This window comes from Polypterus senegalus, chromosome 7, assembly GCF_016835505.1.
Source record: "Polypterus senegalus isolate Bchr_013 chromosome 7, ASM1683550v1, whole genome shotgun sequence".
Taxonomy (NCBI): domain Eukaryota; kingdom Metazoa; phylum Chordata; class Cladistia; order Polypteriformes; family Polypteridae; genus Polypterus; species Polypterus senegalus.
Window position 1 is genome coordinate 62,701,342 of NC_053160.1, and position 144,179 is coordinate 62,845,520.

The 144,179-nt window shown below is 36.2% G+C and overlaps 1 protein-coding gene across 2 annotated transcripts; it reads right to left on the minus strand.

Moving 5' to 3' along the window:
• Nucleotides 1-952: 952 nt before the first annotated feature.
• rab3c (RAB3C, member RAS oncogene family) lies at nucleotides 953-95,974 on the minus strand. 2 transcript variants are annotated; one of them, XM_039758738.1, is made up of 5 exons: nucleotides 95,815-95,974; nucleotides 89,949-90,176; nucleotides 22,419-22,537; nucleotides 9,127-9,251; nucleotides 953-6,028 (listed from the first exon to the last, which is right to left on the minus strand). In XM_039758738.1, exons 1-5 carry the CDS (start codon nucleotides 95,830-95,832, stop codon nucleotides 5,838-5,840), a joined length of 681 nt encoding a protein of 226 aa, XP_039614672.1. In that variant the 5' UTR covers nucleotides 95,833-95,974; the 3' UTR covers nucleotides 953-5,837. The 2 variants fall into 2 exon arrangements, with proteins under 2 accessions (XP_039614672.1, XP_039614671.1); XM_039758737.1 differs by lacking the exon at nucleotides 95,815-95,974 and adding an exon at nucleotides 94,978-95,124.
• Nucleotides 95,975-144,179: the final 48,205 nt, after the last annotated feature.

Consider the following 144,179-nt stretch of genomic DNA (forward strand, 5'->3'; position numbering starts at 1 on the left):
CGTTAAATCTGATATATGCTCCAGTGTTGATAATTACTTTCATATTAATTGTATCTTCCATTGCCTCTGTCCTACAGTAAACCTTTACTCGGACAATATAATGTGCCACACATGTCCGCTCAGGGGGCAGCCAAAGTGTCCAAATGAGCGTGAAATAACCAGAGATGGGGGTTGGAACGGAGTACTACTCACCTGAGTCCCAGGCAACGGCACTTCCAGCTTCCCATGAAGACATCACTTCCAGCTCACAATGATGATGTCATTTCCGTCCCACAGTGATGATGTCACTTCCTTCAAAACCACTTCCATTTCTTCTCTGGTTCTAATTTCTTCTTGCCGTTTTTCCATAAAAATGTATTCTCTAATTGTCAAATGTATTTTTTCAATTTTGACCAAAGCAACAGTCTTTTCTTTTGAATTGGACCACCGACATTTTACAGGGAATTCCCCCAACTCTTCTTTTTGTGTTTATCTCTCCTTTGTTCTTCACAAATGCCATATTCAATATTTCTCAAAACTGAATCACGTGAGTACTCTGTTAATACAGCTTCATTTGACTGCCCAGATGCTGTTCTGCCATTGCCGTAAACGTAATCATACCCACTCTTTTATCTTCAGAGCAAGACATTACCAGAAAATAAAGAAACATGAATCCACAATACAATGCATATATTTATTGTCATCTGCAAAACACTCTAAGTGTACATAAATCACATACAAACAAAATATCCAGATTTTTAGTATTATTCATACAAGATAAATAGAATAAAACAGTGCACAACAAAATATCATAAATTTAGTTGCTGGGGCTATATGTGAAAGACATACATATATTTTTAATACAGCTGTTTGATATAAGTAAGTCACCATAATATCATTATTTGAAATACACCACCTCACTAATAACAGGCAGTCATTAACCAGTTTATTTTTATAGGATTAGTAAAAAAAATTACTTATCATTTCAAAATGGCAAGAGGAACAGTGCAGAATTAGACTAAGTATAAAGCTAGTTCCTAAAATTGGCAGCGGTTTAAATGTACGCTTCATATCCAGTACTTCTTATCTTAGACCAATAATATTAGCTACATTTTGCCATTGGCCGTTGGGTATATGATCCTTGAATTCATTACATTATGAAAGTCCTGCAGGTTACAAAAAAGCTACGAAAAATTTACTGTCACTTAATATAGTATGGGTGCTTTTGAGGAGAGAAGACAAACAGGATTGTGCTAGTTGGAAACCTTGAAAATGCTATGCGGCAAATGATTAACATACAACATATGCACAGACATTGCTTTTGGCCAAAGCACCAAATAATATTACTTAAAAATGTTGCAGATGTTATTGTATTATTAGAGGAAATTGGCACCAATACAAAACCTTAAAGAGTCTAACTGACCTTAAATCTAAATGTTTTCATGTTGACATAGAGAGAATTTAGATCTGGAAATCTCCAGAAATACCTGATAAATCAGAATGAAACATATTTGTAACTATGTTTAGTTTGGTATATAAAGCAATCATGATATTTAAGTGTGATTGGGGACTTCTTAACTCTTTATGTAAAACAACACAATATTATTAATAATTATGGTTATGCTGGAAATGATTTTTACTGCCTTGTTCACTGTTTTAGTTGCCTATGAAATGCAAACATATGTCAAAATAAATACCATACTACTATAGGTTTTACTAAATGTTACTATAAAATGGTACTTTAAGGTGCTACACTTTGGAAAATGTAAAAATATATACAGCCTAATTATTATTAGCAATTATTTTCCATTCAATCCTTATTTTCTAGCAATATCTATTACTATGTGTGGTGTAATTTTCATAAATGTTTATATTTGATCATTTAGGAACCCTTTAGAGAAACAAATAATCTTTTGTGGTTTGGGGAGTTGGTTCTGTCTATGTTTAGGCATCCTCAAAGAAATTAATATTTAGAAATCACCTGTCCGTGCTCTTTCAGACTCATTTGTCATGGTCCAGGGGAGATGGAGCTGGAGCTAAACTCCAAATCAGAAAGCCACATTGCACTTCTTCCTAGAATGCAAACAAACGCTGCCGAACACACACACACACACACACATTCACCCTGGGTGCAAGTCAGAGCTGCCAAATGACCTGCCAGCATATCCTGAACAAAGAGATGAAAGAAATGCAAACATATGGAGAACAAAGATAATCACACAGGCACGATTAGCCTTTAAAGGTGGATAATAATTTTCATTTTTAAGTATTTAATCACACTATTTTTCAACATTTCACAAAGAAACAAAATGACATAGAAAAAGGATATTATGAATAAATTATTACACCATTCATCTTAAATAAGCACTACTGTACATGTACTTTATTAGCAGCTGTACCCATAAGAGTATGGGCAGCAGTATGACGATTGCACTTCTTTGTTTTTGATTATCAGCAAACAGCAACTTAGCCTGAGTTTAAACACGCTTCATGTATTCTGCAACACGACGAAGACACAACAGTTTTTCATACTGTGTACAAAATATATGACAGTGTAGCAAGTTCAAGAAATAAGGCTATTGTCTATTGTTTACACTCTGAAAGGATAAAGGTAATTCTATACACTGTATACTTATTTAAAAGGATTATAACAGTCACATCTTCAATAATTTACTGGTAATTTTATAATAAATGTAAATACATATACAGCACCATTCACTTCTATAACAGTATTAAAGATACTGTGTAATACTGGAAACCAGCAGGTTATAGAAAGGCAAGTATTTATAAAACACAACAATTATTATTTTGAATTTACTCATGGAAACTGTCGGGGTACAAACTAATCTTGATAAATATAGTCTTGGTGCAGCCCACCACCAGTTGACTGGCTATTACATACACAATAGATAAGTGTTCATACATTACAAAGTTGCACCTAATGCTAAATGAGTTTTCTAGACAGACAGCCACTGCACACCTTTACATCTGATAACACATGAAAACACTTCATTATTTACAGGGAACAGCTCTTTAAATATTGCACTTCTTGGCCCATTTCACCTCAATTCTGAGGTTAATTTATAAAAGTATTTTACTATGGCATGCAACATTTAAGACACAAAGAAATACTACAAGGCATGAAACCAAACAATTCCAAATCACTTTCAGTCAGCTCCATTCATCTCATTTCATCTCACACACTAATGACTTTCATTCATAGTAAAGGTTTTTTGTTTTTTAAACTTACTACATTGTGAACTCTACAAAAAAAAAAACTGTCCTAACATTATAGACAGTCTTTTCCACATGCATATATTGTTATGGTTTGAAAAATGTACTACATACACTTTTATTACATATGAAACATGTGAAAAAGAAATGGTTTGGCATTTTTAGAGTGAGGGATTTTGTTTTTGAAATGCTGGACAATGACATTTAACAAGCTCAACAAAGAACAAACCTTGAATTTGCATTTCCCTCTTAAACAGTGTATCTGAAAACAGAAAGGTATTGTCCTTTAAATTATCTGTTTGCAGCTTGTGTGACTCCACAGACGTTTCTTCGATCTTGCTGCTTGTCAATCTGACCTGAAGTTTTCCCACTTAGACTGATATAAGGACTCTGACATCACTAGTTACATTGGCTATCTTTATGCTAATATTTCCTTTTAAAGTGAATATGCCCTGTACAGTATATTATTAGTGTAACAGGCATAAGGCAGCAGAGGGCAGACCTGGCACAAGACCATAACAGTTCTGAATCCTGTTGCGATGAGTGTTGGCTCTAAATTTCTGACAGGCTGAATTACAGTGGAGTGCCTGCCAAAAGAAAATGCATCTGTTTCTTTGTGTGGTGGCAACTTGGGACGGGAAATATCTGTACACTATTTGAAATCTTAACGATTTAATGTTGTAGTAACTGAAAATGAACTACAGGTGGATGTACTGTTTAAGACATTTTTCCTGATCAAACATAACATTTTAATTGAGGCAATTTCCTTATACTTTTGGTGGTACTTTAATTAAAGACATATAAAAATTATCCCCTCTTGAGATTTTTTTAAATCATATTATTCAGATGGAACGTGAATCTTTCTAATGGGACATTAAATAGCTTCTAAGGGCATTTGACAAGTCACAAGGCTTTAGTGCCAATGTAACAAGCATAAAGCATGTTTGCAAATTCTGAGTATAAAAATCTTGAAGGGTATATAATCAGATCAGAAGTTCCCACCTATCAAAGGGATCATTTTAAATAAAAATAAGCTATAACTATTTTGATGTGGAATATAGGCTGGGAGTATTTTAACTATACTATGACCTTTCTTTGGATTAAGGAAGTATACAAATCACTAATGATTTGTTTACTATTCTGTATTGTGATTGGAGAAACAAATGCACTGATTGATTAAATGAAATGTTCATATACATAACACCGTCATGTACATTTTAAATAATGTACTGTAAGAATGCTACACATTAAAAACGTCTTCTTGCCTCACACAAGAATTAAATTCAGGTAGCAGCTAGGGTAAACAGAGTGACATATAGCAGCTAGAGAAAAAAATGTGTAGAAAAGTAAATATTTATGTAGAAAAAGCAGTATTTATTTCTCCATGCATTTATTGCATGTAAAAAATTAAAGACCTAACTGTAGTGACAGTGTGTGTATAAATATAACACAAAAATTCTTAATAAAATAAATTTAAAAGACATTAGTGGCAAAAGTTTAAAAAACAAAACTTGCACAAATATAAAAACCCTTAGACAAAGTATTAAGACAAACATGGTTACTCACAACAGACCAAGCGTGAGCAAGAAGAAATATCAAACTGGAAACTCCACCAGAATGAAGATAACTTTTGTATAAATTATGTTTTAAAATAAGACTATAGTTGAAATTTGAAGCTGGACTCTGCAGGCTTACTTTACTTAATTTATTTTTCACAATACTGTCCTCAAATGTGCTTTTTTTCTGATGACGTATATTCAGCATAAATTATGTACTATAACAGAAGCTGTGAGTGGCTGCATAAAGAACACCAAAGATTGCCTTCCAAACTGAAGGAATGTCACTTCAGTTCAGCAGATTAACACACTAGCCTGACAGAGGAGCTGCAGTTAGTGTTATGAAACCTGAGGTCAAAACCAGAGTGGCACTGGATCAACTAAGGTCATACTGGTAACAGTGACTCCGTCCTGCTGCAATTTTTAACACCTCCCTAAAACTGTCCGATATCTGTTACAGAAAGATAAATTGAATAAAGTAAATAAATAAATAAAGTAGAGGTCTACTAATGCATTTTTCTGTTTCAAAGTGTTTGCATGCAGACAAGTCTACTGTTGTGTAAACATACACAACAATCTGAAGTTCAGTTAAAGAGATTTCTCAGATGGCCATCTGCTACTTACCAAGCTTCCAAAGATAATCCAGTTACCAATGTATAATATCAGAGGCGGGAATCATATATTCTAGTGTATACAGAGTGTGGTAATACATGTATTTTTCCTTTTATCTGATAACCAATAGGATACTTTATTATAGATGGAACAATCAAAATAATCATACATTTTAATAAATCCAAATGAAATATGCTGTATATAAACTTTTGTAAACAGATTATGTAATATAAGCCTGCAGTGATTGTGTGTTGATCCACCCACTAAAAGAAGAGGTATTTAGAAAAACTATACTGTGCACATAAAAACAAAAATATTTATTTTTACTCATTTATTAGGATCTGTAAGCTATAAATGAATTTTTAAATACTGTATCTAAGGTTTTATACATATATATATCTCTATATATCTTGGCAACAACACACATCTCAACTACCTTTAAAATGCTACGAGATATTAACACCCACAGTTGGGCTGTTGTAAAGGAGTAGGGTTGTCTGTTAACCGTGTGTTTTGCTTCCCAGCATTGATGTTAGGATCAGTTTCTAAGCTTTCAGACATTTTGTCACAGATGATGTCCACAAGCCTCTCAAATGTCTGTTTAACATTGATGTTGTCTTTGGCGCTTGTTTCAAAGAATTCAAAACCTTTAGGGTAAAAAAGAGGGATAAAGAGAGAAATGTGTGTTATTTTCTAGTATTAAATTTGCTTTGTAAACAGTAATACTCTTTTATATAACACTGCCCGGAGAGTAACTATAGACAGAACATTTACAATATAAAATAAATAATGAAGTCTTTTTCAGACAATAGTTGGTAGAACATGATAGCATATGTATTAAATTATCGATTATAAAGCAAAAACATGTTCATCAACTCAAGAGAATTTGGTTATCATAGTTAGCTTAGGAGAAAATACACCTCATCCTGAAAGAATACCCCATTCCCATTCCACCCTGCACACCCCACCAAGTGGAACAAAAGATAATTTTGAGTTTGCGTATCTCCTCTGAATAATTTTCACTCATTGTTACAGCATAAGCAATATAGACATCACAGGATTTTTTACAGTAGCTTTGTCACTTTACTTCCTATGCCTTTGTCCCCTTCTATGGAAAAAAAAAATTAACGGTGGACATGTCTCCACAATTTGTAAACCCCACACAGTTTAAATAATTTGCGCATGTTACATTCTACATTCTACATTATTACAGTAGAATATTTAAAAAAAATATGTAAGGTAGGTGACCTGAATATTTTTTTCATTACGACTCATTGTTAAAGTCATTGTGAGTCAAGTTAGTAGCCAGTTTAACAGTTTGCTGGCTGAGGTAACCAAAATGAGTATTACAACATTGAAAAGGTTTTTTAAGGCTCTTTAAAGAGGCGATTTGTTATGATAAAAAAGGAATACAGTATTAGAAATAAAGCAATTTTTATTATCCTAGCATCCCCCACTGTTTGCTGGGGAGGATGCTTACCAGTCCTGGCAGAATATAATGGTAAATCTGCAATTTCAAGTTAAACAGTGAGCATAAAAGAAGATAGGAAAACTATTTAAAAGATGTTTTTACTACAATGGTAGATCTAATAGCAAAGCACAATGTAGAAAAATCTGTCCCAAAATGCTCTCTGAAGGGTTGTGTTCAAGATCGCCAATTTGCTAATGACAATACAAGCTAACTAAACGGGATGTTCCTGTAAGTGATATGCAATACTGATTTGTAAATACAAATTTAACTTGTAGTACAAGTTATTACAATGCCAACATTACAATAAGGAAATATATCTCTTTTTTACATTCTTAAGTCAGGTTTTGTCTTTGAATATATTTTTAAAGACATTTAAATTATATTTGAATAGTGATGTTCAATCAGACAGCCCTTATTCGTATCATTATAGGGCCTCTTTCAATGACCTTTGTTTGGTCGAAAATATAGACTTATTACTAGTGCCCATTGTACAAGCTGTCATCCAGTGAAGGTTCTCTGAACAAACTGAAGGTATCAAGCAAACAGAAAACTTGAGTTGTATGTAGCAAATTAAAACAACAGCAATAATTTAAAGATACTGAGAGACACCAACATACTGCATATTATAGTGAGTAGTATGGTATAATTCTCAGTCCAAATAAACATAAACACAACTAAAATATATAAGTAGTACTTAACAATATTGTTTTCACTAATAAAACTTTATAAACCTTCACAATGGTGAATAGTGCCAGCTTTAAATTAAGCACTGCAAAAAAGACTTACAAATATAAATACATGATTTATAAAGATGTAAAGAAGCATTACATAATGTTTGCTAACAACTGACTAATGATTTATCATAAACTGTTACCAATATAGCCCTGCGGTGGGCTGGCACCCTGCCCGGGGTTTGTTTCCTGCCTTGCGCCCTATGTTGGCTGGGATTGGCTCCAGCAGACCCCTGTGACCCTGTAGTTAGGATACAGCAGGTTGGATAATGGATGGATGGATGGATGTTACCAATATATGAATTAAATATAGATATGAATAAACATTAACTAATAATGTTATATAATGATTGTTAATAACTGATTAATCAAAGTTATTATGAAGTGTTACCACATAAAGTGTCTACATAAAGCCCTACAACAGATAGTGAAGACAGCTGAGAAGATCATTGGTGTCTCTCTTCCTTCCATCGTGGATATTTACACCACACGCTGCATCTGCAAAGCCACCAGCATTGTGAATGACCCAACACACCCTTCACACTCACTGTTTACATTCCTGCCATTGGGAAAAAGGTATCAAAGCATTTGGGCCCTTACCACCAGAACGTGTAACAGTTTTTTCCCCCAAGCTGTCAGATTCCTGAACACTCATGGACCGGTCTGATATCTGATATATGTGTTCTGCTCTGCAATGTTGCACATGGTTGCACATTTGACTCACATGCACCTTGTTATATATTATGTTTCTTTATGTTATGTGTCGTTGATTCTTTATTGTCCTGTGTTATATGTAGCACATTGTTTCATTTCGCTGTATGCTGTACTACTGTATATGGATGAAATGACAATAAATACTCTTGAATCTTGAATGTTGGTTAATTGCAAACAGTGAATGCCAAGAGAATATTGCTAATTTGCCAGTACAACAGGAAATATCAAACTAGTGGACGAAATGTTAGCCATAGTATTGTGCTTGCTGAGCTTGCAGCAGTCTAACGGAGTACTTAAAGGCTATTACAACCATTGTTATTACAAGCCTGCATAATAGAAAACATGCCACAAGGGAAAAGTTACTCATTTTTAGTGGTCAATTGTACCTTTTTAATATGAAGGGAAAACAGAGCAATATTTTTCAAGCAAGAGTTACCTGAATTAGATGCATGCTTGCTTCCTGTCATATGAAAAACCGCAAGACCAAAAAACTGGTGTAACTGCTGTGTACTAGGTTAAACATCTTTTGCAGCTTCAGGGCTTGTATATAAATTGGGCAAGGAATTTGTAACACTCAAATCTCAGTGAGGTGTAAACCATTAACCATTGTGGAGATGGAGTATGTTTATGTATCGCCATTCATGCGTGAATCTCTAAAGTTATTAATTCAAGTGTATTGTGAAAAGTAAAAGCATTAACAGGTACAAAGAAGACTGAATTAATGATATTCTTACTCTACAATATAGTATTACGAAAATAATTTCCAAATGAAAGGTTAGAGCAGTTTATAATGTTACACAGTATACAAATGTTAAACAACATAACCTACCAAGTTGATCTGCTAGCTGTCTTCCTCTTTCAGCAGAAACTACACGTTCATCTTCCATGTCACACTTGTTTCCAACAAGAATCACCTGTGCATTGTCCCACGAATATGTCTTTATTTGGGTCGACCTACATAAAAGATAAAAGTAATAGCATGTGACAGTATTAAAAAAAACATGCAATCTATTTTTGGAAACAATATAAAGCTAAAAGAGTATAGTGAAATATGGAAGACCAAACTATACCACAATATTACTATCTCTGCAGGTGTGCAGTCACTGCTTCCTTCAAATGCAAAACTCAGCTAAGCATTTGGTTTAGCCGACCTAGGTTAACCAGTTACCTACAATTGGGAATACTATAATACAATATTCTATGTTGAAGTCCGTAACTGTTGTAAAATGTAACAGTCTGTTTCTGTGTCACTATAAGTGTTCCTGCTCAGAATAATAACAGTCAGATAACCCATGTAGGACAAAGCTGTATGAATTTCTTTTTCTTCATCATGGCATGTTAGAGTTACATTCCATCTCCACTTTGTATACTTAACATCACACTCACTTCAGCCACAATAAAATTCATTAGAAACAAAAGGATGAACTAATGCGCAACATCTAGATCTCTACTTTGTTAAACCTATATCAATCAGAACTGAATAACACTGCTTATTTTGGATGCTCGGGCTCCTAATGTGCTATAGATTGCAATGCTCTATGAGGAGAGGGAAAGACCATAACTCATCATTGCCAACTTTGTTGGACAAAACCGTGTACCATTAAGCAACCCAAAGTGTACACTTACGTGCATCCAGGAATCCTGAGGCAAGAAGGTACCTTCTTTCTCTCCTTTAAACCCAGAATAACCACTAGTTCCCTGCTTTTTCTGAATCTGCTCAACCCAGGTTCCACTCTGCTTTCTTAAGCAGGCCGTTCTATAGCAAAGACAGCAGCACCACTAGTATAAAGTAAGTTTTAAAGCTGGACCTTAACAGTAGAAGACTGTAATTAAACTGGACATGGATGTAATACAAGTCGGATGTTAAGTTCTTGTGTATTTTTTGTAATATTATTTCACTTTCATATGTATTACACTTATTACCCTTAATATTTTGTTTAAACTGTCTATTTCTATTATTTTGTCATGAATTTTGCTTATTGCAACTGGGTTAAATATTTTTTTTTTTTTACGATTTAGACTTTTTCCATGTTTCTGCTAAGCATTGTTTCATAAATGTCAGCTGTTGTGTTGCATTGCAGATGAGTGATCAGGTGAAAATGTTGTGACCAGTCAGCAGGTGTTAGGTGAAAACAGCTGCAGTGACTTACCGTATTGCAAAACACATTTTGACTACTTCACATGTACCCTAAAACTACTCGAACTTTGTTGGTGGTCAGGTAACTATAACAAGTGATTCACACCAAAGTGACAAGTTCACATATTGCAAGCATCATCCATCCATTTCACATGACCTCTGCTTTATACTGAAACTTTAAACCCAGGATTAAAAACAGAAGCCTTTGTAGCTTCCTTTTGAATGAATTATTTATTGTTATTTAGTGTTTGTGTATAAGTTATAAGATAAACTGTATCACTGGTCATTTTATGTTCATCTTGAGGTTTTATTTTTTGTTCAGAAAAAGATGGGGCTAAACAGTAGTTGTGGATATATCACATATAGTGTATTAATTGTGTATTAACATTTATAAATAGTCAGTCAGTCAGTCATTATCCAACCTGCTATATCATAACACTGGGCCATGGGGGTCTACTGGAGCCAATCCCAGCCAACACTGGGTGCAAGGCAGGAACAAACCCTGGGCAGGGCACCAGGCCACCACAAGACACACACACACACACACACCAAGCACACACTAGGGACAATTTAAGAATAATGAAATTACATGTCTGTTCTTTATTTCGCCTTATACAATTTCTTGTATTAGGAATTTGTTAGTTTTCGCATACCCCTTGGGGTCAGAGTGCAGGGTCAGCCATTGTACAGCGTCCCTGGAGCAATTGCAAGTTAAGGGCCTTGCTCAAGGGCTCAGCAGAGTAGTATCTCTTTTGGCAGTGACGGGGATTCAAACTGGCAACCTTCAGGATACCAGCGCAGATCCTTAGCCTCAGAGCCGCCACTCCACTTCAAATTGTTACATTTTGAAAAAATAAACATATCAGCTGTTAGAAAAATAAGCTTCTGAATTTACTTAGCATACACATATAAAATTGCTTTTTCACAACTCCATAGACTTTGTCGCGTCTGATGAAACTAACTTCCATAATGTAACACTCAAAATGCAAAGTTTCCTCATCAAGTGATGATACCCTTCTACAATTGTGTGCAGCACGCCTCTCTACATTAGTGAATAGATTGTCAGAATTGCTGCTTGTGACTTCCTAATTAATAATCTAACCAAGTCTTTTATCAGGTTAGTATGACAGCAGATCTGTAAAACATGGAAAAACTCATTGGTGACATAAAAAGACACTGCATCACCTTAGAAGGAGACTGAGGAGAGGAAAAGAAGAGATCCAAACCACAGAGAATTTACCGTTAAGAATCATCCCACTGGAAAGTTCAAGTCTTCTCCAGTTATGTACTGCTACAATTGTATGGATCCTGGGCATGTCATCACCAATTTCCCCTTTTAGCACAAGCCCATGCAGTGTGCATGGGCCAAAGGCAGAAAATACTGCGGTGTTATGGTGTCTAATTCATTTTCTTCCTCTCAACCTGGGTGGCTTCTTAAATGGCTGTACTGTAACTTCTTTAATTGACGATGGTAGTAACATTACCATTGTTGTATACCATTTTGTTTATTCACAAAAGTTAAAAGAAAAAACTAGTCTTTTTTTTTTCTTCAGAAAAGACTAGTCTTACCTACAGTCATGGAGCTGCACAAATATATCCACTCGCTGACGGTGTTGTGTCCTTCTAAACACACAACAAATGGGGGTTGGGGCTTTGGTGTTTGTCAAACATGTAAGCTTAGAGTGTGTTTCACGGGTGTCAGTTCACCCTTTCACATATTATGAAAGATTTGAGTGTGACATCGTTACAAATCCATTTTCTGTTTGCCTTAAAATGAAGGCGACCCATATAAAAGACTAGGGACATAACTTCCACCCAGGATGACAACCGTTTAACCCCTTCCATTTCCGCCCCACTTTCCATGAAGCTCTCAACATGAGGAGAGCTAACGTCTGCAGGCTGACATGCACTTTCTTCTTTTCTGTTATTTTTCATCCATTAACAACAGACATTAAACCATTTGGTGCCTCAAACCACTTTTGTCTCCTTTTTATAATTTTACAGCTGCTTTTTGTACCTCCTCTTGTCTATTATTTGTTTAATATACCAAAGCTTTGTTCTGTCCTTTGAATCTCATCCAGTTTCTTTTCCATTTCAGTCACACACCAGATAAAGGCTACAGAGCGGAAGCAATGCGTCTTCAACCTTCTTTTCTTTATTCATCACGGAAATTGTCTTTACTCTTTTCCTTATACCACATAGCATCAGTAATTGTTAAAAGATTCATACAAGAAATATGCAAGACAATGCATGACAATTAAACAGTTAGTTTGGGTGAAAAATACTATTTACACCATATAGAAATTTCAAGTTATTAATATGTAACATAAAACAACACATACAAAATAGGAATATTAATAATAAGACTATTTGACCTGACAAACAAATGATTCCAGGGGGCAAGGTAATTTTCAATATATTTTCACTTTAGGCTGAAATAATTTATACTTGAAAAATACAAAAGTCTGCACAATACCATTGTTACCACCTAATAATGATAAATGTTACAGTTTTTGTCAGATAGCTTTTTTTCATACAGTTGTTATCCACCCATAATTAGGAGTCAACTTTAGGAATCTTCTATCACTGATACCCCCAAAAAAACCAAGGGGTGATGTTGTCACATACTGACTTTCCTGTCCTTCTATCCCCAGACCAGAAGATTAACAGTGTGTGGACCACTGATGTCACTTCCGGATCAAGTTCTCGGACTCGTTCTTTCTTCCTGAAAAGCCATAAGAGGGTCACCATGAATACAGCCGGCACTCCAGTTTGGGACTCGTGTCTGAAAAGATGTCACCTTGATAACTGTTCATTCACTTTGCCTTATTATTTTGATCTTCATGTACACAGGAATCACTGTCCGTTGCCCCAATGCTTTACACCTTTTTGTTACAAATAATTTTGAATTCTTTACAGGCTATTTTTTTTTCTCTCATGGACCTGGGCTATTTCTTATAATGATATTAATGTTATTTTTTTTTAAATTTTGCATAACATACAACTAACAACTATATGAACAGTCAATACATGGTCATTTTTAAGTGTATCACACCAAGAGAGCTTGTTTAGAATTTTTTTAAATCTCCTTTAACAAAATTCATTGTTATAATGCACAATGCACCTGTAAACTAAGAAGGCTGACTTAATGATGGCATTGCACTGGAGTAGAAAGCAAAGCACAAAGTTGTGCAAGTACATTACTGATAGGCAATGTTTGAAGAGGAACCATATAATTTGCAGTACTGTTTGTTTTTGTGGGATTTTATCTCCTCATCATGATGAAGAGTTTCAGGACATAGTGATACAAATATTACATCAAAGAGAAGGGAGGCTGAGTACCCCTTTGAGTTTTGAGCACCTGATATACCTGCATTTTCAGTCAGTTGGGGGACATGCTTTCCTCTTCGATTTTCTAGAGCACTGATATAATTTGGTGTTTTCAGAGCCTGAGGGGCCAGAATGCAACCATTTACTACTAGTAATCAGTTTCTTAAACTTACGATATGGCAATGGGCATGCATTAAATAAAAAGGAAAAAGTGTTTCTGACCACTTTTAAATGTGAATGGACAGTTCCGATCTCCATCCAGTCACAAGTGAATGTGCTCCTGACTATTAATGTGGTCAACTGCTATTCAATCAAGATTGGTTCAAATGTTAATGTCAGGAGTTAACAGAACCAGAGTTTGGATGGATTAGAGAGAGACGGCTCATTTCTAGCAGAGTCCAGAGAAGAACCAAAGGCTAACAAAACTCAATACAGTGCTCATTTTATGTAACAAATTAATGTTTTCTAGCTATTTTATTATTTAAAAAATTACTTGTCACTCAAAGATCCTGGCACAGTGCTGTTACTAAACCTCTTGCCTTCAAAACAAATGAGGCCTGGTCATGCCAACATATCACCACACCCCTTCATTTCAAAACCTTTTCTTGAAAAGTATGGGCAAACATGTCAAATTCATGCATTTGTGTACAAAGAAAGTACAGTAGATTATAGTAAAATTTACTATCTATATCTAATTTATCCGTTAAATTCTTATAATTATAACTACCAACGTAACAATAGGCTGCATGGCAATAACTCTTGGGGAAATAGGAAATTAAGGTTAAAGCTGTCTCACTTCCAGTTAAGACTATAAAATTACATAAAAAATTCAGAATCAATGTCTCCATGATGGAACAGTTAACTTTGTGAGCTGGAATGTTAAAGGCCTGAACCACGAATTAAAGAGAAAGGAAGTATTCTTTCACCTAACAGGTTTAAATGCTAAAATAGTATTTTTACAGGAGACCCACTTACTAAGCAAGGATCAGTTCTGGCTCCAAAAGGACTGTAGTGGCCAAATGTTCCATTCTAGCTTTACAAAGAAAACTAGAGGTATGGGAATCCTTATACATAGAACAGTCTAATTTGTAGCATCAGATGTAGTATGGGATCCTGAAGAAAGAAATGTGATGGTCATGGGCATCTTATTTAACTGTAAAATGATTTTGATAAATGTTTATGCACCTAATGTCGATGATAAGGAATTTATACAAAATTTATTTGCATCCATTCCCAATGTGAACACTCATAAAATTATAATGGCTGGGGACTTTAATTGTGTTTTAAATCCACTCTTAGATAGGACTTCTATTACAGGGTGACGACATCTAACACTGCAAAGATAATTGCAAAGTTTATAACTGACCACAACTTATCAGACACTGGGAGGTTTCTAAACCCAAACTGAAGAACATATTCTTTCTATTCACCAGTACATCATTGCTACTCAAGAATTGATTATTTCTTTATAGATAATTTCTTGCCTACGATTAAATCTTGCAAGTACGATGCTATTGTTATTTCCAACCATGCACTTCTTAAGAGGACAGATTATTTCATATTTCTCCCACAGAAATAAATTAGAAACCAAGAAAGTATCAGAGCTAAAAAGCGAAATTACTAGAATAGATGAAGAACATGCCAGGCTTTCAAGCGAGGCTCTACATAGGAAAAGGCAGGCTCTGCATTCAGAACTCAACCTCTTGACAACTAAATAAACTGAACAATTAATTTATAAATCCAGACATCATTACTATGAACACGAAGAGAAAGCTAATAAGCTTTTGGCTCAACAAATCCACAAGCAAGTTCACAACTCAATCCCAGTAATCACACGAACGGAGACGAAATCATCGACCATAAAAATATAATGCACACATTTAGAGACTACTATAAATCCTTATATTCTACTGAGCTTAAAGAAGACAACGCACAATCTAATACATTTCTAGATACATTACAGATACCACAAATAGATACTTTCAGTGCGGAGGAACTGGATAAACCTCTGGCTATCAGAATTATTAGATGTTATAAAGTCACTTCAATGAGGGAAAGCAGCAGGCCCTGATGGCTACCCTGCAGAATTTTATAAGAAATTCTCCGCTCAGCTAGCTTCCCTCCAATTGGCAGCATTTACAGAAGCTATAGACAATCAAATTCTACCTCAAACTTTTTGCCAAGCATTAATCACCATCTTTCCTAAACAAAATAAGGACTTATTACAATGTGCATCATACAGACAAATTTCACTTCTGAATAATGACATATACTCTCAAAAATCATAGCTAGAAGGATGGAGAAAGTGCTCCCTTCAGTAATATCACAAGATCAAACTGGATTTATCAAGGGTCGACACTTCCTTTTCAATCCTCGACGCCAGTTTAATGTAATATACTCACCAACAAAGTCAAACACCCCAGAAATACTATTATCATTGGATGCAGAAAAAGCATTTGACATGATTGAATGGAAATACCTTTCACTACATTAGAGAAATTTGGGTTTGGCCCGAACATTTGTGCATGGATCAAACTACTGTATACCAATCCATAAGATTCAGTTTGTGTTAACAACATTTGTTCAGACTACTTTAAACTAGAATGTGGTACCAGACAAGGATGCCCCTTGTCATCACTGCTATTTGCAATCGCCATTGAACCACTGGAGGTTCACTGTCGAAATGCTGATCAGATAAAGGGGATTATCAGAGAAGGACTGGAACAGAAAATTTCTCTATATGCAGATGATATGGTACTGTATATATCAGACCCACAAAATTCTGTGCCTGCAGTCTTAACAGCACTTACAGAATTTCAAAAGATCTCTGGTCTCAGAATTAATCTGAATAAAAGTGTACTCTTTCCAGTGAATTCTCAAGCATATAATATTAGATTAGACACCCTACCTTTTATATTTGCAGAACAGTTTAAATACATCACAAGTAAACTTACAGCTCTTTATCAACAAAATGTTGCCATCCGCATGGAAAAAATTAAGCAAGACTTGCATAGATGGTCAACCATTCATCTCACTCTAGCTGGAAGAATTAACGTTAAGATGAATATTCTTCCTAAGCTTCTTTTTTATTTCAAAACATTCCAATATACATCAATAAATCATTTTTAAGCAATTAGATTCAACAATAACCTCATTTATTTGGAACTCAAAACATCCACGTATCCAAAGAGACCCTACAAAGACAAGGCAGAAGGTGGCATGGCTCTACCTAACTTTCAGTTTTATTACTGGGCAGCAAACATACAAGCTATAAAACCTGGACACAAATAGATGAACATACACAGGCTGGTCCAAATAGAAGTAAAATCCTGCAGTACTTCTTTATATTCCCTGCTTTGTGCCCCAATAAATGCAAGTTATTGGCAATATACTAATAACCCAATTGTGCTTCACTCACTCAGAATATGGAACCAATGTAGAAAGCATTTTAAGATGGAGAAGCTTTTATCTGTGGCACCTCTGCAAGAGAACCACCTCTTTCAACCTTCACAAACATATGCAGTTTTAATATCTGGAAAATATTTGGGATTAACTTGCTTAGAGATCTTTATATAGACAACATCTTTGCATCCTATGAACAATTACATTCCAAATTTAACTTTCCAGCTGCACATTTCTTTCACTATCTTCAAATTAGGAACTTTGTTAAACAGAACCTGCCATTTTCCTCATCTTGCACCCTCATCCATGCTGGAAAAATATTGCTCAATTTCAAGGACTTAGACACCATCTCTGCAATATATAAAATTATTTTACAGTCCCTCCCTTTCAAAGATCCAAGAGGACACTGGGAAAAAGATCTCTTAATCAATATATCAGAAAAGGAGTGGAAAATAGCAATGCAGAGAATTCACTCGAGCTCCATATGCAAAGCATACAATTTTTCAACTCAAAATTATATATCGAGCACATCTGTCTCGCCTAAAACTCTCCAAAATGTTTCCAGGGCAGGATCCAACCTGCGAACGCTGTAATCAAGTCCCAGCCTCACATGTTCTGGGCCTGCACCAAATTAACATCATTGTGGACCGAAATTTTTAATTACCTTTCAGACAGCCTTGGTGTCACAATCCCTCCTAACCCATTAACAGCTGTGTTTGGTGTTCTTCCAGATGGGTTTAAAATGGAGAAGGACAAACAAACTGTGATTGCATTTACTACACTTTTGGCACGTAGACTTATTTTGCTAAACTGGAAGAATCCTAACTATCCTTTTTAAATCAGTGGGAAACCGATGTGTTATACTATTTCAAATTGGAAAAATTCAAATACGCAGTTAGAGGATCTGTACAGATTTTTTCAGAACATGGCAGGATCTAATCAATAATATTTTAGAATAAGCTCTTAAAAGCACCGAGGAAGCAATTATTTTCGCATTTCTTTTTCTTCTCCATTCATCTCTATTGACCTATCAAACTCACTAATTTTGGTATGTTTACAAGCCTTAAGTTTTACCCCATTGGCCATGTCTCAGGGGTGGGGGTCGACTTGTTCTCAATCCTATTTTTTGTAGAAATTGATCGATTTGTATGGAATGATTTCAATAAAATTAATAAAAACATAAATAAAAAAAAAACTGCTGTCACCTTGAGTTATATTTCACCAGTCTCCTGACTAAATTATATTGTTTTTAAATTTTTATTTTTATTTTGTTATTTATCAATTTGCAAATTTAAAAAAATACAGTTTTCTTTAAATATGATTTATTATTATATATTTGTGCAAATTTCTTTAATGGTTATTGTCTTTGTGTTTTATAGCTGAATCCCCAAGAGGTGGAGCCATGACATCACTGCGTAAGAACACCGTTTGCCTTTATGTTCAAGCTGTGGAGTTATGTCTCTCAGAGGATTATTGAATGCTGGAGGATTTGGATCAATTTTGCAAGCACTATTCTGATGGTCCTGTGCTATATTATAGCCAGGGTTATGTTTATTTTCCATTTTATTGTTACTTTTGTCACCATGACATTACTAGTACAGGACTGCCATCAGCCCTTATATTGAGGTTGAGGAGATAGTCCCACTAGTGTGTCATTGTAGTTTGTGGAGAGAAGATCTTAGGAATGATTATGACATTGTAACAAGCTTCAAGTGTGGACCATGTGATTATCACACCTTGCTGTCACCAAGGAAACAATATGCAGTTAATCAAACCTTTTCAGACAAATCCTTTTCCTCATTTATGCTTCCTTGCCGGGTTTTGCCGCATTTTATTTCCATTTTATATATGTTATGAACAACATTGTCTTATTTTTATTTTTGTCTTTCAAGCTACTATGCTTTTTGGTTTTCTCTATCTTGAAGGATATTTTTGTGTTTTTGGAAAATTTAAAAGTATTTTTTAACATTTAAAGCCAGTGTCCCATTTTGGGCCTATACAATCCTGAATGCCTGTTTTCTGAATTGCGTGTCTGGATTCCTGGGGTGAGTCCTATTTCTGAGGCTGACTAGTGAGGTTTTGATCTGATTTTCATTTATTTTGAACCCTGTTCACACTTTGAACTATTTTCTGTTGCTGCATGACAACATACAATTTTTTTGTATCTTTCCTTCTTATTAAAAAATCATTATTTTTTTATGTTGGTGAGCAACGTGAAATGCTTTTTATCTTGCTCCTGTAATGACATTTACTCTATTTTTACACTGTTTGTAGCTTCAAAATAAATCAAACTTTTGACAAACGTTTCCATGTGTCTATTTACAGGCTCATAAATCAGCACCCATTTTAAGAAAGTCTCCTGTTCATCTATACTAATAAAAGGCAAAGTCCTCACTGACTGACTGACTCACTCATCACTAATTCTCCAACTTCCCTTGTAGGTAGAAGGATGAAATTTGGCAGGCTCATTCCTTACAGCTTACTTGAAAAAGTTAAGCAGGTTTCATTTCGAAATTCTGCGTGTAATGGTCATAACGGTCGACAACGTCCGCCATGTTAAACTTTCTTATTTATGGCCCCATCTTCACGAAATGTGGTAGGTGGGTTCCCTGCGCTAACTGAAACCGATGTACATACTTATTTCAGTGGTATGACGGCATTGTCGGCCGCCATATTGAACATTCCAACGGTCTTTGTTACTTATGGGCCCATCTTCAAGAAATTTGGTACGCGGGTTCCCAACGCTAACTAAATCCTACTTACGTACATATATACGTCCATAGCCTGCAGTTCAGTCGCCGTGTGAGGCGGTGTTGGGTCCCCCATCCCCACGCCTCCCATGTTGTTGGCTGTCTGCCTATATAAGGCCATTTGTCGCTCCAGTCTCTTCATTCCCTTCCTTGCTTCGCCACTGTATTCACGTCTCCCTGCTGATAACTACAGCCTTTTTATTCAATCCACGGCTTCTCTGCTGTCTTATTGTTCGTTTATTACGATTATAGTTATTGTGTAGGTATCTTAGACTTACTTTACATTGCTCAGGTACTCATTTCCTTTATCGTTCCAACCGTAACCCCATTAACATGTCTATCGAGGGGATCACCATCGATCAAAGAACTGTCACTTACCGAGGGTTTCCATGCCCGGAGATGGGGCCTGCCTTTTCTATTCTCTGTGTTACATTTTGCACGGCCATATCAGGCTCACTCTTGATATTCGGAGGAACATTGTGTCTTATGTATTGAATGAATGGGACAGGTTCAAGGTGTGGACTGATGACGGTACAGGAGATAATTATACTACACAGGAGCAGTATAAGAGTAAAATGCTTAAGCCATTCACCTATGGTTCTGCATGTGAGTTGATGGCTGCCGCTGAATTGTTCGGTTGTCGCTTTCAAGTCTACCGAAATGGCCAAATATTTTACACCTCTGGACAACTGCCAATGCCTCTTAAACATCTTAGATTCACAGGTGACGATTTCAGTAGTGGACACTTTGATGTTGTTGAATGTTTAAACTCTCAAAAGCTGGATGCGAAGTTATCGATGAAACCGGTTGTATGCTTACAATGCTTGACAGATGCCGAATGTCACTTCAACACAACAAGTCCTACAAATACTGTCGTAATTGAAACAAACCATGAAACTCAAACCGATTATAACAGCAGCAATCCAAGCTGTGAGATTTGAGGCAAGATTGCTTTTCACATGTCCAACTGTGCGTTGCATGCTCAAGAGTAAGCTCAGAGCACAGATTGGTCATATTACAACTGGAGAGCCGAACTGACAACAAGGTATACAAAGAGATCCTTAACAAATAATTATTGGTATATTTTCCCTCAGTTTAAAAAGGTTTACTTTTCTTCTTAATAAAAATTCTAAGGCAGTACTTTGCCGCTGCGAAGCGTGGATATTTTGCTAGTATAATATATTATGTACAATAAAGTTGGAATTGTGTGTACTTTACATACTGGTTTACAATGTACGAGCTAGGAAAAAGTACTTTTAATTAAAAGTGAGTGCATATATAGCTTATCAGAAGAAGTTAGCCAGGATTTGTAGGTTTCAGCTGGTAGAATACTAATGCATCAGAGTCAGGCAGTGATTAAAGGAACTATTTTTTGGCAATGCAATGCTGCTGCTTTCAGCACATAAAAATACAACATCAGTGACCCAATTCTGTGAAGTTTAATCATATTATAAACTTTCTGCTCTATGCTGTCTTCTTATATTATACGCTACCGTGGCTGTTCGTTTGTCTGTCCAGGATTTTAAATCACCTGTTGCTCGCAAACCGTTTCACCTATTGACTTGAAATTTGGTACACATATACTACGTGACGTCTACTATCCGCTTTCAGGGTGATGATTTTTATTAGTCTTTTTATTTTTATTTTATTTTATTGTAGAATCAACTCTCGGCAGCGCGGCGCATGTGTATTTTCGCCGTTCTCATTCCCTACCACATTTACGAATCATTCTTGAGGCAGATTGAAGACTTAAGTGCCATCTTAAGCGAAAAATTAAAGAAAACGAAAAGTAATTGCAACACAAAAACTAACTTAATCAGTTTTAGTGCAAAAAGATGCCGATGAAAGAAGAGAAACAGCGGGCCGCTAGGGTGGAGAAAAGAAGAGCTGCTCAGGAAGCAGTAAGTTCATCAACCTCTGAGCAAATGAATGCTAAACAGAGACAGAGTATGAAAACTAGGAATGCTCAAGTCAAGTGTATTCACTGCACGTTATCGTGCAGTACACTATTCCTGGTATTTTATAATAGCAGTAACTAACATTCAGTATCAAATAATGGGAACTACTAAGGTGTTAAAATTGTCCTAAAAGTGGAAGTATCATTCGTTTGTTTTACTTCTGCAAAAAAGATGCTTTAAGTCAGGGTATTAATGTGACAGTGGTGCCAGTACCTTTCAGCAGAAGACAACCAATTATAGTATGAAGCGTGTTTACAGCTGCATCTGTACTAATTGGTAACTAATTCCATTATTCACCCACTAGGTACCATAATGTGAATGCAAATGACAAAGCATATGACTAAATTCCTTAATTTTTTCAGATGAACATTTATAATGACAAACAGAATATCTGATTCACAGCAACATAAATGAATAAATATTATAGAAATCTTACTCCTAAAAGAACAAGAAAAAGAAAAAATAACATTGGACACATGCATAAAAAATAAAAAATTAAACTGGCAATTTTGAGATTTATATCTCAAATATTATATTTACTTACCAGTCCTGAACAGCATTGAAAGATTCTTCATTGGTTATGTCATACATTAAAATAAAACCCATTGCCCCACGGTAGTAGGCTGTAGTAATTGTTCGATACCTCTCCTGTCCAGCAGTATCCTGCAATGACAACAACTTATAAAATAAAAAATAATGGAAAAATACAATAACATTCTCATATAGAAGTATGATCCTACACTTGCAATAATATGTTTCATCATGAAAATGACATCATCTAGTCAAATGTAAATCTATTTATGTACATAACACTGCCATGACATAAATTTTACATGCTTTGTATGATAACCAGTGCCTGTTGTTAAAGTTGTCAGTGGTAGTCAGTTTCAGAGGTATTTAATGGTTAGATAGATAGATAGATAGATAGATAGATAGATAGATAGATAGATAGATAGATAGATAGATAGATAGATAGATAGATAGATAGATAGATAGATAGATACTTTATTAATCCCAAGGGGAATTTCACATAATCCAGCAGCAGTATACTGATACAAAAAAAAAAACAATATTAAATTAAATAGATATAAAAATGCATGTAAAAGCAGACAATAACTTTGAGTAACTTTGAGCATTTACACCCCCGGGTGGAATTGAAGAGTCGCATAGTATGGTGGAGGAACGATCTCCTCAGCCTGCAAGACAGAGACAAAAGTCTGTCACTGAAGCTACTCCTCTGCCTGGAGATGACACTGTTCAGTGGATACGGTAGATTCTTCATGATTGACAGGAGTTTGCTTAATGCCCGTCGCTTTGCCACAGATGTTAAACTGTCCAACTTTGCTCCTACAATACAGCCTGCCTTCTTAACAAGCTTGTCCAGGCGTGAGGCTTCTTTCATCTTTATGCTGCCTCCCCAGCACACCACTGCGTGGAAGAGGGCACTCGCCACAACCGTCTGGTAGAACATCTGCAGCATCTTATTGCAGATGTTGAAGGACGCCAACAATAAGCTTGTAAAAAGATTTAACCTTTCACTATGGTATGGTCAGTAGAGAGAGATACAAGTTGGGAAACAGGGGTAACTAGTGGATAGTAGGCATTACTTAATCATTACATACATCTATTATGAAGAAATCTTGAAGGACTGGTGAACCCACCATAAACTCTGGAAAAACATGCAATATAGGGACATGGCTGTGAGGCTTGTCAAGCAGCATTTTTAAATATCTAAGATGTATTCACAGGAAAGTTGCTTTGGCATAATTTTTCACATCAGTTTTTGTGTACTTTTATAGAAGCAGTGATATAAGTACTTGTCCCAGTCCAGAAATTTGTTCAGTGATGTTGCGAATAAGAGCTGCCCACCAGTTAAGAATTAGTCATCATATAGAAGCTCTCTTATCTGACTAAGTAAAAGAAGACACCCCCTGTAATGTGAAAAGAACAGCTTGAATTTGTGAGTGTGATGTCAGGCTGGCTCTCTCTTAGTTCCCAACTTCAACATGCACCTCTACTGTTACTCTCCACCCCTTGCAGAGCAAACCTTGCCTGCTGCACCATTTGTCTCAGCCCAGGACTGACATGTTGCTTGCTGCTAATCACTGCCTGAAAGTCAGAAATCAGAGTCAATCTGGTTTTAAGCTTCTAAGGTGCACGCAGCATGCTTCTGTGTGTGTGACATTACTGTCCCAGCCGAACCCCGAACCCCACCTGTATCTGGACTGTTAGAGTACTGACTTTTTTTTTACTTCATTATCTTATACAAAATTTTACCTGTGCCCATCCAATGTAAAACCTCTATGCACTCAGATAACATATTGGCCACTATTCTTCTATGGTGCACGATATAGCACGATATATCTAAAGAACTAAGCATCAAAATCTTCAGCACATTCCATACAACATTAACCAGTATATTTTTGTGGACAGGTTTTAGTTATACAACGCAAATCAAAAAGTAAACTCATGTATAACGCCATGCGTAGAACTCACACTGTAACTTAGCATAAGCACAAAAGTGGGAATGTGCGTACGCACAGAAAAATCCAGATGCAGGAATCTGTGCATACACAAACTTCCACGTTCTACCGTTACATAAATCCTGATCAGCGTGAAAAGTAACGCACATAAACGCGCCCCAACTCCTTCCAGAATTACGCCTCTTTGAATATGTAAATCAAAATTAATAGCCCTTAAGCTTAGCGTGGCAAAACAATGAGGAAAAATAGAACAATTTCAGTGAATACCAAGTGGAGGCAAGGAAAAACAAGCTATTTGTTGGTTTAAACAGTGGTATAAACAAGAAAAGGAAGCTGATCGAGTGACATAGCGTGTCAGAGAAACTCAAAAGCTCAAGTTCACAAAGTCACACAGTGCCCGAAATAAAAAATAAAAATAAAAAATATGAAAAGGCGAGTCGCAGCCCATCATCTGAGTGTCATATGAAAGCTTATTAGGGTACAGAGAACAAAAACAGCACACAGTGGGGAAAAAGCATAAAAGTCAACTTTAATCTCAAAATTTCCATTTTAATCACGTAGTTTATTTTCTCATTAAAGTAGAACATCATAAACTTAATCTTAAAATCGTTTAATTTACTAGTTTCTCAAATCCCATCGTAACTAAAGTAGTACATTAAATGTTTTGGTTTGTATTTGATCTTCTATGTGCTCTATGTGTGTGAATCACTACGTGCTTCTTAAACCGGCTTTCTCTACCTTCGACAGGACATAGAATCCATTACATTCATTATATTGCAGCTCTCTGAATACTGAGATGTATACGTGATATAATTTTCATGATGATAGGAGTTAAAACATGTCATTAAACATGGGAACACGGTGGCGCAGTGATTGTGCGTGACCTTTGATAAAATAATTTATTGCAGCAGTACTGTCTCTTTCAAACGTACTAACCTCCAATTCCTGTCCTTCCTTTTCTTTCTCCAACTAACCAATCGCCACACAATCATCTTTTTAATAGACATTAAGCCATCTGTAAGCCAATTCTTCAAAACTTTTAAAGAACGTTGAAATTTCTTCGTAGTACATGTTTAATTATTCTATCCTTCACACCAGTCCCAGTGAAGCATACAGTGCGAGGCAGGAACAATCCGTGAATGGAGCGCCAGATCCCTGCTAGCGTAGCGACACCGTGTGCTTTAATTATTAACAATATAGATTATTTAAATAAAGTTAAAGTTTTATCTGGATAATATAATAAACATATTTTGCTGCATTTCATCTTAAAAAATGATACTGTCATCATATGTAAATACATGCTTTATAAAGTGGCTCAGGTTGTGCAATATTATAACTATATCGCAAGTTTACAGTGAGGTGATTGTACTTATAAGTACAAACAGTTCTGCAAGGAGCAGTTGAGTGAGTGATTGATTGCATTTAGAGTTCTTGGGATTAAACTGTTTCTGAACTGCAAGGTCCGTACAGTAAAGGTTTTGAAGCGTTTGCCGTGTGAGAAGCAGTTCAAATAGAAAGCATGGCTGAGGCAGCGTGTGCTTGATGCTGTATACCGATAATTCTCTTTCCGATCAGCTGCTTCGAGTGGTGCAGTGAGAGTATTATGGAAAAAGTTGATCTGCTATGGCAACCCCTAATGGGAGCAACTCAAAGAAGAAGAAGAAGAAGTGTGCAGTGACAAGTAACAATGCTAAAGCAGCTATGGTATTTAGAATAGTTTCACCATTCTGTGGACCATTATATTGTTACAGGTTAATTACAATCAAATGCATTAAACTAATAAACAATATGCGGTAAATTTCAGTGTGTTTATAAAGCCACGTCAGGGATGTGGATCTGAAAAAGAAAGATAAACCACACAGGAACAGTAGCATTGCTTTGATGCTGGGTGCCACCAGTCTGCAAAACCGAGTGGAGAACTTGCTTACAACAGGGTATGAGGTACCGTGGAAATGTGCGTGGTTTTACGCCAATTTTAGGTTTTATACATTTGAACGTACGCAACATTTCTGTGTGTACGCACCGATTATACATGAGGCCCCAGGAATTTCAGTTTTATTCACAATTTACATTGGTTATTGTGATGCAGAATAAATGAAAAAAAATGTATCTGATGCTTAGAACAATCTGTCTAACATGCAAAATGCTCTCATTTTAATTTTGTTTATTCTCACCATAAAACTACATGCTTTGAAAAAATATAAAGTGTGAATACTTGAAATAATTCTTACATATTTTTTTCCACATAGCAGAATGATAAACTAGTAGATTCATGCAATTCTAACACCAGGCATTCATTTGTAGAATGTCTATATTATTTAATACGAGAAACCAAAGATGTCCAAAAACCTGAATCACCAACATTTGACTTTTCATTGGAGTATACCCATGCAAACAACTATAACCTTTTAATCTCGTGTCCAGTAGAAAATACAGAATGTAGGCTTTCACTTATAGCCTACTCAGCTACTCAGACTAGTTTTGCAAAACTTTGACAATGAGTGACTGCTTACTTTGTCATCAATAAAACAGATTATTCACTAAGTAGGTTATTGGTCCTACTAGATTATTTGAAGATGTCACTTTGTCAACTTTCAAATTATTGCAGACATTTGCGTTATGTGTATGTCACTGTGTTCTTCACATATGAGAGGAGGGAATCAGATTACTGCTCCAGAAGTGTCATTTTTTTAACTTTCAACTATCGTCTTGAGTTTGAGTTTATTGTGCTATTTATTTTGATGTATCAAAGTAAATAAACATATAATCTGGTACAAAAGAAAGACTGATAATAAAAGAGACTTTGCATATCATTTTACATGACAGTGGTCGTAACTCTTAGACTAAACATTTTCATATTGAAACACAAACAACAATTTTTAATTGAAATAAATTCCCACCAGAAATTGAAAGATGAACATATGTTAAACCATTTCTTAAACAATTGTATTGCTCTTTAAATAATTTGTTTTATTTTGATGGTATAGTTTTGTATACCTCATATTTATTATAACTTTCCCAGTTTGGATTAGTTTGCATATGGAACAATGAATTATGAATGAAGCATGCAGAAGATACAGTATATTGAATTGCATGAAACTAACACAGCAGTCTTGTACAATATTTAGTATTTTTTTGTCATTTCATAACTTTTTCCTTATATCTTCATTTTAGGCTTTTATGAGTTTAGGTAAACACATCTGACAATATAAAGCATGCTTTTTGCTGAATATACACAATTTAGAACATATTGTGTTACATTTAATATGCACAATGTAATTTATTCACCAAGTATAGACATTCTGAGAGAAAAACACCTGGGATTTTCTTTTGATATATGGAGTGTGCATTTTGAATAGAAAATGCTGAAATTATGCAAAAGTAATTATTAAATTATGAAATTATTATAAGTAGCAGAAAATGATGAAATAAATTGATTGAACAGAGTGCTGAACATGTACTGCATCAGTTGAGCATGTGCCCTAATAATTGCAGTCATAAAGAATGTACTGGACATCTTTGAGACTGTTTAAGAGGATTCTTCTGAACTCTTCAGTTGTGAGCAAGATGATACTTCACAGAAGCTGAAAAGTCCTTCAGACTTTGGTTATTTTTACCAGTTACAGCTACTAACTGCAAACAACTGACTTCTATTATTTACCAACTTTAAACAAAAATTCAAAGCAAAATGACAGAACAACCAAACTAGTCTAAACAATGACACATAGGCTTGATAATATCTGTAAAAAACACAGTAGTTTTTTCAATCATAATAGATTTCTTCAATATAATGTAATGCAAGTCTATCTTTGTAGTTGTGTGACTATCTGTGACTATTTACATTTTCTTTCTATCAGGCAGCCTACTAAAGATGACAATATTTGAATTATAATATACAGTACTCTGCCGAGTATATGGTAAAATGGTGGCACACTGATTTGTACTGCTGCATTATACTGGAGAGTATAACCTGGTAATATCTAACACATGTTGTTAAACTGTAATTATTTGAAGACTTTCTTGATTGAATACGTTTTTTATATTTTAATTTTAAAAAGAATAGCGCTACATCTCCCAGTAAGTTAGCTGGACAAACCAGTTTTTGCTCAGGACAAAATTAGGACTCACAGAAACTGACCTCTGCATTGAGAAGAAAGATGAAAACACAAGCAGGTTTGTTGTGACCAAGGCTGCTCTGGAGAATTGCAGGTGGAGGAGATGAAAAGCCAAACATATTAGTTCTGGCCAGGTATTAAACTGGGGTGTATTAATGCCTAAACAAGACTAAACTGGTCAAAAGGTTTGATACCTGAACACAGTGGAGAGTCTGCTATACCCCCAATGGTTCAAGACGTATGCCAAGTACTACAGGACTGTCATAGTCTGACAGAGAGACCATGCTGTCTCTGCTATTCCATATATGCAGAGGTCATACTGTGTTTCTGCTTCTCCCTCTATACAGAGGCCAGGCAGTAACTCTGCTACTCCATCCATACCGAGGACAGGCCATGTCTCTACTATTTCTTCCAGAGGCCATGCTGGAGAAGAGATCGTGCCAGACCAGAGACCAGTCAACATACTAAGAGAGAGGGCCACTTGGTAGTCTAAGCAAACTGAATGTTTAAGACTTCTAACAAGATGAACTGCTTATTATCCAAGTTGTATTAGGATTATTTTGCCAGCACTCATTTTGCTCTGTTATGTTTTGGGCATAATTAGAAATCTTAAATTAATGCTATGCAAGAATATAAGTATTCACCCACTTTCTTTCCTGCCTGCTTTTGTTAGCTAGCTAGCTGGTTGGAGAAGAGAGAGAGGACACCATTAAGAATGTGATACACCTGCCTTATGCCAGAAGCTGCCAGGATAGGCTCCTGCCTCCATGCAAACATTATCTTGGATTATCCATGTTTAGAAAATGGATGGATATTTCTACAGTTGCAGGAGTGTTTTATTTTGTGTGATTCTGTGATTCACTACACTACATACATATATGATTGTGTAATGTTAATTGTGTATGCCAAATAGTGGAACAGATACTTTGAAGGTACTTTTGATCATTTATGATAAAAACCTTGAAGAAAAAAAATGAATAGACAGACACTTTTTGAAGAAAATAATAATAATAATACTGTAATATTAGACTGTTAAATTGCAAACTGTGCCTATTGACATTACACATATAGAAAGAATTAAATAACCAATACAAAACACTACATCCATGACTAATCAATAAGATTAGTAATTAAGTAGTGACGAGTAAACCCCACTAATTTCACAAAATCACAGGAACGTTCAGGAATTTATCCAAGCTCTGCAAAATGAATTGAAGTCAATGGAGAAAGAGAAACTAAACTAGTTTTGAGTGAGTTATAATAGTGCAGTGGTCTTTGAAGGGTCCCAAAGGGCTAGGAAAGCATCCTTCAACTATCCTAGATGGATTAATGTGGCCAAAAATGTGACCTGAGCTGTGAGGTAGCATTAGGGGTGTGTAATATTGGCAAAATATTATATGTCAATATTTTCTGGGACTTTGATTATAATGATAATTAGACAATAGTTTGCATCCTTTAAAATGTGTTTGTAAAAGTCTTATTGATCTAGTCTGGTCTTGTTAATAGGATATTAATTATTGAGGAGCTTAATGGAAACAACAGTTAAGGAAAACAGGTCTTTTTTGTTTACTTAAAAGTGAAGTAAAATAACACAAAAATGTTAAAATCACCAGTCAAAGTATTTCTGAGATCAAACGGTGCAAGTATGAGTAAACCATTTCAAAGTGGCCAACAGGATTTACACAAAATATTGCACTAACACCAACAAAACTTTTATAATGAGAGCATTTTAAACATACACCCTTAAGGTAAACAATATATGAATCCAAAGGGAATAAAATACTAATCATGATTAAACTACTCAGCAAGAACATTGCAGTCTGAATAAACATAAACAGCTCTGCTGTAAGAAGAAATGTACAAGTAAGAACAAAGCCTAACATACTGTACTATAGTGTAAAAATCCAAAGTTCTGCCAAATACTGCACAGGAAACAAAACTATAGCATCTGTAAACAAGGTTTGTCATATATTGCGCAAAGATAAAAAAAGAAACTTCAGGTTGTATGACCGAAACACTAGTCTGTCCACAGCATCTGGCTTCATATCAGTACGGTTACATGTTACAACATTTCCTCCGATGCCGCAAGCCCTCTAAGAAGCGCTGCTTGAGGCAGGGATGTACAGATACTTTTTTGCAAGCTTCCCCAAATTAGGGAAATGTACTTCTGTTTTCCACCACTCAAGTGGATTTTCATCACTATCCGCCTCAGGTATCATCAAGTAGCTCTTGACTTGGTTTTCAATGGCAGTGTGCAAAGACTCGTGAATTCCTGTGGTTTTTTTTGCTCCCTCCCCTGGTGTGACATCACCTGCTCCAACTTCTCAGCCATAGGGGTGGAATGGAGTAGGACGAGGAGGCGGAGATCTGTGCAAGTGTTTTAAACAATGAAAGAAAAAAATGTGCTTTGGAATCGAAGACCCCCAGCCAAAGCGGCTTGCAAAATAGAAACAATCCTGATAGGCATATGCTTCTTACGTAAATAATAATCAGAACAAATTATGTATTTTGTTTGAATGGATTAATAATCCGTCCAAACTGATTTTTTTTTTTTTTTTGCCTGACACCTACGGGGCTCCGTACTAGATCAATTTCACTTAATATTTCATTTTATAGAGGAACCCAACTTACTCATCAATGGCAATATGAAGTCTATGTCCAAAACAGACAAACCTCATCCAGTTCTTAATCCATAGTGCAATGACAGCTTAAGCCCCACTGTATGTTGTCATGCAAACAATACATTCCTCTCGCAGCCATGTCATGCCATCCTTTGCTTTTCTTGTCGTATGGTACTTTTTTGCAGATTGATTCCGCCAAAGTTTGCTGAGTGTGTTTTTGTGCTTGTACCTTAGGTGATTTAGGTCTGTCGTGAACAGCTTTTTACTGAAGCGTTTTGTATTCTTCATATTCTGTGTGGTGGTTATTCCACAGATGGTGAAAAGAGTTGTCGAGCTGTCTTTAACAGTAAATGATTTCTGATATAGTTTGCAGATTGACATCTTTTGAGCAACATCAGTCTTTTCAAAGCTAAACCACCATGATCTACATCTTGCAACTAAATCTAACAACATATATTGCAAGGCTGTTTTATCCCAATGCTGTTTGCTTACTTATTTTACTCATTTTAGGCAGCTAGGAGCTGACCAATGCACACCTATGCCCTCACTTTGCTTACGCGTAGAAGTCTATCCTGTTAAGTTAAATGAAACAGTGAATGCGTGGACTTTCAAGGCGTATTATTGATAGTTTTTTTGCGAACTGAGTGACACACTCCATAATTTCAGCTCACACATTGTTAGCACAACAATTAAGATATTATCGTATAAGACACTGAGACGGATGGCCGGGACGCCCCTGCAGCATATATTCCAAGGAAGCAAGCATGGGAAAGACAATATCTCCCCCTGGATGCCAGATGGCAGCTTCCCTGGTTTGCAGCGGTGCCTTGAACTCCCACAGGGCTTCATGGGAGTTGAGTTTGGTGCAGCCCTGCTGGGTTTTGCAGGCGCTGCCGGGGGGGGCCGATAGGGGGTGCGCAACAGGAGCTGCTGGCCCCTTTTGGGCACTGGTTTCGCCACAGGTGCTCGATTGCCGACATTCAGTTGCACAATAAAAAGGAGCCATCGACCACCACTCAATGGCCAGAGTTGAGTGGAGGAAAACAAGGTTGCCTGGGAGGAGTGGTGGTGCAAAGAAGAGAGTTTTGGTGTGTTTGTTGGTGCTTTGGGACTGTGTTATGCCTGTGAGGATTACGGGGAAGACATGCCCCACAGGTGAAGAAAAAATAAAAGATTTCTTGGTTTTTCTACGTGCCTCCGTTGTCCATCTGTGTCGGGTCAGGCACCTATATAACGCCTTATTGTTACAACACATATTGCATACTCCTAAGCAGCAGTACTAACCACTGTGCCATTGAGTCACTTTCCAGAGTTGCTTTAGTTACAAAGAAAACACACTTTCACACAGACAATAGTCAAGAGATATACCGGGTGAGCTGTGGCCATGCACAAATCTCACATCTCACCATAATAAAAACGCTTGTACTGTAAGTGAGTGATTAAGTGATGCAATCGGCTTAACCTGTCTAATATGCTTGCTTTGTGCAATCCTGCCTTCTGCAGTGGGACAGCCACTACAGGATGCCATAAAATTCTTTCAATTTTAGGAAAAACTGTTTTTTGTCTTGAAAGAGTTCAAGTTCAAGAATAGAGTACTTTCTTTAAAGAATTGTTTAATTTTTATTGCTTCAACTCTGGACCTGACACATGACAAATGATTGTACAACACAACTGGCAATGGCAGTTTTAGCTATTTTGGAAGATTCCACCAGAAGACAGTTCTCAGGGGTTGTACTGATTTGTGTTCTGTGACTAATTGGACCCTACATTACAGAGGCCATCATGCAGAAATCGTGCGATATCTGCTCTAATTCAGGTTTTAACAACTGTAGGGTATTGGGCAAGGAGTGCTTTTCAGCATGAAATGGCTGACTGACCAGGAATCTTGCAGTCATCCAGAATCTGTGTCATGCCATCTGTATGAGATGGTATAATTATGAATGTTTTCTCAGAGACATTTAATTTCCTTATGGTCAGGGCAAGTTAGGATCAAAAAGTAATTTGCAGTCATTGCTAATTTGTAGTCAGTGGTACTGACTGCACACAAGTTGTGTTAAAGGCACCATAACATATTTGCTTTTGTAAACAGAAAGCACTTCCATTCAATTAATATATAACAAACATGTGATGCTCATATATGTCTGACTATTTTTGTTGCAAGGTGGCCTAGTTCAACCCAAGATTCCTTTATTTTACAAATAGTAGTGTGAGCAGCAGACATCAGGGTCATGCTGTGGGTGACTGTTGGCTTCTTGGTAAATAAGCCTAATTGATTGGATTGCAATTATGTTTAGTACATTACAAATAACTTTAATAATCTTTCTTTCAGTGGGTACCCACAAGAGAGGTGATATAATGAAAGGGACTCCTGCACATGATTGATGAAAGAACAAACCAAAAAAACATAGATGAATTATGCGGACATTGACTTAATACTATGATGATACCATTTTTCTGGTGGGGTCCACTGGTGCCAACTAGCTTTTTATTCTGAATATTGTGATATCACCATTACCCTGATGCTGCTCATTGGATAGTTCCAAAATAATAAAACAAGTCCCCCTTCAACCTGTCTGCCTCTTGCTGTTGTCAACATCCCATCATGCTATATGAATATTTGTGGGTTCTAGTGAGGTTTCCCCATAAGTACAGTATATACACAGAAAATTAACAGATACTTGGACATCTGTAGATGTGCATATTGTAATTAGAGAATGAATGGGAAGCCTATGTTTCCTTAGGATCTCTGTATTAATAAGTGACTAATCTCATCCACATTTTGTTTCCTTTTACAAATTCATGACACTCCAAGTTAAATTATTACATTTCACTTTTGACCAGTCACATTATTGCACTCTCAAAGCATACACAAATCTAGTTCTAAACTAACACTATAATGAGATAAAAGGGAAATTAATGAAAGCCTATGTAGGTGTTTGCTTTGGTGTGTATGTTTTTTTTTGATAATAATCATAATTCTCACAATTGGACACTTAAATTGACTTCTGATGTTTTTCTTTCTGACATTTGTTGAGGCAGTGTCTTTTTTATATACAGTATTTTACTCAAGTTATTCTCACATATTACTGTGCCTTCTGAAGTAATTTGTCTACTTGCAGTCTATCACGCATGAGTGTAGCGCTGACTTTTACTTTGTACTACCAATAGTGTACAAAAGCTAGTACCGTTACATTTCTGGAAACCTTGTACAAATTTGGTACCAGAGTACCTGTTCTTGTGACATCCCTAGCTGGAACCTTTCTTTTTAGCTACGCAAACCAACAAATACTTTCTTTGTAATCTAGATATTGTGGATGGTGTGACAAGAATGTGTCAGCTGTCTTCATCTTTACAAAATGAAATGTTAGCACATCTTGTCTAAAGCAATGAACTATTGCTTAAAAACAATTATTTCAAGTTTATGCAAACAATAAAAAAGAAAAACATTTTTAAGGTATCAGCTAATTAACTCCCGCTACTAAAATTTCTATGTTATCATTTAACGGCTGGGGCTGCACTTCAGAGCCATTCCCACAGATGTTAAAATCAAGTGTTTACAAAAGCAACCTTTAAGAACTGCCTTTTAGCATTTTTTGTCAATTTTATAGTGTTTTACACTTTGACCTTCACATATTTTTTTATTTGTCACATACCCCATGCAGCCTGAAGTGACAGTCAACAAAAAATGTTAATCTTATGTTTACATGCAGAATGACGAAAAAAATGTTTAATTCAAAAGCAAGGTAGCACAGTATAGTGTTTATGATGAATGCTAATTTTCACAGAGGTAATATTTTAGCAAACGATGCATGTGTTTTGCACGTTTTGAGCATGCGACTGGATAAAAGACATGTGGACTATGCGATATGAGTAACGTGAGAATATTTGTCTTTTTTCCATGGATGTTTTTCACATCATTGCGATTGTACAGCATTGGTCACCATTGGGTTTTATTAATCATACCTATTATATTATAAGCTGTATGTGAGTGTTATGTAATAAAGATTACAAGACACATTAAAAATAAAAAATAAATAAATAAACTAAACTTATTCTTATAACTTAGTTTACACATTCCCCCAACGGTAACAAGAATCTTACCCATTCCAAGTTTGTTAAATTTTTACTTTTACTAATTTACTAATACTTTTATTAATTTTTTTTACTTTTATTTGTAATTCTAAAACACAATTATAGAATATATTTTTTATATCTTTCCTTTGTCATTGAATTTATGTTTATTTATTATTTCCAATTAAAATTACTCCTAGAAACAATGCGATAGTATCAGAAATACAATTTATGAATTGTCCTTACACAGATAATTATGTAAATTAATTTTATACTGTATATGTTAAAGATCTGTCCTCAGTGAATAAGGTTATTCAGGAAAACTTGCTCTATTAAACAGCCATGTCTGTTTTTTGTCCTGCACTTCCACTTTGAATACAGCATTGATCCCACTGTTTCGAGTCTACTCCTTTATCCATTTATTGTTTTGATAAATACTGTAAGTGTAGATACACTATAATGTTGATTAAAATAAAACTCCCCGTCTTGTACAGGTTATCTTGCATTTATTCTGTAAATTTTAAATATTAAGATGTCTTAAAGAACACATTACTTTCCACCAAGATTGTGTAATACTGTGTTTCAGCTTGTAATGACTCTTTTGAAGAAATTACATTTTCTTTTATATGTGGCATCAAACTGAAATACTTCTACTGCCAGAAAAACACTAATCAGATGTACTGCAGATTCAAATAAAACAATAAATATAACAACAATTCCCTTCCCTTTGAACTCCAGGTCATAACTTCTATATAACTGACCTCTAATGTAATAAGTTACTGAGTTTGACAGACAGCAAACCTATATTGATTTAATTGTCTGTGAGCCACAGAACGTGGGGTTATAACTTTATGTCTCTGTAATAGACTGCCATACACAGTCTGTTTTGTTTTACCATTACATAGGGGGTTTTCCCATTAAAAGTCTAGACAGAACATTACCCATTTCTACTTTGAGAGTACATGGGTGAAAGACATTAGAGAAGAAATATCACAGCAATCCTGTCAACCAAGTCTTGTGTGATTAAGTGCCCTAGTTTTGAAATAGAAAAAGAAAATACTGCCAAAGCAGTACCCACGGTGATATAATAAATGGCAGAAGAAACACAGCTGTCTGAATATGAATGAAAGCATCATTTTATTTCTTAATGTTGTTCAGTCATCTTTTCAATATATTAAGAAAGATATTTCTAACTGTTGTTTATTTTTATAGACCAAAACCTACAGAAGAAAATCTGCTCTTGAGAAGTAATTTGCCCATGTACATGTCTAAATGAAAAACAAAACTTGTGACCATGTTGCCTTATAGTTAAATGTTCAACAAGCTAACACTCATTTCATTATTTGCAAAATGCCAAAAATTACAACTTTGTTTCTGTCATGTACAGTATATCATCATGTAGGCTCTTTGTTATATTTTCTTACAAGTGGTTAGAAAAATATCTTTGTAATTTGTGTCACCAACATTTTTTATTTTTTACTCTCGAAAGCTAGCTTTAAGAATTTTTATTTTAATATTCCATGAAATTCAAAATACAGAAATTGACTTAGGAAAAAATACTGGAACACTTGACATTTAATTTATAATTTAATTAAATTTGCATTTACAATTATGAAACAAGAAGCTTTACAATCACAGGATTATTATCTAAAATGGCTATTCAAAATTACTTAAATGACTTTTATATAAAAAGCACTAATATTAACATTTTTCCATTCACATATGGATAAAAGATCATTATATCCCTCTTGACACGTACATTCTAGTGGATAGGTTATATCTACAGCAATGAATATACCAGATGTTCTATAATATAGTCTTTGCCTTTCAGTATTTTAAGGGCCCAGTTGATCAGATCATTTCTATGAATGTCTGTTGTTTTATTAAGCTTTCCAAGAAAAAAAGACTTCTCATAAACTATTTTGATTTACAAATAATGTGGAATCAAAACAATCACTGATAATGTAAGATTGATGCAGGGATACATAAAATACATGATTTAACGTAGGTCTCATAAAAAGAAATACTGTTCCAGAATAAGTTAAAAGACCTGAGGCATCTTACGCTGAATGAATGGTGTCAAGTTAAGAAGAGAAAGTTCCATAAAGAAAATAATTAAATACTTTATGGTTGGATAGTAGTTTGATCTGTTCCTTTACAGTGGAATAGGTCTCAGTTGAAATTCATAACACAGGTTTCTGCTCTTGGGAATTTTGCATGTTCCATCTCAAATACAGTATATGCAAATTAAGGAATAACAATTGTAAACAACAATAAAGACAAGGATAATTCCAAAGATTAAGCTGAACAAATCTGTATACTTTCAAACTGGACTCTAACTAGTAATCATAAAAAGTACAGAAGTGAAACTATAAAAAAAACTTAATACAGTAAGCTCAGATTTGTTTTAATAGGTTCTGACAAATTTGTGACAATATCCTTTTTTAATTACCTTCCCCCCTATTTTATAATTTATTTTTACATCTGTCCCTAGATAAACACCAAATGGGGATTCTGCTGTATTGCAAATCTATCCAATAAAGTAAGAAACTATTCAAATAAGCAGTTTCTCAGAGACCAAATTAAACTGTACCTGTATTAGACTCCATCTCTACAATATATAAAATCATTTTACAATCCCTCCCTTTCAAAGATCCAAGAGGACACTGGGAAAAAGATCTCTCAATTAATATATCAGAAAAGAAGTGGAAAGTAGCAATGCAGAGAATTCACTCGAGCTCCATATGTGCAAAGCATACAATTATACAACTTAAAATTATACTGTATATCGAGCACTTCTGACTCTCCAAAATGTTTCCAGGGCATGATCCAACCTGCGAACGTTGCAACCAAGTCCCAGCCTCACTGGATCACATGTTCTGGGCCTGCACCAAATTAACATTATTCTGGACAAAAAATTTTAATTACTTCTCAGACAGCCTTGGACTCACAATCCCTCCCAACCCATTAACAGCTGTGTTTGGGGTTCTTCCAGAGGGGCTTAAGGTGGAGAAAGACAAACAAATTGTGATTGCATTGTGATTGTACACTTTTGGCATGCAGACTTATTCTGATAAACTGGAAGAATCCAAACTCTCCTCTTTTAAGTCAGTGGGAAACCGATGTGTTATATAATTTGAAATTGGAAAAAATCAAATACTCAGTTAGAGGATCCGTACAGACTTTTTTCAAAACATGGCAGGATCTAATCAGTAATATTTTAAAATAAGTTCATGAAGCACAGAGAACGTATTAATTTAGGTATGTTTACAAGCCTTAAATTGTACGCTGTTTGGCTTGCTCTCTCTCTCAGGGGTGGGCATCAATCTGTTCTTTAACTCAATTTTTCTTTTTGTAAAAACTTGATTGTTTTGTATGGATTGCAATAAAATTAATAAAAAAAAAAAAACTACCTGTATTGTGCAAGACAAATCTGTTGCAATTCATGGAAAACTCGTGGTATGTATATATAATGCTGTATACAACATAATAATGAAACATTTTGAGACCCCAGTATTTTTATTTCCATATTTCTGCACAAATAATGAAGATTCTACCTGGGGCTGGGGCTGGCAGATCGCTGGGCATATCAAATTCTTATTTATTTATTTGAAAAATGTACAAAATATTCCTGTTTTCAAAAATTATACATGTATTTTTGTGACTGGCTTTGTGGAGGTCTGATAAGGGGGCCTTATGGGTCTAGGGATCTCCCCAAGTCGGTGCAATCTCCTATGCCAGTGGGGAGCCAGTTGACCTAGGTCTCCAGGACTGTGACTGTGTCTAACTTTGTCTTTTGACTTTCTGTATTTTTTCACAAAGGATTCTGCTGATTCAAGGTTTTGTTCTCCATTCCTCTCTTGTCAACAAGGACAATATTCAGTTAATCAGATTGGAACTGCTTTGTTTTACTATAGAGGTGAGACTGACTGGGGATTCCAGTGTAAGAAATAAATAAACACTGGATTTTTGCAGCCTACCTAATACTTGAATTGCAGGGTTTTCAGCAGTTACATTTAGGCTAAAAGGGCCATATACTTAAAAACACTGTTGCTTGACAATGCAATTGTATCATCAAGAGAAATGTATATTAAAATTCTATTTGTTTGGTTGTTTTTAGGCCAAAGGTATCAAAACCAAGTAAGTATATAAGTTACATCATTACCTGCAAGTTACTACAATGGAAATTAAGTAATGCTAAAAAAAAGTTGATTTTGATATTGGGCCAGCACAGTTGGGCAGTGGTTATAGTTTCATAATGCTGGGTTAAATTTTTGACCAAGTTACTATATTTATGAACCTTGTTTTCTCCATGTTAGTGTAATTTATTCCTTGATGACCTTCTGACTCCTGTTTTGCACCTAAAGATACTGCACCACATGTGATAGTGCACTGGAACAGCAAAGTTGTTAAAATTGATTTATGGTTGCAGTTTAAACTAATTAATAAGATTACAGTTTAATTTATTGATCGCTAATTTTCTCCACTGGCAATACAACCAAACCCAATAATCTATTTTTTGTTTGCACTGTCAAGACTGTGTTAACATTTCTCCACATCAGAGTCATCTTTTCTGTAAAGCACTGTCATGTGGCAGATGTTACCACCTTGCTCAGACTATTCTTGTGTTAAACACTCTAAATTAACTATAAAGTTTCAAGGATAAAGTTTAAGCTGCTTTCACAAAAAATAAAGATATGCTTTAAACACAGAGGATGAACAAAAAAAAAAGAAAAATAACAATAGGAAACAAAATCAGTTGTGTCCAGAACACTGTGCTAAGCCAGTTTTTAAAAATCCAATATCTGATGACACAGTTTTGCTGACTTTCTGACAGGAAGGTGAAGTTTGTCCACCACAATTAAACAGGGATCAACCACCAGTTTAACTCTACCGTTACTCTGCTCCAGTTTTGTGCAGCATTCTCCTCTTTTCTTCATAATTTGAGATGTAAATATACTGTATACTTTTTTAAACACTAAAAATATGCAAACTCCCCATTATCTGTTCTGTAATCTATTAAAGAGTTCATTGATGCACTTACTGTATATCACTGTGCCTAACTGTGCCAGAAAACAAGGAAGACCCCATAAAAAACTCCCATCATACTTCTTAAAAACTACTCCCAACTGTAAATCCACCTAAAAAGTATAATTATATGCTTAGTAATCTTTTTCAAAAATAGCAAACACAGACTATAATGCCTGTGCCTTGACCTAACATAATACATTAACTCTAGTACAAATAGGTACACTAGGAAAGAGGTCCAGGGTTGTAGCTGTATCAACATTAATCCCTGCACAAAAAATACTATATATCTGGAAGCAACATATTTTTACAGATTATAGTATCCCCAAAGATAAAAAACCTTGTGCTTCTTAATATAATATTTATGAATTGGAAAGCAGTCACAACATCTTAGTTTTTAAAATGATCTATTTTGTTCTGAAAATAACCACCAGATGGCAAACTGTGTCCTGTAAAAGTCTAGTATGATAATGCACAGGCTTATTGTGCAGCCTCTTAATCAATGTTTTTGTTAAAATTTTTTTTTTTTGTTTACCCCCAATATTCTAGAGGCTTATTCCTGCCACTATTTTTCTTTTTAATTGCCATAAAGTATAATCATGATTATATGACAAATATACTACTTGGTTTAGGGAAATCCAGCTGCATCTTCAGGTTTGATTATTGCTCCGGGCCCCTTCCTGCAGATGTAGACTCTTAATATGTTGTGCTTATACTGTGTGTGTACTTCTGTCCTATTGGAATATGTGCAGAAGAAAGTTACATAATGTGCTTAGCAATAAAATGCACATAATCCAGAGGTAGGGCATTTGTAACATATAAGTCAAATGTGTGCAAACATGCATCACGTGCAGGCAAACCATCAGATTTACAGTAGGTACTGTTTTTGTCAACTTCAGAAGCAAACATTTAGACAGATATAATTAAGAAAAATAGTCTCTTGAAATGGAACCAAAGTACTTGGGCTCCGATTTTTATATGGCTCTGCACTTTTCACTATACTGACGACATCTGGAGTAAAGTAGGAAATCACTGGACGGATTGCCAGCCTATCACAGATTGGAGTAACACACAAATTCCACACTCACTCCAATTAACAATTGGTCAACAAAAATTGCCAGCAACGCAAGTTAGGTTTGCCAAAACCTGACATCAAGATATGCAACTCCACTTAAAGCAACACGCATCAATCTTTTTTATAAGATGTACAGAAAGGCCTGTTTAAAAGAAAATTCCCAGAAACATTTTTGTTTTAGTTTACCACAGGACTCAGCTTTCTAAAATTCTATAAAGCTAACATTTAAATTGCCTTATACAGTGGATGTATACATTGTAGATAGCTTCAAGCAGTATCAGATATTATATCAATTACAACCTTCCGACATTATGAATTCTGACAGGGTCTACTGCAGTTTAGGGTTGCAGTCCCACTCCAAAGCGGAATTTGCATGATCCCTCTACCACACATGAGTTTTCCTTCCAAACGCTTTAATTCAAGATTCAAAACTAGCCAGGTCTAATTGCGTATGTTAATTTGCAGCATAGACTCTTGCTTTGAATGAAGTAGTTTTGAAACTCCTAAATTCCTCAGAATGTGTGTGTGTCTGTGTGTTAAGGTGTTTCACATTTACCACAGGGAAGAGGAAAGAAATGTGGTGATCTCATGGAGAGAGTGGAGCAGTGAGTCACTTTGGAGAGATAATAAAAACAATTCTCAGGAATTAAGCTTCTTTTTCACTTATGTCTACTGAATCAATCTAATTTAATTAGCTGTTCTTTTTATTTCCTCTTCCCTTGTTCTACATTCAGAAAAACACAGCAGTGTGAGTTTACTTTACATTACAAGATATATATAAATATTAGTATTTTTGGTAAAAATGTAAACGCTTAACTTTTTTTTTGTTGTTCTCCATTTATCTGTGATTTTTCTGTGTAGTTTGGTCCCTTAATTGTATCCTAATAATAACAATGACCACAGCAGACATCCAAGAAAACAGCATTGAATTCTAAAACTACTTCAGTGTCAGATCCAGTACCATGCTTATTAGTAAATAAAAGAATAACAAGTACACCAAGAAAAGAAAAATTTAAATCATGATAATGACAAAAAAATAGATTGAAAAACAAATCATTAATACATTCTAAAAAAAAAAAATAGTTTTGTAATTTTTACACTGAGGCCAAAACACATAAACTTGGAAATAACAGGTTATTTAATTAGTCTAGGAGAATTAACACAGACGTTAGTTACAATAAAAATTTGTAGCCACATGAGGTATCCAGAATCAAGTTTGAGACCCACTGGTTTAAGGCATAACTTTATTTTATCTTACTTTTTATTAAGTAAAACATTTATTACGTATGGTTATAGGGGTGAAGGGCAATGTCAGCCACTGTGCCACAGTTGATATTACATAAAATATGTTGGTTTGATTTTAAGAAGTAGTAATGTGCATGTAGGTGGTGGTAGTGAAGAGAAAGGAATAACTGAATGCTGCCTTCTGCTATTATATGTAAAAGAATCACTTTTCTTTTTGTACACTCCTTTTAATGTTCAAGTAATTTACAAACAGGTACACTGTATTGATGAGAATTAATTTTGTGTAGCGATGCCTTCTGATATACCTGCACTTTGGAATCTGTGTCCTGTCTGATGATGTGCAAAATATGAAAAGCTTTTCATTTTATTTGGGTTTGGGGACAATGTACTTAAGGCAGTTCTGGTAGCTAAGTTGAATTAAGTAGTTTAATTTAATTTGTTGATGTACAATACTGCATGAAAGCAGAATAATAAAACATTAAGGGATGGAATCATATTCAGAGAATATTAACAAAAGTAAAATATATCACTAATAACTTGCTGCAGACTTTTGATAATAACAATCTTGCACTTTAAAGCTCAGCTGCTAGTTAAGGAGTGCTCATAGCTGTCAAAGTGTGTTTCAATAATTGCTCAATTTACTGAGCTATACTCCTCCGGTCCTCACAGGTAATATTTGAAAAGAAATCTCAGAACTGGCAATCTGATTCAGCAATCGGAACCAGCCAGAAGAAAACCAATTGATGCAACATTATTAAGTAGTACTTTCTTCCAATCTTATCTTTAGATTTACTTTGACCAGGCAAAACAATCAAAGTAATTTGGGTATGTGCTTGTGTCTTTTCATGAACATTCATGCTCCCAAAATACTGTCATGAAGAGAAAAAGAAATGCTAGAGAAAATGCCTCCTTGTCTAAATGCCTTCTGCAAAAGAAGTGTGTGTTTGAGTGTATTGCTGGAATTTCAGTATTGACCTGGTTTAAACTATGTAAGGTACCAAAAGCTTCCAGTATGTCTGAAACTGATGGCATATGCTCAGTAATCAGATACGCACAGAATATGTTCACACTGCAGCTCAGTTCAGACTTTTTCACTCACATGTTACACACATGTGAACAGCAAAAAAGATGGAATTAGAATGCTTCAGATAGGATACAGAAATCATTACACTATTTTACTTCACTGTTCTGCAAACTTCATGATATCCTTGCATTGTAAATCTAGCTTAGTGACAGTACAGACTTATTGTGCCAAAGGAAAGAAAGGAAGCTGGTGGACTAAATGCAAATTTAGGGTGGCTGTAGCTAGGCAATAAAATCCACTTTCTACATATTTTCCAAAAGAAGTGTTGTGCCTAGGTATTGAACAGGTATTTTAACAAAGTGTGTCAGACAGCTGTTGATATAAGTAATCGAACATCCTCCTCGACATTCTGATATTGTCATGCCACAGTTTTGCACCAAACTCTTTCACATCTCGCTTTCTCCAGTCCTGGGTCCTCTTTTGTGTGCTATGGCTTCTATAAACACAATTGTGGCCAGGCTCCTTTCAAAATGATCTCTAGAATTTCTATCCTGATTACATTCAAGCATTCAAGCTTTTGAGCACAGTTAGCTATCTTGAACGACACTTCTATCCACTGGCAGAATGAACTGACTATAACTTGTGTCACTTACATGAGCCTACAAATGGAAAAGAGCCCAGTCAGTAGAAGCATACACAGGTGGGCTAGTACAAAGGAGAAATCAACAGTGGCTTGCAAGACAAAGACACTGCCACTTGATGGTGACAATGCTCCTATTTAATTGAAAACACAGAAATGTAGGATACATCCAAATATTGTACCACTGACTATACCTAAGACTCGGGCGCTGCCGCGAGTGGCAGCCTTTCCAGCAGCTCAGTGTATGACTTTATCTTTCTACCTTTTTCTCTATTTTTCTCTATTTCACTGATCACTCCTACCACTTTCTTTTATGTGGACTCGTTCCCTGGACACTTTTTACTACTTGGACATGGATTTTTACACGCCGAGACTCATCTATTCAGGTAGTCAACTTCAAGCGCTGAGAACAAAGGCCCGTGCCGGTGTGGTTCCCTATTTACCTGATGAGGTAAGAAGGTCGTATCGTGGCAGCAAAGCTGGCGCTAAGCAAAAAGCTAAGAGGCTAGCGAGAAAGTGGCAATATAAACCTTCGGTGCTTTCTGTGATCCTGGGAAATGTTAACTCACTACCATATAAGATCAAGGAACTGGCTGTGCTGGTGAAAAATGTCAGGACCTACAGAGAATGCAGTTTGTTGTGTTTTTGGGAAACGTGGCTAACAACTAACATCCCAGATGCTAACATGGATCTACCCAGGTTTAGCACAGTTAGAACGGACAGAGACGCAAATACCTGCGGGAAGGAGGAGGACTCGCTCTCTATGTGAATTACAAGGTGGTGCAACTCTGGACATGTAAACGTCAAAATCTCCACTTGCTGCAGGGACATTGAACTGTTGGCTGTAAGTCTGCATCCCTATTACTTACCAAGAGAGTTTGGACACGTCATTGTTGTTATTGTTCACATCCCTCCTCGGCGGACGTGGAGATAGCGGGTGACATCAACCATTCTGCTGTTGCTAAACTACAAACGCAGCACGCCGAGGCGCTTGTGCTAATCGCTGGAGACTTTAACCATGTGACTCTGGACAAAACATTACCTGCCTTCTCCCAGTATGTGGATTGTAACACCAGGGGAAATAGGACTATTGACCTACTGTATGCAAACATTAAAGACGCATACAGCGGCACCCCACTGCCTGCGCTTGTGAAAGCAGATCATAACCTGTTTCTATTTCAGCCTCACTACAAACCAAGAGTGAGGGAACAACCTACAACCACACGCTCATTCAGGAAGTGGTCCCCTGAGGCACAGCAGGCTCTGAGAGACTGTTTTGGAACTATGGATATCCTGTAGGGATCATACAGTGAGAACATTGAGGAGGTTGTTGACTGCACTACTGACTACATCAACTTCTGTATGGACATTGTAGTTCCAGTAAGAACAGTACGCTGCTATGCTAACAACAAGCCATGGATTACAAGTGACATCAAGGGCCTTTTGAACCAGAAGAAAAAGGCTTTTAAAGGCGGTGATCAGCATGAACTCAAGCGCGTGCAGAAGGAACTCTGAGTCCAGCTCAGGGTGGTGAAGGAGCAGTACAGGAGAAAGCTGGAGCAGAAGTTGCAGAATAACAGCATGAAGGAAGTGTGGGATGTGATGAAGATCATCACTGGCTGCAGCTCAAAGTGGGGTGCCACCATCAAGAGAGACGTGGAGAGAGCAAACCAGATGGACAACCTCTTTAACACGTTTGACCACCCAACCCACTCTCACCTCAGAGTACTGCACCCTCCACCCATTCTTCTGCTGATACCAGCACAGGAGAGTCATCCCCACCCACAATTACAGCAGCCCAGGTAAGCAGAGAGCTGAGGAGACTTTGTGCCAGCAAAGCAGTGGGTCAAGATGGAGTACCACCATGACTGCTGAAGGCCTGTGATTTGGAGCTGGGGAGTCCTCTACAGTGCATCTTCAACCTGAGCCTGGAACAGGACAGAGTCCCGAGGCTTTGGAAAACATCTTGCATCACCCCAGTCCCAAAGGTATCACGTCCTAGTGAGCTGATTGACTTCCGGCCTGTCGCTCTGACGGCACATGTGATGAAGGCCATCGAGTGGCTGCTGCTTTACCAATTGAGGCCACAGGTCCGCCACTTTCTCGACCCTCTGCAGTTCGCATACCAGGAGAAGGTGGGAGTGGAGGATGCCATCATCTACAGGTGCCGGTCATAAAATTAGAATATCATGACAAAGTTGATTTATTTCACTAATTCCATTCAAAAAGTGGAACTTGTATATTAGATTCATTCATTACACACAGACTGATGTATTTCAAATGTATATTTCTTTTAATTTTGATGATTATAACTGACAACTAATGAAAGTCCCAAATTCAGTATCTCGGAAAATTAGAATATTGTGAAAAGGTTCAATATTGAAGACACCTTGTGCCACACTCTAATCAGCTAATTAACTCAAAACACCTGCAAAAGCATTTAAATGATCTCTCAGTCTTGTTCTGTAGGCTACACAATCATGGGGAAGACTGCTGACTTGACAGTTGTCCAAAAGACGACTATTGACACCTTGCACAAGGAGGGCAAGACACAAAAGGTCATTGCTAAAGAGGCTGGCTGTTCACAGAGCTCTGTGTCCAAGCACATTAATAGAGAGGCGAAGGGAAGGACAAGATGTGGTAGAAAAAAGTATACAAGCAATAGGGATAACTGCACCCTGGAGAGGATTGTGAAACAAAACACATTCAAAACTGTGGGGGAGATTCACAAAGAGTGGACTGCAGCTGGAGTCAGTGCTTCAAGAACCACCACGCACAGATGTATGCAAGACATGGGTTTCAGCTGTCGCATTCCTTGTGTCAAGCCACTCTTGAACAAGAGACAGTGTCAGAAGCATCTCGCCTGGGCTAAAGACAAAACTGCTGCTAAGTGGACCAAATTTATATTCCCTGATGAAAGTAAATTTTGCATTTCCTTTGGAATTCAATGTCCCAGAGTCTGGAGGAAGAGAGGAGAGGCACAGAATTCACGTTGCTTGAGGTCCAGTGTAAAGTTTCCACAGTCAGTGATGGTTTAGGGTGCCATGTCATCTGCTGGTTATTGGTCCATTATCTTTTCTGAGGTCCAAGGTCAACGCAGCCATCTACCAGGAAGTTTTAAAGCACTTCATGCTTCCTGCTGCTGACAAACTTTATGGAGATGCAGATTTCATTTTCCAACAGGACCTGGCACCTGCACAAGGTGCCAAAGCTACCAGTACCTGGTTTAAGAACCATGGTATCCCTGTTCTTGATTGGCCAGCAAACTCGCCTGACCTTAACCCCATAGAAAATCTATGGGGTATTGTGAAGAGGAAGATGCAATACGCCAGACTCAGCAATTCAGAAGAGTCTAAGGCCACTATCAGAGCAACATTGCATCCACTGAACAGTGTCATCTCCGGACAGAGGAGCAGCTTCAGCGACAGACTGCTGTCACTGTCCTGCTCCACTGACAGACTGAGGAGATCATTCCTCCCCCACACTATGCGACTCTTCAACTCTACCCGGGGGGTAAACGTTAACATTATACAGTTATTGTCTGTTATACCTGCATTTTTATCACTCTTTAATTTAATATTGTTTTTTTATCAGTATGCTGCTGCAGGAGTATGTTAATTTCCTCTTGGGATTAATAAAGTATCTATCTATCTATCTACCTGGCACTTTTACAACAAAGAAAATATATTTTAGTAAGCAACAGATAATGTTTTTATATGCATAAGAGAATATCTGACTTAGTTTAAAGAAAAAATATTGTTTTCCTTTACAAATAAAGTGAATTAGTCTTGGACCTCTTATTTTTCTACGGAGAGACAATTTACTCATTATATAGTTGACACGAGCATTTCTATCAAGGCAAAAATTATTACACTACACTGTTATTGTATGCTTATTTGTGACAATGAGTGCCCTTGTATGCATTCAAGGAATGTAACAATGACTTGTTACAATCATTTATATTTTTTAATACACCTATTTTCATGCAAATTACAAAATAATTTTTGGTTTTAATTTTACAATTCGTACAATAGTACAAAAGGCAGCCATGCTTGAAAAATTAAATAATTTGGAACTGGCATTATCATTATACAGGAATACCCATTTTCAGCTCCTCTTCAGTCTCTAAACTATCCTTGAAAACGTTGAGTTTTGATTTTTTTTTATTGTTCAGTCTATTCTAACAATGTCATCTAAGAAGGTACAAAACAAGGCTAAATGAAATATGCAATAGTTTTTATTTTACCTGCCCAAAAGACTAGATCCCAGTTGAAACTGTAACCTTTTTAATGTTATTTGAGAAAAGAGTCTTCTTTCAGCTTTGATAGGAACATTTAATTTATGAAGTAGGTGTACATCAAATAACCATTTTGATGCTAGATAGTCCCAGAAATCTAGTATTTAATCTAGATTGAATCTAGTATTTAATCTTAGATTTGTTTTGAGTCCAATCCATTTTTGTGATAACAGATAGCAACCTTAAAACTTTTACCTCCTTTAAAATTCTGTTACCTATAGGAATCATATTCCAACTGCACATGGATTTCAGCTTATACTGCTGTAGTACAATACAGATGACATCAGTGCCATTTGTTAGACTAAACTGTGGCAATTGGTGTCTTGGTGAAGAGGTAGACAGGTTTGGCATATAGCTTGATAAGTCAAATGCTGAAATCAAGTAATAAGCAAATTTAGACACATTTTGCACCTCTGGTCAGAATTAAAAAATCCTAGATCTCTTACTCAACATTTAAGAAAAGGACTGGATGGTAGCCATGCACAGAATTCATTTAAGCTCCAAAGCATACAATTATTCAACTTAAAATATTTTATTGAGCACATCTATCTAATTTAAAATTGTCCAAAATGTTTCCAGGGCAAGATCCAAACCATGAACATTGCAATCGAGCTCCAGCTTCACATAAGTTTTGGGTGTGTACCAAATTAACATCATTCTGGAGCAAATTTTTAAATGCCTGTCAGGCAACCTTGGTGTTACAATCACCCCTAATCCATTAACAGCTGTGTCTGGAGTACTCCCAGATGGTCTTAAAGTGGTGATTTATCTTGTTCAACTGGAAGAATCCTAGCCCACCTCCTTTACATCCATGGGTAACTGATGTTATATGCTATTTGAAATTGGAAAAAATGAAATCCTCACTTAAGAGGATCTGTTTAAAACCTTTTTAAAACCTGGCAGGATCTAATCAATAACATTTAAGAATAAGCATTTATATTGGGGAAAATGATCCTCCTCCCTCTTTTCTGCTCTTAAAGTTTTACTCTCGCGATTGGCCTTCCTCACTCTCAGGTGGGGGTTCAATTTAGTTCTGTTAAGCTTGATTTGCTTGAATGGAATGTTATTTGCTTTTAATAAAATAAAATAAAAAAATGCCTGACAATGCTCAAAATGCGCTAAGAGGACAGAACTTCCAGCATTGACTAATGTGTTTTCAATTATCACAGTACGTATATAATCAAAAACCAACAATTCTTGAGACAGGTGTCAGTTCTTTACCAAGAGTGATGGTACACTGAAATATACACACTTTTACTTCCTCACAATTCCAGAATACTTTGTAATTTAGGAAAGCTGGAATTAGAAACCAAAATAATTACTAGACAATTGAGTTGTGCATTTGATTAACCTGCAGTTGCTCTTATTTGACTGGCTTACTTGGCTAGTTTTATTACTGGCAATAAAGAAAGATATTTTTAAAAATCTCAGTTACAAAATAACTAGTGTTTTGTTTAATTCACTTATCTGACTAACATAAAACAACTCCATCTATTGGCTAAAGATTTAACCTTTTTTGTGATGACTGGCTTGGATCAACATGTTCCCTATAAAAGTTTTCTGTTTTTATAAAACTAATAAATATTGAGAATGAACACAGAAATTAACACACATCATCCCACTCGTAGTAACACATTTAAAACTTTCTTAGAAAAATCGGGGCATTAAGAGATTACCAGCATGAATTAATAAACAAGGTAAGTTAAAATACTGGGTAAACTGAAAGTTGATTTTTTATTTTAAAAGAATTTTACCAGATAATACATTAGGAATGAAACCCTTTCACTTTGGTATAGCTGCATTACAAGGCTTATTTGTTAAAAAAATGAAGTGAATAGCTCCATCTGTGAGTGTTACGAGTGCATTGATATAAATGTTTTGGATTAATACCAGCAAGTGATCTGTTGGCTTTCTAGTTCAGTTGCAGCATCCAGCACATTGTACAGTATTTACTTTTCTTGCCTTTGTTCTGTCTATAAAAATACATTTAAACAGCTGTACTATGCATCTGTACTTGTAAAATGAATTGAGATGGTGCTTACTATGGAAGATATCTATAAAGAATTTACATTTTCGTGTTAATTTTCTTACATTGTATTTATATGCAAATTGCAACATTTTTCTGCATAAGCTAATAACAACCTCTAGTGCCATTGTCATTTATCATTTTATTTTTGTTTCCATTAATATTTTTGACCTTTCTCAATAAGTTTAATTTAATTAAAAATTAAGCAAAAATAACAAACTCCTACCCTTTTTAAATAATCTCTTGTTTTTTTTAAATGGAAGCTTAGCAATGAACATCAGAGTAAAGGCTGTTGTTTCTAGGATACCTGGACTGAATGTTTTAACTTTCCTCCTTATCCCCCTACCAGATCAAACAGCATCAAGATGCAATAAGGACAACAAAGGTTTTTGCCTTTTATCTCTGAAGAAGGCCTATGCAATGACCTTTTAGATGACTATTCAGATTATAATCTTCCACCATACCCCACCCAAATTGTTACAAATAGATATTTTATTATTACTGCCATAAATGGTGAATAATGACCAATCAGCTGATATTTTACCTAGCAAAGCAGAGTGTTCAATGAACAGTTGTTAGTGACAAACTATGTATCAACATGTGGGTCTAGCATATTAAAAATACCTTGCAATATACAACTCTAAACCAGTAAGATGCCTTTTATATTAATGAGCACCAATATCCTCATTAATTACAAAATACTGGTAAATATTCACCAGTCTCAGGAATAGAATGTCAATATGCCAACAAGAAGGAGGAGATTTTCAAACAGCTGGAGCATACTTATTTGAAAGTCACAGATGAGGTAAGGGATCTAAGCAAATTTCAAAAAGTCAATGAAGATGCCTTGCAGTTTAGTAGAGTATGGATAATATAACTTTCACATCTATGTACCCGGAAACTAGAAAGAGATGTCACTATGTGGCCAGCACTAAAGTCCAAAGAATTAAAAAGGTTTATGGGTGATATGGGATAAAATGTTTCTTCAATCAATCAAATTCTGAACTGTAATGGTATGAAATTTCAAACCCCATAAACAACTAGTACTGTAAGTATGATAAAACATTTTCAAGTAAACATCAATTTAAATGAATATCTCAGATGTTTTTCAGTTTTATATTTTATATGCTTTAACATTGTATCTCTTATTTGAACTTAATTAATATCAGGTATACCAATCCACTGCAGTGTTTTACCTTTCTTTTCAAGTGTTTATTAAATATGTTTTTCTTAAATATTTCTTGGCCAACAAGAGCTGCTCTCTTTGACATTTTGTACTCTGGAAAAGATTATTATGCCTGTCATTATCTTCCATAGGAAGAAAAAAATATTGTGGCCAAGGGGCTTTGTTCCTATTAATTTAGGAAAGCCAGTACCATATTCAGCATTTTTCCTAAACAGGAAGCTCTGGAGCCTTATGACTTAATTCAATAAAAGAAAACCATAACCTCCAGGTTTTTAATTGGTCTGGGCAGTCTCTTTATAACCACCTTTAATATATGTTTATAGCTTATAAGGAAGTACTCTTGTCAGTTATAGATAAACATAATAAGGATACTAACAAAGTCATTTACAGAAGATAGCTATGCAGGATTGCACCAATGGCAAGTACAGTAATTTCATTTTAATATGTCAAGTTCCTGTCACTCCATGTTTTGTGTACTTTAAAATATGGTAACAACAATCAGTTTCTATCATTGCTAATTTAATCAGATTCTGTACAGTATGTTCTCTCTCTGCAAAGAATATTTTATTTTACTGCTTCATCGCTATATTGCCCACTATGCCTCTGCAACAGTGAAGCATTCTTTACTGCTGAATTTGCAATGAACAAAGAATTTCATGAGATATGAGATATACGGTTAATTTATTTAGCATTGTTGCCCTGTTCTTTAATTTATACCTTGGCAACAATAGAAATCAGTCATTTCATTTTATAACTGATAATAATTAGGTATAGATGACCTGGAATTACCTGTACTTATTGCATACAGAACACAGTAATCCCTTTATAAATGCAACAAGTGTATTATATAATCATATTTTATATTTTTAGGTTTATTTTATTAACTACCACATGAATTCAATTACAGAACATATTAATCTGCTTTGAAAATAACTGACTGAAATAAAATGCTCTCAACAATCCTTGATGTAAGACAATATTAGTGAACAGGTCAGATTACTAAATTACTAAGTATCACAGTGCTTTATCTTGGTAGGTTCTAGGGTAACCCTAGTCTCACTTGTATGTTTACTCTTACCAGTCTGGTCAGGGTTGAATGCTATTTCAGTTAAATATTTCCCCTTTTCTTTTACATCTATAAGTTTACCCAACTAGATAAAGTAACAGAACAGTCAGGAGAGAAAGTTTACATATTTGTTCATGCATTATAGATAATATGCCAGGTCTCTTGATGTGATGTACCCTGTGGATGGTTGGAATGGCACAGAATTGGCATGAGCTCTGTATTGATGGAACAGCAGAGACTCTAATGATCTCTTTTAGCTCTGCATTTGTGAACCTTGACATGTCTATTGGACCAGTGGTGGTGTAGTACAGAGTGATTCTCCTCTGTGTTCAGGTCTCATCCCCTTTGACCAGTTCAGTCATGTTCATGCATGACTTACCCTTTTACTTTAGCTAGACCAGATTTTACAGCTTGCTTGGCCTTTCATGTTCCACCTGCATGGAAAAGTCGGTTTATATATCTGATCCAGTGTGTCCTAAATATGCCCTAAACAAGGAACAGTTAATCTATGTTTTCTCACTGTCAGGTTAAACAATATTCCTTTTAATAGTAACATAAAAAGTATGGCTCAAACTTTTTTCATAATGACAATCTACAAATAATTTTGAGAATATATGGTAGATGTTAAAAATTTTTACTCTCCAGTACATATAGTAAGTCTGGAAATTTCTCAGTGACAAATTAGTGAGGCTTAATCTGAGCCAATAGGTTAAATTAGGGTGATAAGGAGCTCTAAGTTACCATTATTTCAGATCTGCTTTTATACAGTCAAAAGGTTGTGCCAGTCTTAGGTCCTAGAAGATAGTGGTAAATTAAACACAGAATAAACTATAAAACAAAGAATATAAATAATAAAATAGTTAAAAAAAAAAAAAGATCACAAAATTAGATCAACTGACTATGAAACCTGTGATTTCACAAAATACTACAAACTCAGAATGACAATCACTCACAAAAAGGAAAATAATGCAAGGTTTTAAACAGCTTGAACAATTATCTGTTTTTCTTTCAAAATCTTTCTGTATCCATTGTTTCCTAGTACACATACAATTAAGTTATGATACTCATGTTAAGCATTCTTAAAACTGAAAAACTGAAAATGAGGTACCTTCAAATTATTATCACTTGTATTGGCCTCAGCACATTAGTATCTCTTTTAAAAACAACTGAAAATTATAAAATTTCACTTTTACCTTTATTATTTGTATCATGCAGTACTACTTAAAAAGCCTGTTACTAAAGGCATATTTCACATTTAGAATTTAATTAATCAAGAGAAAGGATCTATAAAGTGTTTTAAGTTTATTGCTACTGTTTCTGCTTAATGTTCTCACCATTAGACTTAGAATTAGTGCAATTTTCTGTTGTATTTGTGTTATATACTGTATATCTTGTAAAGTAAGACTATTCATTGATGCATTATACTTTTTTCAACTTGTACATATATTGCTTATCATTGCCTTTGGTACAATTCCCAATCAAGTTTGTCTGTGTAGAATTTGCATGTCGTCCCCATAGGGGGAGCAAATATAATGGGAAGGCTATCTACATTTTCCATCCCCTATAGCGGTTTTCCTGCTAAATTGGCATCATTTGAAATGAGTGTGCATAAATTTGTCCTGCGATGGTCTGGTCCTCCCTAAATTCCAGCCTTGCATCTGATGCAATCAGATTAGTGTTCAACTCACAACACCATGTATTGGATTACAGGGTCCTTTAATAGACAAATGGTTCATTATCATTCATCTTAAATGACAATAATATGCACCCACAACTAATAAACTGTTTGTTTATTCCGTTCTCAGTGTTCACATCATTGAACCGTTAAATGATATTCTAGACACTACTCTGTTATTGATTTTCTTGAGCTCTGTGTTCAAACTAGGGATGGGCATATCAGGCAAAATTGATATTGTACTTCTTAAGGTATTTAATATAATGTTAACCCATTTCCCCTAACCATGCTAAACTATGTATTTAAATATTTTTGTTGAATGTTGAAAGACCATTTGCAATAGTAAAGTAATAAGACTTGAAAGTAATAATTATTTCATTGAGCATGCCAGACTAACAGGCCACAGCTGTAGTAAAGGTAATTTAGTCTAAAATATGTCCTTGCTATTTATGCTAATACATATTTTATAACATTCCTTGAAAATTAGCCTACATTAAAACTTTAGTGCGATTGCTAAAGACTAAACTACAACTGCTTACCTGGTATATAATTCACTTGTCTATTAAGATGAATGAACATGTCAACATGTTCTGGGTGAAGTTGGAAGCGCAGACAGTTTAAGTGAGTTCTACTGTGGAAAACACTCTCTCTGAAAACATGGATGTAACAGGCACACATAAATATTTTCTTGCCAGTATACTTAATGCTCATTTACCTTCCACCATTCCAAGGGATCCATGTGAAATGGCATGCTGCTGCTTTTTAAAGGCAGCTATGCACTTTTAACTGCTGAAGCACGTTTTACTATACTTCTCATGAACTTCAGGTGTATCTTTGGGTCAAGTAAACAATGTATTATATGGAACTTTGTGAACGCAGTCAGTATCTCTGGATGTTAGTTAATGGCCTAGTGATGCAGATACAGTGTGTTTGAATAGAATGACTTTGGATGACACTCCTTGGGTTTCATTTAGAAGTTTTCAAAGAAGAGTTGCTTTAACACAATATATAATTGAGACAGACATTATGGATTCCCAACACAGTCCTTTACTAGCACTTTACAGAGAGTCTGGCCCAGGTACTACCTGTTCCATAATCTCCCAGCTATCATCACTCAATTAAGGATAAAGTCCTTTCTCTCTACATTTAGTCCTTTTTTACCTTTGGTTTAATGCCCTAGCACCAGGTAGAGAAGCCTTTAGGTTCCTTTCCTATTTTGCACTAAAATACCCCGATTTTTCATAATGACGCTTTGCTTATTGGTGTATCGGGGGATATTTTTGATGACACTGAACTCTAGACATTCCACCCACTATGGTCCAGGTTCTCCATCCCTTCCTATTCTTCTTTTATCTTCAACTGAGATCAGCTGTTAGGACTTGAAGTATGTTGCTTTCTTTGCATCTTTCTCTTCATCTGCCCTTGACCTATATTCAAGTGGTAACGTGGTCTTTGATCTTCTACTACCTTGTCATGTAACACCTTCTTTAAGAATATCACTCTGTCCTCCAGGGGCCCCAATCATCCATCCATCTATCTATCTATCTGCTTGCATATATCCATCTTCTATTATTCTTACATCATAAATAAATTGTATTATTTTGTTTATTGTTGAAGTTATTTGTTGTAAATACTGTAAGTCTATCACCATGTTCATACTACATTAAATACATTCAACAGAGAAAGTGAATGTATTTAATGTAGACTAACAGAGGTCAGTGATAATATGATTTTTTGATTAGTGATGCCAGGTCTATTTCTCAATATATAACTGTAGGGTTATGGAAGGGTGACAACTGAGAGGGCGAGTTCATCTTTTAATTTCTCACATACTGATTCTCTTTGCATTTATTGTATTCTCTTCCAAAACAAAATATTAACAAAAAACTTAAGTCAATTTAAGTGTGCTGCATCTGCCCTATGTTGGTATATAGGATTATAAATTTAGGGAGTGCAAAGAGAGAACACATAAAGCTAACATGATTTTTTTTAACTTAAAATAAGTAGTAGTCTACTTTAATATTTTATGACTTTTGTGGCTATTCAAAAAGTGAAAAAAAATCACACTCATTTCTAGCTTAATCATTTACTTAACTGTACTCTTCTCTTAAACATACAATGACTTCCATCTAGGTATTCCCTGTGGACCTTCTATTTTCAATAATAAGAAAACCTAAAATATATGACTGATTTACCATTATATGATCTCTTCATTTATTGCAAATGTTTCCTGAAAAAGTTTTTTTTTGTTCAAGCAGTGGCAGTTTTTGATATGGGCGACATGGGCAGTTGCCCAGGGTGGCATCGGTAAAAAAAATTAAATTTTTTTTTGTGTGCGCCCATGCTGCCCCAACATCATGCCAGCGCATTTTTGGGATTGTATTGGCACCAATTGGTTTTCTATTGCCCATTTGCAGGGAGTAAGGGCGCCCTCCATTTGAGAGGTGCCTGCTGCTTGCTGCTTGCCACACAGGGAGGAGAGGGGCGGGACATTGGGTGATTCTCTGGCTGGCTGGCGTGGCATCTAATAACCAGCTCACAAAATAAAACAAAATAAAAACAAACAAACAAACACAAAAGCACCAGACATTATGATATAGACTTATAATTTGCACTGATGTGTTTTCTAAATTCTATCACACCCATATATGTGGGAAGTGAGCGCAAGGGCCCTCAGTGCGCCTGCTTACTGCTGCTGCTGTGCTGAAGTCTCACACACAACCTGTCGAAAGGGGGGGGGCGGGGTGCTTCCAAATAAAGCACATTGCATTCATAATATTGTCAATCCAAGCCCATTATGTCACAATTAATTTTTCCTGGGTTGTGCGAAATCGCAGAAATCGTTAGATGGGCGATCCTTGCGCGAGCAGCATAGAGCAGAGTACAGCAAACAGGAAGAATAAATCCCCCTGTGTGAAGCTGACACCACCTCAATGCATGTGCTCCCTCTATTCTTCATCACAGGTTAGTAAATTCGCTATAATTGGAGTGCACATTACAGGCTTTAAAACGGTAAAATATCATCAATGAGATTTTGAACATGTTGATAAAATGATTTGAGTTAGTAAGAGTTTTTTTGTATGGATATATATGTTTGCGTGCTAACTTACTAATGCAAATGACTCGTGTAGTAGACAGTAGTAGGCGGGGAAAGTTAACCCGAAATAATAAACTGACTGCAGCTCTGACAGAAAAGGTTTATGTAGTTGTTAGTGACCTGGTGAACTGATGACTGGAGATGGTACTAAAGTGAAAATTCTTTACACTATAACGAAATATTTTGGTGCTGTATAAATGTAAAATTTAATTTTGTCTCTGTTAGAAATTATATTTCCAATAGTTTGTTTTATTGCACTGATTTTGTTCAGTGTTTATTAGAACGCATTCGCTAGGGTGGGGGGGTGCGCCAGAGGGGGTGTTTGCCCAGGGCACCAAACAGACTAGGACCGCCGCTGGGTCCATGTTAGTGTCATTTCTTTCCCACCTCTTCTTGCAAAAGGACAACATCACCTACTGCAGTTTACTTTCTGTTCATTGCTGTGTTAATTTGAGGTCATTATCACTGTAAAATACGACTTATCCTTAAACACCCCCCTTACAGTGAACTCCTCACCTAGTGAATATAACTTATTTGTGTTGAAACTATAGGCCTAGTGCAAACCGCTAGATTTTCATCACGGCAAAGAAAAGAAAGATTGATGCACAGGGTCAGAAATATCAAGAAAAATGACCAGAACAATACCTTTGTGTCCCCTGGAAAAAAGGGTAATTTGTCTGATCTGCCAAGAAACTATTGCAGTAGTTAAACAATACAACATCAAAATGCATTACGAGATGAAACATGAGGCAAAGTTTTCAGAATACACAAGAGACAGGTGGAACAACTAAAAAAGTCATCCAGGACAGCAAAGCATACTTAGAAGAAAACATGAAGAAAATGTGGTGGTGCTCAAAGGTGGCTACTGAATATCACAAGTTGTTGGTAAACCCTTCACTGACAGGTGAGTTTATTAAGCAGCATATGCAAGAGATTGTTGGAGGTGGTTTGACCAAAGAAACAGGACTTGATCCAGACAGTGAGTTTGTCAGTAAGAACTGTTATCAAATAAGTGGAAGAAATGGCAGACATCTGCTACAGCAGCTCAAAAGCAAAGCACATAGATTTGTTAATTATTCTATTGCCCTTGGCGAGAGTACTGACATAGTCAACACTGCACAATTGCTGGTGTTTTTATAAGGCATAGATGAATCTTTCAATATCACAGAGGATCTAGGTATCCTTCATAGTTTGACAGTAAATGTAACTGGAGAACTATTCAGATGTGTGTGTTAAACACTTAAGCATTTTGATTTGAAATGTGAGAATTCAAAATGCTTTACAACTGATGGTACAAAGAACATGGCAGGAAAGAAAACTGGCCTAATAGGGAGAATAAATAATCATGTTACCTCAGTGGGTATCCTGAAACTGCATTATTCATCAGCAAGGACTCTGTGGGAAAGCTCTCAGTCTTGAAGATGTAATTACAGTTGTCACATCTACTGTAAATTTAATTCGCTCACATCCACTAAATCACAGACAATTTCAAAGTTTTTTGGATGAAACCAATGCACAGTACAGTGATGTATTGTATCATACCATGTCTGATATTGGAAGGATTTGGAAGTTGGTGTTTCTAACTGATCTCACCCAGCACATCGAGTTAAATTCTAAACTACAGGCAAAGGGAAAACTCATATGCAATTTGTATAGCAGTGTCAAAGCATTTGCATCATGTTTGCATTTGTTCAAGGAACAGATATCATTGTGAAAACTGGATCATTTTCAAGTCTGTGCTGAATTAAAAAAAACACATTAGATACAAGCTTTTCAAAAGACTCAGTTGTCCAAAAACTTGAATTGTTGCGGGATGAGTTTGTTTAAAAGCAAGCACACACATCTCACTAAAAGTTTTGTGATGGATCAAGCTGTCTTGCCCCCAAAGGTGAGTTGAGTTCTATTACTGGCCATTGGTGTAAAAAGTTTGCCAATCCCTGATTTATCATGATTGTAATCTTTCGGGCATTTTTTTTATCATCTCCACAAATTCTATTTTTTGTAACCCTAACATTTTTTTCAAGCATTTTACATGAAAGTCTTGCTGCATTAACTCTTTCAAGCTACACTTCCAGAATCTTCTACTATTGGTTTGTCATTTTCAAATTTATTTCAATAGCACTCTCCCACCCTCACTATAATACCACAACAGTCATCTCATCATCATACCATGGACAAATAATTTCCTTGAATTACTTCCCCTGAGTTTATTTAACTGTCATGATATTAATTATATTTCTTAAATGTTATAATATGCATTAATAACAATAATAATAATAATAATAATAATAATAATATTTCTTTCTTGCATTAGACTTAGAAATTGCTAAGTACTGTTTACAAAAAATAGAGGCAGGATTACAATACCTTGAGACTAAAAATTTAACACCAGAATCCCTGAAGCCTACGAAAATATCTGTAATGCCAGGCCACCTTAAATTCCCTCACACCTTCTCGTCAGTATCTTTGCTGCATGGCACACACATGAAATGAATGTTTCGAAATAATGATATATATTAGCGCTGGGCGGTATACCAGTTCATACCAAAAACTGTTTTTTAGTTTTGCTATAGTATGGATTTTTCTTTTACCGCTACACTGGTTTAAATAGCCTAAACAACGTTTGGAACGTGGCACAGCGGGAAACTGTTTAAGGGGGGACCTTTTTCACTGCTGCACCGCTAAACGTGCATGCAACGGAACACATACGTTAGTGGAGGTATTGAGCGGTGAAAATAGACAGAGAACATTCCGAAACTGAAGCTGTAGCAGACAATAAAGTTGAACATGATGATACAGAAGAACTTTTGCCAAAAAAAGGAGCCGTGTTTGTTGTCTGGAGATAATTTGGTTGTAAAAGGTCGGATGTGGACCATTATTTTAAAATGTCTGAATACTGTTTCTATACTACTTGGTAATACTGCAAGCCAAGTTGTACATGTTTTATTTTTTTCAATACTGTGTAATGTACCTGGGTACTGTGTAATAGTGTGACGACATGTTGAATTTATTCTCGACATTTCTACTTTATTCTCATCGTTTATGTTGAGATTAAAGTCAACATGCTGTCTTTATTCTCGTAATTTGTCATTAATGTAGAACATGGTAAACTAAACTTCATCTTAAAATTAATATTTAATTTACTACATTTTCTCAAACCCCGTCATAAGTTAATGTAGCACATTAAATGCTTTGTGTTAAGTATTCCCCGACCCAGTTGTTAATCGCTACGTGTTTCTTAAACTGACTTCCTCTGCACTAAGACGAGGTACAGGCAGTGATCACCACACAGAATACATTAATTTCATGATATTCCTGCTCCCTGAACATTTAGAATGCTAAGATAAATACTTGATATCATTTTCATGATGAAATACATTACAGCATGTATTAATCATGTGGGGGCATGGTGGCGTGGAGCTTGCACTGCTGGCTCGCAGCAAGGGGGTCCCAGGTGTTCCCTGCCTTGAATTTGCATGTTTTTCTGGTGGGTTAACTTGGTGTGCTTCAGTTTCTCCTTTCAAAGTCATGTAGGATGTGGGGTTTTGTTATGCTATATTGACCCTGCTAGTGTATGTGTTGCTCGTATTCAACCTGCAATGTGCTGGCGTCCTGTTCAGGATTTGCTCCTGCCTTGCACACAATGCTTGCTGGGATGGGTGCAACCCTGAATGGATGGCATAATTAAACATGTATAACGAAAATTTTTTTTAAAGTTCTGAACAATCCATGGTCTAAGTTTATAACTAGTTTTAATCTCACAAAGACTCTTATCATTTGGTGATTGGTTATGTGGAGAAAAAAAAAGGAAGGATAGGAACTGGGGGTTTGGTATGTCAGACAGAGACAGCACACATGCAATAAATAAAGCCCGCTCAGAAGAACACCCATTGAATTCTGTGTTCGTGTCTCCGACCACCAGATCACAAACCCAACATTTACACAATATTTAAGTTAAACCTGTGTGATACCCATTCATACATCCAGTTTTTTGGAGTCTCATCCAACCTGCCATAAAGGTCTCTACACTGAACGTACACCTGAGGACCCCTTACTGCAAGGGAGCAACACTACCGCCTCACTACCGTGCATGTTTAATACCTGCTTTAATGCATTTCATCATGAAAATGATATCAAGTATTTATCTTAGCATTCTAAATGTTCAGAGAGCAGGAGTATCATGAAGTGAATGGATTCTGTGCGGCAATCGCTGCCTGCTCCTCCTCAGTGTAAGAGGAAGTCAGTTTAAGAAGCGAGTAGCGATTAACAACTGGGTTGGGGAACACTTAACACAAAAGTATTTAATGTGCTACATTAACTTATGATGGGGTTTGAGAAAATCTAGTAAATTAAACATTGATTTTAGGATGAAGTTTAGTTTACAACATTCTACTTTAATGACAAAATAAACTATGAGAATATAATGTCGACTTTATTCTCAACATAGTGTTTTTTTTTCTTCAGTGTCCGTATTTTATGTTTCTTCACCATGGCCCTAATAAGTTTCCATAGGGCTATACCACAAATAGCATTATAAATGCAAGTTGCAGTTTTATTATTTATGTATATACAGTAGCTTAGCTTGAAGAAAGGTCCATATTAATGCAGTTTGCCTTAATGATGGTTCAGTTGGTAAAGATGTCATCACCAAGTTGCACTTGTTTTATTTTATTTTTATTTTGTGAATACTGTGTAATGTACCTGGGCTTGAAGTCTTGAAGTAATAGTATTATTACGGGAAGTTTCACTATTATTTATTTTATTGTTATTATTTATTAGTTTAAATATTATGCAGTTTAATGATGGTAAAGTAGTTTAAAAAGTCACTTTAACGTGTCAGTGAACAGAAAGTGTAGTTGGTTTACAAAAAATATTTACTATTAATTCCTTTTCTAATACATAAATGCTAAATGCTAAATGTCTAAATGCCTCTTTGGATGGTTGAAAACATGTTCTCAACATATTAGTTTAAGTTGTTTGCAAAATTTGTTCAATAAAAAGGCTCTATATTTTGACTGCATCTGTCATGCAATGTGATTCCTTCGCTTCATTAGTGCCACCCCCTTGAAAACTATCACTTTATGGGGCCATGCAAACCTGTATTAATACTTGTGTGCACATTAAAATTTTTTTTTTGTACAATGTACAATTTTTATGACAGTGGTATAGGTTATTCTTAGCCAGTCGACTGCAGTAATTGCAGTGGAAAATGTGGTTAACATCCACTCATTCATGGGAAAAAAATACAGTTGAATACCGTGAAACCGGTATAATTTTGAAAAACACCGTGATATAGAATTTTAGTCATACCGCCCAGCACTAATATACATATACAATTCCAGACACCTAACATTCAGATAAAGAAACTTCAGCTTTGAGAATTTTGCATCTGACTTGACTTCAGCTGCCTCGGTGGGCGATGGGATACCAGGCTGCTTGCTACTTGTGCTGACTGACACATTTGCAAAACAAAGATGTGGAAGAGGAGGTGAGAGGGAATTTAAGGTGTTCCGGGATTACAAATATTTTTGTAGGCTTCATGAATTCTAGTGTTAATAAATGTAGACTCATTCTAAATGTAGACTCATTATAAAAATCTAACAAAGTCTACATTCTAATAGAAAGAAGGCTAGTAAAGCAAAATGCAGTATATAATTAGCGTGATAAATTGAATTGTTAAAGGAAATATGATGAAATTCAAAGCTTTTAAAATAATAACATTAGCTCACAGTTTTCCAGTCATTTTACAGGGTATGGAGCAAGTGATATTAGCTGCTAAATTGTGCACTTGCAGGCTTGTGTGTCAGTGTTCCTTGAGATAGTCTGCCACTCCATTCAGAGCTGGTTTTTGTTTAATGGGTAATGTTGTACCAAGACCTCTAAGTGATTAAAAAATAGATAAATGGATACATGCATTAAAACTCCCTCAGTATCAGTGTAACCTTAAAGGGAAATTAATAATTTAATTATTTTAGTCTGAAATTGTGCTCATCTTTTTTATTAATCCAAAATCTGGTTCCGATACAACACGAGCATCATGATACTACCTGTATAGTATCATGTCACGGCATCATATTGTATTTACTTGAATAATCCCAAACAACATCCTCGTAATGTAGTACTATAACACCAAACAATCAAAGTAGCATACCAAAGTGCAAAAGTGACGCTGGAGTATTGGATTTGACTAAAGTAATCGTTACAAAATAGAAAGTAGAGTATATATTGAAATTTTTATTGAGAGTAGGGTAAAATACAAAAAAGTAAACATTGCAGAGATTACTTTTTGCACCCTAAAAAGATACAAATTAGGGCTGAGCCGATGATTGATGATTTTGTGCATCACTCTCAAGACTCTAAGTGCCCATTCCCAGGCTAATGCAACATGTCAGTGACGTTGTCATATTTTATTTTTTTATTCACCATCCTTTTTCCAAACCTGCTTATCCTGGACAGGGTCATGGGGCATTTGGACCCTATCTTTGTGGTGTTATATTTTATATAACCTATGCAGGGAGATTTGAACGCAATGAAAGTGGCAGCACGGTGGTGCTTATTTGGTCTTGCTGGCAATGCTTGAACGGACCCCCAACCTTGAACCGAATGTTTGTTTATCAAGTCAATTGTAGATTCAAGAGGACCTCCCCCCGCCCCAATAACATATACTAACATACACATGCTCTGGTGTCAAAAGGGGGATCCCCAGCCCTTTAGATGGAAAAAATGCTGACTAAGCAGAGTACTGCCAGTAACTTGGTTCCAGTTCAAGCACTGCTTGAGGGCAAATAGGAATGTAATTGTAAATAAGATAATTTAGCTAATATAAACTTATTGCACTACATATCAAAGTAACGCCTTATGTTTTTTTAAAAAGCCACTGCCAATGTACACTGGCATGTCATCTGCACACGTGATAAGAAATTGCAAAATACAGTATTTGCTATAGCCAAGCCATTTTGCAATAATCAAAATATGATTTTGATTATGATTTATAACAAATGACGTGTCTTTATTTTTGTTCAGAAGATGGTAAAAGTAATTAGTAACTTTTAGTTTTCTGTTGGTTGACATTTATTAAAATACATTTTGTGATGAGGCTCTTCTAATTTTAGAGTCTGGTGCCAATACAGTATTTGTAGCAATTTAATTTGCTACAAATATATAATGAAGTTGAAATGAATCACCTTTTAATCATCATAATAACATTACAAAATACTGCTACGTGTGCTGAGTTTCAGCAATCTATGAGACAGCAGAACTTCTGCATTGTGAGCTAAAATGCCCATGCACCTTTCTTTTATCACCCAGTGTAGACACTTTCTGAGGTCTATGGGTACAGCAACTAATAATTTGTAATCCACAAGCATCTCTCCACCAATATACCCACCACCCCACCCTAGCAATTGTATTGTATATCACTTATGATCATCCATCAATCCATCCTCTACCGCTTATCCGAGAGCGGGTCGCGGGGGCAGCAGCTTGAGCAGAGATACCCAGACTTCCCTCTCCCCAGCTACTTCTTCTAGCTCTTCCGGAGGAGAGACATAGTCTCTCCCTCCAGTGCATCCTGGGTTTTCCCTGGGGCCTCACCAGGGAGGTGTCCAGGAGGCATCCTGATCAGATGCCCAAACCACCTCATCTGACTCCTCTCTATGTGGAGGAGCAGCAGCTCTACTCTGAGCCCTTCCCGGATGACTGAGCTTCTCATCATCTATTATTATTATTATTATCATCTATGTTTTGAAATGAAAATGTGATGTTATGAACTTTTAAGACATCACACAGCCCTAATACAGATATAAAGTATTCCAAAATCCTTGGCCTCCATAAATTCTAGATACAAGAAGTCCTGTACTTCCACAAGATACACGAGAGGTAGTATCTCGCATATTTAGCATCCTAAGTTAGAATTACATGCCTGAGTGATGTTTGTGTGAAATTTGAATGTTCTTGCAGTGCCTGTATGAGTTTTCCTTTCATATCACTAAAGACATATTGGTTAAGCTAATTGAAGGCTCTGACTCACCTGTGTATGACTAAGTGGTCCCTATTATTTGCTGGTGCCAAGTTATGTGCAGTTTACTGCCTTGTGCCAATTGCTGCCGGGTTAGGCTCCAACCCCCTGCAACCCTGAATTGGACTAAGGAGGTCGAAGAATGTTATGTCATATCGTACAATACAAGAAGGACATTTAATTTGTAAACAGAACACTGCAAATACATGATATTCAAATGACCTGTTAGAATAATAATCATTGTGAGGATGACATTTAAAACTGGTGACACAAATCAGAAAAGGCTACTTAAAATCCACTTATCCATTTCTTGAGCCTGTTTAATCTAGATCTGTGTTGTGTGTTGGCTTAGTACTCTGGTAATTAATAATCAATAAAGGCAATACTTTTCTTTGAGTTCATTTGTATGAAAATTCTGTCCAAGCAGCTCATGAAACTAAAACATTATTTCACTTTAAAAACGAACTGTATACAATTTAAACCCTTCTTGTAATTTTAAATTGCTCATAGACAGCAGTGTCTAACAGAAATAAACATTGTTCTTTTAAAGTGTTAAAAATAATATGCTCTGATCTTGCAGACATCCTGTTCAAAGACTTAATTATTGTAGTACCTTTGAATATTTCATGAGTCACACATGTTTGCATAGGCTACCTGTTAGCGTCCCATCAATAATAGACTTTAAAGCACATATTGTTTTTTAGAACAAATGATTGCAGCCAAGGCTGTAAAATAAATGCTTTCCCTTTCAACAGCTGGGTGTGCTTGCTCTTTCTTCACTGGATCTCATTGGTTTATTGCAAGAACTATCTGCTTTAGAGCAGTGGGTGAACAGTGTAGATAACCATATTGTAAAACAGATGATACAATAATGGGTGAATAATGCCTTTGGGCTAGATTTGCTCTTTTCAATGCCAGACTAGAACACTGAGGTTGACTAGCAAACTGAACTGGCATTGACAAGCAAACAAGACAAGTAGGCTCACATTCAAAATGTCTGCCTGTATGCATTGTAAAGCTATTATACAGTGCTATAATAAAAGAATAAAACTACACAAAAATATTTAATACTCACAACATAATACAATTTTGTCTAGCTCAGGAGCATAAAAAGTCACTGTCTATCCCAGCAATACTGGGCACAAGGATGGGAATGAGCTTTGGATGTGACACCACACGGGCTCAAGGACGGGAATCAGCTTTGGATGTGGCACCACATTCTTGCAGGAAATGTGCACTCAACCAGATTCACTCACATGAGAACAATTTAGAGTAGTCTATACACCGTTTCTACTCATCTTTGAGATGTGAGAAGAAAACCATCAGTATTTAGAGAAAAGCCCAAATAGACCAGGGAGAAAAACCAAACTTCACATAGGCAAGTTGCAATCTCTATAAATCTGGCTAGATTAAAGCCATTAGCTGCCGTAAATGATTATTCCAAAATAAGGTTTAATAGTGTTTCAAATTTTCTACATTGGTCATACATTTGTTGTGCAGCTCAGCTCACAGCTCATGATGCTATGCTGAGGCACAAATCAGATAACAATAACAAAAAAAATGAATTTGTTAACAGCAGTACATAACCACAGAGACACATAGCAGTGGGGATGCTAAACCAAAATACTTCAGCGCTAAAAAATAATTAGCAAGCATTGACTTTTTAGTTCTCAAAGGGTTTTTGAGGTCTGTGAAGTGTTTATCAGTGCAACTAAAGAAATATGACGAAAACAGTGTATGTATAATCTACTAAACATATTTGAAAAGTTTGTGATTCAGTGATTTAGCCTGGATGACGTAATTAACTGCAAATAAAGCCAGCAGCCCTGTTCTAGTTATAATATTGAGTGGGTCCAGGCAAAGCAATAACAAACCTCTGGTCCCTTATGTGAAATAGCTTAGAAACAAAAGACCAAAGACAGTTTTTACAGAGGTTCTTAATTACTGGATTTATTTTAAACTGAGAATTTTGATTTTACAAAGGTAGCCTTAAACTGGGGATACGTATAACCTATCAGGGAGAGATTTGTTGAAGTAAATAATGATCATTTCATTCGCTTAAGCCTGTAAAAGTATCAGATTTATAGTTACATCAGCCTAATATCCAATTAAAACAGTGTGTCTTAGGCACCTATTTAAAAATCATACAAATATTATAAACGTGCTTATTTCCTTGGCTAAAGTTTGTCTATATTTTGTAACTTGAGTTGGAAATAGGAGAAATATTTTATTGCCATGCTGATAAATGGACATCCACATTTAAGGAAAACCAATGCGGTACAAAATTGAAAACCTAGGCAAAATGAAATGATTACAATGCACCTTATTCAAGCAAAAAGTGATGCAAAATTAGAATGCTTTGTAGGACAATTATCCTGAACACTAAACACAGGGCAAGACATTATTTTTATTTAGCTATTGTATTGCCTACTGTTTAAGCAGTATTTAGTCAAACTTACAGATTGTATACTAGCACCAAACAGTACAAAAACAATCCTGACAAATAATTGGCTAATTATTTATACTATAATACATTAGAATTTGATGGGGTAATACTTTTAATCTAATCTCATGTATTTATCTTAGCTATGACTTAATACATACTGTAGTTATTTGTATTAAGATACAATTCCAAATGAATACTGAGTAAACGCATGCCTAAAATAGAAGGATGTTGACTAGTTATTCCTAGACCTACGTAGTTACGGACCACTAATCCAGAATTACTTAATAAATTTTCTAATAGAAGGTTTATGGCTTCACTCTTTAAGATGTGGTCTCTTTTGTACCCTCCTCAGCAGCACCACTATATTCACTGCTTTGAAAACAGTATCCAAGTGTTTATTTGTAGACTGGGTGTACCAAAATTACTGTAAAACTGGCTTTGTTCTAATATAAAGATTTTGAATGACAGTTGACACTGAAATAAGATAAATATTGAATAATACAATATTTAGAGCAAAGGATTTAAATAACACATGTTTGATTTACATGTTGAGTATGTTTAATCTAAAATGCCTGGGACAAGAAGTATTTTTTATTTTGGATATTTTCAGATTTTGGAATATCTGCATATACATAATGAGATATCTTGGGGACATCCTTAATGAAGTAAGGAAATGTAGCCAAACCAGCGAAATGATGATTCACATGTATATACAGTGGTGTGAAAAACTATTTGCCCCCTTCCTGATTTCTTATTCTTTTAAACACATTTAACCATTAGTCAAATATAACACAAGTAAACACAAAATGCAGTTTTTAAATGATGGTTTTATTATTTAGGGAGAAAAAATCCAAACCTACATGGCCCTGTGTGAAAAAGTAATTGCCCCTGAACCTAATAACTGGTTGGGCCACCCTTAGCAGCAATAACTGCAATCAAGCGTTTGCGATAACTTGCAATGAGTCTTTTACAGCACTCTGGAGGAATTTTGGCCCACTCATCTTTGCAGAATTGTTGTAATTCAGCTTTATTTGAGGGTTTTCTAGCATGAACCACCTTTTTAAGGTCATGCCATAGCATCTCAATTGGATTCAGGTCAGGACTTTGACTAGGCCACTCCAAAGTCTTCATTTTGTTTTTCTTCAGCTATTCAGAGGTGGATTTGCTGGTGTGTTTTGGGTCATTGTCCTGTTGCAGCACCCAAGATCGCTTCAGCTTGAGTTGACGAACAGATGGCCGGACATTCTCCTTCAGGATTTTTGGTAGACAGTAGAATTCATGGTTCCATCTATCACAGCAAGCCTTCCAGGTCCTGAAGCAGCAAAACAACCCCAGACCATCACACTACCACCACCATACTTTACTGTTGGTATGATGTTCTTTTTCTGAAATGCTGTGTTCCTTTTACGCCAGATGTAACGGGACATTTGCCTTCGAAAAAGTTCAACTTTTGTCTCATCGGTCCACAAGGTATTTTCCCAAAAGTCTTGGCAATCATTGAGATGTCTCTTAGCAAAATTGAGACGAGCCCTAATGTTCTTTTTGCTTAACAGTGGTTTGCGTCTTGGAAATCTGCCATGCAGGCTGTTTTTGCCCAGTCTCTTTCTTATGGTGGAGTCGTGAACACTGACCTTAATTGAGGCAAGTGAGGCCTGCAGTTCTTTAGACGTTGTCCTGGGGTCTTTTGTGACCTCTCGGATGAGTCGTCTCTGCGCTCTTGGGGTAATTTTGGTCGGCCGGCCACTCCTGGGAAGGTTCACCACTGTTCCATGTTTTTGCCATTTGTGGATAATGGCTCTCACTGTGGTTCGCTGGAGTCCCAAAGCTTTAGAAATGGCTTTATAACTTTTACCAGACTGATAGATCTCAATTACTTCTGCTCTCATTTGTTCCTGAATTTCTTTGGATCTTGGCATGATGTCTAGCTTTTGAGGTGCTTTTGGTCTACTTCTCTGTGTCAGGCAGCTCCTATTTAAGTGATTTCTTGATTGAAACAGGTGTGGCAGTAATCAGGCCTGGGGGTGGCTACGGAAATTGAACTCAGGTGTGATACACCACAGTTAGGTTATTTTTAACAAGGGGCAATTACTTTTCACACAGGGCCATGTAGGTTTGGATTTTTTCTCCTAAATAATAAAACCATCATTTAAAAACTGCATTTTGTGTTTACTTGTGTTATATTTGACTAATGGTTAAATGTGTTTGATGATCAGAAACATTTTGTGTGACAATAAGAAATCAGGAAGGGGGCAAATAGTTTTTCACACCACTGTAACTCATATCACCATTACCATCACCAAGTCATTATTATTGACATAAATATATTAAACCCTCCAAAGTGATGAATATGACATACTGACTGTTTTAGATCTCTTTTATAGGGCCAATGCTACGCATTTGAACTGAAGAACTTTTTGTGTTTTTTTGGTCAGTTTATATCAGCTATCTGTTGTCACTTCTCAGGGAAGTGGCCAACACGTCAGGAATATCTCATACAAGTTGCACTCCATCATGCCCGCTGTGCTGGAAGCCATTAAAAGAATGAAAAGACACTACATTCAGTTTTCATATGGTGTTGGTGTACATATGTAAAACATAACATAAAAAGGCAATTTATAGCAGTGACTGGATTTCCTAATGTAACTGGAGCAATTTACTAAACTCATGTTGATTATAAATAAGGGAATCTAGAAGACTGAGGCTGCTTTTGTGAACAGCAAGTCTTCCAAAATTTGAGTAATATCTAAAGATGGTAAAGTATTTGAAAATATTATGGGAAGCAGAGCACAGAGTACAGAATACTATTGGGTCAGGTGCATGTTGAAATGATGAGGGTTGTACCCACTATGACACAAACATCAGAAGGACTACGACAAACAAATGAGGAGCATTACTTTAGTGAAGCCTCTGATGGTTGGAATATTATTCACAAAAAGGCAGACTTCGAAATGGGAAATAAATGTTCACAGCATACTATTTATAATTTCATAAACCATTCAGAGATTACTTCTTAATGTAGTTTATTCTAATAAACATTAAAACTGGCTGCATATCTACTTTATACACAACATGAGGGAAATAATCTTCCACAATTATGATATTCAAAGTAAGACATTCAAGCATATAAGAATGACTTTCCTTAAAACCATCTCTAAGCCCAAATTAGTAATCCTGTAAGAAAGGCATTTTAATTAGTCAGTATCTATACTAATAAAAGGCAAAGCCCTCACTGACTGACTGACTGACTGACTGACTCACTCACTCATCACTAATTCTCCAACTTCCCGTGTAGGTAGAAGGCTGAAATTTGGCAGGCTCATTCGTTACAGCTTACTTACAAAAGTTAAGCTGGTTTCATTTCGAAATTCTACACGTAACAGTCATAACTGAATCCTACTTACGTACATATACGGCCATAGTCTGCAGCTCGGTTGCCGTGTGAGGCGGAGTTGCGTCCCGCATCATCACGCCTCCCACGTAATTGAGTGCCTGCCCATATAAGGCTGTTCGTCAGCAGCAATCCAATAGACACGCTGCCGCTAAATATTCACGGTTTAAGGACTGTGCTTATGCAAACGAAGATGAGATGGTCAGGGACAGACTAGTGTTTGGCACAAACTCAGCGTAAGTGTGAGAGAAACTTTTAAGTGCCGGGTCTTAGCAAACATTAAAAAAAGCCGTGGACATCGCAAGATCGCACGAGATAGCACAAGCATAGCTGAGAACCTTCAATGCAAATACTCCGAGAGGCTCACGTGAACTGACTGTGAACGCAGTACGCAGAGAACAAGCAAGAGCTCCAAAGAGTGCTGAACAAAAAACGCATTACACAACTGAGAAGGCAGCAAAAGAAAATGAAGCGAGTGACGCATACAAGCATATTCATAAGTGCAGCTACTGCGGAAACAAAGCATACAGTGGAAAAAGTCAATGTCCAGCTAAAGGAAGACAGTGTAAAAAATGTGGTAAATTGAACCAATTCGCTATAGTTTGCAGGACTGGGAAAGGTAAACCCGTGCATGCAGTGTGTGATGTCTCAGATAAAGAGGAAGACAAGCTGTTTATTGATGCAGTAAGAGAGGAACAACCCTCTGAAGCTGAACAAGCCTTTGAGGACATATCAATAGGAAAGCACGGTGTAAAGCTTAAGTTTAAATTAAGTTCATAGACACGCTGCCGCTGGCGTTTGTCATTTTTGTGGAGGGATGGAAAGTTAAGGCAGGGTGGGGAGTCACGTCATCATCTCCCCTCCCATTCACATCATTTCATTCACTTCATTTTGCTCCGAACTGAGCTCCGCAGCTGACGCGGTCTTGTCATTCTTATTCCTTAGTGTTTAGTCCTCTTTCCTTTACTGATTTACTAGCAAAATACCTGCGCTTCGCATCGGCGAAGTACTGCCTTACAATTTTTATTAAGAAGAAAATTAAACCTTTTTAAACTGAGGGAAAATATACCAATAATTATTTGTTAAGGATCTCTTTGTATACCACATTGTCATTTCGGCCCTCCGGTTGTAATATGACCAAGCTGTGCACTGAGCTTACTCTTGAGCATGCAATGTACAGTTGGCCATGTGAAAAGTAATCTTGTTTCAGATCTCACAGCTTGGATTGCTGCTGTTATAATCGGTTTGAGTTTCATGGTTTGTTTCAATTACGACAGTATTTGCAGGACTTGTGTTGAAGTGACATTCGGCATCTGTCAAGCATTTTAAGTATACAACCGGTTTCATCGATAACTTCACATCCAGCTTTTGAGTGTTTAAACATTCATAAACATCAAAGTGTCCAGTTCTGAAATCGTCACCTGTGAATCTAAGATGTTTAAGAGGCATTGGCGGTTGTCCAAAGGTGTAAAATATTTGGCCATTTCAGTACACTTAAAAGCGACAACCAAACAATTCAGCAGCAGCCATCAACTCACATGCAAATCCATAGGTGAAGGGCTTAAGCATTTCACGGTTATAGTGCTCCTGTGTAGTATAATTATCTCCTGTACCGTCATCAGTTCACACCTTGAACCTGTCCCAGTCATTCAATACATAAGACACAATGTTCCTCCAGATATCAAGAGTGAGCCTGATATGGCCGTGCAATATGCAACAAAGAGAATGGAAAAGGCAGGTGCCATCTCTGTGCATGGAAACCAGTCGGTAAGTGACAGTTCTTTGATCGATGGTGATCACCTCGATAGACATGTTAATAGGGGTATGGTTGGAACGATAAAGGAAATGGGTACCTGAACAATGTAAAGTAAGTCTAAGATACCTACACCATAACCATAATCGTAATAAACGAACAATAAAACAGCAGAGAAGCCGTGGATTAAATAAAAAGGCTGTAGTTATCAGCAGGGAGACATGAATCCCGTGGTGAAGCAAGGAAGGTAATGTAGAGACCGGAGCGATGGACGGCCCTATATAGGCAGGCAGCCAACAACTTGGGAGGCATTGGGATGGGGGACCCAATGCCGCCTCACAAGGTGACCGAGCTGCAGGCTATGGACGTATATATGTAAGTAAGTAGGATTCAGTTAGTGCTGGGAACCCGCGTACCAAATTTCTTGAAGATGGGCCCATAAGTAACAAAGACCGTTGAAAAGTTCAATATGGTGGCCGACAGTGGCGTTATACCACTGAAATAAGTATGTACATTGGTTTCGGTTAGCGCAGGGAAGCCGCCTACCAAGTTTCGTGAAGATGGGGCCATAAATAAGAAAGTTCAACATGGCGGACGCTGTCGACCGTTATGACCGTTACGCGTAGAATTTCAAAATGAAACCTGCTTAACTTTTGCAAGTAAGCTGTAAGGAATACGCCTGCCAAATTTCAGCCTTCTACCTACACGGAAAGTTGGAGAATTAGTGATGTTGGAAAGTTCAATATGGCGGCCGACAGCGGCATCATATCACTGAAATAAGTACGTACATCGGTTTCGGTTAGCACAGGGAAGCCGCCTACCAAATTTCGTTAAGATGGGGTCAGCCTTCTACCAACACGGGAAGTTGGAGAATTAGTGACGTTGGAAAGTTCAAGTTTCGAACAAAAACAGAACTAAAAAATATAGGATAGACTTTTACATTGAGCTCCAGAATATGTACTTTTTCTTAAATGTACGGTTATGCATTGTTGATCTTTGATGCATGATTAACATGTGTATTTGTGTTGTCATTTTTGCACTTTTACATCTGTATTAATTGTTTAAATGGATAGCAAGCAAGAATTCTAATTTAATTGAGAGATTTTAATGCCCTATAACAAAACTGAACTAATATCTGTCAACATCCCTACCAAAAGGGTACATTGTCCCTAAATTTTTCAACCACTTCTCCAATGTTATATCGTGGCTGCAAACTATTCTGTAAATTCAGCAGGATGTTGTATTTTTATTGAAATACCAGTGACAAGAATGGCATGGGTACATAACGACAGCTCCAGAGAAAATGCACCTGTTTGATACAATTTGCAGTTTCCTAGATTTTCATATGTTTTTGCCAAAGTGCTACTGTAAACTGAATTTTTAAGTTTACTCTGCCTGTTTACAGCATAACAGCTGTCAAAACTATTCATTTACTCAGACATATGTGTAGCTATAGCAACAACAAGAACAAAAAAAAACTGCTTTTAGATAAGTTTATGTACCACATATCCTAAATGAAAGGATACATTCAATTGAAACAAAGACTGTTTAAATCAATGTTTACGCATGTTCTGTGACTCTGTGTTTGAGCATACAGAATAAGTAAAGAACAGCAGTGTCCCTGACTTGCAGTGAAATGAAAACTAATTTGACTTACATATTCTGCTTTTTTACTGCAGGTAATGCAATTTTAGAATGAGTTTATTAAAAATGTCAAGTATTAAATGGCATGAACTATCATAAAAAATAACATTCTATTACCTCTACCTTATTTTTCAGAATCCTATTTGTAGAATTTAAAGGTGTGTGTCTGTATTTATCAAGCTTCTCAAAATTACTCCTAGGAATTACACTAAAAGTCTGTGACTAGGATAAGAATTTTCTCCACCACAGAATAGATACAGAAGTGATGTGCTTAAAGATGAAATAACTTCAATTAAAAAAATGAACCCAAGCAGATGAGGATAAACAAATGCTAAAGAAAGGTAATGTAATCTTTAAGACTCAATTGCAGAACATTGGTGTAATTTACAGATAATCTGAGGAGTATCTTATTTATTGCATATAAATGTAAATGTCATTAGGGCTGACTAATTATTACAGTAATAATTTCTTTTATTTCATTACTTGAGATGCCCTTCAAACTGCCCATCTTTAAATGATTGCTCCAATTTGAGAAGGAAGGGTATACAGTATTTATCATTATTTTTTTATCATAATGATGGTACCAACACTTGGTTTCCATAGTATCGATCATATCCATATGAAATATGCTTTCCTGTTCACTCGTTCCTTTATTAGTGAGTTCAGACCCATATACTACAGAACACACAAGAAATTAGCTCCCCACATGGACTAGCAGCCCCACCTCCTCTCACTTACCATGCTGCCGTTTAAATTTAGCCTTCAAAATGATGTCCCATGGAATTTTTTGCCCTTTTAGATTTAGCCCAGGAACATTAAGGTGAAGCTTTTTCTCATCTCTCTGTGTTCATATATGTTTGCTTACTCCCTTCGATTTAATGTCAGTAAAGTGCATGTGCAGCTTGTTCCAGTACTTTTTGCTTACAAAGAGTAATCCATCCCCACGTTACAAGTGTTAATTTTGGCACAGGTCACCCCTTACATTTGTTCCTTCAGCCTGCATTCTTAGGTTATGCATTTATTGCACGATTTTTTGTTTTAGCTGGGGTCTCCTTCTTTGAGAGCAGACAGTAAACTTCATTAAAAGAGTGTCGAAAAATGCCACTTTTCAGAAAGTAGTTTTATCCTGAAAGACTTATGTTGCATATACGATTGTGTTCTATTAGTAAAATATTCAATTCTACAATGAAATATTATCAAGAAAGAAAAATGCAAATTATATATATATATACTGTATACAGTATGTGTATACTCAGCAAAAAAAGAAACGTCCCTTTTTCAGGACTGTGTATTTCAACAATAATGTTTTAAAAATCCAAATAACTTTACAGATCTTCATTGTAAAGGGTTTAAACAATGTTTTCCATGCATGTTCAATTAACCATAATCAATTAATTAACATGCACCTGTGGAATGGTCATTAAGACCTTAACAGCTTACAGAAAGTAGGCATTTAAGGTCACAGTTCTAAAAACGCAGGACACTAAAGAGACTTGTCTACCGACTGTGAAAAACACCCAAAGAAAGATGCCCAGGGTCCCTGCTCATCTGCGTGAACGTGCATTAGGCATGCTGCAGGGAGGCATGAAGACTGCTGATGTGGCTAGGGCAATAAATTGCCATGTCCGCACTGTGAGACGCCTAAGACAGCGCTACAGGGAGACAGGAAGGACAGCTGATTATCCTCACAGTGGAAGAGCCCGGATCTCAATCCCATTGAGCACGTCTGGGACCTGTTGGATCGCAGGGTGAGGGCTAGGGCCATTCCCACCAGAAATGCCCAGGAACTTGCAGGTGCCTTGGTGGAAGAGTGGGGTAACATCTCACAGCAAGAACTGACAAATCTGGTCCAGTCCATGAGGAGGAGATGCACTGCAGTACTTCAAGCAGCTGGTGGCCACACCAGATACTGACTGGTACTTTTGATTTTGAGCCTCCCTTCATTCAGGGACACATTGTGAAACATTTTTAGTTTATGTCTTATGGTGTTGACTCTTTTAGTGTTCATACAAATATTTACACATTAAGTTTACTGAAAGTAAAACCAGTTGAAAGTCAGAGGACGTTTCTTTTTTTGCTGAGTATATATATATATATATATATATATATATATATATATATATATATATATATATATATATATATATATATATATAAACTGCTCAAAAAAATTAAATGAACACTTTGAAAATCCTGGATATCTATACTGATATAGACTGGGTAATGTGTTAGGAACGAAAGGATGCCACGTCGTTTGATGGAAATGAAAATGATCAACCTACAGAGCCCTGAATTCAAAGGCGCCCCAAAAATCAGAGTGAAAAAATTATGTGGCAGGCTAGTCCATTTTGCCAAAATTTAATTGCAGCAACTCAAAATTGTACGCAGCACTTTGTATGGCCCCTGTGTTCTTGTATACATGCCTGACAACATCGGTGCATGCTTCTAATGAGATGACAGATGGTGTTGTGGGGGATCTCCTCCCAGATCTGGACCAGGGCATCACTGAGCTCCTGGACAGTCTGAGGTGCAACCTGGTGGCATTGGATGGACCAAAACATAATGTCCCAGAGGTGTTCTATTGGATTTAGGTCAGGAAAGTGTGGTGGCCAGTCAATGGTATCAATTCCTTCATCCTCCAGGAACTGCCTGCATACTCTCACCACATGAGGCCAGGAATTGTCGTGCACCAGGAGCCACTGTATACACATACATACATACACACTAGGGGGCTTTGTCCCCAACTCGCTTCGCTCGCCCACCTCCCAACCCCTCTTTCCAGGGCCGTGCTTCACGCTCACCACTTTGCGTCTCTGCCGCTCATGATGTAAAGGAGGGTGCTGATTGCACGCTAAGGAGGTGCGAACGAATCAGCTGCTGGCTTGCAGCTGCTGCTACCACGCTGCATGAGTTGCATGTCGCACTGCGTGACGATCATTTAAAAGCCTGTACAGCAGCTGCTGCTGCCATGCTGCGTACTTTGTATGACATGCTGCGCAACGATCATTTAAAGGCCTGTACAGAAGCTGTCCTTTTGTCTCACTTCCTTGTCTCCCGGGATGTTAAAGTGTCTCTGTGAAATTGTTTGTAAGTAGGGCGTGATGTGCAAGTAGTCTTGCGGGACTTCACCAAGATGATTATGCCTCGACCCAAAATTTATATATATATATATATATATATATATATATATATATATATATATATAAAATCCTTATTCAAACATAGGTGTCTGTTTAGTGCCTTCTAGGTTTAAGGATCCTCTGCAAACTCGGATAATGTAAACTTTTGTTATCAGATAAAGTAGAGGGCTGACCAAGAATGTTATGAGTGGCAGATAACGGCATTTTTTTAAGAATGTTGATTTGGGGGTACAGCTGGATTTCTGTTAACAGGCCTTGTTTACCACTAAACGCCTGTCCACTTTGCCCTACATATTGATACACAAAGTTTACATTATTCCTACTAATTACCTCTTTAAATTCAAAAGAGTATAGTTTCACCCTAAAACTGAGTTTTGCAGGGACCATTAACAAAAGTCAAGTCACTAGTAAAAGCAAGAATTGATCTATGGCAGAAATGTTTTACTCATGGGAAACTGTACATAGCATGTTTAAAAGTAAGGAGCTCTAGTGAATTAATAATATTATTCCCTGGGAAAAAAGAAAAATACTGTATACTATATACAGAAAAGTACTCCGTTAGTTACAAAATACTTCTGATAAATCCGATTAACCAACAACACTATAATTGAGGTCCACTGTCTTTGGAAACACAGTAATGTTTTTCTTGACACCCAAACACTCTGTACAAACATATTTTAAAAGACAAATCATTAAAAGAAATCTACTAATGCACTTTGTATACTTGGTCCCTTTCTTTTAAATATTCATAAACTTTCCCTACCTATTACATTTGTGCATCAAACACAAATTTAAAGTCATCTGTGGGGGGAGGGTCACCATGGAAAAAGTTTGGAAAGCACTGCTTTAGGCTACAGCAGTGTTTACAAGAGACTGCAAGTGTGCAACCTTAGGAACAAAATATTGTTTTATTAATCTTAATTTTTGTAAATATTGCTAATGATTAAAGAAGACTATAGTACAATACTGTTTGCTTCTGACATTTCATTAACTTTTGAACGTGTGGCAGTCTCATAGGCTTCAAGTAGTTTAGATCTTCAGTTTTGCACAGGTCACTCATTCTTGAGGCATCAAATAATTTGGGAACTTCATTATCAGGACAATTTAATATAATTGCTATACAAAATAATAGAAAACCATTACATTATGCTTCCTTATTTTAATCCTTAGAAAGTTCAAACAATTTCAGTTGTTAGTACTACCTGTAACTTACATTTAGTAGCAGGAAGTGATGCTAATATATCCAATTGCACTTCTTCAAATGAATCTTAAGCAATAATTGGCCATAATTCGAAATGATATTTCTTTGGTACTTTTGCAGATTATAAGATTTCTTGCCAAAGTACTATTTTTGGCAATTGTAACAGTTCAATGGATAGCTAGAACTCTTACTTGTGATGTTTTTTGTAAACATTCCATAAAAATCTCCATGCTACTATTTGTAAAGGCCCTCTGAGAAATAACATGTGGCACATTAAACATTAAAATTGTACAAGACCGAATATAAAAATGATTTGCTCATGAAAATAATGAAAAACATTATCAAAATCACAAAGATAAATTGACTGAGAATGATGATGACTTTCTCACTGCAACGAGAAATGTACTTGAAACTGCCTGCCTGATTAACTAACACATCCTGACATCATTGGTCAAATATACATTTAATTTTATAATTTGTGGTCTGATAACAATTAGATTTACAATATAAGAAAAATAAATCTTATTTCTATTAACCAGATATTTATTTAAGAATTTAAATATGTTTAATTAATTTGTGACTTCACATGATACTTAATGGCATAATTGATGTTACTAGAATATAGTTTATATGTGTGCTGATTGGTGTAAATTAAAATATATTCAAATGTTATGTAAATTAACCTAAACTGAAGAAATTGTTCTCTTAAGACTAACCATGATTGCTGTGAAGAGTCTAGCTATACACACGGAAAGGCTTTACCGTTGTTATTCCTATATTTGTGCATGTCTGTGAAAAGTATGCAGCTCTGTTTTTAAAAAATGCTTTTAGTGCAGCTGCAGCATTGCAATCTAGTTTTGAAAGTTTCTTAGAGAATGATTTGATGTTAAAGCTATAGCATGGCAGGGAAAGTATTATTAATAAAGCAAAAAGCTGATCAAGGATGTTTCCATGAGTTTTTGGATTGTGATTATAAAAGAACTAAACCAAAATTGCATGTACTCTTGGTTTGAGTGCCTACAGGCTCACTTATAAATTTTGACTCTTAATGGATGTTTATCCTTTAAGTTGTTCTGCTTTATTTTTTGATCATAGGACCAAGTTAATAAATGTCAGATTTCAGCCTCGACTTCCATAACTCTTTTAATTTTGTTTGTTTATTTTTTTGTGGCAGTATTAAATGTTTATGAAAAACATTTTTTTCTTAGGTTTTGAATTCTTCAGATTCCAGTACTTACTTTTATTTTGACTTGTAATGTATAGTTTTATTTTAGCATTACATTTTCACTCAGTCCCTATGCCATTTTGTTTTTAATGGGAAGTACCATTTTTCAGTATGGTTACTAAGAAACTGGTGTCCGTTTCCAGACTAAACATCCTGGAAACGTAGCTGAGTGATTTTACTTAAACCCTTTCCACATGCTAACACTGTCCAAATCTGTGGATTCAATATATCCTAAAACCTTGTTAGAGTCTTCCTCTTTAGATTCTTTTTGATTAATCAACTTTTGGCTAAGCTTTCAAGACTTTGAAACTGGGCTTTGTTACATAATTGTTTGTCACCTTATTTTGAAGACTGCTAATATTTCAGTTTAAGATTTCGTCTTTTTCATTTGAAGTCATTTTTCGTTTAAGATTTCTTTTATTTCTTTTTACTTTGTGGTCTGAAAATTACATCCATGGTTGAACACTGAAAGGCTCTCGAAGGATTTTAATCAACTAAGTATATGTGGATTTTCTAAGGGAGCATCATCAAGAAAAGGCAAGATGTCAGACCCATACAGGTATATTTTAATAGGGAGTCATGGGCTAAAAATAAAGTTATCAGTTTATTAAAATGAACAGCTATGGCAACAGGCCTAAGGCAGGTCAGGTTCAGGAGCATGCACTGGTATAGCGTGTTGCTGCACCCAGATCATGACGAAACACCTCAAGATCCTGGTTGGCAACCCCCCCAGGCAGACACACTGTCCAGTCCCTCCCTCCGGAAATGACCAAGCTTAAGTGAAAGGTTAAAAAGAAGAAAGAGGGTACCACTACCCATGGAAATTTAGGAGATAACTGAATCTGAAAGGATAACCTCCATGGGAGAGGAACATAAAATTGTGACCATATTAATGTACCGCTACCCAAATAACATCAAGTTCATTACCAGACAAGGAAATTTCCAGTGCCTACCATCAAAGCCTTTTCTACATCTAGTACCAGGAGAGCTATCAAGGATAGCAAAGCTCAAGCCCCATCTATAATGTACATTTGCTGTCAGACACTAGCTGTCTGCTGCCTCTCTAGCTGTCTGCTGCCTGGTGATTGTGGTGAATTTTCTTAAGAAGAGGCACAGAGAGAGAGAAATAGTGGACTGAACAATAAGACTGCAGATCTTTATTCCAACCATGTATTTTAAACAAAAATAATTAATGTAAACAAATATCTTAAAGCAATTTAAATGTACTTAAAGAAATTGTCAGAGATTCCAGGTTTGTGAAGATAGTTGAATCAGCTCTGGGAAGTAAAAGAGAAAGAGTGATCACCATTCCACCAGAAGCTTCTGTTGACCTGATCACCAAGCTAGTGTAGGAGAAGACATAAAAGGATTATGTCACTTGGTGCTCCTGGTTACCTCTATATTTTTTGGTTGTTATATATCCTTTTGGATTTTGTTAAACATTTGAATGCTTTAAGAGATACCATTAAATTAATGCAAAAGCTTGTAGCTATTTTGTATAAGGATGAGTTGTCTGCATTCTTGCAAGACCACCAAATCTATATACATTCTATATATAAGGCAATATTAACAGAATAACTCATCAACAAAAACACTATTTCCCATTTAGCTAAAACATTTGGCAGGATGGTACATCTAGGGCAGTTGGTATTCACTAAGAAAGGACATTTCCATATATCAATATTTAAAGGTAAAAAAACCCACAACAGAAAAACTAATATCCCAAAATCTCAAAAATGCCTTGACGGGTTTGATAGAAATTTGATGATGTTATGAAAAAAAGAAAACCTGCTAACACATTTTTTGTTTGTTGATATCTGTCCCTAATAATGCTCCAGCAAGTACTACCTATGGCAGCGATTACCCTAAGAAATGGGTTGTGCTCATTATACAAATGAGTGCCCCCTGCAGACGCAAAGTGAAGGGAACAAAGTTGCCAGGCACTGTTCTTATGAGCGTAGTTAATTTTGCGTAACTGATCCAATATATTTAATATATATTACCACTCCATCTCATCTGCAACCTTGTAGAAAATAATGCTGTGGGAACAACAATTCCCTTAAACAAGTGCGCTGCTTCCCACAAATACATCAGAGTTCACAAAGTATAATTACAGGCATCGACAAACGTGGCATGTCATCAAAGGTAGCATGTGTTGCATTTTTTTTAAACATTTTGGGATAACAATTTTGAGTACTTTTTTGTCTCATCTTAGACAGGCTATATTTACAAATGACACATTTCTCTTGTTTTTTATTCTGGATCCTTTTCTGGAGAAATGTGTTACTAAAACCAGTGCTACTGCAAACTCAGACACCAAATGTAACATTTTCAAAAGGAAACAGCTATTTTGCTTATCATTACCTATTGTGATGTTTTATTTGACATAATCTATGACGATAGACGATGGTGGTGTGATGTGTGTGTCCATCATATGTGACAATAAGTCTGAAAGGAACTGATTACTCTATATTGAATCAGTTCATACCAATATGTTTTTGAAAAAAACAACACTTATCATTTGGAATGCTTGATAATGCTCTACTCCTCAAACTGATCCTACTGCAAACCCGGCACAAGACATGGCTTCTACAAGTCATCTGTTCAAGTTGCACGACTCACCAATCAGTCTGAACCACACAGCGCTTTATATTCTTAAACGGCGTAGGTTCACTTGTTATACACAATTCACATACAACTTCATATACAAGACATTAACTTTAGGATGTTTATCATACACTAACACAAAGTCACATTTTCCATTTCCTTTCAAATACATGTTTTATGTTGTATGTATGTTTAAATAGGTTTGCAATTTTCCATACCAGTAAAACAGCTTTCTCAAAATCTATACTGGAAAAATAATGTAACCCAATGTACTGAACAACTGACATGTCTCCCATTTCTAACTGTCACAGGATTTTTCACACAAGAAAATGACTGCAGAAAGCTTCTTAGCAAGCCAGGAGCAATGAAGTTCATCGGACAGTTCACAGATGATAATGAACAACATAGGATGTTATCTGCCAAGTTTTAATGCACACGTTAATATAAGTCTGTTCGAGAGACTTTTAATTTTGAGTTTAGTTAAATCTGTTTTTGGCAATGCATTTAAAGCCTAGAGTTACAGTTACATAGTTAAATTGATCATTTAATGCTATTTGGCTTCATCTGTGTTTCCTATGCTACTGAAGTTGGAGAATAATTAATCTTGTGACTGCTGTTTTATGTAACTTGAAACACTATTAGTGTTAGTTTCACACAAAGAACTTACGTCGGTGTTGTCTATAAATCAAATTCAAAAAAAGAGTCAAGAAGCATACAAAAACTTTGCTCCACTGCCTGTTGTGGACCAGGCACCTCAGATTTACTGGAGTTTTTAACATGGAATTTGAATAAAAGAGTTACTATGGTATCATGCCCAGAATACCAATGATTGATCTCTGAATGAGTGCTATAATTTGGCCAAATTTAAATATTACTTATTTTGTACCAGATGATTTATTTTGTCCTCCCAATGTTTATAAAAAGTTGACATTCATGTCAAGAGTTAACCCCATATAAAAACCCCTGGCAACAGAAAGAACTCAATTAAAAAATCTATTTAATTAAAGAATAACAAACCAAGGGAAAAATATGTTAATTCAGTGCAAAAAGAATGAAAAAGGGAAAAGCACAATGAGCCAAGTAAAAATACTAAAGTAATAATAGATTTTAAAAAATGGCCAAAATACAAAGGTGTTATGAACTCTGCTTGTTATCACTATAGATATTTTGGGTCACTAACCCATTTGTTGCATTAATTTCTAGCCAGGATTCTATAGTTACAAATATTTAGCATTTTTCCTGACACCACTGTGTTTTTCTTAGGTTGCCACCATTTTGAGTAGCAGTGGCTACACCATTGCAAGGCAAACACTAATGACAATGCGTGACACTGTTGCCATCATCTTAACAGGGTAAAGGTTAGCATTGTGCACATTCTGGTCATCCGGGTTTGCAGATAAATACAAGCCTTCTTCAGAGTATATGGATAGCATTTAGGTTTCATTTCACAGTATTTAGTTTCTAGCTTCTGGCAAATGACTAGCATTTTGCGATATTTTGAACAAAGACAGACGGGACTTTTGGCTACAAATTTCTGAATAGTTTTTTAATTTTTCTTCCCCTGGTCTTCTCCATTACACTTTTGTGCCTTTCCTCACATTTTTTATAAAAAAGAAAAAAAAAGTAAATTCCAAAAGGGACAAAAGCACAAAAAGTAATACAAAAATATTACAACAACCTAGAAGTAAGTCAAGCAATTCAAAAATGAAAAACTAGACTTGAAGCTAAGTGTCAAAAAAAAAAAACCAACACAGACGCACATAACACCAAGGACAGACATCTTCTACACCTTAAGATAAAAGAAAGAAAATGAAAATGGGACACCATGTACTAAAAGCTACCTAATGCTATCCATTTAGTTAGCAACAAACAAATCATATTATATCACTCTGTTTCCATAGCTTGACCTAGTTACAGCACAGCAATTATCTAAACAGGTGACTTACCCCACAAATTACCAACCTAATTAGCAAAAAGAGGGAAATAACATGGGACTAACACAATATACTGAAAGAAATCAATTAACTAAACATAAACTAAAACAGAACTTTGAAAAGAAAACTGAAAAAATACAAAAAAAACAAAAGGGTAAGAGCCATAACCGAAGATAGTACTTAGCTTTGTAGACATGGAGTACTGATGAAGTGTGACACTGCACATTCACCATCATTATATTATATGTTGTGATGGAAACAAGGGCGTCAACAGCTCAATCCCAACACAAACACACTAGCATAGTCCTGGGTTCAAAAAAAGGTTGATGTATTAATCAAATCCTCTGAAATATGTCACCACTAGCACATAAACACTTTTTTTCTCTCCACAATACATTCTTCCTTCCACACTACCCTCCTCCACTCAAGCGTTCTTCCACTAACTCCCAGCACCAACTCACCTGGATAAGGGAGTACAGTCCCTTTTATTACAGACCTGGGAGTACTTTCGTCCATTATAACAGGTAGCTTGTCTCCCTGCATCACACTCTCATGGCTCCCAGTGACTCCAGCAGGTCTGCTCTGCCAGACTACATCTCCCGGCATGCCTTGCTGGTTTCCTACTGGGCACCGACATCTGGGGTTGCTGCCATGTAGCGTGCTGGAGAATTAAGAAGCCTCTAGCAACATCTTTCTTTCCCAGTGGGCAGTCCGTCAATCCCTTTTGATCTGTCCTTCCGGGTCTCATCCCTTCTTCCTCCACAGCCGGGATGCTTATCTGCTTATTAGGAGTCTCCCATCCGGGTAAGGAACTATCCCCTCTCCTGGCTGGGATGCCCGTTCAGCCCATGTGGCATCTACAATGTATTGCACTAATCAAGTGTAAAAATGCATATCACAGAAGAACTTTGCTATTAATTTCTTAAAGTATGCTCACCACTATAGGTCCTAAGGTAGCTGAATGAAAAATCTTAAAATTCACTGTACCTGGTACTTTGACAGAAAAGCTCTAAAATATATACCAGAAAACAACCAGAAAGATGAAAGGAGCAAGGCCACGTATCATGTCAAAATTGTGTAAATAAAACTTACTACAGTTGCTTACTTTAGACAACCTGAGTGGAAAATAATTCATTTTTGATAAGCTTAGTTCAACTGAATGCTTTCTGAGATTTTACATACAGTATATAAGTAACTATTAACAAGCTGTTTCTAATTCAGGAACAATTATTATCATTATTATTATTATTATTATTATTATTATTATTATTATTATTATCATTATTATCATTATTATTATTATTATTAACTTGTCTCACACTGGTCAGCTTTGTAAAAGTCTAATTAGTCATTACTATATAAGTTAAGCTATTTTTTATTTTTTAGGCTTGTAACTTTATTATTGTACAAACTGTTTTCTTTTTCCAAAAATGATTTCAAATGTTTCTGCTTTGGAATGCATGATCCAAATGGAATGTTTTTATGTACAACTGCACAAGTATTTCCATTTTACCGTATTATTCTGTACATGCAATTATCACCAAACCTGACCAGTACTTAAGTATAACACTGTGCCATTTCAAAACAGGTTAATTTCATCGATGTGTAAGTGATTCATGATGAGAAAACAACAACCAAAATGATAAGTACACTAAAAATATGGATTAAATAATTTTAGTTTATCTGTCAAAATTATTCTACTACTTGTATTGTGAACAACATAAGAATCCCTACTAATACCATCTAAAATATATCCTTCCTTTAGCTATTCCTCTTTATCATCAATATACTACTTAAGTGTAAAAGTAATCTTATGAATCTTTTGTGAAAATGATCTTTCACAATTCAAAAAAATGCAGTTTATATGAATTTGCCCAATGTAAGTGTAATCATATGTGTGTGTGTACATGTGTTTTGTTTGTATACAGTACATTGCTACTCAATGCATCTCACTTTCTTATTTTATATTTATACATTATATACAGCTTGGTGTCTAACAACTCCTCTTTGAAATAATAAAAATAATTAAAATATCTAATACAACAACCACAGAGGAGTAAATCCTTTGGTAGTGTTTCCTAAAAGTAAAATGACCTTTCACATAATGAAGTCAAGAATATTGCTCCCAAATGACTCTTATAATAATTGCTCAAGGACTTGCATTCATCCCTCTTAGAAAAGGACTCATAATCAGTCTTTCAAGATTTCAATTTGTTAATACTCCTAAACAAAAATGGACTACTGTGACATGTCAAAACTTAATTTGGTGTATTTTTGATTTATATGAAAGGTACTATAACAGACATCCAAGAAATTAAATCATCTATGCTGATACCAAAAAGAATAGACACTGCATTTTATATTACATACAAAGTAATTTTTACCACAAGTTAAATTTGTTGGAACTTTCGTATAAAGTAAGTGTACTAAAAATTAAATAATAAAACTATACAGTATTTTGTGAAAATATACATAATAATACTACAGACAGAAACATAATATGACAGAATTCTATGTTTTAGAGATTTACTATAGGTATATGAGATGAATCTAAAATGTTTTATTTTTATATGTATAATCTTATTCACATATATCGCTTAAAGTACAAGTAGGTACAAAACAAAAGTCCATCCACATCATGCAAAATTCCCACTCTTCCTTTAATCCATTGTTAGCTGTCTCTGCATTGGCCATTAGTGCTTTTAGCCTGCTAACCTCCCAAATTACAGTCCCATCTGGACTATGCTTCAGGGTGAACATTAAAACACCCTTGGGGAATCAGACAGAGTAATGGCACTACCACTCTGATCATGATAAAACTATTGAAAAAGCAACACAGGGTAATGTTTTAAAACAGATATTTGCACAAAGATATCATGTCATTTCTTCTCTACTTTGAGGAAACTATCTTCTTAACTGTGCTATTAAAATTTCTCTCAATAATTTTGATTATAATTTCTATTAAACTACAGCAAGTACACTAATTCAAAGGCAAAATATCACAATTACATTATGATTATGATGCCTTACACAAATGTACCATATAAAACATTAATCAGTGAGCCTGTTTCTTGAAACAGAACAACACTGTTTACCTTAGCAATCATTTTAAAAACCATCAGCTCTACTGAATGCATAAATACGCAAAGCTGGAAAAACCAACGTTTGTCCACATTTAAGGACACTTCCTAACCAATGTTTTATTGTTCTGCAAGGAAATAAAGGTTTTAAACTTATGAAAACCGAATATATTAGGATGAACTAATTTTTTTTTTTTTTTTGTGCTATATTAATCCCTACCTGACAGCACTTACAAAGAAAATGCACTCATTTTTGACATGCTCTTCTGGGAACAATGGATTTCCTTTTTAATATACAACTGTACATATAATGATTTTCTGAACAGGTTTACATCCTATAATAATTCAAAGCAATTCAAAGTACAGGTGTACCATTATAAAAAGTAAATCAATGTCTGAAGAGCAAAACCAGGCAAAAATTCTTACTACACAGTCCAAGTGCTTAATCTATTTAATGAACCTCCACTTTTCCATTTCAGAGTATAGTTAGAGCACTGGGAGCAAGACAGTAACAAACTGTATGGGGTCACAATCTAAATCAAAGCAATACCCAGAGAAAACCTATAAAAAATGAAGTGGAATGCATACTGCTAGTGATCAAGAATCAAATCAACTTACCTGCAAGGTAACAGCTACACTACACTAAAGACATGAGCTTACACTACTACAGTGATATGAAATACAAAAGTTAAGAAGTATACAATTACACAGCATTTTATTTATATGAAAATAATGTTCAATCACTAACCTTTGACCATAATCAACATTTTGAAAGGTGAAGCCATTTTTTTCTATTAATGCTTCTATAAGTTTGTCAACAAAAGATGCTAAATATTCTTTAATGAAGATGTTAAACATTCTATTATATTCAACATCGTAATCAAAAATTCCGAGTAGTCTAATGAAAATGACAAAATAGTTCCACTTTACAGTGTAGCATGATATTAATGTGTACCATTAATATATATATGCCTCCCCTACAAAGAAATAGATGACTAGCTTTTGTATATATTATCTATATTCATAACTATCCAATCTGTGCACAGATGCAGGAAGTATAAAAAATGAAAACTGTTAATTCAACCTGGTAAACTGTTGGCTGATTAATGATATTGAAATTATAGACTTTCATTAAGTAAATGAATGAGTGAGAATAAACTAAAAAAAAGCAGCAGACAGCAATACAGTTAAATACGCTAAATTTAATAGACAGATATCTTTTTGACACCTTCTCAGAGAAACCAATGTCTTTTTTATTAGAAAGTTATAAACCCTAGTACCAGATAAACACTTTGATTACTTAAATCAAGCATACAGGTGTCAAAATATTCAGTTCTCACCTTACATCATTTACATGCAGCATTAGGTCAGGTTTTATTTCACATGTTTGAAACAGAATATCTTTGGCAGATAAATACCATTCAACTAATGTTTAATATTTATCATTAGTTAATATTAAGTTGAAAATTAGGGTACACCCAATGAATATACAGTAACATAAAAAAGAGTGTGCGTCTCAGGTAATAATGAACAACATCCATCTAATCTACAATCATATTGTACACAGCAACAAGATGGATGGGTATGAGACAATCCCTTGATATTGTAATGTAAAATTATGCAGATCAGTGGTTATGCTCCTGATAATAACCTAAGCAGGTTGTGAAAAATAAAGAATTGATACTTGGCTCTTATATTTTAATAAAACAAAATAATGCTGTACAAAAGAACATTACCTATACCTATTTGCACTTTAAATGCTTTAGTAATTTATTTGCATCAGAGCAACACAGCATAAGCCAACAGTGTATAATAATATGTATTTAAATTGAATTCTTTCATAAAATGTGAAAAAGTGAACAGGCACCAGTAAAACTGCCATTGGTTCACAGCAAATTAAGCATATAATAATAAATAAGCATACTATTATAAGCATATAATAACAAAAAAGCCACTATTAATATAAATTCTTAATATAAAAAAATCTTACCCATATTTGCAGTTTAATTCTCTTCTCATTCTTGAAAACTGTTTTTACTTTGAAATCTATACCAACAGTGCTCACAAATGCAGAAGTAAACGAGTCATCAGCATAACGAAAAAGAAATGATGTCTTCCCCACACTGCTATTCCCAATAATTAGTAGTTTGAACATATAATCAAAGTTCTGGTCTGATGTGTCCTTTTGGCCAAATTTAGCCTCTTGAGTAGCAGCCATCTGTAAAGTAAAGTGAAAGACAGTAACATTTCTAAAAGTCTGAAGCAAATAATGGTATCAAGTAAACCTGAAAAAGGTTAAAATTTTAATAAAGGTTTAAGTTGAATTAACTGACTACTGTAAAAGTACAATGACTCTCAGGTCATCAGTAAACTTATTCTGGTAACTTATTTTTCAGAAACACAAATTTTACCAACAGAAATGACATATGATTATGTTTAGAGGGATAAAAAACAAATGCATGCAATCTTAAAGTAGATAAATAGGAAAAATGGTATCAAATTGCACCTAAATTAAAATTTCCAAAAATTACATATTAAACATCTTAGAGAAACGGCACTGGGATTAGTCTGAATGTGTTCTGTTATTTTAAAAAATAACAAAAGTGATTTGAAAAAATGTATACTGTTTTCAGCTGCTCATGTGTATTTGTGTTTATGTATGGTTTCATTTGTAACCCAGAACACTACATTACGAAGAAAATATTTTTAATTAATTAATGTTGATCTCTTATAGAATTAATAGGTTTGAAACTAACACTTCCAAATATTCCATTTAATATAAAATTTTGTCATAGGCAAAGAATCTGTAAACAAAAAAGGCTGAGCCCAATGGGGCTCATTAGTAGAAACTAGAATAAACTAAATGAAACATCCATCCATTATCTAACCCACTATATCCTAACTACAGGGTCACGGGGGTCTGCTGGAGCCAATCCCAGGGCACAAGGTAGGAAACAAACCCCGGGCAGGGCGCCAGCCCACTGCAGGGCACGCACACACACGGGACCTAACCTGCATGTCTTTGGACTGTGGGAGGAAACCGGTGTACCTGGAGGAAACCCATGCAGACACGGGGAGAACATGCAAGCTCCACGCAGGGAGGACCCGGGAAGCGAATCCGGGTCTCCTAACTGCGAGGCAGCAGCGCTACCACTGTGCCACTGTGCCGCCAAAGCTAAATGACCTTAAGTACAAATGTCTTGAAAATTCAATAAAACTTACAATAAGGATAACAAGATTTAAGGGCTTTAATGTCTTGATATAAAAACTTTTCACCTGTTTAGATTTACATTTTTGCAGTTTGGTTATGAGTGTGTATATAATGCCTTTCTTCATATTTGCAAAATGTGTTTATATTGACATTAGCAGGCAATATCTAGTGTTGATAGAGAGGTAGGAGTTTAGAACAGTATGGGGAAATGTGGAGATTCTGTAATTACAGTGGCAGCAGGACTTGACTGGTGATTCCCCTTAAAAGTGACTACTACTACAGAAGGGGTCATCAAATAGATTTGACCTGGGGCCATATTTTTACACAACAAATACAACTATTTGGGCTAGACCCCACCAGAACAAAGACACACCACACGCCATACAGAGACACATAACGCTTCAATATGTAGTCCAAGACACTCTCATCCATAAACCTACTCATTCACATCATACACACATGTGAAGTCAATCTAAACTTAGCAAATTTACATTTATATATGATGAAAGCACGTTGCACTGAATTAATTTTGATTTTTACCATCTTCCCAAGTGAACAAGCTCAATCATATAAATTGCATTTCTTTTTAAAGGAAAAGCAAATGCACATACCCAATCATGTAACCTTTACTGATTGGCCAGAAATAACATTTGGAATTCAGGTTACTGGTAAGCTATCAAAACAAATTAGCTAACAAAAATGTCTCTGTAAAAATGTCTTTAGAGACATATTGATACTGAAGTATTAAAGAATTGCATTACAAGCATTTTATCAGAGCTTGCTGGTAATGTTGCTGAATTTGTAAGACAGGTACCACTGTCAGCTACAACTGCTGAGAACCTGCCTCTTTTGTTGTAAGTGCTGCCTTTAAGTTTTGAATATTCCACTTCTAGTTTTTAACTTTAGTGAATGAAATTAATTTTGTTGGGGGTAACCTAATATAACAATAAACAGGGGGATTTTATTGGCTTGTGGTATTTCAGAATAGCATTTATAAACATAATGTAATTATCATGAACTACCTTATTTATCATACTTATCTGCATGTTAAAGAATGTACACATTATTCTTAATTGAGCATTAGGTACTACATGAATATAGGAGTTATAGTGACAGCCAGCTGTGGTATGATTAGAACAATGGAAAATCAAGCAAGTGAAAGTGTCCATGAAAGATTCAAATTCAAAAGCACAGACAAAATTGTGTAACAGGCTAAATGAAGTAAAGAGCAGTGCATGAAATAAATCAACTTTGAGTACTTAAGGCAATGGACGGAGTGATAGATTCAGTCATAAGAATTTGTAAAATGTATAGCTAACTGCAGGTTCCAGAAAGATAAACACAAGCTACAAGAACCACTACCTAGGAACGCTCACCACAAAGAAAGCATGATTTATGGAAAACCAGCATCTGAAAATGGAAAGCATTATAGGATATAACAGTTTCTTTTAAAGTGGGCAATATTTTAACAGCGCATATATGCAATATCCACATATGATCATCTCTGCAAGCTGAAAAACTGGAAACCAGAATTGATATACACATAGTATGCCTCTAAAACAAGGCAGTGGCTGCTGGTTTTTGTTCCATTTCACTTCACAAACAGAATCCAACTGTTTTTGTTGATGATATTCTGCTTCTTCTATTTTTGGTCATTCCCTTGTATCAGAAATTCAGTCAAGTCTATAACTTTCTGGAAAAATGAAAAAAAATAACTAATGACAATAATAAACTAGTAAAGAAAAATGTAACCAAAGAAGTAGAAAATGAAGAGGCTCCTATTTGGCAAAGACATAGCAGCACTAGGCACCATTCTAAATTTCAAGGAGAAGTAAAAGTCATGGTATTAATAATTCTCAGGCTTTAGACAAACCTAGTGAATCATCTGATTAAATGACAAATTGAATTAACAAAGCCGGCATTAAATTAAGAAACAGGTTGGAATGAAAACCTGTAGCCACTGCAGACCTTCTATAATGGAGTGCAATTACCTCAACAGATATTCTTTTGCATTTCGTTACTTTTATTCACCAATATTCCCTATGGAGTAAATGATTAGTGTATTTGGATTGGAAAACATGTATTTAAAAATAGCTGTATATAATGCAGTTTTATAAAGAAGTAGTAATTTAACCTTTATGTTGATTCAGTTCTGATGGTGGGTGCAAAGAAACAGTTAAACCATAAATGCAATTACAATACGCTGGTTCGAAATAGTAAGCAGTAAATTAAGAGCATGAACAGAAAAGTCAATAATATAATTAAAACTGTTAGGGAGGAGCACAGCATTATACAGTTCATAGTTTAAAAATGCAAGAAAAAATGAAGTTAGAAGCATATGAAATATGGAAATGAAAATAGTAGACTGGTGTCAGGTGTGGAACCTGAAGATAAATATACATATGTCTAGAAAAAAGTGGACATAGACAGTTTTTTTTTATTAACCACTCTAATGTAAAAAATTGAATTGTTCAGTATAGTGGATATGGCGTCCTTTCAAATGAATCAGTATTAACTATACAGTTATTGTATTCAGTTTTTTTTACACTTCTTCAATATACTGTATATGGGAACCACAAGAGAGACAGACACACATTATATATTTAATTATACAATACCAGAAATAGCTATTTGTCTGTTTATTTTCATAACTTTCATTTAAAGCTGAGTGATGCACACATTGGCCTAGATAAAACTGTACACTGACTATAGATCTGCTTCTTAATATACGCCTTTATGCTATACTAATATTATGTTTTTGAAAAGTTTGCATTGTTAACAGAAAAGTTTAACACACAAATGTCCACATATAATGGGCTTCTTCCCCATACCACCTACTCCAATGAAAGGTAATTCTGTCTCACTTCTTTATAAACCATGTTTTCCTAGGTAAGGGTCGATGCATATATATATGTGTGTGGTAGTTGGATGAAATGTGATTTTATTTTTAATGAATGAACTACCTTATTTATTGTATTGACAAAATGCAACGCATACCTTTTATTTTCCTCAAAACAAACACATTTAATATCGTCAATGGTGTGACGAATCAGAAGCTAACGTTCTATTTAAAGCACGTCCTTGTTTTCACAGAACCATGATCTACTCATGTGTAAATTATGTGTCATATTGTTAGATAAATGCCTTCATACGCCCTGAAGCGCAAATCATGGGTGTTTATATGACGTTTTTTTTTCCACACACACACACAAAAAACGAACAAACATTCTCGTGACTTATTATTCCGATATTTTGTTTACATACAAATCTAATTTCGCTAATTGTTTAATTAATTTTACTATTCACAACGAAACCAAAACACTACAGTAAACATGATTAGTTGTATTATTTTAACTTCTTCTGTATGATTTAGCTAAACAGAAAATACAAATAATTTTCCAAATGAATAAAATAATCACCTATATTTAGCTCCTTCCTTTTCATCAAGCTGCGTGCTTTAACATTTATAAATACATCACACCGAAGCATTATGAAGCAAATAAAGAAAATAAACGCTAATGTTCCGCGTAAAGCGTGAGCACCCATTCATGTTTTATTATTTCTACACTTCTAGTCGCTTACCACTCCCTGCATAAAGCATTGAAAACGCTGGTTATTGTTATTTTTATTATTTAGTCAGGTGCACGCACGGACATTTCCTTACGATTTCCCTACCTCGCCCATGATAATACAAGAGGTTTGCCCTTTTTCATTTGTCAGGAAATAAAGTTGAAATTTCATCTTCTGCGTCAATCGCGACGCGTAAATTACTAATTACAATTTCCAAATAAGTGGTTGTTTCACGAACCTGCACAGTGGCTTCGTGTCTCATCCTGTCGGTCTTTGAACCCTTTCACAGATACCGTTTTAATGCAATGAATATTTATTTGGCAGATGCTCGTCCTCTAGCTCTCGACCCTGCAGCAAATCAGCACTAGAGCTGTCCGTTTCACAGATCTAGTAAGCTGCGAGGGAGAGGGAGAGGGGGAAAGGGGGTTTGGGGGAGGGAACTCGCGCACAAACCCAGCCAGGACAACAGCGACAATTTATATGGGAAATGTAGTTTTTCTTCTATGTATGTGAACCAACTTCTGCAAGCACTGAACACTATAAAGACTCAAGTACCCGGAATGCATTTTGCTGCTATTTGTTTGACCAGCTGTCGATATTACAGGCGCTTACGGTTTTAAAAGTAAATGTATAATCTTTGCTTAACTAATACATTATTTAGCAACGGGCGTTTTTTTATTACTTGTAAATTTTCAAATCATAACCCAATAACCATGTTCAATATCAAATATTAAGACATGTAATAGATTTTTGACGTTCTGATTTACTAATGCGGACTCATTTTACAAAAGATAAAAACAAAGGGTAGTCTTACATATATACGGTTAATGACCAGGCTGTCGTTGTTTACAGTTTGTGTCAATATCTCTTGCTAATATATATATATATATATATATATATATATATATATATATATATATATATATATATATATATATATATATATATATATATATATATATATATATATATATATATATATACACACACACTACTAATAATATTTTGGGCATGAGCTCGCTGAGGGAGCTGCTTGCTGCCATAAACCGTTTATTGATTCCATTTTCAATCTTACCTTCCCGTAAAGCTCCATTCACATCAAAAACAGGTTTATGAGATTACAATCGGTGTACCCGGTAACACAAGTCTGTAACTCCGAGTCACAGGATAACTGACGAGGTAGCTTTTCTAAATCTGTTTTACCACAGACTGTGCCGTTCGATATGCAGGCTCATTTCCCGACCGTCGCAAAAACAAATAGAAAGGATGAAGAGCCGAGGGCTACGCCCAACGGGAGAGCACCTTTTTAAAGAGACCTCGTCATTGATTTGGGATAGCATTCCCTATCCCTCTATATACTGTATATGCATTATAATTTTTTAATTCTTTACTTTGGATGGGTCAACTTTAGGATTTTTCCCAGCATCGCGCCCTTAAATATTAGTGTGCATCATTTTTATATCAGTTAATTTTGATTTTCTTAACGTTAAGATAGCCCTCATGTTTTTTTCTTGTAAGCTTATAAATAAAAAAATAGTTCCTCTCACTTTGACGGAAAAGAGGAATCTGTGCACGAAAGAATTAATCATTTTATTAGTATTTTATTTGTGTCTTGGGCATGAACTGCTTCAGCGCGGAGATACAAGCAGTGAAATTTACTTTTATACTTAAAAGTGAACGAAATAATGAAAGATGAGTTAGTTTGACAATCTCAGTATAGTCTGAAGAGCTTGGTTTTCTCTGGCTTTTAAATACAAATGGATGGGATCAGTACTACAATTTTGTAGAACTGTGCAACATGCACTTTACAAGTAAGTGATAATATAATAAGAAAATACCTTTCTACCAGTCACAATTCAGGACACACCCAGAATTTTTCATATTTTTTGATAGAAATTTGTAAATTTTTTAAATTCAAGATTGGTATAGCGAATGGCTATTACTGCTTGAAATTACTGATTTTTTTAATAAAGTAACTGAATTAGCACCAGTGAAACCTGCTATCATGTTCACTTGAATTACAAAATAGAGGCATTACTAAAGTATATATTTTTTAAATTTATTTATTTTTAGCATAATTTTGCATAATTATTGCATGTGACAGACTGCCAGGAAAGTCAAGATTTGCAAAAAAATGGTGTCTAAAACTGTCTTGAGAGAAGACTTTACCCAGGATTTAAAAAGAAGAATCACAACTGTGTAAGAGGATGAGTACATCAAAGTCTGTAGTTTGAGAAGCAAATGCCTTACATGCTGTTAGTTAGCTACTTCCTTAAACACACATCAAATACCAGTTTCATATGCAACAGCAGAAAGGCAACGCTGGATGAACTCTGGTCTCCTTAATGCGAGTCCGCTGCATACATTATAACCTATAACCTCATTGGTTTTAAAAAGGTCAGTTTTATTGGACCATTTTGAAACATAATGAACCTAGGCTCTGTTCCTTAACAGCAGTTTTCTTGCTTTTCAGAGTGAATATGAGCCTTAAGTCGCATATGTCAGATCTCCTAATCATACATTTGATTTCCCATTTGCTATGTTCTAGTTAAAAACATGGGTGTACAATTTAATTTTAATTTTACTTGTCTGTAGATTTGGACTTTCATTTTTGTAGACACTTTTGAACTAATAAAATGATGTTAAATAGTAACGTGGCTCTGCCCAGTCTGCCTAGCTGTCACTTGAGTAAAACTGCCATGTGTGTATTGTTTTTATTTAACAAGTCCTAGGCCACACACATTACATGCCATGCACTTTCAAAACACATACCTGTCATAAATGAAACAAACAAAATATGTATGTCTTTTGTCTCTTTACAAAGTCTAATTAGCAATCATTCTCAGAAAAGTTTTAGGGATTTTATAGATGCCAGCATGACTGCTATTTGTAAGTCTTCGGAATCCACTTAGGCTATGTGCCCAATTCACATGGCATATAGAGGGGTTAGCAGGAATGTGCTCGGTAGCAGAATGGAACCTTTTGCTGGCATGGGAGAAAGTGGACAAAAATGAAATGGAAGTTTTTGGGAGCAGGATGAAACTATTGTGGGTGTGGGACTAAAATATCAATAATGCGCAGACCTCTAGCACAAGATGCAAGAACAGTTTTAATGTGTCATAAAAATGAGTCCAAGACATTATAAAGGTTTGGGGCAGCCACCCGCATATTGTTTTTCCCAGCTGCAAATGGGTTTTCTTATGAAAGAAACGATGTGCATCTCACAGAGTCCAAAACAGAACTGACTATAGTAGCCCAAGATGGAGGCTTTAAAGGTCTTGAGAGGAAGTGACGTCAAAGGGACCGGAACTAGAAGTGACGTCATCAAAGGGGCCGGCTTTGGAAGTGACGGCATCAAAGGGGCCGGCTTCGGAAGTGACGTCAAAGGGACCGGAACTAGAAGTGACGTCATCAAAGGGGCCGGCTTTGGAAGTGACATCATCAAAGGGGCCGGCTTCGGAAGTGACGTCATCAGAGGCGCCAGAACCTTGCAGGATTTCCCGGGAAAGGTCTGTTGGGAACTCAGAAAGACAGTCAGTGCACTCCGCTGCCCCCAGGTCGGATGTTTAATTACAATTACTCGAGCCATTTAGCTGCCTCCTACTCGCACGTGTGTGACACTTGACATATCTTTGCAAGTGTATGAAACTTTACACATGAGACAAAAGTAATAGTAAGTGCCAGGCATGGGTCAAAACTATTAGATCAAAAAGTGGTTCATGAGCAACAAGAATACATGGTAAATCAAAATCAAAGTCAGAAAAGGATTTCAAAACCAAAACAAACCTAGCACTTGGCCTGCTTGAATCAAAGCTAAATATTGCTAAAGTTTTGTTTTGTTTTTATCCAATGAGGAATAAACTCCAATGGAATTGTGGCCATATTTATACCACACGTCCAACAATCGGATGAGGTCCCAACACCAGTAATGAATGCATTAGTATGGTTAACAAAGAGCAAAAAACTAAAATGGGCTTATATAATAACAACAGTAACAAGTAATTAACCAATAAAGAAATATTAACTAAGTTACCAAATTGTACTAAAAAGTACAATTAAATTTAAAAAAAGATAAACAAAATTAAGACAAGTAACAAAACTGTAATTGGGGTAAGACTATTGTGAAATTCTGGCACTCATAAGTCTTCATCTGAACTGATATTTGGCAACTTAGATAGGTATGCTGTTTGTTTTATATTGTTATCAAGATCAAGATTATTGCCATGTGTAGCACAATGATTTTTAAACCAGAACTATCTATCTATCTATCTATCTATCTATCTATCTATCTATCTATCTATCTATCTATCTATCTATCTATCTATCTATCTATCTATCTATCTATCTATCTATCTATCTATCTATTGTGGACGCGGCCCGGGCACAGACAGGCGGACATGTTGTTCATCACCACCATACGTTTATTTACAATACTATTCACACAGAATAAAGTCAGTGCACACAAATCCCCACACAGTCCTGGCCACAAAATGCCTTCTCTTCGGGCCGCCTCCACACTCTCTCCTGCCTTGTCCTGCTTCCACCCGACTCCAGCCTCAAATGAAGGGAGACAGCCCCTTTTATCTCATCCCGGATGAGCTCCAGGTGTTTCCCGGCATTCCTCCCTGGACATGCCCCAGTGTGGCGAGAGTGCCGGCTGTTCTCCCGGAAGCTCTCCGGGTGTCCGTTCTCCTCTTCCCCCCAGCACTTCCTGATGTGACGGAAGTGCTGAGGTCCAGGATCCCCTAGGCATTGGGGCACCCCCTGGCGGTGACCACGGGACCCTACAGGGTTGGGCTTCCAAGCCCTCTACCCGTGGCCCCCAAAGCAACCAGGATAGCGGCCCCCACATAATCCAGGGTGGGCATAGACCCTCTTCCGGTTCCTCAAGGCATCCCGGCCGGGTCGTTGCCCCTGGCATCCCTGACACTATCTATCTATCGATCTCACCACTCCTGCACTGTGGATGGGATCATAGTCATTCTGTAAGATTCCAGTGTCTGTAGCATAGACCTGCTTCAGCACTGTATTAGCATCATCACTAATAATCAGTAAGTGGCAAGTGGATCATGTCTCAGGACACAGTGTTACTGAACATTGCATGTCTAGTTTCTCAAGGACTATTCACATCACCAACTGATGATCGTTAAGTCCTTTCCACCCGACCAAACAAATTTCTGTTGACATGTTGGGTTTTATTTATTTGTTGATTCTTCCTGGTCATTACACCATATCATGTAGCATTTTCTTGGTATTTTTGTATTTTTTGGAACAGCTCTTTTGGAAGGCTGAACACAATAAGCCACTATGTCGGAGCTGTCTGCACAGATGACCAGCTTCCATCGATATGGTTGTTGCCTTTGTTGTCTGTCAACTCCCAATTCTTTGGTTGTTGTCCAGTTACTATTTATCTGGGCAGCAGGGCAATCTTATGTAGTGTCAGCTGTTGGTTTGTCTACATCTTTTTGATGAGGCACCTATTTAGATATGTGGCCCTGTTTCGGTCTCACAGCAGATACAATATTTAATTGAAAGTTCTTGTAATAATTCTGGAAAATTGCTGATCATAATTCTAGTTGTTTTCACTGTTCAATATTAAGAATTTATTTAGATTTCAAGCAATGGTTGTCTCTGATAGGGAGTTCTAGTTGATCTCACCTTAAAATATCTTTTACAGGGTATGTGAGTTTCTAGTTATGACAGCTGATTTGTTTTTTGACAATTCAGTACAGCATTTAGATACTTAAACATTGTTACTTCAAAAACTTTAACAACAGTACATCTTGTGCAAAGGAAAAGTGTACATTTTGGTTGTTTATCTGCCCAACTGAATCATAACAAATATAATTTGGAAAAAATGTTGGCCCAAAAATGCATCGATTTTAGTAAATGTGACCCTGTAATACTGCAGTTGATTTTTTTCAACAATCTAGCTGAATGGGGTTTTAACAACGAGTGGCTAGTTTTGTTTTAGAAATTAGTGATAATATTTGCTGCTCTGTAATGGGCAAGCAATGCAGTAATGTGCAGCATAAAGTTACATTATAGATGAAGAACTGGTGATATGAGGGCTCAAGGAGCAATAGCTAAAGCCTTTAAAGCGGAGAAGCAGTTTCAGTTTTGCACCTGCTGTGGAATAGACCTCTACAGGAAAGTAAACACTAAACAAACAATTTGCTGATACGGGACACAAGGAGAAAACAGTTGAATTAAGAAGCAATGTGTGAATATGCAAAAAGATTACTTTTTATATAATGCTACAGAAATGTAACAATTATTATTTTAAGTGGTGAGCTAGGATTTTGTCTAGTTATTTTATTTTTGGAAAACATATAGGAAAGGTTTATCAAGAAGTACACATATAAAGCAGCAAAGTCCCAAGCATTGTTTATTAGATCTTGTCAAAACATGAGTAACAAGTCAATGTTACATTATAGCTCCAAAGAATCTCAATAGAACAACAAAGACCATTTGTTTTATTTATAACTATTTATAACACCTTCACCTATCAAATGTGTGCCATATTCCTGTAATTTATTATTAAGACACTGTGCAGTTTGACCAACACCTCATCTATTGTTGATTCATGATTGACATCCAGTGTTATGACTATAAACTGCATTAAATAAGTTTGACAGGTTACTTATGGGCAGGAGACTGTTTGGGGAGCCCAAGTGTTGTAAAGTAGCACATGCTCTCATCCAGTCTCAAAAACAAACATGCCCAGGTTCAACAAGTACTTGAATAGGTGTGTTTTATACAATAATTTTCAGAATATTTATTATAATGATCCTATAAGCATATTAAATGAGTGCACAGTTATGAAAGTCTTTAAAAAATGACACTAAACATATAACATTTTAGCTTTGCTTATAACGGTAACAGTGAAATAACACTGCCAAAAAACTGCACTTGTACTTTTATGATCTCAGAAATGGATGCTACATCAGAGCAGCAAGGAAGTTTTTCACAGATGAAACAAATGTATTTATTTCCAGAATTGATCATTATATACAAATTATTTAATTTCCAAAAAAGCATATAAGCTCAATTTCTTGTTTAAAAAAAGGTTGACTTACCCACACTGTGTCAAAAAATAGCATCCACGAGGAATGATGTAGTCATTATTAACTACTTGATTGAATGTGATATAAAACATCATTCAGCACTCATTTGTCTCCATTCAAAAATCAATAAATGCTCAATGTCTGCATGACAAAACAAAAGGTGTCCTGCCTTTGGCAAAGACACTTAGGTGGCTAACACAATGCACAAACAGTTAATCAAAAAGATCATAGTTGCTCACTCATAGCATATTTCACTAAATTTCTTTTACCAATCACCACTTCCTGATCTATTGTGAGTCAATGCATGCTGTCCTAACCCTAAAATATAAATTTGGAACAATCACTTTTTTAGCATGTTCCCATGAAAAGCAAACTTTCAAGATTACTATTTCTAATAATTCAGCATTATGCCTGACTCTGTAGTCTCCTGGCTGTCTATGAATGCAATGCAATTTAAAATTAACTAAACAATTATTCTGCTAAAGACAAATGTAAACAAAAAAAATTCCCTAAATCACTTAATCCAGGTCGACATTGTGGGAGGCGGGAGTCTTTCTTGACAGCAATGAACACATGGCAGGAACAGTCTGTTGCAGAGAAATATTCTCACAGAGCTTACTCACTGGGCTTCAGTTTTCAGAATATAGGAAGATCTCTGTCTACTATACTTTGAAGCCATTGTCTATCACTATAGTGTTTTAAACATAAGTCGATAAAAGATATAGACAAACGTAAGACTTCACATGCTAAACTTCTTATTGCCAAACTTTAGTAATGGTTAGGGGACTGATGCCTTGGATGACATACTCTTGCTCGAATGTCTCTGATAAACGTTACTTGCAGATTTCTTTTTGAATTGTGACCACTTACAATGTTTTGTCAGCTCTGTGCTCAGCTCATGATGTCTTAGCAGTGCAACTGGTCACTCCTTTATTCTTCAGTATAATATTTTCTGTCATCAATTAATAAGAAAATGGTTTTAGTAAATAGTTACATTTAAACTAGCACTGTACTGGTTGTTGATTGTTCAATAGATTGAGGAATGTGTTGTTAATAATACAATTAAAAAGCCACTGCTTCCTTGCAATCATGCAAGCCAGATCTCCTGCATTAGTTCTTCCCTATGACATTGCCAAGCCAGTGGGCATTCACTTTATTTTTCCTCAATTAAACTTTCATACCCTAACCCCCATCCCTATGAAATTATGCTGAAAGATGTGAAAATGTACCATTTCTTCCTCTTTAATATCATTTTAAATTCTGTTTGGAACAGAGATAAATATTTCTTTCAGGGAAAATGGAAAATAGTCCAACTGCTAACTTTTCATACCACCTCTTTGTCTGCTTATAATTAGCTGTCAGGCTGGCAGCTAGCTGTCACTTTAACCCTATAATGAGTATCACATATGTAGAAAGGCACAGACTATACCTGAGTGACCTCAGTTGAAATATCTGTGAGCCAAAAACCAATAATGAGGCTCATCCTTGGCTTGTCACACTGCTGAGCAAAGCCTTTCTGAAATAACTAATTAATTATATGCACTGAAAATGTTTCTGCTGATAATAAGTGTATGCAAGCAGATTTTATTTAGATTTATATAAATATTACTGGGAGGTTTTGAAACATCGATTTCAAATTTGTTTTAAAAAAAGAGAGCATGAAGTGTTCAGAGTGTTTGAGAGCATGAATTAAGAAGTGTTTGTATAATTTTCTGTTTTATGTTAATACAATAATAGCCATCTAATTATCCATTTTGTAAGGTTCTTATCCAATTCAGACCAATGTCAATTTATTTATATAGCACATTTAAAACAACATAGGAATGCTGTGGCCAAAGTGCTTTACAATAAAAGAAGAAACAAAACATACAATTAACATAAAAACCTAAATAGAAATAAAATAAAAGAACATAAATAAAATACTGTAAATGATAAATAGAAGTAAGATTACATAATCACAATGAGGAAATCATTAGTATTACTGAAGGTCACAGAAAGCAAGTGATTAGAAATGAGTCTTTAATCTTGTTTTGAACTGTTCAATTGTAGACGACTCCTTTATGTAATGAGGTAAAGAGTTCCACAGGTGAGGTGCAGCAGCTGTAAAAGCCCTGTCCCCCTTAGTTTTACACTTAGTACGAGGGACAACAAGAGACAACTGACCACAAGAGCACTCTAGATGGCTGGTGTAAAGCATACAATTCAGATAAATAGGTAGGAGCAAGCCCATGTAAAGATTTAAAAACTAGCAATAAGATTTTAAAATCAATTTGAAAACTGACAGGCAGCCAGTTTAAAGAAGCTAATATTGGAGAAGCAGAATCAGACTTTCTTGCCCCAACCAGAAAGAGAGTAGCAGCATTCTGGACCAACTGTAACCTGCGTATCAGGGATTTGCTAATCCCAGAATACAGTGAGTTGCAGTAATCAAGGCGAGAAAAGATAAAAGCATGAGTAGCTTTCTCAAGATCCCTAGAAGATAAAAAAAAAGGTTGACCTTACCTAAAAGACGAAGCTAAAAAAAAGAAACTCTTAACTACAGAGTTATTCTGTTTCTCAAAAGAGAGGTTACTGTCAAAAATAACACCAAGATTGCGTACTTGAGGTTTGCAAAAAGACAGAGAAAGAGCCGGGAAGTCCAAGACCAATTTGGGCTTTAGCTGATGGACCCACTATAAACACCTCTGTTTTGTTTTTTATTCAAATAAAGAAAATTATTAGCCATTGTGGCATCTGGCCGGGGCAGGAGCCCGGCCGGGACGCCCAGGAAGACCGGAGGAAGGCTTGTGCCTCCTCCAGACTGCGAGGGGGCGTCCGCCCTGGTTGTGTTGGGGGCCTCGGGTAAAGGGCTTGGAAGCCCAGCCCTGTAGGGACCCATGGCCACCGCCAGGCGGCGGCCCAGTGCCTGAATATCCCTGGAGACCAGCACTTCCGCTACACCAGGAAGTGCTGGGTGGAAGACGACAGTGGACACCCGGACGGCTTCCGGGTGCGCAGCCGGCACTTCCGACACACTGGGGCGTGTCTACGGAGGAGTGCCAGGAAGCAGCTGGAGCCCATCTGGGTTCCTATTTAAGGGGCCGCCTCCCTTCAGTCGGGGGCGGAAGTCGGATGGAAGAGAGACAGAGCTGGAGAGAGAGGACTGGAGGCGGCCAGGAAGGCACAAAGACTGTGAGGCCTGGACATTGGGGGGGGCGGTGCAAGAGGCACTGGGGTTTGTGGTGCACGTATATGGACTTGTAAAGAGTGTAAATAAATGGTGTGTGGTGAACTTAAGATGTCTGTCTGTCTGTGTCCGGGTCCGAGTCCACACCATCCAGGATCTTAGTTCAAAAAGACAGTTGTGCAGTTGATTCATTGCAGAGTTGCAGGCAGGAATATAAACCTGTGTATCATCAGCATAGCAGACCATGATGGAATAATAAAATTAATGTTAAATAGGGAAAGTTTGGTAAATATTATGAAGAATCCAATAGAAAGACAAATCAAGTAAAGTTCCTTATAACATTTATAGAATTACTTTATGCCAGTTTTTAAGCATGGTGTCATTGGCAGTCTTTATAACATATGTAAATTACTTGAAAGTGGGTTAATGGACATAAAACTGTATACAGATATGGGGCATTTACTATCATAACAGTCTTAAAGTGTAAGGCATGGACTCAGCAGGTGTGTGTACTACCCTGTACAAACTGCTGAGTCCAGTTGTAAGTGCAAGTTACTGGGTGGTGGACCTCTAGTCTGAAAAGCTTGTTCCACAGATTGGGGTCTGGTGGTCAGGAAAATATTTGCACTAAACTAAATTTACTACAATTTTCCTAAAGTATTCAAGGGTTTGTCTTGTGGAATTAAGCATTATTTTCCTAAAAAATAACTTTTGCAAATTATTACAATGCTGCTATGATGGGATGTACTAGATTTTCAATGTTCATCTATCCTTGTACATTCAACTGTTTCTCTTGTATCAAGGAATCCAGCACATGCCACTGTAACAGACCCCACAATATTTCACATTCACTCAAAATAATCATTGTTAACATCTAGTAGGGAAGATCAATAAAGTCTTGAGGTTTCTCCATATCCTGTTTCTCCTAGCTGCCATTAATCAAGTAGAACCAGTATTCATAAGCTACAAGAAGTTATGTGTTTTATAATACTCAGCAGATAGCAGTCTAATCTTAGCTAATGTTACTTGAGATAAGTTATATCAGCTAGCGTTGTTCACTCTATCTACAGTCTGGTTTTGATCTTTAGGACAGAATCTTTCAAGATTTTTTTTTTGGAGATGACCTTTTTCCAGCATATTTGTGACCCTGTGATATGTTAAAAATCTAGCACAGGTATTGTTCCTATTAAACTCATTTTAACTTTTCTTCTCTCAGTAGACAAAGACACTAACATATTTAGCTTTGCACTGCCTCTATAGCTGCCCTTTTAGTTTGTAAGAAATTAAACAACAAAATGAATAAAGGGCAGCAGCATAATGATCAACAGAAGACAGCTAAGTTCACTCCTTGTGACTGTATGCTCACCAGTGGATCAAGTATTGGGTATGACTCTGCACAAGTTGAAAACCAGTTTGTTTGTTTTTTCTTTTTTTTTTTTTACCTGATACATGTGTTTTCACAAGAACTGAAAGGGTAGAAGAAAGCAAAACCTACAGACCACATACTTTAGCTAGTAGGTTGTGAAATAAATACAAAGCTTTATGAATACAGGTAAAGGCAGCCAATGGTAACTGGAGAAATACAGCAGGCAATTAAAATTGATGTAATAAACTGTTGCGCCCATTTTTAAGAAGTCATGTAACTATGACAGGGTTTCATACACAATCAGACCATTGTACCATAAATGTTTAAAACAAAGCTCTTCTTTTTTACTTTCTCATATACGAAGCATAGGGAAAGTATTGTATCCAAAGATTCGATATCAAGATTTTGATGAATCTTGACGTTTTAGACATCCCTGAGTCTGAACATACCATTTTTGGAATTATGTCTTTGTGTGTGTGTGTATGTAAACATGATAACTTAAGAATATTTTCACTTAGGTCAACTAAATTTTGCATACAGGTATTAGGTGCAAAATGCAGATTTATATAAACTTTTGGGCTATTTCCGTTAACCGGAAGTGGTACTTTACCTTTTATTCATGCAGCTGTCCGATTTATTCAATTTTACTTTTATAATAACTGTCCAATATATTATTAATTTGATTTGATACATTATGCTATTGATGCTTCTTTAATGTACATAATATAAAAATATAATCATTGTCTTACGGTTTACACCTCAAATATCCATCCCCATATCTGAGTATATGAGAAAATCTAGGAAAGATCACTCACAATTTTTTTACTTGAACTCTGCCCCAAACCCCATTGCTAAGCAATAATGTATTAAGTCAGACACTGATAGTACATGAAAGAAAACTCTAGAAGCAAAGGGGCAGGCAGTACCTAATGCAGTGTGTATGAGCCACATGTCCTTTATCCTGTGTGACAACATATAAAATTTTACCTTACAGACTAATGCCATGTTTTTAATAAATGACTCTGTACCCATTACATTTTAGAAAAAGATGGATTTGTAAGGAGAACTGACACACAACTGAAAGGATGCATTCATGTTTAATATTTTTTACCAACTCAAGTCATCAAGAATAGAACAAACATGACCTGAAGGGAAAGGAAAATTAACACACTCTAGCTGATAGCTTGTTTAGTGAGCGTCACAATGGTACAGTAAATAAAGGATGAACAAACTTCTCATATAAGTAATGTTCTCCAAAAACAAGAATTAAATTAAAAACCATGATCAGAAATAATTATCCAAGGAAATCCATTAAATTGAAAGACATTTAATTAAAAAGGTCATTAGCTCACTTTAACGCTCTTAGATGATGTGTCCACAACTACTAAATAAATATAAATTCTTTAGCAACTGGTATAACCATAATAAAATCTGAAGACATGTGTAACCATGGCCTCTTTGGAATGTCACTAAACATAAATATGGAAATATTGATGAAATTCTGCTTACAGTATGTATGCTATATGTCGATACATATGGTGTTGTCTTAAAAAATATAAAGTTCACTATGACCAAGACCATGAGCAAGTCACTTCATTTGCTTGTACTCCAACTGAAAAAAAAAAGCAAATGTAACTAATTGTATCTTAAATGTTATAAGTGGCTTTGAATAATGACATCAGTCAAATAATAAGTGGTAATAATAATATTATTAGGTCACTGGAGCTGTTTACTGTTGAACATGCTACATACTGCGAGGGAAACATTCCTACATTCCAATGTTTCTCTGCTTTTCCTAGTGAATTGGATTTAGTTGATAGTCATTTCAAGACACAGTTTTACAATTAAATATATTTTATTGAGTTGAAATTGGTAATCAGTAGAAATAATGTGAAACTTGAGTATACAGTATTATCATTATTAGATGTTTACGATTTCCATTTGTTTATTCTTTTCACTCAGTACAGTATTTTTTCATGTTTTTCATCAGTTGTTTGGAGACCCTGTTTAAAGTTCGCGGATGTGATTTTATGTACAAAGCAGTGCTTTAAGTGAATCTACTGTACATAACTGTCAGTACACAATATGTTGTGCAATTTTGGCATGATTTTAAGCCCAATTTGCAATCGCCAACTGATTTTCTTAGTTGGCCCGATTTTTCAGCCATTGATTCATGTTCAGTATAAGAGGGGTTGTGATGCCTGATTGCATTTTACAAATGGGGTCTTGTACGATCAGGAGGATTTCTGTGATGTCAGAAATTTCTGTTGGTAGTCTTGTAGTGTGAGCAGTTTCACGACCCGATTTTCTGATGTTGCTATGAAATTTTATGGTGTATCGATCACAGTAAAATGTAAATTCGGTCTTGTCATTGCTCATTTACACATTTTTGATTTCAAAAACCAAAATATCATATATTAACACACATACAACTATTTGACTAATGGCAAAAGCATCTGAGGTAACCTTAACTTCAATAACCCAAAATAAACACAATGGTAAACTACATAGACCATATACCTTTAATTCTCTCTGTAAAATTGACAGAGCATACTGTTCATGCGTCAACCATCCACATGTCCAGTTACACCTTTTTCTTTTTTTTTACATTCAGAGTAAAGTATGACATGAGTCAGAAACACAGCTTTTTTAAGTGTTAACATTTTGAGAAGCCTGTGGACATCATATTTGTTTTGAAAGTGTAAAACTGTCTATCAGGGCCATGTACTGTACACACATAGTCTAAGCACCAACATCATGACACGTCAATCAGACCAAACATGTTCATACAGTTTGAGCACATATACAACTGGTGACTCTATCATGCAGTGTGAGTATTTGCTTGACCATAATTTTAAAAAATCGCACTTGGTATTCTCCACATAAGACTACTGTTTCTCTCTTAGAGTTTGCTGCATCACGATTGAAGACTGAGGGGTGGGAGAATGGGTTTTCAGCTCCATAACCAGAATGAGAGCCAGTTCGCATCTATGAGTACCAGTAGTCATGTGCTTACCATTTAGCTTTGCTCCTTCCTTCAACTTCGCCAAACTTTCTCTTTGCATTTTACAATGTGATCACGTCTCCTTATTTACATCCAGGACACCGCCACGTCTTCAGTCATGCATCCATCCTGTTGGTTAAGGGTGCTACTCATGTGGCCATCAATCACTTCTGCTGCATCCTCCATTTGCTTAAATCATGCTCTCAGGGTAGCCATGAACATGTAAGTTAGCATAATATTAATAAAAAATTAAAAAAATAAATGTCAGATAATTTTCTTTTTTCTATAACGTAATCACATTTCAATTTAAGATTGTGGGGTATTTAGTTTTTTGTTTTTTTACAATAAATATTAATATATTGAAAAGTCCTTTCTTAGATACCTACTGACCTAAATGTACCATCCTGACATATTTCTGCTTTTTAACTAAATGGGAAATAGTTTTTTTGCTGATAAGTGAGTGAGTAAGTCAATAAGTCAATTTTACAAACAGTTAGGTCCATAAGTATTTGGTTAGTGACAAAATTTTCATAATTTTGGGTCTCAATGGCACTACAATGGGTTTGAAGTAAAACAATCATTACATGATTGAAGTGTAGACATTCAGCTTTAACTTAAGGAGTTTACCAAAAATATTGTAAAAGCCATTGAGAAATAGCAGACATTTTTATATATGGTCGCCCTATTTTCAGGGGCTCAAAATTATTTGGGCATTTGACTGACAAGCTGTTCCATACCTAGGTTTGAGCAGTTCCCTTATTATTTCATTAATTATTACACAGGTAAAAGGTCTGAAATTGATCCCAAGTGTGGAATTTGCATTTGAAGGCTGTCAATGTGGACTATTAATATGAAGTTCAAAGAGCTGTCCATGCAAGTAAAAGCAGCCCATCATTAGGCTGGGAAAACAAAGCAAACCCTTTACAGATATAGCAAAATCTCAAGGAGTGGTCAAATCAACTATTTTGTACATTCAAAAAAAGAAGGAACACACTGGTGAACTCAGATGATCTGGAAAACCACAGAAGAAACTGTTCTAGATGATTGCAGAATTCTGTCCTTGGCGATGAAAAACCACTTCAAAACCTTAGCCAAACCAAGAACACTCTCTAGGAGGCAGACCTATCATTGCCGAAGTCTACAATCAAAAGACGTCATGAAACTGAAGACAGAGAGTTTACAAAAAGTGCAGACCACTGGTAAACGTCAAGCATAGGAAAGACAGATTAGATTTTGCCAGAAAATATTTTTTAAAAGCCTATACAGTTCTGGAACAATCTTCTTTGGACAAAGGAAACTAGGACTAATATATACCAGAATGATGGAAGGAGAAGAGTATGGAGAAGGCACGAAATGGCTCATGATCCGATGAATACCATCTCACCTGTGACACATGGTGGAGATAGTTTTATGACATGATTGTTTAGGGCTGCGAATGGAAGTCAGTTAGTAGTTTTTATTGATGATATGACTGCTGGCAGAAGTAGCAGAATGAGGGCGATTCTATCTGCTGGGATTCAGCCAAATGCTAGAAAGCTGAAAGGACGATACTTCACAGTACAGATGGACAATGAGCCAAAATGTACTGCAAAACCAAACCAAGTGCTTTTCAATGCAAAGTAGTGTAAGATTATTCAATGGCCAAGTCAATCAACTGACCTCAATCCAATTGGACATGAATTTCACTTGCTGAAAACAAAACTGATACCAGAAAATCCAATAAACAAGCAGCAACTGAAGACAACTGCTGTAAAGGCCTAGCAAAGTATCACTAGGGTAGAAACCCAGCACTAGAGATGGCCATGGGTTCCAGACTTTAGGCAGACAATTACTGTAAAAGATTTTCATCCAAATATTTAAAATGATCATTATATTTATGATTAGGAGGTTCCCCCCTGCTCGCTTCACTCGCATTGAGAAGAAGGGGGCTGAATGCACTCCAAGGAGATGCGGTCGCTTTTCCGAAACCTCCTCTTAAATGGTGATACAATGGGAAACAAATACAGTTTTTTTTACTTCTTCTTTGCTAGATCAGCTGCTGGCTTGATGCTGCTGATGTGCTGCATGATCTGCATCTCACACGGTGCTTCAAACATTTAAAAGCCTGTACAGCAGCTGTCCCACTCTCTGTCTTTTATTTCCGGCCCCAGGCGTGGTTAAATCTTTTGGCACAAAGTCTCGTCTCGCGGGACGTGAGTTCTTGATATTTTTTAGTTTATAATTTAAAAACGATATAGGAATGTGAAAATCTAACAACATCACATTAAAGTTCGATAAATTCTGAAAAGAATGATACCAAACATATATATGTAGGTTTTAAAATAAACCCGATTTAAAGCATGACAATAAACGTGACATAACAAAACGTTACACAAAATCGTTGTACTTTTAGGCTTAGGATTTTATATATAGAGAGTAGATTATTAGTTTGTCCAAATACTTTTGAGATGCTGGAAAAAAATTAGAAAATGGGGGTTGTGCTATACAGAAAAAATGGCAGTCAAATGCTAACACTTTAATCACATAATGATTTCAGATCCATTGCAGTGGCGGACAGGGTCAAAATTATGTTGTCACTGTCCAAATACTTATAAACCTAAAGGTATCTATCTATATATATAGTTTGTTCATTTAATTTTAAAGAAGCAATTTTCTCAAAGGTTCATTTATGCTGTAATCATTGGCCCCCATGACTATAGACTCACTTCCGCTTCCACTCACTACTCACAAAACCTTAAGCCAAATAACTACAGGATTTCCAGGGGAATGGAGACCTCTATTCCCAGGTTTAAAATCCCATGCATGGTACGTTAACTGGAGATTGCAAATGGAGATTGCAAACAAACCTTGCATGGTTGGGCTTTATCTCCCTCTGAACTAATTTCACAATTTTTAAATTATTATTACAAGGAACACGTTAATAATAGTTGGCAGGATGCTTTATTATTTTTTTCCCTGTATTTAAAATTTTTACTTTGATGCCATTTTCAAATAGCATTTTTGTATATTTGTTTGCATGAACTCCTTGCAATAATTTTTTTCTCTGTTTGAAATCACATAATGAATGTAGCAACAGTCCAAAACAGGGCAGCACTTTCTGCCTTTTGAAATGGTTATTTTAAAAGAACTAAAAGATGACGTGACAAATTATGGGGTTAGTGACCCTTTAGAAGAAGCAACTAAGCACTATGTAAACGCTAACATTTCAGGGAAACTAGCCTACACATCCTAAGCAGGGGTAGTTACAATGAGTAGTTGTTCCCAACCATAAAGCTTGGTAGAGCTTCTGCCTTGCAGTTAGGAAACCCAGATTCACTTCCTGGGTCCTCCCTGCGTGGAGTTTGCATGTTGTCCCCGTGTCTGCGTGGGTTTCCTCTGGGTGCTCCAGTTTCCTCCCATATTCCAAAGACATGCAGGTTAGGTGCTGCTAGTGTGTGCTTGGTGTGTGGGTGTTTGTGTGTGTGTGTGCCCTGCAGTGGGCTGGCGCCCTGCCCGGGGTTTGTTTCCTGCCTTGCGTCCTGTGTTGGCTGTGACTGGCTCCGGCAGACCCCAATGACCCTGTAGTTAGGCTATAGCGGGTTGGATAATGGATGGATGGATGGATGGATAGAAACAAATGATAGTGGTCATATTCTTAGTGTACACATAACATAGCTATATCTGACCATGGGGTTATGGTAGGAAATCTTAAATTTTTTAATTATGAACTCATCCATTCCAAAGCCAGTATCTGAATACCCATGTTTAGAATGACATAATCCTGGAATAAATTGGGAAAGGACTCATTTAAAGGCTTACAGTGGAAACAGATTACCTCACAGCATTACATACCATAATCCTTGTTGTAGTTGACATATTTTCAAACTCTGCACATTGTATCTTCTTCTCCTTTTTCTTCTTTCAGCTGCTCCCGTTAAGGGTTGCCACAGCGGGTCATCTTTTTCCATATCTTTCTGTCCTCTTCATCTTGCTCCGTTACACACACCACTTGCATGTCCTTTCAAACAATATCATTAAACCACCTCCTAGGCCGTCCTCTTTTCCTCTTACCTGGCAGCTCCATCCTTAACATCCTTCTCTCAATATACCTAGAATCTCTCCTCTGCACATGTCCAAACCAATGCAATCTTGCCTCTATGACTTTGTCTCCCAACTGTCCAAGCTGGGTTGAGCCTCTAGAGTACTAATTTCTAATTCTGTCCATCCTTGTCACACCCAGTGCAAACCTTAATATTTTTCACTTGGGCATCTCCAGCTCTGTCTCCTGTTTTCTAGTCAGTGCCACAGTCTCCAACCTATATAACATAGCTGGTCTCACTACTGTCATATAGACCTTACCTTTCACTCTTGCTGGTACCCATCTGTCGCAAATCACTCCTGAAGCTCTTCTCCACCCACTCCATCCTGCCTGCACTCTCTTCTTCACCTCTCTTCCACATTCCCAGTTACTCTGTACTGTTGATTCTAGGTATTTAAACTCATCTACCTTTGCCAAATCTATTCCATGCATCCTTACCATTCCTCTGACCTCCCTTTCATTCACACACATATATTCTGTCTTATTCCTACTGATCTTCATTCATCTCCCCTCTAGAGCATATCTCCACCTCCCCAGTGTCTTTCAACCTGCTCCATACTCTTGCTACAGATCACAATGTCATCCGCAAACATCACAGGGACTCCTGTCTAATTTCGTCTGTCAACCTGTCCATCACCATTTCAAATAAGAAAGAGCCAATCCCTGATGTAATCCCACCTCTACCTTGATTGCATCCTCAGACCTCACCACTGTCACGTTTCCCGCATACATATCCTGTACCACTCTTTCATACTTCTCTGCCACTTCCGACTTCCTCAAATAATACCACAACTCCTCTCTAGGCACTCTGTCACATGCTTTCTCTAAGTCTACAAAGACACAATGCAACTCCTTCTGTCGTTCTGTATAGTTTTCCGTCAACACCCCCAGAGCAAACACCACATCTGTAGTACTCTTTCCTAGCGTGAAACCATACTGCTGCTTTCTAATCATCACCTTCCTTCTTGACCTAACTCCCACTACTCTTTTCCCATAACTTCATGCTGTGGCTCATAAGATTTATCCCCCATTAGTTACTAAAGCTCTGCACATTTCCTTTATTGTTAAAAATCGGTACCAGTACACTTCTTCTTCGCTCCTCAGGCATCCTCTCACTTTCCAAGATTCCATTTAACAATCTGGTTAAAAACTCAACTGCCATTTCTCCTAAACACCTCCATGCTTCCACAGGTGTGTCATCTGGACCAGCAGCCCTCCCATTCTTCTTCCTCTTCATAACTGTCCTTGCTTCCTCCTTGCTAATCCTTTCTGATTCACTATCTCCACATCATCCAACCTTCTTTCTCTTTCATTCTCTTCATTCATCAGCCTCTCAAAGTACTCTTTCCATCTGCTGAACACACTCTCCCCAGTTGTGAGTATGTTTACATCTTTATGCTTTATCATCTTAACCTGCTGCACACCATTCCCAGCTCAGTCCCTCTGTCTAGCCAATCGGTACAGGTCCTTTTCTCCCTCCTTAGTTTCCAACCTCTCATATCATTCATCATATACCTTTTCTTCAGCCTTCGCCACTTACTTAACTCTTTCTACACATGTTTACTTTCTGCATCTCTCTGACTATCCCACTTATTCTTCACCAATCTCTTCATCTGTATACTCTGCTGTACTTCCCCATTCAACCACCAGGTTTCTTTGTCTTCCTTCCTCCTTCATTCCAGATGTCACACTAAACACCCTTCTAGCTGTCTCCTTTACCACTTCTGCTGTAGTGGCCAAACTATCTGGTAACCCTTCACCACCACCCATTGTGTGTCTTACCTTCTCCCTGAACTCCACCTTACAATCTTCCTTTTTCAATTTCCACCATTTGATCCTTGCCTCTGCCTTCACTCTCCTCCTCTTTTTGATATCCAACATCATTCTACAGACCACCATCCTATGCTGTCTAAAAATGCTTTCCCCTGCCACCACTTTTGTAGTCTGCAATCTCCTTTAGACTGACCCTCCTGCATAGGATATAATCTGCCTATGTTCATCTTCCACTCTTGTATGTCACCCTGTGTTCCTTCCAGTTCTTAAAATACATATTCACCACAGCCATGTCCATCCTTTTTGCAAAATCTACTATCATCTGACCTTCTTCATAAGATCTCCTTGACACCATATGTACCCATGACCTCCTCATCTTCTCTGTTCCCTAAACTAACATGTCCATTTAAATCCATTCCAATCTGCACATTTTATATTATTTAAGAAACTTCCCATCAGGTCATGACTTAGCATATATATAGTTAAAGGCGCTTGCTATATAGCCGCTCAACCTGACACAGACTGACAACGGAGGCACATGTAAAAATAAACAAAAAGATTTATTTTCTTTTTTTTTAATTTTCATTTATTAATTTTATTACAATCAATACATAGCAATCAAGTTTTTACAAAAAAAAGAATTATGTTAAGAACAGATCGATCCCCACCCTTGAGAGAGAGAGCAAGCCAAACGGTGTAAAATTTAAGGCTTGTAAAAATACCTAAATTAAATTCTCTGTGCTTTATAAACTTATTTTAAAATATTACTGATTAGATCCTGCCATGTTTTGAAAAAAGTCTGTACAGATCCTCTAACTGAGTATTTGATTTTTTCCAATTTTAAATAATATAACACATCAGTTTCCCACTGACTTAAAAGAGGAGAGTTTGGGTTCTTCCAGTTTATCAGAATAAGTCTGATAATAGAATAAAAGATTTATTTTCTTAGTCTGTGGGCTGCGTCTTCCCTGTACCTACAGACACAACACAGTTCCAAAAGCACAAACAGAAAAAACAAAACTAAAACACTCTTCTTTCCACCACTCCTCTCAGCAACTTTGTCTCCCTACTCCCGACTCTGGCTCCCGGAGTGGTGACTGCTGGCTCCTTCTATAACACCCCCAGAAGTGCTCCAGGTGCTCGTTGACCTACTTCCAGCAGCACTTCTGGTTGTGGCAGAAAACCCACCCAAGAGGACTCAGCAGTTGTTGTAGCACTCCCTGGCAGCACCCTCGGATCTCAACAGGACTGTAACCAACTCCAACTCCAGGGGGGCTGCCGTCCAGTGACCCGGGTGAGGTATTGTGCAGCCCATGTCTGTTTCCCTGGACCATATACAGAAGGGGTGTATATATTATATTAAAGGCCTAGCAAAGTATCACTAGGGTAGAAACCCAGCACTAGAGATGGCCATGGGTTCCAGACTTTAGGCAGACAATTACTGTAAAAGATTTTCATCCAAATATTTAAAATGATCATTATATTTATGATTAGGAGGTTCCCCCCTGCTCGCTTCACTCGCATTGAGAAGAAGGGGGCTGAATGCACAGTATATATTCATCAAAGTGATATTTAGGCTGTGTGAGCTCCCTAAATCTTAAATTTATGATCAGGTTACACAGGTTATCATCTAGAAAGTAATAAACAGCACATATAATTCAAGAAACTGAAAAATACTTACATTGTAATGTGGATTTATTTCAGTCTAAACTGAAGTATAGTCTCCCAATTGCTAAATATTCAAGGAATACTCATAGAACCAGCACCAATAAACCTTACAACAGAATATAAACGTTATAATAGAATATTAGTACAATTTTAAAAACACCAGTAATTTATTTTAAATCCACCGATGCTTCATCCATTAATTTGCAATTTTAAACATTCAATTTATCATTGTATTTTGACCTTTGATAATGACCAAGACATTCCTTTTCTTTTTCTCATCTTTGGATCTCTGCCTCTCATTATTAAAATTTATTCAATGGAACACTCAATTATTCTGTACTAACACTACAGATACTGTATGTATGTTGTAATGTTTATAAGGGAGAGGTGATAATTTTGATAATCTGTTTTTAACTAATAGTTAAGCTGCCCCCTCATCTCCACCAGTAACTTCGACAGTGTTACTGGGCAGCCCTTTACAGTTTCCACTATCCATGTGTAGAAACAGTTTTCTAAATCACATTTTGACTATATGCCTCCTTATGATTCACCAGTTTCCTCCACCTTTCACCTAATATATATGTAGCTTGTTTTTAAAGTATTACACCCTGCAAGTATAATCAGCATTTAATTCAAAACATCAAAAAGTTGTGCACTGTAGGGTACCCTGTTGGAACACTCATTAAAGACAGTGTACATGTATGTCTGCAGAGAAGCATGCTGCTGAGCATAATTCTTGCCAGCTGGAACTGTTGCATTTAAAAAATAAATAAATGCATCAACACCCTTTCACTTCTCCTTCACACATGTAACCCTGGGCCTGTATACATACATAAAATGTTTCAGTATGAAAATTTTATTAAAGCGTCACAAAAATTCAGTTTAGGAACTTACTAAATCCTATGTTGAAAGCCTAAAGGGCAGCACAGTGGGGCAGTGGTAGCGCTGCTGCCTTGCAACCAGGAGCCCAGGTGTACATGTTCAGGTGCTCCAGTTTCCTCCTACAGTCCAAAGACATGCAGGTTATGTGAACTGGAGTTGTTAACTTGGCCCCAGTATTTGTGTGTTTACCTTTCAATGGACTGGTTCATTTTCATGGAATTGTTCCTTCCTTGCGCCCTGTGTATGCTGGGATAGGCTTTAGTTTCTCCTCAATGCTGACTTGGATAAGGTAAATGGATGGAAACAAACCCTAAAAAATCCAGGATGTTCATTACCTATTTAAAGATATTTCACAACCTCTCTTTTGTAGTTAAGATTTGCTAAAGGTGGCAAGATTCTATAAGAGGTGGTAGCAAGAATACAGTATATCAGAAACAATTCACAATTAAGGTTAGCTAGGAAGATTGAAAAACATATCTTGATTTCTCATAAGAGAAAAAAAGTAATTACAACATCTACGGTGAGGAAGGCAGCACTCTAGTGAATTCAACATTTTAATTGTGTGTTATCTTGCAAGTGCAAGAAAAAGTTGCCCAGCACTACTGCATGAAGCGGTTATTTTAATTGAAGAAACTCTAAATTCACCATTAGGAGTGGGCATCTGAATGGTCTGCTATAGTAGTTGTACTTAATGGTGTAAAATTGAGTCCACTTTAGAAATGATTCCCCAATCAAAGAACAGCACTCGCTAGAGCCCACCCTCTTCATTTTGACAAGTGAAAAATGACAGTTTTTATTTCAAGGCCCATTATAAGTAACTTGCAGTTTCACTGAAATAAAGAAATTAAGAACTACATAAGCAAGAAATCATATTTTGTGACACACTTAATTTTTTATGCATATTATGTTATTATTATTTATTTATAATCACATTTCATGGTACTTTTATTTATTTAATTAGTTAAATTTTGTTCAAAATATTCGTCAAGGCATAGCTACAGGATATACAAAGCTGGCAGTTAACTGTTGCCTAGAACTGGGAGGGGCCTCCCAACAGTTACTATTTAGGTACTCACTGTAATGACAAATCTGTGGGAACCCCCAAGTTTAACTTTGGAATTGACCCATTACCACAAAGCTTTTGGAAACTCCCGATAGGAGGCCCACATCTCCAGTGCAAGAGTGTTTCTGGTAAACTTTACTATTTTAGTTACGTTAAATGTGAGAAGCACAACTGTCAAAAATCATGAAGAGCATTTACATTTTGGATAACCTAGGCTGGCACTGCCAACTAAACCCGACACTGACAATCGTGGGACACAAGTTCAAGGCACGCACTGATTTTTCATTTTCTTTTTTACCTTGTGGGCAATGTCTTCCCCATTCCCACAAGCACAGTCCAAAGCACCAACACAGCACAATACAATAAGTCTTCCTTCACTCTTTTCTTCCCCTCCACTCCTCTGGTCACACTTCGTCTTCCTCCTCCCGACTCTGGCTCCTTTTATAAGGCACCCAGAAGTACCCCAGGTGCTTGATGACTCATTTCCAGCAGCACTTCCGGGTGTGGCAGAAAAACTACCCATAAAGGATCAGAAGCTTCTGCTGCAGCACCCCCTGGCGGTGCCTGAGGATCCCAACAGGGCTGCACCAAACTACAATTCCCCTGAAGCACTGCGGGAGTAGGAGGCACTGCTGCAGCCCATGGGGGTTGCCATCTAGCATCCTGGGGAAGGTAATGCTTGCTCCCCCGGTCCTCCCAGTGTGTAGGCGTCCCAGCCGGGCAAGGGCCCTGGCCACACACTACAAAATGTCTATATGCAAAAAGCAGGACAGAAAGATAAGAATAGTGGTAAGTAGAAAAGAATCTGTAATGTTGACTCAATCAAATATAGACATACTTAATTGGAAGGGATTAGAACTGAACTACTGACTTGAAAGGAGTGTTTCACACCCTAAACAAAATGACAAAATGTTTTACAGCAGTAAGGAAGAATTGCCAATAACTTATCTGGAATGAAAAATAGAAAATCAGTCAGTAAAGTCAAATTTAGTTTGAATTAAAGCCAGTATCCGACTAGGAGAAGAAACCAAAGACCTAAGGTTGATCATCCAACCAGTGGTGAACATGAAAATGTGAGTGTTTAACAGCACAGCAAACCAGCTAAGGCACAGAAATCCCAGAAAGCGTTGAGACAATGATAAACTTATTGTAAACTTAAGTTCAATTTGTTCTTTATTTATCAAGGGCACGTTTATGTCATGTGTTCTGACTCCTGCAGCTATAATACCATTTAGGTCCACAGACAGTGATTTTGAAAATTACAATAATACCCTTTTTTTCAATTTCTATTCTGTCCACCTCATTTATTTTTATTAAAATATCACTATGTGCATTTTGTATTTGTTTTTATAACTATGTGCACCTTACATTTTTTTTTTACTTGATTTAGATTTTTAAAGTTTACTTTATTCTTTTATTATTGCTTTTCTATTTTCAATACAATGTGTTTATTGTGTAGCTTTATTTATATAATATGTTTTCACAACATTAAAATAATGAATTTATATTTATTGCAATTTTCCCCATTGATCATATTATTTTACACTAAAATAATATTAATACATTTTACCTTATCGTGATTTGGAGGAGCGTGAGTTGATAGACCCCATAGTGTTTTTTGTGTAGGTCCCCCAGAGCTCCTGGAATCACCTCTGCCTCCATATTTGCACACTGCTGACAAATACATTTCTAAATTCCATCTCATCAGAATGAAAACAGATTTCTAAAAAATGTAAATTATAATATAAGTCATTTTAAGTAAGGGGAATGAAAACATTGATTTTATCGTTTCTATTTTTCCATTTAGTAAAGGTGAATTTGCCTGAACAGGATTATGCTTTAAAAAGAAAAAGTCACCTTGACAAAGACAGGCCATATGCTCATTGCACTTTGATCATAATATTTCCCAATGGTATATTACAATACTCAACAGTTCATCCATTTTCTAATAGACTTTATGCACAAAAATCAAACAAAAGGGATATTTAACAGTGATGGAACACTTATAAGTATTTTTGGGTAACCCTTCAGCCTTTTCCAAAGCCCCCACAGCACTTCTTTCAGAAATCCAAAAATCTGGGACAGTGATAGTACTTCAAGCTTAAAAATTAAAAATCCCTGAGTAATCTTTAATAGGCTTGAATGTGTCTTTATGTGTGCTTGGCTTCATTTTCTCTCTCTCTCTCTCCCTTTCATTTTAATATATCATCTTGAACTTTCCTAATTTCTGCTTATATGCAAGCAACACATTTTTTTCTTTATTGAAAAATGTATTACATTTGCAATTTGGCTTAGTATGAATGACTTCACACCAAATAAAAAAATTGAGTCTAGCGCGTTAAGCTCTGAATTCTACTGAAGTCACTAATAGTCTGTAAAAGCAAGCATCCTGGGGAGCAAGAAAATACTGAGAGTACTGGCACAATGAATCAGAAAAAGTATCCTCTGTATTTTTGCCTCATCAGCATTTCCTGGTTAATATATTAGAGAGCTGATTTAATGTAATTAGGTAAAGCTACAGAAGTGCACTGGTGTTCTACAGACTCAGCTCATTTGTTTGTTCTGTCAGTAAGATTCCCTGTGCTTTCTTAAAAGAAATCATTGAACTCCTTTTCCCAATTACAGTGTAGACATAAATAGTTAGAGGCTGCCATTAGGAAGAACACCAGAGAGATTTGACGATACCTGTTCTTTCATGAGAATAAAAATAAAATCCAGACTTTTAGTTTCAGTGATAAAATACACATAGCTTAAAGATATTCTTTGATTTTTTTAGGGGTTGGGCATGTATAAAGTATATGCTTATATTGAATCTGTTAAGTTTCTGTTTTTTTCATTTTTCTATTGCCCCATTTCCTGTAACACCACCTATATTTTTGAGATGTACCTATCAAATATCACATAATTCAAGTAAGTGTTGGGTTATAAAACCTGTTAAAAAGAAAGTTGAGTGTTAGAAAAATGCGTTCACTGTTAGGAGCAGAGGCTACAGTTTTAGCCTATACAAAACCATGGCACTGATGTCTCTCTTTAGTTGGGTAACTATGGGCAGGTAGGCAGTTATCATAGTAGCCAAACAACATGAGTTTATTCTCAATCATAATAGTGCAAGTACAGTATAACTTTTGAGCTTTTAAGAAGTATAGAAGCTGTTTCTGAGAATATAAACTCTACTTACTTTCAGGTTCATTGGTCAACCATTTTTTACTGCTTTGCAATTTAATATTACTTAACCCATAATCATTGCATCCAGTACACTCTGTGTTCAGTTAAAAAAAGGTAATCCAAAATTATTTTATATTTAAAAAAACGCATAACTTTCATACTTTGTGATTACAAAATGCAGTAATAAGGTTTTACACTTGTATAACTGCTTAACAGTTTATGTGGAATGTTCCTAATTTAGAAAATGAATGCACAATGTTTTCAGATATGATGGCGACGATATGAAAATGAATGGCTATGCCTGAGAACACAAATGTGCTTTCTTTTGATAGAGTGCATGAGATGGGTCAGTGCAGTTATCAAAAGATCAGTAAACGACTGTATATTTAATTAGCAAATTTGTCTTTACTCTTCATTTTTTGAACAGTATATTAGACATAGGACTGTGTTTTGAAGGTGTGGCAGTGTGTACACATGGACCAAGAGATTTCAAACCCGACCTGACGATTTCTTCCAGTTTAAAGATCACCAGTGAATTGATTTTATTATACATTATTTTTTGTGTCCTGTTTTTATTGGTTTATGTGGAATGGGGTTTTTAACAGAATAAGATACAGAGGACAGAAAGATATGGAAGAAGATGATCCTCTGTGGTGACTCCTAATGGGAGCAGCCAAGAGAAGAAGAAGAAGAAAATGTGGAATGGGGTGTTTAGGTATGGATGCAATCTACGGTGCATAACTTTTTTAAAGGGGGGCAGATTATATAAGTAAAGATTTTAAATGTATACTATTTCTTGCTTTTTGCAGTTGAATTTAAATTACAGGTAGCACAATGGTCCAAATAATAAGTATATTTCCAAACATTATGTTTGAATGATGGCCTAATCACTATCTTTGAGGAGTATGCACATTGTAACCATGTTTGTCTGGGTTTACTCCAGACACTCTTGCTCCTTTTAGGTCCTACAACTCTAAATTGACCCATTATGAGTAAGTGTTAATATGCCCTGCGAGGGACTAGGTCTGCCTATTGTCTGTTATTTAATATTACCAAAATAAGCTTCATTGCTGTGTGAAACTGAATTGGAGTAAGCAGAAAGTAGACAGACAAAGAATGGATATAAGCTGTTTTGTAATTGAATCACATCATAATCTATTCCAATCCAGTCTTTACCACTGTAGTACACAGGTTTTTACTCACAAACCAGTGATGTATTGGTAAGAAACTTCCTCCGAAGTAGCTTCTTTATGAAATAAGCATTAGGAGTTCTCCTTGCTGCACACAGGGATTGCCTCTGAGTACTACAAGTGGAGTGTTTCCTGGTGATATAAGCTGAGCTCTCTCTTACTTGGCACTCACCTTTTACGCAGCACCATCAATACGCCAGTCCTCAGTTCAAATCTTGCAGACTACGCCAGGTATTTTGTCATAGGGTCACACCATGATCTGTCTCAGTCTGGATATCTGCACTGTGACAACTGTTGGTAGCCAGCAGCAAACCCACAATGTCTTGATTACAAAAGACCTCTGCACCAACTCCTTTAATGCCATGGGCTAATACAAGAACTGAGATGGATTGTCACGTGATGCAACAACAAAACTGATGGGTTTAAATCACTTATCTTATTATGAATGATTCACTAAAAGCTGATATTTAAGACATTTTCATAGTTTTATAAAGTAATTTTCAATACTGTATTATATTTTTGTGATTTTAAATACATTTATACTCAAGGAAATAGGATTTCAATGAATATATATGTATTAAATCATCCATCCATTTTCCAACCCGCTGAATCCGAACACAGGATCACAGGAGTCTGCTGGAGCCAATCCCAGCCAACACAGGGACACAAGGCAGGAACCAATCCCGGACAGGGTGCCAACCCACTGCAGGACACACACAAACACACCCACACACCAAGGCCAATTTTGAATTGCCAATCCACCTAACCTGCATGTCTTTGGACTGTGGGAGGAAACCGGAGCACCCGGAGGAAACCCACGCAGTCAACATACAAACTCCACGCAGGGAGGACCTGGGAAGCGAACCCGGGTCTCCTAACTGCGAGGCAGCAGCGCCACCCTGTGCCGCCCTGTATTAAATCATTACATCTGAAAACTTGATTTCTTGTTTTAAATTTGCTGTTGGTCATAATAATGTTATACACTCATTATGGTTTGTACCAGCTTATGAACTGAGAAGGAAATCTGCTAATGAGCAGACATGAAAATTAGAGCAGCTCTAAACAGCAGGTAGTGGATCCTGTGCGATGCAAGCTATCCAATCAGATAAAGACGGAAAACTGTAGGCTGTTCTATGCAAGTTAGGGTGCTGTAAAGTCTGTGGGTGTTGGCATCTCCACTAAGAAGGCATAAAAGAATTGTAGACCAAATTAGTGTTTGTCAGTGTATGAATGGAGTTGTGTGAGTACTGGGTGTACAGTAGATGACAGATGTAGGAGCATAACTGATAAACAGTACTGATACAGATGTGGCATAACTGGTGAGCCACAAAGTGTTTTTTAAACAATACTTTGTATTGTTAGTTTTTACCATTTCTTGGTGATGTAATCTCAGCGCCATTTTGTGTCCATGTCTTTTTGTTACCTTTTTGTTCTTAGCAAATGTTTCCAGTTTTATGTTATTGAAAATGCTTTCATTATTAAACATGATGTTGTAGTAATGCTGGCATCCAGATTTTTGACATTTAAAAGAATATACCACCTAAAAATAATTTTTTAATAGGTTACTTACCCAATGTGATATTTTTAGTGATGGACTCTTGACTAAAGAATGAGGGGAGACATAGGTCTTCTAATCAAAGGCACAATCCCGTGTGTTTTGGAGTTACTTATTTAACAGTATTTTAGCAAGTATAGCAAGTGTTTTTCACATTCTCAGTATACGACTGAAAGACTTGACATGTGAATTTTACAACATGAGGATTGTGAGATTTTTTAATTGACATTTTGATATCTCTCTTGCTGTGGTCCAGCATGGAACTCCATAGACACCCACAGTATCAGAAAGTGTGTTATCATCATTGTAACATAAGACTAAAGATTTTCCTGGACTTCACTACACACCACCTGGGCAAAGTAACTTACACAAAATATAATTTTAAGTGGAGTATTTCTTTAAAAACCAAACAATCTTCACTAGAAATTTATAGATTCTTAGGTAAAGGACTTAAAATAATATAGGATTCCCAACAAATTGTTTACCTAAGAGTTTAACTGATGTTTTGTGCTTTGACAATCTGACTTTTTCACTTCCTGGTTTGACCTTCATTCACTTGCTAACTTTACTATGTGTTGCCTATTTGGTGCTTTACCTTCCCAATCTATACTATATTAATCTGTCATTCAGGACATGCTTAAACATCTGCGCACAACTGGAGGATCTGTTGAGGTTTGCAGATTTTTTTTTAGCTAAAACGTTTGGCAGAACCATAATATCATTCATTAGAGAGATGGATTTGTAGGATATACACTAAATAGATTTTTAATATTTCATTAGGAAGATCAAGTTTGACATCTGACAGTGTTTTTGTCAAATCTGTAACTCCCACAAACCTTGCCAGCATTAATGGTGTTAATTTAGTGGAATCTTCTTAATAGAATTCCGTTGGATGGCCATTGGAACCTGCATCTTTCCCACTCTGTAGTGAGTTTTTTTGCATCTTGAAACTCAGGCTAGGTACAATAATTGCTACACAACCTTTCTGACAGCTCCTAGGCTGAAGGCACATTGCTGTGTTAGGCAGTTTTCCTGTTATGCTATATGTGAAATTTAAGCATGTCTTTGATTAATTGTCGGTGCAATTTTAATGACATGCTGCGATTGATATCTCTTCAAGCAAAATTTACCAAAGTGTGCAAGATGTTTAAGGAGGACACAAAATCAAAGAGCTCTTCTATTACAATTTATGAAACCATTTGTAGATGTCTATGGAAATGTGTGGTGATTATGTGTAAATGTAAATAGAGAGATCAAATATCAGAAGAACGATTTACACAAATATCAGTAGTCAGTCAACCCTCTCATATGGTATAAAGTAAGGCTGTGTAAAATTATTTGTGACAATGACATTGAATCATATTGTTAAATATCAAAGTAGTTTGGCATTAAAGGGATACTCACCCACTGTGGTTTGTAGTGATGGATAAGAAAAATTTAAATCTCATGCTTTCTTGCAATATATAGTTGATAAAGTTTATGCTTTAATGGAAGTAGGAGATGACCAATTTTGGACATCACAGAATCTTGCTTTGGATCTGAAGACAGAACTCTTGACCAATATATCAAGGGGAGAGGCAGGTCTTCAATTCAAAAGTGTGACCCCATGTGAAAGGACTAGTAGGTTATGGGCCACTTTACCAAAAAATTTATGTATTTTGTACATTTTGAGTATACAACTGGATGACTTAGTGCGGATTATGCAAATGAGTAATACAAGATTTTTTCATGGATGTTTTCATATTGTATGCTGTTGTCAAGCATTGGTTACTGCCCATTTCTAAAAGGATACATTTTGTTAGCTCCATTCTGAATGAAAACATGAGATTACTATTTTTTTCTCTGTTATCACTTGTGGTCGGGCTTGTGCCTCCTCCAGACCGCGAGGGGGCGTCCGTCCTGGTTATATTGGGGACCACGGGTACAGGTCCCCCGCCAGGCGGCGCCCCGATGCCGGTTTACCCCGTGTGGTCTTTGGCCGGGGATGGAACCCGGCCGGGACGCCTTGGAGGGCCAGAGGAGGGCGTGTGTCTCCTCCAGACCGAGAAGGGGCGTCTGTCCTGGTTATGCAGGAGGCCTCGGGTAGGGGGCTTGGAAGCCCAGCCCTGTAGGGACCCGTGGCCACCGCCAGGCGGCGCCCCAGTGCCTATTTATCCCGGGAGCCCGGCATTTCCGCCACACCAGGAAGTGCCGGGGGGAAGACGACAGGGGATACACGGACGGATTCTGGGTGCGCAGCCGGCACTTCCGCCACACAGGGGTGTGGCCAAGACTAAGTGCCGGGAAGCAGCTGGAGCTCATCCGGGTTCCCATAAAAGGGGCCGCCTCCCTCCAGTAATTGGTGGAAGTCGGGAGGCAGTAGGACGGAGCTCGAGAGAGAGGACAGGAGGCGGCCAGAGCAAAGGCACAGAGACTGTGGGCCCTGGACTTTTGGGGGATTCAGTGCGAGAAGCACTGGGGTTTGTGAGTGCACGTGATATTGACTTTTGAATTGTATATAGTGTAAATAAACAGTGTGTGGGTGCAAAATATGTTGTCCGTCTGTCTGTGCCGAGGCCAGCGTTCACACACTACACATCATACGTAGTAACATTTTTTAAAAAAAAATCATTTTTTGGTGGAGTATTCCTTTAATTATTACACTTTCTGACACACCTCTTGCAATCATAAGAGCTGAAATGAGAAGCTGCTTACATTATTCAACTCTATTTTTATATTTTAAATTAAAGGATATGCAAGTAATTGTAATTGGACACAATTAATATAGAAATAACCAGTAATTTAAACAATTTTATTTTAAAGTGCAAAAATCACACTTACAGTGTAAGTGCTTTTGCCTAATGGTATTATAATAATACCATTTGAATCTAATTGTATGAAATTCACACCATACAATCCATTATCCCAGCTTTGATTGAGAGTCAGAATCTGAATCTCACACAGAAAGCCATCAGATGCCCTTAAGGCCTTAACATTTCTACTAGTTCCACACTGTTAACCAAAATCTTTTTAGCTAATCAAAAGGTGACCTGCATTGTGCTTTGCAAAAAGACAAAGAGCCTTCTCCTTTGAAAAAGACATTAAGGCTCAGAAAAAAATACTGAGACTATTTTTTTAAAAATGCACCAGGAATGTAAATCCATTTTTTGCTTATCCATAATATATATATTTTTAATTTAATACCTAAGGGTATTGTAGTCAGTATTGATTTAGTATTTAAACATTACGGTAAGTTTCACAGTGAAAGCCAAGGTGATTATGTAAATTTTTCATGGCTAATACACAAATACACTTTGCAAAGTAAGCATCCACATGCATGAATTTATGGACTCTTATAAGAAAGAAATCATTTTGTAAATGGGCTTTTGTAAATGGAATACCTTAATATTAATCTGTGCAGAGCATGGCTTATATAATAGTACCTCACATACAATTAAACAAGGCAAATGACAAAAGAAAAGTTTTAAAATGGGAACACAGAATATCTCATTGAAATGATCTATAAGATTCGTTAAGTGAAAATAAATACTTCACATAGGATAAATACAGGATTCAAAACCTAAACCCACAAAGCACCCAAAAACAGATCTTACTGCTTAGATGCTGATTCATCTGCAGTTTTGCCAGAAAGTATTAAAGCTCAGCCTTGATTTTTGTTCAATCAATTAAATAGTATTCAGCTGCTACTAATTTTCCTAATTGTTCCTCTGCCTATCTCAGTGAACAGCATGGGGTAAGAGGACAAAATGAGCAAAGACAACACAATTAATCCATCAATCAGCAGTGCCATGCAACACTCTAGTTACCTATGAGGCCATCAAAGCTCTGCCACCTGCTGGCAAACATCACAGTTAGCTTTCCTGTACAGAAGCTTAAAAACAATCGCACATCTCTTAATTTCCTTTTACATGAAATATATCAGAAAGACAGCAATAACTTATATTGATTGTTGAAAGGAAGATGTAATGAGCGCATCTGCACTTTATTCTACCTCGGATCTTGTGCCTATAAAAGGTATTCACCCTTTTGGACGTTTTCACATTTTTTGTTATACGACATATGATCACCGTAGATTTCCTTTGACTTTTTTGAGACTTATCAACAGAAAAAAGACTTTAATGTCAAAGTGAAAGCAGATCTCTGAAAAGTAGTCTAAAGTAATTACAAATGTAAAACACAAAGTAGTTGTACAAGTAAGTATTCACCCCTTTAATATGACACATATAAATGATCACTGGTGCAGCTAATTGTTTTTAGAAGTCAGAGAATGAATTCAATGGAGGACAGCTGTTTGCATTCAAGAGGTTTCAATTGATTGTAGTGTGAATAGCACCTTATCTGGTAGGTCCAACGTGGTGAGTCATTTTGTACAATGAAGAGAAAAAGAACACCCTCAATAACTCAGTGCAAGAGTGATTGAGTGTGTACTCACACTGGCAATTCATTTCGAGCATGTTTGTCCGCATGTAACCCTGCAAAGTCTAGTTCATTTCAGTAGCGTGATCGCTCTGTGCCGAGCCTGAGCACGGTTGTAGCATTCAGGAACAGTGTGATCGCTAAACATGCCCGAGCATGGACACAAATTTTGATTTGATTTAATTTCATTCAATATCTTCTGAGTTAAAAACACTATACACATGAACATGTTTTGTAGTTGGCAAGAAAAGCTACAAATTTCTCCCTTAACATCAATTATCACCGTACAAATCTTCACGTATGTGCAGCACAATTAACAGAAAAATGTTGAACACACACTCAATAAATCTGTAAGAGGGTATAGCGTTATCCTGCCCTACATGACTCCAAAATGACCACAAAATAAGTAAAATCATTTTGACATACATTCTGCCACTCTGTATTCTGATCTAGCTTTGGCTTTACACAAAATTACATGGTTATGATGAAAGCGTGCCCGGGCCCAGAATGTTAAGCGCAGTGTGAGTGCAGGCCAGCGGGGGAGTAAAGAGAGGGGGACAATCATGTTTGGGCATGGTACAAAACAAACATGTCTAGTATGAGTACACCCTGAAAGTCATGGGATGGATACAAGAAAATATCCAAGTCACTGAATACCAATCATTAAGAAATGGAAAGAGTAGGACACAGCTGTAAATCTGCCTAGATTAGGCCAACCACAACAAGTGAGCAATAATGCAAGAAAATGACTAGTGAGGCAGGCCACCAGGGGATCTATGGGAACTGTGAAGGAGATACAACCTACTTTAGGTGACATTGAAGAGATTGTGGAGACAACAAATATGGCCCAGGTGCTTCACTAGTCACAGCTTTATGCTAGAGTGGCAAAGAGATATCCATTGTTTCAGAAAAACATACATGACATCTCTGCTAAGGCTTGCCAAATGGCACATATGAGACTCTGAAGTTACCCAAGGCAAGGTTCTGTGGTCTGATGAGGCGAAATTGAACTGCTTAGCTATCAGACATAATGCTGTGTGGATGCATCTCTGCAGCTGGTCATGAATGGCTTGCAGTGAGTGAAAGGCAGAATGAATACAGCTAAATAAAGGAAGATTCCGGAGGAAAGCCTGATGCAGTTTGCAAGAAACCTGCACCTTAGGAGAAGAAATGTTTCCCAACAAGACGGCAACCCCAAGATTAAGATCAAAGCTAAAAAGAAATAGCTTAAAAGCAATCTTAATGAACTGGAGTGGCCAATTCATTGATGAGAAATTTAATCCAATTGACAATTTGTGGCTAGACATCAAAATGGTTGTTCACTGAAAATTCCTATGCAACCTGACAGAGCATGAGAAATTTTGCAAAGAAGAATGGGGGAAAATGTCAGTATCCAGATGTACAAAGCTGACAGAGAGACCTGTGCACACAAGGCTGCCATGGTTGCTACAGGTACATCTAATAAATACTGACCTTAAAGAGAGTGAATGCTTATGAGATCAATTATTTTGTGTTTTATATTTGTAATCAATTTAGATCACTTTGCAGAGATCTGTTTTCACTTTGACGACTAAGTTCCAAAGGGTACTGTGCATGTATATGCAGTATATATACACACACATATATATCAGTATATATACACACATAGATAGATAGATAGATAGATAGATAGATAGATAGATAGATAGATAGATAGATAGATAGATAGATAGATAGATAGGTAGGTAATGTATATATGAAGCATGGCTAGTCCTTCTGCTGCACCTGGTATTGTGTGGCTGCTTATAAAGCATCAACAGTCTCTTTTTATTTGCTTGGTTTGATCAGCTGCTGAACGCAATCAACCAGCAGCATTCTCATTTGTTTATCCTTAACTTAGAATGTAGCTATATTGTCTCAGTTTGTGTCTCCGATAATCTGCCCTTGGAAACCATGATTGTTGCTCCTCTTCAGCTGCTGAATACAACCATTCGGCAGTCTTATTTCTGTTTGTCTACACAACAATAAATTCCAGGCAGCATTTTGTACTGTCTGTACAGTTTGCAAATCCCCCCTGTACCCTGTGTCTTTCCTATTTACCAGGTGACAGTTGCAGTCAATAGCTGTCTAGCTGTCCAGTTTACAGCAGCTGCTTAACTGTACTGTTCACCAATGTATTTACTAGCTGCTATCTTTTATTTTTTCTTTGTTTTTTCTTTTAATAGGAAAAATGTCAGCCATATGGTTATTTGCCAACACATTTGACCATGTACACTGTGATTTGTGGTCAAACTGACACATGAACTCACAGTATTGCTAGTTAAGAAACCAATAAGAAAAAGTAATAAAATAAATGGCAAAATTGCCTACAGTATGAAAATAAGCTTTAAACGATTTGTTAAACAAAAAATACCCAAACACATTGAAACATATTTATTATGTCCTGATCACAAAGATGTACTTGTAGTGATTACTGTGCTAAATTTGCTTTTCATATCAGGAGATTCATTCTTTTTTATTCTATTTTTATAAATATTAGTTTTCTTTATTTTCCTTTTGGTTTTCCTCTTCATAGTGCTTTCTGTTATTATTTTTACAAACTCCACTCTTCTTTTTGTTTTATTTTTTGCCCTAGAATTTCTGTAAATAGGCTAGTCTTCTCTGCTTACAGAGAGCAAAGATCTCAGGAGGAAACTCTGATCTGCATGCGCATTATGTGCCACAAGACCCCTGTGACGTCAAGCATCAGCATGCACGTGCTTGTTCATGGTTGTGAATGCAAATTGAGACAAAGCAAAAAAGCCATAAAAAGAAATACCTGAAATGTCTTTAAAAAGCTCAGATTTGGACAGTAGCATTTCAGAATCCTGGCAGAAATACTAGATCCCTTTCCACAACAACCTTTCTTAATATAGGAAGTGAGGGAATGAGGTATAAAATGCAAAGGAAGATTTAGCAATTGAGATTAAACAGCTGGATGTTCTCTCTAAATCTGAGATATCTGAAACATTTCTTTGAAACAGGACTAGTTCATATTCCAAATAAATTAGAATATCTATTTGTCTAAAATCCAAATAAAATTTGGCTGTATATAAATGAATACATTAACAAAGTAAACTTCTGGAGAATATTCATTTTACTTACATTCATTCTTCATGGAAAATATGAAATATAATTTCTGCCAAAATGAAATAAATAAAATGGCAATTATAAAATAATCACATACAAAGTTTTGCAAAATATATAGAAATGAGTCAATAAATGGTTTTAAACAGTAAAAGATAAGTATATATAGTATCAATTAGAAGGTTACAGCTTAATATTCTACTGCAGACAAGGGAGGTTTACAGAGGGGTAGCTTCAATGGCTCAAGCCTCTTCCTCATCCCCTCTTTGGCCCAAGTGCCCCTTTTTCCTGTTAGGATCTAATTGATCGCTTCTGAATGAGAGTGTGTGCTTTCTCTTCATGGTAAGATACAGAGAAATAGCAGCAATAAGCAAAGTGCCTTGTTAAAGCTAGGTAGACTACTATCTCATATGGAAATAAGGTGTGGTATGTTATAATTATTGGCATTAATTCCAAAAAAACATGCATAATAAATATTATTATGCTGGTCATATTGGTTTTTATATGATTTAAACTTCATCATTGCCTGCATCAGCATGAACTGGTGAATTGCATTTTTACAAACTCAGTTCCATTAAGTCCTAACTCAGAAACCTATATGGAGAAGAATGGCTCTCAGATACTCTGCTTCTGGTTATAGAGAGTGATTTGACTATTAACAAAGATGGAATTATTTTAGTCTACCAAAACATGTGATCCAAATAGAAGATTCTTCTATAAAGCCTAAAACCTGACAACACCCAGATGATTGTTTTGTTTTTGTAATCGAGAAATCTTAATACAAATAGTACAGTAAATATAAAATCATTGTATATTGTACTTCACATTTCTGGATGATAAAAATGGTACTTTTCCTTGTTGAAAATATGACTTCCTGTGTTTTGACCTACAATGAACACTTTATGGTGAAAAAAATAATTTGACATAAACATTTGCTGTTCAAGCAATACCATCCATCCATTTTCTAACCCGCTGAATCCGAATACAGGGTCACGGGGGTCTGCTGGAGCCAATCCCAGCCAACACAGGGCACAAGGCAGGAACCAATCCTGGGCAGGGTGCCAACCCACCGCAGGACACACACAAACACACCCACACACCAAGCACACACTATGGCCAATTTAGAATCGCCAATCCACCTAACTTGCATGTCTTTGGATTGTGGGAGGAAACCGGAGCGCCCGGAGGAAACCCACGCAGACACGGGAGAACATGCAAACTCCACGCAGGGAGGACCCAGGAAGCGAACCCGGGTCTCCTAACTGCGAGGCAGCAGCGCTACCACTGCGCCACCGTGCCGCCCTGTTCAAGCAATACTCGACCCAAAAATGCTTTTTTTTTCTATTTTATATCTTACTTACCCCATTTAATTTCTAGTGGTGGCCAAGGAAACATTTTCATGTCATATTTTCATATTTTCATGCAGAATGGAGAAATTGGGGCATAACTGAACTCAAAGGTCATCAGCTCTGTACAACAACAAACAATGTAAAAAAAAACATCCATGGAAAAATGAAAAACAAATGTTACATTGTGATGCATAATGTAGGAATGAGTATGATTTATCGTGCCTTCCCTGAGACATACCAATAAATGTGGGAATGGAAAGACACATTTTAACTTGGTTAATTAATTATCAGTTTGTTTCTGACAAAACCAGTAATTAATCTAATAGTTCGTCAAGGCTCTTACTTCATTTTCCTTATCTTCCTCTATTGTTGGCTTTGGCCTTTAGACTTATATCAAGATAACTGAATCACATTTGTTTTAAGAAAAAGAAAACTTACAATGTATTAATAAACACAAGGATCATAGAAGTATGATAAATTCATATATACTGTAAGTCAGAACACAAACAAACTAGACAGTCAAACATACAACATAGAGAGGCTGGCTGTTTATTTGGTGTTTAGAATTCTAATTTATCTAGGCACAGAGAAACAGTTTTACAATACTAAGTCTTTAAAGATGATGTCAAATATTGTGTGGAGTTGTTGCTTTTATGCCACTCTGGGTTCAAGTGGGGGATTCTTCTTGCTTTGGAGTACACTCCTTCTCTTTGTTGTATGATCCTTTGTTTGTGGTATGCAGTACTTTTCTCAGTTAGGCTCTTTGCTGTGTCATTGGCAACTTCATAGGGAATAGCATTATTCTTTCTGACAGAGTTTAGATGATGAAGTTCCCTTCTTGAATTGATGGCTGCATTTCTGCCATCACACTGGCTCACTGCTTAGCTTTGCAAACTAGATGTCAGTTCTCAGGCTCACAAAGAGAAGAGTGTCAGCCTCAGCTCCTCAAGGAAGTGTGGCTCATAGCTTTTTGGGTTCAAAAGGCAGGTTTCAGAGGTTCTAAGTCATTTTGAAGAGTGAAAACAGACCTCCTGTGGGAATTACCTCAGAGTTCCATTGAGAAAACCACCTGAGAGAGCCAGAGAGAACCCAGAATTCCTTAGATGAGAAGAGCATTACTAGGTAAGAAAAGAATGTGGAGTCTTTCATGACTGGATTATAGTCACTTCCAGTTACAAAATCAGGCATGTTCTTCTGTCCATTAGAGTTGTCAGAGTTGATATACAGCTCTTTGTTTTTACTTGAGTCCATTTCATGCCTTCTGTCCCAAGAAGTCTGCAGAGAGGCCCCTGGAAAGATGTCAGCTCAACATCTGATTTACACCTTTGTCATCAGATAAAGTACAGACAGATCCTGGTACAAGCTGGATTTGAGCCACTTAGTTTGGAATACAAGTGGGGTTTATTTGCAGCAGGATATCTACTTAATCTGTTGCCTTAACGGGCCTGCTGTTCCACTAAAGTTGAGCAGAATGGGCAATGCCCACTTTGTCCTACAGTAATCTAAAATGTATTTAATTCAGTCACTAGTTCAAAACATGCAACATGAATGATTTTTGTGGTAAAATTTTGTTAAATAGTTGCATTAGCAGCTTGTACATAAAAAGAATTATGGGAATGACATCCCCGTCATTCATTGGTCAACTCCTCTGTCAAGTGGACCCTGAAAGTGTAAATCAAGTATTCCAGTTCTAACAAATATCCAGACTCCTAATACTCTAATCCCTATTAGTCACATTTCATTAGTTATGGAGTTATCGAGTAATGGAAAGATGAGGAAATGTTCAAACAAGGTGACACAGTTCTTCAGACTATAACTATTTAACCTACTTCCTTGGTAAATTTGATATAATTTTTCAGTAAAAAGTAGTTTAAAGAAGATCATCAAAAATTAATGTTTTATTATTACTCTTCACTATTGATATTTTGTAGGTGCAGTACATGACATGTGTATATTTACAGCATGGATTATTAACCTACTTCTGTTAAGCATGATGATATGCTCTTATTCAGGCTGAGATGAAAAACAAACAAATTAAATAAAATAGAAAAGGGTATTGCCTGAGGCACTAGAATAACCAAGAATCATTGCTCCTACCCACATTAGGAGAGTGAGAGTGACAGTGTCTAGGAAAATAGAAGGTCAGCAAGAAGACCATTTTAATCTGAACAGAACAGCCTTTAAGACGAAATTCATGACAAGTTTTTTTTTAATAAACCAAAGGCTGATTTCAAATGTCCAGGCTGCTAGATTCCCTTCATTCAGTCGACACACTGTAAAACCAAGCAGAAATGACAAAATAAAATTAAATATCAGTCAAGGTAAATATTTTTCTGTATGTTTACTGCTATTGTTGCTTTGCCGGCAGTCACTATGTCTATAAAATATGTTGTTCAATAAAGAGTAGATTGTTGAAAATGAAATTGATAAATTCTGCAATATGTTAATTAAAATGAAAAAAAAAATACTGGTTGGGAAAAACATGAACTTTTTAATAGTCACTAAAAGGCAGTTGCAGAAGGCATTTGAGGTGAAGATGACAGAATGATAATTGCCTTGATGCAAGCACATGAAGCTGACAAATGTTTTCTGAGTAGAAACAGTTCAGTAGCTAAATTATATTTAGAAATGGGCAGTGTGAGATACAGCAGATGGAATGAATGTTTGACTTGGCCAAGGAAGAAGTATCTCTTTTTAATTATTAGTATCTATTACAAAACCTTTGAGATTATCCCCCACCTACAGTATGCTTGTTGACCGAATGTAGCACTTTAAATTTGATCTGGTCCAAATTAAAATGAGTTAAACAAGTTAAAATGTATTTAATCAACATGTCTATGAGCCATAAAACAATAACATTCCTAGAAAAGAAGGAAAAGATGATTAAAGTGGAATTACCATGAGTATCTATCTATCTATCTATCTATCTATCTTGGGTGTATTTTCTTTCATTTTTTTCATTTGCTTCTTTATTTTTTTCAGTTATGTGGTTTAGCTTATGATTTCATTATATCTTCCAGGATCTAGAATGGTGATGGTATATGTATGTTACACAGTTGGCATGCCATTTATGTCAGATTGTAATATTACCCTTTTTTCTGGAGAGACAGTAACAATCTTAAATCTATATTATAGGTTCATAGGGTACCGGAGCAGTATGATTGTAAACATTTATAAGGATTGGGGAAACTATAGAGGGATAAAGAAGATTTCACACACAATGAAAGTTAGGGAAAGGGTTATAGGGAGATGACTTATACAGCCACCATAGGGGAGGAGCTGTTTGGTTTTATGACAGATAGAGAAACAACTCATGCAGTCTTTGCATTGGGACAACTCATAGAGAAGTATTGAAAAAACAGAAAGGTTTGCAAATGGTTTTAATAATAAATAATAATAATAAAATGTATTTAAAATCAACTTTCAAGGTACCCAGGAACACTGTACAACAATATATGTAACATCAAACAGCCTAATATATAAAGACAATTAACAAGCACAACAAAAAGCAATATTAAGAAGAAAAATGTTTTAAGTTTACATATAAAAACAGAAGGTGAGGTACATGTACAGAGCTCTAAAGGCAGGGCATTCCATAACTGTGTCCCAGGTACACAAAAACCACATCACTCATAATGTGCGATCTGCACAGTGGAATGGTTAACAGCAAAGAGTCAGAAGAATGAAGTGAATGTGATGGAGTATATGGATATAATAAAGAAGACAGGTAAGGTGGGGCTAGACCATGAAGAGCCGTAAAACTAAAAACTGAAAGGAAAAGTTTATGTGAGTAAGTAAAGTAAATGTGGAAAGGGACAGGTAGCCAATGTCATTTTAGAAGTGTAGGAGTAATATGCTCCCAAGTTTTAAAATGTGTAACCACCCTTACCTCTGAATTGTGTATATATCATAGTTTGTTTAGGCCCTGAGAAGGGATACCAAAAAACACTGTGTGACAATAGTCAAGTCACAACGTAACAAAAGCATGAATAAGCATCTCTTGCAGTATTAGAAAGCAATGGACACAGTCTTGAAATTTACATAAGGTAGAAAAAGACTGCATTGGTAATATTAATATGTGTATCAGAAGAGTGTAGGATCAAGAATAACACCAAGATTTTTAACCTGAGCAGACAAAGATGTAATAAAGCCTGGGATTTTTACTGAAACATTATGTATTTTCCTTAAAATGCCTGGAGATGCAATAATTAAAGCCTCAGTTTTATCACTGTTCAGTCTGAGATCAATTTCAGACAACCAGTATTCGATGACAGCCAAAGAGGCAACCAGTGCAGGAGGAGGTAATGTTTGCATAAGCCTTGTGTGTTAATAAATCTGTGTATCATCAAAATACCAATGAAACTGTGCCATCTAATAATGGGACCGACAGGAAGCATATAAGTGATAATGAGTAGAGGGCCAAGAACAGATCCCTGAGGGACACCCTGGAAGAAATAAGATCGGTCAGACCTAAACTTACTGATGACAACAAATTGCTGTCTGTCCTTAGATACAATTTAAACCACGCAAGAGCATTTACAGCAAAATTTAACTTCATTCTCAAGTCTAACCAAAAGGATAATATGATGTACTGTATCAGAAGCAGCAGTGAGACCATGATCTACTGCAATTAGGAGATCATTAGTGACCCTGACAAGTGCTGTCTTCATACTGTAATTTGCCCTAAAACCAGACTGAAATTCCTTAAACTGGTCATTAGAGGCAAGATGGTCTTTCAAAAGGCCAACAACAGTACATTTAAAGATTTTGCTAAGAAGGGGAAGATTTGAAATTTGTTAATAGTTTTTAAAATCCCCAAAGTCAAGACCAGGTTTTTTCAGTACAGGTGTAACAACAGCCCTCTTTAGGCTGGAAGGGACCAAGCCATTATAAAGAGATGTATTGATACTACTGGTGATAAAAGTAACAAGAAAAAGCAAAGTAGCCTTAACCCAAAAATAAGACATGCGGTCAAGAATAAGGGCAATTGGCCTGGGAATCATGACAAGCTTATGGACTGCAGGATTGTCTAACCATAGGAAACTAGATAAACAGCTTCCAGTTAAGACAGGAGATGGAAACAATTTTTACTGATCCAATGGACCCTTTTGAAATTTGGAATAAATCAGATCAATTTTATTATTAAAAAAGGGCAGAAATTTCTGACAAAAGTTGGAGGAGGCAGTCAAAGGAAAGTTATTTGCAGGTTTAAGTAGCTTAACGGTAGAGAAAAGCATTTGGGTATTATGCTGACCACATAGAATGCTATTAGTATAAAAAGCAATCTTAGCTTTCTCTAGTGCCTACTTATAGCAGTCAACATGTTCCTTATGGGCAGGGAAAACAAGCTTGTTTTTATATTAAGGAATTCAAGCCTTCGACCACAAGCTTTCATATGATGCAACACAGTATGAAAACCAAGGAGCAGAATGTGCAAATGTCATAGTGCAAGTTTTAAGTGCAGCAAGATGATCCAGACTATTTCAAAGTATATAGTCATAATGATGAACTAAGGTTAGGGTTAGGGTTAGGGTTAGGCGATATTTGGAGAAGGCTTATGATAGAGTGTCATTTCATGGGGCATGGAGATGCATGAAAAAGATTGGAGTACCAAAGAAGTATGTGAGGACTGTCCAAGATATGTATGATGGAGCAAGGACTCAGGCTAAAAGCAGTTTTGAGGTAACAGACAAGATCCCATTTTAAAGTAGGTCTGCACAAAGGATTTTCTTTAAGTCCTTACTTCGTTGATCTGGTTATGGATACATTGAGTCATGATATAAAAGAGTAATGCTTTGTTGCTCATTACACTGTGGTGGACAATACTAGTAAAAATGAAAGTGGAATGGATGTTGGATGAATGGAGAAAGGCTTTGGAAGATAGAGGATTGAAGATAAATAGGAAGAATACATAATATTTGAGGTTTAATCGTGATCAGGATTCTGAATTTAGCCTGCAGGGAGAGCTATTGAACAGAGTGGATAAATGTAAATGTCTAGGATCAGTGGTAGACCAAGATGGAAAACTGGATGTAGAGAGTAGAGATAACACATACAGTACAGTGTGGATAGAACAATTGAAAGAAGCTAACAAGAGTATTGTGTGATTGAAGAATTAAGGTGAAGGCTAAAGATAAGGTTTTAAAGACAGTGGTACATCCAGCAATAACACATAGAGAGTTAAGACATGGGCAGTAAAAGGAGTATTGAAGAAGTTAGATGCGGCAGAAATAAGAATGTTGAGAAGGATATGTGAAGTTACAAAAAATGACAGAATAAGAAGTGTGATAATCACAGGTACAACAAAAGTGGAAGAGCTATCTAAGAAAGCACAAGAAAATAGGTTGGAAATGTGATGAGCAGAGGCAATAAATATGTGGGAAAAAGAGTGATGGAAATGGAAGTACAGGGGAAGAGAAAGTGAGCAACGTCAAAGAGGAGGAGGATGGATAAAGTAAAAGAAGATCTGAAAAAAGGGGGTTGACTGGGAAGATGATGCAGGACCGAGCTGTATGGAGAAGGTTTATCAGGCACATTAACCCCATACATAAGTGGAAAAAAAATGAAGAGGAAGAACAAGCAAAGACTTTAGTTGTTAATGCCAGATTCTATAATTCTGATACCCTAAATACTCATTATTAATATTCTACATCTTTCTTTAGAATATAGTGTTTTACCACCCTGTGGTGGGCTGGCGCCCTGCCCGGAGTTTGTTTCCTGCCTTACACCCTTTGTTGGCTGGGATAGACTCCGGTAGACCCCTGTGACCCTGTAGTTAGGATATAGCGGGTTGGATAATGGATGGATGGATGTTTCATCACATTATGGGTATGTTTTCTTTGTATTTTATTTTTTTACCCTTTCATGCATATTAAATGCTAATTAATTGATGTTTAGTTCTCAAACTTGGCAATGTAAATATAAAAGAATAACACAAGCCAGTGAGCAAATCAACATTACTTAGACTTTCACAGTTTTTATTTTCACATATTGTAAGAAGCCACAGATTAGCTGGTCCTGTTTTTGAATCTCATTATCATTTGGCTTCTAATTAAGGAAAAATGAAAGAATTAAAAGATCCGAGTCTTAAATAGCAACTCAATTAAAATGAAAGCAAGATATGTTAAGTAGCAGCAAAAAACTGGTCACTAATTAAGAAAATGGTTAGAATGAAAAGCTGGAGCCACTGTGGCCCTCAAAGAGTTAAGCTGGACACCTCTGCTATAAGTCATCAAACATCCCTCTCGACATCCAAACAATCCATATTTCATTCTTGTGTATCCAGATTTCAACCTTCAGTCTGAGAGTCCACTCAAAAAGGATGTCATTTTTAATTTTCTTTTTTCTTCCATGCTGCCATGATCAGATGCATCAGCAGATGTACTGCACTGTAAAAATTTTATGTCAGCATTTCAGCAGTCACCATGCTGTTGGTCGTCATGGATGTCTATTAGGTCATATCCTTGTGATTTTACAGATTCAGGATATATATCTATATGCATTCATATTAGATTTTAATAGATTGCAAAGTTAATTTCAACAGTCAAACAAAAAGACTGGGTATAAGACATGAATCAGAATGGAGTCACTTTTAGCTGCAGCTTAAATGCAGCCTCAGTATCTTAGAGCAAAGATACAGGAAATCTTTGTGTCATCTTTCACGTTATCTATAATATTCCTCTCTAACTGCCGTTTCAATTCCCTAATATCCTTCTTAATGGTTAATCTCGTGCTCTCATACACCCTGTGATTAGCACTGGAGTTATCTGTCTTGTACACTTTATATTACTGTTTTGTTTTCTATGCAGTTTCTTTTTTAATCTCCATGTTTACCCACTGAAGATTATTTTAATTTCTTACTCTCTCTAAATTTTGGGATGAGCTCGCCCTGCATTAGAAGTAAACCATTTCAAAACCATAATAAAACATAGGTGAAAAACCTGAAATTCCTAGGAAGTATTTCATATTAATTTGAGCAATGTTGAGTCTCTTTAAAAATTTAATTCAGATTTCAGATAGAGCAGCCTCTGCAACCCTTCATTATACAGTAAATAATATGGTGACACAGCATCATGATTTAATACATGCATGGCCAACTCTGCCATATCAGGAAAATGTCCCCAGAAACCAATATGATGCAAGCTCACATAAGATTACCTAAAGTTAACATCCATCCATCCATTACCCAACCTGCTATATCCTATCTACAGGGTCACGGGGGTCTGCTGGAGCCAATCCCAGCCAACACAGGCCGCAAGGCAAGGAACAAATCCCAGGCAGGACACCAGCCCACTGCAGTAAAGTTAACATAAATAACATAATATATAAACAAAAAAGTTTCACCTAGGTTTTCCAAAATAATATATGGTCCCAAAAGTCCTACACTGCACCAGACTAATAATGTATTCCACATGTCTATGGTTCTTTGTGTGAAAAAAAAAACTTTCAAACATTTCTGCAGACTCTGCCCTTAATAAGTTTACAGACGTGTCCCTGCATTCATAACAACAACTGAAACCTGAAACTGTACTTGCGTGCAAACCGATTGCCAGATCACTATTAATTCTCTCCTGACACTACACTTCCACTTTTGGTATATGAAATATGCCCTTGCTATATGCAATATGTGAGTTATTTATTTATTAATTGTGCATTTTCATCTGCCATTCCTTGCCTGTCTTAAGAAATAACACAGAGCACTCTGAGCATGCCTAGAGGGTAAAGGGTGAATTTCAAGGAAAAAAAAATATTCCTATTGAGCAGATAATGAGGTTGTGATTCTCTATTTGTCTGTATCCAACTGACATGCTTATGGATCTGACAAAATCATGGAAGAAATGCTTTAAGGAATAGGATATAAGTAAAGCGAAAGCAAATTACATTCCGTTACAAAGCCACGGTTTGTCTCACAAAATTATTTCATATTTTAAGGATTAAAACTGCCCAGCAACTGCTGTGAACAAGAGTTTAAAAGAAGAGCTCAAAATACATTTTCCTAGTTTGGCATTGTTGTCATGATCCAATATTATGGTTTGGATGAGCAGCATATAAATATTAATTTCAATATTATAAAATACAATAAATGAATTAAAAACAACAATTGAGAAATCAGAGCAATGTCTAGCTTCCCACTTAGTGCTCTTTGGATAAGGTGCAGACTTCCAGACCTAATATTTAATCAAAAAGGTTTAGATAATGGATGTACAAATGAATGTCCAATACATAATACACAAATAAAAATGTATATTTCAGATCCAATTTAATTTTTCTGTCTTTTTATCTAGTGTTATTGTCACAGGATCAAAACATTCCTATGTTGCACAGAAGAGTGCCAAGCTACAGGGTGCATAGCAGTTATGTTTTTCTGGACAAAAATTACTAAGAAATAATCTCTTACTTTGTTAAATAGGGGAGAATTGTCCAATATAACATAATCATTCTATGAAAGAACTAAGTTTACACTAGTAATTGAAATAACTTTAGTCACAAAAGCTAAGTCCAGTATTTCTTATACTCACTGACAACAAACCTTTCAGCTGTAATTTTGCAAGGGCATACAGTATATTCAGAGTGTTATGATTCAAACTTTTGTCAAAATTTTCTTTTGTCTTTCCAAAAGTAAACATGTTCAGTTAGAATTTTACTACATTTCTTTCAACTCTTGCCTTGTTAAATGTTCATTTATTCGTAAAGTTATCTTTCGTAGTTGTTTCACGAATTTAAATAAATTTACATGATGTTTTATTTCTCACTGAAACTTGACTGCAATAATAATGATACTCTGTGATATGGCCCTTCCTAAATTTTCTATCTGGAGTTAGAAGACTGAGTAACAAACATGTTAGTGTTTCCTGATCATTTTATGGTTACAACCAAATTTCCCTTGGTGACTGCTCAATGTTTGAGTACCTTGCTATACATCTGAAGGCTTATGAATCTCTGTTGATGTTAGTTATGGCTCACCTGCCTAGACAACACACAGGTTTATTCATGAGCTTGAGGATTGGTACTCTAAAACTTTTATAAGTTTTGAATGTATTTAAATATTAAATCATTTTAATATCTGCGGTGGGTTGGCACCCTGCCTGGGATTGATTCCTGCCTTGTGCCCTGTGTTGGCTGGGATTGGCTCCAGCAGATCCCCGTTACCCTGTGTTTGGATTAGGCGGGTTGGAAAATGGATGGATAGATCATTTTAATATTAATTTGGATGTATAAACTGCTTAATCGTTAAACCTTTAGGTTACATAACTCCTTTAATCTGACTCAATACCTGCCTTTTTCTGCTCATGGACATACCATCAATTATGTTATTACTCAAGGAATAGGCATCAAGGCCTGTACAAAGAAGAGACATGGCCATCTCTGAGCATTACTTTGTCTTTTCTGAAGTTATAACCTTTACAAAATCACTTTCTGACTTAACACTTCATCAATATCTTTGCTCATGAAATTACAGAATATATGACTTATTTTCCTCAATAAGTGAAACTATTGTTAACAGTTTTATCAAGGACTTCAATACTAAGTTTACTGAATTACTGGCTGACTTTTGCCCCATTGTAAACCATAACCCTCTCAAATAAAGTACGA

Coding starts and splice junctions, on each gene's coding strand:
- rab3c (XM_039758737.1), bottom strand. CDS start 95,001: ATGAGACACGAAGCCACTGTGCAG. Junction 90,177..94,977: donor GACACGAAGCCACTGTGCAG/GTTCGTGAAACA, acceptor TTTACTTTACAG/ATGGCTGCTACTCAAGAGGC. Junction 22,538..89,948: donor GAATTAAACTGCAAATATGG/GTAAGATTTTTT, acceptor TTGTCATTGCAG/GATACTGCTGGACAGGAGAG.